The sequence below is a fragment of the Salvelinus namaycush genome, chromosome 23 (assembly GCF_016432855.1).
Source record: "Salvelinus namaycush isolate Seneca chromosome 23, SaNama_1.0, whole genome shotgun sequence".
Taxonomy (NCBI): domain Eukaryota; kingdom Metazoa; phylum Chordata; class Actinopteri; order Salmoniformes; family Salmonidae; genus Salvelinus; species Salvelinus namaycush.
In genome coordinates, this window is record NC_052329.1 from 24,290,069 (window position 1) to 24,414,194 (window position 124,126).

General features: G+C 42.9%; 2 protein-coding genes and 1 long non-coding RNA gene across 3 annotated transcripts; all 3 read left to right on the forward strand.

Moving 5' to 3' along the window:
• The first annotated feature begins 11,170 nt into the window (after positions 1–11,170).
• On the forward strand, positions 11,171–80,453 carry LOC120018561 (elastin-like). The gene is made up of 31 exons (XM_038961775.1): positions 11,171–11,273; positions 31,555–31,623; positions 34,446–34,496; positions 36,176–36,271; positions 36,465–36,491; positions 58,777–58,902; positions 59,123–59,218; positions 60,435–60,467; positions 62,584–62,670; positions 62,762–62,809; positions 62,984–63,046; positions 63,246–63,356; positions 72,063–72,110; positions 72,231–72,323; positions 72,447–72,503; positions 72,593–72,688; positions 72,987–73,022; positions 73,109–73,201; positions 73,344–73,379; positions 74,625–74,717; positions 74,902–74,937; positions 75,099–75,185; positions 75,302–75,337; positions 75,453–75,494; positions 79,165–79,197; positions 79,377–79,430; positions 79,676–79,714; positions 79,812–79,898; positions 80,022–80,057; positions 80,148–80,264; positions 80,356–80,453. Exons 1-31 carry the CDS (start codon positions 11,198–11,200, stop codon positions 80,451–80,453), a joined length of 2,100 nt encoding a protein of 699 aa, XP_038817703.1. The 5' UTR covers positions 11,171–11,197.
• A 215-nt stretch (positions 80,454–80,668) lies between these two features.
• On the forward strand, positions 80,669–82,087 carry LOC120018484. The gene is made up of 7 exons (XR_005472235.1): positions 80,669–80,783; positions 80,883–81,020; positions 81,149–81,220; positions 81,491–81,523; positions 81,665–81,700; positions 81,790–81,885; positions 82,021–82,087. It is a non-coding gene; the product is annotated as an uncharacterized LOC120018484 (long non-coding RNA).
• Positions 82,088–86,262: 4,175 nt separating this feature from the next.
• LOC120018562 (glycine-rich cell wall structural protein-like) lies at positions 86,263–119,792 on the forward strand. The gene is made up of 22 exons (XM_038961776.1): positions 86,263–86,292; positions 86,869–86,955; positions 87,633–87,636; positions 87,944–88,054; positions 88,167–88,256; positions 88,398–88,430; positions 88,620–88,775; positions 96,976–96,996; positions 97,190–97,216; positions 97,496–97,519; positions 98,055–98,102; positions 99,206–99,235; positions 100,120–100,161; positions 100,403–100,459; positions 101,359–101,427; positions 101,715–101,762; positions 102,261–102,332; positions 102,875–102,916; positions 105,155–105,247; positions 107,468–107,512; positions 117,761–117,829; positions 117,964–119,792. The coding sequence occupies exons 1-22, from the start codon at positions 86,263–86,265 to the stop codon at positions 118,011–118,013; spliced, it is 1,248 nt and encodes a 415-aa protein (XP_038817704.1). The 3' UTR covers positions 118,014–119,792.
• The last annotated feature ends 4,334 nt before the right edge of the window (positions 119,793–124,126 follow it).

Sequence of the window (124,126 nt, forward strand, 5' to 3'; positions counted from 1 at the left end):
TTTTCACACTACATCAACTATTGTTTGTAAATTGGCGGCGGCCAACATGTCCCAATGTAAAAAGAGCACTGGATTATAGCGAGTAATTTCTGTCACAACAGAGACTACCTACCCTTTTTGTCCATCACCGTCTCTTTAAGAAACTGTGATTTATAACCATCATTAGCTTTGTGTTGATACTCCAATCTATTTGGCAATATTAGGAGTCCTGTTATCTCTAATTAGGTGCCCTTTTGTTTATGTTACCTTTTCCTCTCAGCGTCAGGGATCAAATGTCTTTTTGATGAGCCTTTGAAAGGCCATAGCCATCAGACATCAACATGTCCAACAGCATAACCAAGAGTGGTTTCAGTACACCACAGTGGTGGGTTTGTGTCACCATGAAACATGTGGCTCAATACTGTGGACAGTATTATTAAACTAATACAGTTTACAATGCCACAAAATTGGTCACTTAACTTGGCTTGAGTTTAATGGCAGTCTCTGGTGAGATCACTCAATCGCACCTGGGAATTCTCTTAAAGCCATCCATTCCCAACTTATTTTCTGCACCATAGTTTGAATTTCAAAGTCTGTTTTTATGTTAGTTTGCCAAATACAACAATGCCTTGATTAGGTTGTCATGTTTCTAGGAATCATTGTTGTGCCAGTCCAGAAAAAAGCTCTGACGAAGGCCAAGAAGCCTATACATAAAGCTTAATAAAGAACAGTGATAGTAACAAGAGCAGTGTGCGGGTTTCTCTTTTCTTTCATGTGCTAGTCCAGATAACAAATATTGAGATTCTGGAGGGACATACAGTATAACGGAATACTGCCATGGGTTCTATCACTTGGTCTGTATGGTTTGGTACTGGCCTGGCGTGAGACTGTTGTCAATGTTTTGACCTTCATTTGATATTTTCTCTGGAGAGAATAGAAAGATGAAGTCAATGCCAGAAGGAAATAGATTAGCCCATTTAAAATGATTATAGGGTGTTTTTCGCTGGTTAAAATATACCTAAAGCTCAATCCCCTGCCGTTAAATCGATTTCTCATGACAGAATAAAAAGCCTCACAAAATTGGACCATTAACGAAGGTGCACAGGCAATTCGGGAAATCAATGGCCTACTGCTGCAATAGTCATCCAATGGACAACTAACTTCACAAAGATTGATGCCCTTTAAAATGATGGGTTGTAATAACATTGATAGTATCCCTTAAGTTCTCAGATAAAGGGGCTGTTCTGAAGCTTTAGCCAGAACTTGTAAAATCCTAAAACATTCGTGACAAGCAGATCTCAAATGGGTCAAAATGGACTGTTGCATTGTTTTCATCCTTCAATGATTTTCCTCCTCTGCTAACTATAAGTGGAGAGAGAGAAGGAAACAACTTCCGCCGTTGTTTTTTATTTTATTGGAATGACTATTGTACTGTAAGTTTCCTCCGAAGTAGAGGAAAAACAGGGTCATCTACAGTGGCCTACTATAGCAGTCACCCACCCCCAGCATTCCGGAGGGAGAAGAGAGAGAAAGAGATGGGGGAGAGAGGGAAAGAAAGAGAGAGAAGGATTGTGGTTGGAGTGGCCTTAATTGGTTCCCAAGGTGGATGTGGCAGTTCCTTTGCAATTGTTTCTGCGAGGCAGATTGTTGGCAAGTATCTTCTCTTGGAGTGGGTCTAGTGTGAGAATATGCCAGTTTATCCGGGGATTGGGTCCGTTTTTCAAATTCCTGTTCCACATTGGTGTTAATGAAAGTCAGCCATCGCCATCCATTCATGGCACTGTATCTCGCTCTGGGGGCAGACTGTAAAGGGGGACAAAAGGAAGTAGTAACAATGTCCAGGAAGTGTGTATGTATCAGAAATGAAAGGCTATGAGACGAGGTCCACTTAAGCATATGGATGGTGGTACAGTATAACGGGTCAGGAGGTACTTTATACAGCACTTTTAAATCATTTTGATTAAGTTCTCTATAGTTCTTGCAGTTTTTGTCTTTTTTAAAATAAACATGAGAGGGAAAGGAGGTTGTTAGCTAGATCTTACTGTAGTAAACACATGCATATGTTGTTAACATTTTATTAAATGGTCTGTGTTACAGTATCTGAAGCATACCTGTTGCTCTTACCCGATTGAGATGCTGAGAGGACGTTTCATCAGCATCTTGTAACTTCTATCACCTATGAACTCTGCCAGAACCCTGCTTTCCCTCTCCCTCTCTCTCTTTCTCACTCCCTCTTTCTCTCCTGGCCTCTCTCTGGTGGCACCCTGCCGGACCAGCATGCCTCCGTGTCTTCTAGAAGCCCTGAGAAATCTGCTGATATGTCCCAGCTCAAACATTCCCCAAACATTCTAATATTATCATTATTAGTATTATGAATCTGATATCATTGCTTCGCTTCAGTTTGCCAATTATGTTATTTTTGTTGGGAAGGGATGGAGGAATAGGCTAGATGGAGAGAGAGAGAGTTCAGGTGTGGCAGGGTAGTGTGAAGTAGGCGGAATACCATGCAAATATTGTGGGTTTTGTAGACGGGAAATGTCAAAGGTCAAGTGGAATTATGTATATTATGAGGTCAGAGGTGAGCAGATTAGTTGTACTGTAATACCATGACATATAATGCACTTATCTACTTCTCTTGTCTGGCAGCTTCTTTCATGAGATAAAACAATGAGAAAGACTGGTTGGCTCATAGAGACTGTTTCAAAGGGAACTAGTGTGTTAAATCACAGGGCAGAAATGTCTGCCATGCTGAACTCTGAAGTTGATAAGCTCGTTATTTAGTTCCCATAGCTCTGGGAAACGGATGAGGTTTGAATACCCTGAACGTGACCCAGAGTAGGATTTCCTTCAGATGAAAACAGGGTCATCAACTACAGTGGCCTACTATAGCAGTCACCCACCCCCCCAAAGACTAGCGAAGTCTTGTACTGTGGTTACTATCCAAAGATTAATCTAAACCTGAAGTTGGACTGCAGAAATACTCAGATATTCTTCAGAAAACTTTTTCATTAATAAATTAGCCTACAGGCCTTCAGGTTATATTTTTGAGGGCCAACACCTGCCATTGGTTTATGAGAACATGATCCCTAAGAGGCTTTAGACCTGAATGTTCATGCCACTGAAAGTATGACCAAAATGTAGCCACAAAGGCTGAAGTAGAAGAGGGAAAAACTCCAACAAGAGCATGAGCTGCTACATGCACTTTGAATTGGATAAGATGGATGAAATGTACTTAAACCTAAAATCCTTGCACAACTTCCTTTCAAACATGACTGGCCCATTCTGTTGCCTAGTCCAGGTTCTACTCTGACCAGTATTCATCGCCCACTTCATGGTGCCCACCTGGGCTTGGATGCTTGATGAAACACTTCGGGCCCTACGTTGTGGAGGCAGTAATGTCATTGCAGAGGAACAACATCTGGAGTGTGGTCTGGGCGTCTGCAGAGAGTTCTGGAGGCTTGCCAGTGGGCCCTGTTCTGTTCAGCTCTGGTCTGCTCTGTTCTGCTGTGTTCGTCCAATGGTGACAGTGTTGACATTCTAACTGGAAGGAACAACCATCTGCACCATGGCCATGGACTCTGGAACTCTCTGCAACTGTGTAGGCAGGGTTCTACCCAAAGAATGTAAGAGTGGCGCTGCGCCATCTTGTGGACTTCCCACGCCACTATGTAAAAAATCTATAAAAATGTTTTATTTGTTATCATGTAAGGTTCTAGATTGAGGGAAATGGCGGTTGCAGGTGTTCAAAAACACAGTACTCAGCAGCACCACCTTGTTAAATAATCCTGGGGAGAACCCTGGTGGGGTTCTGAAACTCTGTTCTCTGTTCTTGAACTGTGTTCTGACTACGTTCCAGTCTTGCTTATTGACAGGACAGTCCAGGAGACAGGACAGGGATGATGGAGGTGGATTCTCAGCTTGAAATGGAAAATCTTTAACACATTTCAGATGAACCTTATGAGAAACTATAAGCATCAGGTTTTGATCAACCTCCTTCAATCCCAAATAGAATAGAAGACATTGATCCTGCCAGTTTTGTTGGTCAATTGTGACTCATACATGTGTTTTAAGTCTGTCTGGACAATGTCATCACCACTGAATCAAATGAAGATAAACTGCTTGCAACTAGGGCATGCACATTTGCAACGTCTGGAGAACCTGAAAGGATCGGCCAAGCCCAATCTGTGATTATTGGACCGATAACTATCTCAGTACAGAGCCAGTGCTGCAGAACCCCACAGAAGAGACGTAAACACTTCTCCATCAATCAACTGGAACAAAGGATCATTGTACCACTTTGCAGAGTATTCAGCCGTAAATTTTGACTTCATGCTTCAAAAAATACGCAGGAAAACAACACCATCTGTGTCAGTACTTCATCTCTTTGAAACTTAATCCTCCTTCAAGGCAGCTGAGCCACTTCACTCTACATGCTACTGATAAAGCCAAAATGTTTCTGATAGGAGAACGGATACTGAGACTCTGGCTGCCCGAGTGGGGGGGGGGGGGGGGGGGGCAACACCTGGCTTAGGTGTCAGATGATTACTGAACTTCTTTAAATTGATTCAGTCAGTTAGGGCCGGGCCAAAGAAAACCCATCCAACAGAAACCACTAGCTCCATTGTTCAGTAGGACTAAGACCTTAGGAATTCCTCCCTAAAGTAATCATAAGATGATCATGTCAAATATGTGGCTTGGGATAGAATATTCAAGGGTTGTACATAGCTTAAATATTTAAGTAGACTTTAACTTGAGAAATGTATCTAATATTGTTTAAGTCTCTGGTCCTTTTCTCTGTCGACCCCAGAGGCCATATGATGCCCAATTGTTTCACATAATATTTTATGGGTTAAACATACCTTTCATCAAATAGACATTTATGACCTCTACCTTTTGTGTACAATAATACTGTCACGCCCTGACCTTAGAGAGCCTTTTTATGTCTCTATTTGGTTTGGTCAGGGTGTGATTTGGGGTGGGCATGCTATGTTTCTGTTTTCTATGATTTTGTATTTCTATGTTTTGGCCGGGTATGGTTCTCAATCAGGGACAGCTGTCTATCGTTGTCTCTGATTGGGAACCATACTTAGGTAGCCCTTTTCCCTCCTTTCTTTGTGGGAAGTTGTCTTTGTTTGTGGCACTATAGCCTTAAGCTTCACGGTCGTTTTTGTATTGTTTATTGTTTTTGTTGGCGTCACCTTAATAAAAGGAATATGTACGCTCACCACGCTGCGCTTTGGTCTACTTCCTTTGACGGTCGTGACAAATACTAAGCTTTCAACTGGTCTGTCCGTTGTTATGATTATGTCTGGGACTGAGAAGTGTTAGTCATTTTATTGCGATGACCAGTACATTTATTAATTCACACTGAATGTATTCAAACTGTTTAACTCTATTCCTAGAGTACAATATTAAAATGTATCAAATAACTAAAGTAATATCTACAGGAATATATCACATTGTTATTCCTCTCGAAGCTACATACACACCCTGTTGGATGTCTTGTGTAAGTCTAGATCTGTAATTGATTGTTCGCAGGTTGGAGTGCGTCTACATTTCACTGCAATTACTCATTTGTTAGCCCAATTAATCACATTGCTAGCCTGATTGTGCTAGCATGGACATTAGCAGCCAACACAGGAAGATATGCCAGATACGCTTCACTGAGTGGGGTCCTCGAAAATGCATCATACTGGTTGTATTTCGGTATTTTGAAAGTTCTATATTGAATACTTTATTGCTGACATGCGAAACATTTTGGGACTATAATGGACTAATGAAACAATTAACAAAATATACTTTTTGGGTGGAGTTTTTCTTTAATATATAGTGTGTTATTGTCTCAATGCCTTGAACTACTGTATATTGTGTACATCTAGCTAGATAATCTTATCTTGTAATTTACAGTGGTGGAAAAAGTACATGTATATCAGGCGCTATCGGAGAGTTTGCAGGTTTTCAGGCAATTCAAGCAAAGACGTAATAACTTTCTCTGAATGCTTGGTTTGGACAAGTCTAGTCTAATACAGGCATTATTATACTAAATACACTTAATCATGCTGTCATTTTCTTATCCAAGTGAGTGAGAGTACAGTATGCTGTTGCAGTCATTCTGATTGTGTTAAATGTTCAAAATAACATTGCTTTACTGTATAGTGTTTCAGGCCTATTCATTATAGATCATCCACTGGACTTTCATTGTATTAACACAAGGACAATGCCACCATATTATTTATCCTCAATTCCACTCTTTGCTCTCTGTTGCTCCCTTAATTTTGGAGACACAGCATCTAGCTAATAAGAAAAAGCTTGTAACATTGAAATACGAGTTTATCCAGACTTCATAGGCATTGAACTATGGGAATCTGGGGCTATACTCGTTCTGTCTGACCTAACACCTAGTCTGCTGTGCAGTGTAATGGTGCAGAAGCACAGACTAGATCAAGGCCTACTTCATCTGCATATCATCCTGGGATGCCAAAACATGTATCTTTGAGTTGGGAGGGGGGTGGAGAAAATGTGTATGGGTGAAGGGGAGTCGATGTGAACAATCTATCACCATGTATCCACACATTAACTCAGATCCTAGCTCCAGATTTAGAAAGCAAACATAGAGATCAAAGCATTTGAATACGCATTTAAAAGGTTAAAATCCTTATGGTTTTGGGGCCCTCACTAAACTATCATGTTCATATAAAGAAATGACTTAATCATATTTTTAGATACACCGACAAATGAACGCCAAAGAAAACAGATGACAGCCCAAGCTAATTATTATTATTTTGAGCCTGGGCAAATGGAGCAGTTGTTGCTTCTGGACTGTGTTTGGTAGAGAGAATGTTGATATGATGGATGGCATTAGCTTGATCTCAAGATGTAGGTGATTCAGGAATACACAATATCTAGATTATTGATCTGCATTTTAACACATCTAGCTTTATCTGTTTGTTTTTCAGATTCTTCACCGATCTATTTCTTAGTTGTTTAACGGCTGATTCGTATACTTCATACACTTTTGCCAACTAGTCCAAAACAACTATGTTCATAATCATTCTAAATATCAACGACATGTTGGAACACATGCTGGTTAAGATAAACAAATTATTTGTGATTGCACTCATTGCCATAAGTGCTCTGAATAAAATATAAATGTATTAATTTTTTAAAAGTCAGATATGCTTGCTTATAAAGCTGATTAATTAAGCCTAAGCTAATTGTCAAATTATAGATTTAATTACCTGTTAAACTTCTCTGTATTGTTTTTTGCCTATGATGATGCAAAGAGGTCTGAAATTGTTAGCTAAGATGTGAATGTCACGCCCTGACCTTAGAGAGCCTTTTTATTTCTCTATTTGGTTAGGTCAGGGTGTGATTTGGGTGGGCATTCTATGTTTTCTGTTTCTTTGTTTTTGGCCGAGTGTGGTTCCCAATCAGAGGCAGCTGTCTATCGTTGTCTCTGATTGGGGATCATACTTAGGCAGCCTTTTGCCCACCTTCAGTTGTGGGATCTTGTTTTCTGTTTCGTGTTTTCTGCCTGACAGAACTGTGCGCTTTCGTTTTCACATTTGTTATTTTGTTTGAGTGTTTTTGAAATAAAGGAATCATGAACACTTACCACGCTGCGCCTTGGTCCACTCTTCATACCACCAACAAGAGCCGTTGTAACGGCTTTCTTCCTGGGATGAAGGAGAGGACCAAAACGCAGCGCAGCTAGTGTTCAACATGTTTAATAACAAAGAGACGATAACGTGAACACTATACAAAGTACAAAATAACAAACGTGAAAACTGAGACAGTCCTATCTGGTGCAGAACACAAAGACAGGAAACAACCACCCACAAACCCCAACACAAAACGAGCCACCTAAATATGATAATATGACAACACAAAACACCTGCCTCTGATTGAGAACCATATTAGGCCAAACATAGAAACAGACAAACTAGACACACAACATAGAATGCCCACCCAGCTCACGTCCTGACCAACACTAAAACAAATAAAACACACAAGAACTATGGTCAGAACGTGACAGCCGTTACAGTGAATGCACTGCTGTTCCTTGATTAAGATTGTCATTGCCACACTACACTACATTACCTTTTGAAAATCATAGTAAAATCAAATACGTATCTCTCTGTACTTCCAAAATGAAAATCTTATGATGACTAATACTGTATGTCACTCATTAATTTATTTGACATTCAGGTCTACGTGGCCCCCAGTTGTCCTCCCCCAAGGAGGACTTGTCTACAAACAACTTCAGTCTTTCTGGCAAAATCACCAAGCAACCAAGCCCTAAGGAGGAGCACCACACATGAGCTAAAATAGAGATTTAGACATGTACATTTTGGGGGGGGGGGAAATTATTTCCTTCCAGAACAGACTCTTTACCTCCCAAACAGACTCGTCAGTTGGGGCTATTAGTCTTAAATTAAACATTGGAAGAATAGTGTCGTTCAAGATACAGAATGAGGTCAGATGTCCTCGTAATGCTTAGGGTGGTAACTAATGATTTACTGTAACCATGAGAGAGAAGGGAACTGTTTTTCTGGAGTTTCTGTAACACAGGGTTTTACATTATTTATTCAGTATGACCGAGTCCATTGAGGCAACAAAGAAAACAGATTATTATTATTTTAGTTACAAAGGCTTTGAGAAATACCATTCCGCCCGCAAAAAAATATTATTACGCTAATAAGAACTTTTATTTGATATAGGTTTTGTTCAAGTTATTCCCACTGGCTGACCTGAAGGACCCCCCCTGGATTTTTACACTTCTTTATTTGTTGACCTTATGTTCTCTAATTTGTTGACCTTATGTTCTCTATTGTGAAGCCTCTATACAGTACAAGCCAAGATGATTCTGCACCCAAAGAAATCTGAAAAAAACTAACAATTGGAAGCATGGGAAATCCACTGAGGCTGATAAGTTTGTTTGTGAATGGCCAAAGGCCCCTTGCAACTGGAAAACAGTAGGTAACCTGAGGCAAGCCTGACTTGGAGGGGATCAACATCAGCGAATCTTGACGTTAATGGAATATGTCGCCACCTTGAAGAATACTGTTTGTCTTGGGCAACAGGCCCTTTTGCATGTGTGCTACAGCCTGTGTCAAGTCTATTTCTGAAAGAATAATGAGTGTTGGCCCCGACTCCTGCCAGAGAAAGAAACCCTGTTCAACCCCCCCTTCCCACCTCAAAATCTAAATATGTGTCCCAAGAGACAAGTGAAGGATGGACAATGACAACCTTGTCAGCGGTGAGTTGTTTGTAAAGTAATAGGCTGCACTTGCTGTGCTGAAGTGAAGCTGTTCACAGGTGTTTGGAGAGGAAGTGACCTGTGAGTCACCTGCCAGTGATCTACTGTACCTCCAACACAAACTCCAACCGACACAACAAGTCTGAAACCAACGATTTGAGTTGTGGTAATCTAGATTCTCCCCCTTGTAGGAAGAATATGTTGACCCACAGTGAACCCTAGAAATGAGACCCTCTTTGGTAATCATTGACATTAGGGGCCTCTTTGGTACAGTGCTGAGCTAGCCAAAGTCATGGTTTAGTAGCACTGGTTTAGTGAGATGGTGCAGAGCTCTAACCGGACAGTCATGGCCGACTGAAAAGTGAGATATTTCAACCCAAGTTTTGGATGGAAGGTCCAAGCAAACAGGAGGTTCGGTTCCGCTTTTACTTTATGAGCTGGCTAGCTAAATACATTTTTCCATTGCCGAAGAAGCATTTCGTATTGCGGGTGACACTAAAGCCATAGCACTTGAACGCAAATGTTTACCATTAAGTACTTAAAGGGATGGAGAGGGCTCCCCCAGACTCCATTAAAATAAACCTGTTTGCAATGGAGATAGGAGATACACTGAGATTGTGTTACAGCAATCCAGATATTACCTGTAAGAGAAAGGGGGGCAGCTCAGTTAATTATTTCTCTCCTAATGCCTGTACAATATGCTGACTTTGGAAACTCTCATAAAAGAGGAATTTTGGCCATGAGCAGAATGCTTTCTGAGATCCAGGGGCAGCAATAGGGAGTAGGCGATATCTACCCAGCAATCTCTCTGCTTCCATTGAGTTCCCATAGGTAGGGGCTGTCGTGAAAACGTCATCGGAATGCCTCTCAAGCTGATTAATAGCCCAGAGGTCTGTCCTTATCCTGGCAGGGTAACTCAGGACAGTAGATTGTCAAACTATGCCAAGGTTGTGAATCGGAATGGGCTGCTTCAAGCTCCATTTCTCCATAGGAGGTCACAGTTGGAGATGTAACAGTATGTGTATGTTTAAACATTTACGCTGTTGACCCGGCCGGTCTAGCTGTTAGGCTATTCAGAACAACAGTCTGATGTTTGTTAGAAGTCATTTCTCCGACTGCTATCTCTCTATCTGTGATGCTGACAGTATTGTCACTGCCCTTCTAGAACCGCTCTTCACACTTGGCCCGGCGGGCAGGCTGCATTGCTATTTCTAGCCTCTGCAGACTGCCTGCTGTCTCTTACATTTCTGCCTTGATATTTGGTGCAAGTTTGTTATTGAATTGAGGTCTAAACTCTTTGATAGTTGTTCCCTATGTCTGAAAGGATTTAGGGTCATCGGTACACCACTGAACCTGCAGAAAAAAAACTCAAGAAGCAATGTTGTGTTGCTGAAAACTCACTACTCTTTTACTGAAAGGAACAGTCATGGAAAACAGGTAATTTCCCAAGATTTGTTCACTGGTTTACTCTCGCTCTCTTTCCCTTCCTCAGTCTCTCTCTTTCTCTTTCTCCCTGTCTCTCTCTCTTTCTGTCTCTCCCACTGTGTACTTTAAAATATAAGTCTTCTCTGAATGCAAATGTCTGGCAGACATGAGGGGGGTGGGAAGGAGGGGGTCTCTCCTTCTGTCTCTCCCTCTCACTCTCCTTCCCTCTCTCTTTCTCTTCTCTCCCCCTTCTCTTCTCTCTCTCTCTCTGGCAGCAGAGCTCTGTTGGCAGGAGTCACTAGAATAAAAACAGGAACACCAGACATAGGGGAGGGGGAAAACGAAGTGATCCATTGAACCGAAAGTCTTTGCCCTCTCTTAATTACGTAGTGTCCCATATCTTTTCTCTTTTTTTCACTTGTCTTTTCCAAATTTTTTCTTTCTTCTGTATGTAAAGACCTCTGGCTATTGGTAATTAGCTTGAGGAGAATAAAAACAGCCGATCGGGAGAGGGGTGGTGCATTGTGGAGCGAGATGGCTAACAGAAAGGTTCTATCACTCCTTCATGGATTCTTCTACCTAGCTATGATTCAGCCCTCACTTCAAGGAGGTAGGTGTGTGCCAAGGTGAACTCAGCCATGACCTCTGCTACCTAGATAGCAGGCTTAGGGTGCAAGTATTTTAGAACAGGTGCAGGTCTGTCTCTGTGTTTCTCTTTGCGCTTCTCAGTTGTTACACAGACACTTTAATCACTCCAACCTATTTGTTGTGTGTGCAGTTCTGCCTATTTCATAAAGTGTATGGTATATTTGTCATGCATGCATTGATATATACTGACCCTGTCTTGTCTGTTTATTTTGTCAACAATCCCTGCTAAAGAAGACCTGTCTAGAAAGCAATTCAGATAACTAATTTCTGGGCATAATTTTCACAAATCCTATGCAAAACCTTTTCTCCATATAAAAGTAATTTTTTTCTCTCTCAAATACCCTTAAAAAGTTTGCATCTAAAATATATACCATAATTCTAACTGAATATTACTTTTGAAAGCTGCACTTACAGTATGACGATTCAGTAGTCTTTATTCTATCTGACTGTCTGTACAAGTGTCAAAGGTTAGCAACAAGATTTTAAAAACCACAACTTTCCATTGCACTTAAATGCACTTAAAGTTCAAGATAACAACATTCTGTTCCATTGCATTGCAGATGCACCGCTCACGGTCTCGGTTATAATTAAAAGCACAATGGTAATATGCTCCATATTAGCTTGTGCTTTGTATTCTTGTAGTTGTGGCTAATATTGTCCAGGTTTTGGACCAGATACAGTATTTATGCCTGCAGGCTTAGAGTTATTGTTGTGGCGTTTTTAGAGAGCATTGTCAGTGTCAGCAGATTCAGTGTCTAAATACAGATATCATAACTGTGCTTTATGCAGTCTGGCTCCTGTCTATATTAGGTACGTATAAGAATTGGTAAGGATTTATATTGAGGATATATAAAAGCTAGTCATTGCGAAAATCTGTGTCACACATGGTAATATTGATCCAATAATTGGATCTCCAGCAATATTTTCAACTTGATTTTATTGGTTGACTTAAACAACAACATAATAGCTTAAATTTAAAAGTGAAATGAAAGGATTGTGGAGGTTATAAAACAAACATAAATTGTATTTCATTTATACGATATCAGATAAAGCTGGAGGAACTGGCCAAAAACTGGCTTGTGTTGGAAGTGCTCTTCAGGAAGAGTGAACTATAAAAGATGTAGTCATCATCCTAAACGCATAAATACAGAAATCTGAGCGACCTGGCTTAGTACAAAGTGACGTATGTTTGGTTTCTAGAGAGGACAGTTTCCAACAGGTTTCAGTGTTTTTGAGTGTGAGTGAAATCAGGGGCATATTCATTACGCCGATTCTGTAGCAAAACGGAAGCAAACGGAACGAAACGGGGAGAGACCTAACTGAATTTGTCCAATAGAAACTCTCATTTTGCTCTGTTTGCTTCCGTTTGGTTCTTAAATGGTAAACGGTTTCTGTCAGGCCCCGGAGGGGAGTTGTCTGTGTAGCTAGCTAGTGTAATGTAAAGCCCAGTCCCATACAGTACTACAGCATGTCAGTGTGCAATGCATGACTCCAGCTGGTCCCTCTTCCCCGTCAGCTACAGTACGTCATGTAGAATTGATCAATAATGAATTCCCATGTGAACGGTGGTGTGGATCTGAGCGTCTGTGATTCTTCTGTTCCACAGCACTTTTAAAGATGTATTTCCCCCCCCCCCCCCAAATAATAAATGCATCTTCTGTTCCCCAGCTGTTAGTGTCTGAGTCCAAGCTATTATTCTCTCTAAACTGTGTCAGATGGAGTTATAGATGGTGGCGCTGCTACAGTCCATTTTGAAACCCATGACTGGAATATTTTGCCCTTATATAGTCTTATATTTAACTGTATCTTAATCGGTGGCTGGATGTGCAACGTTAATGAGTGTGATGGGAGTATATGGTCAAACTTAATTGAGGTGATGCATCATAAACTCTACATACAGTAATGCATCAGTAATGTGACATGTCAGACACCTGTTATAACCACCTTATGACAAATTCATCTCATTTTGACACGACATAAGCATTTATGATGCTTGATACATAGGTTGGAAAAACCACAAAGTAACGTGAAAACCTATCTCCTATTTATTAGACTTTATTGGATAGCACGTTAACTTGCATGTCAATAGAAACCCCATTCGCCTGTTAAGCACCTGTGATATTTGAAAGCGGATCTGTTAGATAAGATATTCACTCATCTAATATTGTGTTTTCCCTTTTTGCCCTCACAGCAGTTTTCTTCAAACTCTTCTTTGCACTGACCTAAAGTGGTGAGCCAATTGCCTCGTCCGAAACAAACAGAGCTCAGTTCAGCTTTCGAGAGCAGCAGCTCAGCTCAGGCAGAATGTACAGCGTACAGACGGAGGAGCCAGCGAATTTCGATATTGGCTTAGGAGCCAAACTTTGATCTTCAGTGAATATAAAATCCATCCCTATCAAAGTTGTTTTGAGGTACTGAAACCAGCTCCACCTGTCTCCGTCTGTGAGTGGAAGGTTAAGAAACCACCCTCTAGCTCGTTCCAAATAAGTGTCAATTATCTGAAAGTAATGCAAACCCCATTAACACCCATTCACCTTTTTAAGAGGGTTCGGCACTGAAAAAACCCTCTGCTTGCTCATACCTTGGACAGTTATCATAAGAATGGGATTGGAGACTGTTTTCTTGCGAGTGTGAATGAGTTATGACGCATGAGGGAAAGTCAGGGAAGGAGTTGGTTAATAAATATGCAGCTTGTCGGTATAACTCTGTCTGGTATCCCTGAGCAGGTACTGTACTGTGGCAGACTGCTGCTCTGTCTTACTTCAAGATTTTTTAAACATTCCCACAAACAAACACCATCTGTCAGACGGATAAATTGAGGATGGGATGTTATTCTGATCAAAATAAATCTGAGAAGGACAGCTGGGGTTAAGTGGCCTCTTCCTCAAAGACACAGTCCCAAATGGCACCCTATTTCCTACATAGTGCATTACTTTTGGGCCCTTGTCAAAAGTAGTGAACTATAAAGGGCATAGGGTTCCATTTGGGATGCAACCCTAGTCTGACTAAATTGAATGCAGAGACTACAGTTGAATAAAGATCTCTCTGTAAGACTGCCTGCTCTGAGCACATTCTGTTTGATGTAAATTAGCTAATTATCTTTTCATTACTGGCGTTTCCTGTGGTATCCACTCCCATCCTATGTTTACCTTGAAGTGTCTGGATAGTATGAAGCTTGTGAAGGAAAGACCAACATTCTGTCAGCTTCCAATTCTACTGCCAATCCCCTCTGGGAATAATAACTATCCTGGCCTTCGACAAACTCTTCTCTCACCCATACTTTTATTTTCTGTACTTAGTCACACAAAGTAATGTAATCAGAGTTTGTTCACTCTTTTACATGTTAAATTGCCAAGAAGGGTATCAGATGTCAGTGTTTTATTTCACACCTCAGTGTACTATGTTACTTTAGTCCAGACAACTCCATTCAATGACGGATTTCAAAAACCGTGCCAGAGTCATTAGTTTCTGTTTTATGACAAACACTGTTAATGACATAACCCTGACAAGCATGCAGAGGCCTACAGAGGATAAAAAATAACAAAAGTTCCACCGACTCTGTTAATTTCCTTCCAGCCAGTCTCAATAGAATTAAAAGCCTGAGTCGGTTAGTTTTGTTCTGCATGCAGTGCTGCCTGGATGCCCTGGAAGCCAGTTTGCCTCTTTTGGCGTTGACGCTCAGGCCTTCAGGACTTCAGAGGATTCTAATCCATTAGTTCTCTCCGTCAATGACACTCTCCTGGCCGCAGTTGAAGGTGAATGAAATCATGGCAGATTGAATGGCACACCTCGCCTGTCGGTCGGGCAGACTGGTGATGAATTGCCCTGGCTTGCTGTGTTGTGTTGCCCCTGCTTCACCACTGGTTGGGTTGGTAGATTCCCAATCTGATTATCTTGACTCTGCTCTACTTTGTTGAGCTTTGCAGCAGCTCTCTGGTTCTTTATTGGAGACGTGTGTTTGTGAGCGAACCACCTTTCTTGGCTTAATCCCTTTGTATGAGGTGGGTTGCCAGGAAGGGATAACAGGATTAATTTGACACCCTGGTGTCTCGTGGCCCGTTGGCAGAGGGACTACTGCTCAGTGCCATGGGGCACCTACTTAGGGGAAGACTTAAAAGTAATATGATCGGATCACATCTTCTTCAAAACTGAAACGACTGAATCCACTTAAAACTATTAACAGAAAAAAATGACGTTTTGGACTCTTTAGAGGAATGGATACACCATCTGCATTATACCTTGATTGGGACTTGAGTAGGGTTGCAAAGGGAGGGTATATTACTGGTAACTTTCTGAGTCTACCAGTAAATTACCAGACATTTTGTATCTTTCAAGGATTTTATGTAATTGGTCACAAGTCATTTAGTGGCCCTTTTGGGTACTTCAGATTATCACAGGTGTCTGTAATTATCTCTGGCCCTCTGTGTTGCCTTTTCACACATCAAATATATAAAATTATCAAATAAGAAGATTTTTTTTTTAAATAGAATAACAAAGCTGTAAAACATTCTCCTAAATATCAACTTAGTGAATACCATTGGTGTTTAATATAAGAGTTCAGCATGAAATATCCTTTATATATTTTATTTACTTTTTTACTATGTCAATATGTCTTTGTTGTTAATGTTTTGGCACCAAACTGGTGGCAGTTGTGAAAAAAGTCAATTGTCAATTGTTGATTAGATGTTTTTTTTTGTACTCATGTACTCATGTACAAAAAATTTACTCATGTAGTCATGTACAATATGGGGAAAAAAATGCAAAAATGTTCAAGTATAAATTACCAACATTATATGTTAATTACCAAAATTACTGAATGTTCCGGTACCTTTGGTAAATTACCGGTACCTTTGCGCAACCCTGGTCTTGAGTTACACTCTGAGAACCAGGCCATGTGTACATTGTTGCTCCATGACCCCTTTCAGCGCTGGAGTGAGCAGGGGCTCCTGGGTCGCTGGCAGGAGCACCCTGGGGCCGCTACTGGAGATAAGACTCTCATTCTGCTGTGTTTATTCATTACTCTCACACACTCACTGGGGCAGGACTGTTAACAGCTCTGATTTTCTCTCCATCTTTGGCAGTTTTATATTAAAACATGCTCTCTCTCTACTGCACTCTCTCTCCCAGAGCCATTTTAGAACAGGATATTGCGGCTGGGAAATCGCTTATCCAAACATCTGAAGCGCTTACAGAACATGTAGCATGGAGTGATTACTTACACACTGGTTATAGATTCTGAGCATCACGATTTTTGCAACTACGAGTGTTGTAGAAACCAAACCAGATTTGGGATGGATGAGTTGGTTTAATAGACGCATATTTCAAAAGGAGAGCACTGGAAATGTCCAGGCTGTACCATAGCCCCCTGACTGTTCTGTACGCAACACAAACTTTTATTATGTCTGTCTACAGTATGTAACACAGATGGGCTGTTTAATGCAACCCACTTACAAATGTATGTCTGACGTTATACTATTTATGCTTTAACATGCTCACTACTGTAATGTCACAGGTTGATCGTAAAGACTTGACATGAAATCTTCGGAAAAAAATACTACAACATTACACAGCCCTAATCACTGCCCATAAATCCTTACCATGGTGAGGGAACAAGCATTGTTAAATGGTTTGTTTATGCCCATGGTTTCAGTTGTGGGTAAATGTCAACCACACAATAATCTCTCTGGAGATGTTTGGTCTGCGGGCAACAGGTGCCAAATGCTCAACAATGAAGCATACTTAGTTAACCCAGATGATTAATTCCGACCAGATTGAACAGCACAGTGAGTAGCAGGCCCGGCCCCCAAACCTGGTGTAACGAAAGTCGTCGGGAGAAGGAGAGGAGGACCAAAGTGCAGCGTGGTACATATCCATAATACTTTTAATCAAAATGAATACACGAACAAAAACAACAAAACGACCAACGAACAGTTCTGACAGGTGCAACAAACACTAATCAGAAAATAACCACCCACAAACACAAGTGGGAAAACAGGCTACCTAAGTATGGCTCTCAATCAGAGACAACGATAGACAGCTGCCTCTGATTGAGAACCATACCAGGCCAAACACATAGAAACAGAAAACCTAGACCTACAACATAGAATACCCACCCACATCACACCCTGACCAAACTAAAAATAGAAACATACAAAGCAATCTACGGTCAGGGCGTGACAGTACCCCCCCCAAAGGTGCGGACTCCGGCCGCAAAACCTGAACCAATAGGGGAGGGTCTGGGTGGGCATTTCACCGCGGTGGCGGCTCTGGTGCAGGACGTAGACCCCACTCCACCTTAGTCTTGGCCCCCTTATGTAGCGCCTCTGGAGTGCCGACCCTAGCCGCCGACCCCGGACTGGGGACCCTTACAACGGACCCCGAATAGGAGGGAAACTCTGGCAGCGCCGGACAGGCGGGAGGCTCTGGCAGCGCCGGACAGGCGGGAGGCTCTGGCAGCGCCGGACAGGAGGGAGACTCTGGCTGCTCCGGACAGGAGGAAGACTCTGGCTGCTCCGGACAGGAGGGAGACTCTGGCTGCTCCGGACTGGAGGGCGTCGCTGGAGGCTCCGGACTAGAGGGCGACGCTGGAGGCTCCGGACTCGAGGGCGACGCTGGAGGCCTCGTGCCATAACTCGTCACTCGAGGCTTCCTGCCATGGATCCTCACTGGAGGCTTCGTGCCATGGATCCTCACTGGAGGCTTCGTGCCATGGATCCTCACTGGAGGTTTCGTGCCATGGATCCTCACTGGAGGCTTCGTGCCATGGATCCTCACTGGAGGCTTCGTGCCATGGATCCTCACTGGAGGCTTCGTGCCATGGATCCTCACTGGAGGCTTCGTGCCATGGATCATCACAGGAGGCTTCGTACCATGTATCATCACTGGAGGCTTGGTGCCATGGATCATCACTGGAGGCTTCGTGCCATGGATCATCACTGGAGGCTTCTTTCCATGGATCATCACTGGAGGCTTCGTGCCATGGATCATCACTGGAGGCTTCGTGCCATGGATCATCACTGGAGGCTTCTTGCCATGGATCATCACTGGAGGCTTGGCTCTGAGAGAAGGCACATGACTCACCAGGCTGGGGAGACATGCAGGAGGATTAGGGCTTAGCACAGGCACAGGACTCACCAGGCTGGGGAGACATGCAGGAGGCCTTGTCCTTGGCCGAGGCACCGGATGCACTGGGCCGTGGAGGCGCACTGGAGGTCTCGAGCAAAGAGCCTGCACAACCCGTCCTGGCTGTATGGTGACTTTGGCCCTGCACGTGCGGGACACAGGCACCGGACGCACTGGGCTATGCAGACGCACTGGAGACACAGTGTGCAGAGCTGGTGCAGGATAACCCGGGCCGAGGAGACGCACTAGAGGCCTGGAGAGCAGGGCTGGCACAATCCTTCCTGGCTCGATGCCCACTCTCGCCCGGCAGATGCGAGGAGCAGCGATGTAACGTACCGGGCTATGAACACGTACTGGAGACACCGTGTGCTCCACCGCATAACACGGTGCCTGACCAGTACGACGCTCGCCACGGTAAGCACGGGGAGTTGGCTCAGGTCTCCTACCTGACTCCGCCAATCTCCCCGTGTGCCGCCCCCCAAATAAATTTCTGGGGCTGCCTCTCGGACTTCCTTGCCAGCCGTGTTCGTGTCGCCAACTCCATTCTCCGATATCCCTCCTCGCACTGTTCCAGAGAATCAAAGGCGGGCTCCGGCACTCTCCCTGGGTCGACCGACCAGCTTTCTATCTCCTCCCAGGTTGTCTCATAGTCCACATAGTGCTGAAAATAACCACCCACAAACACAAGTGGGAAAACAGGTTACCTAAGTATGGCTCTCAATCAGAGACAACGATAGACAGCTGCCTCTGAATGAGAACCATACCAGGCCAAACACATAGAAACAGAAAACCTAGACCTACAACATAGAATACCCACCCACATCACACCCTGACCAAGCTAAAAATAGAAACATACAAAGCAATCTACGGTCAGGGCGTGACACCTGGGTTCAAATAGTGTTCCAAATAATTTATAATACCTTGATTGAGCATGCCTTTTGCAATGGAATCAATAGGATTTAGTATTTGATTGGGATCCCCAATTAACGGCTGCCAAGGCAACGGCTACTCTTCCTGGGCTCCAAACAGGAAACAAAATAACAAATAAAATACATAATATGCATAACACTAAATAATACTTCATCATACTACATAATACTCAGATGTCTCCTGCCTTATGATCCATTCCGGCTCACAGAAACAAAGGCTTGTGCAAGGCCACCCGCCTACATAAAACAATATATAATACAGTGCAAATTACAATTCAAAATATATAAAAATGTCTGTGTCTCTTCACAGTTACCATTTTGCCGTAACGGTGTACTTTTATCTGATTTTTAACTGTTTTTTTTGCTAGCTTGAGTTACCTGGGGTGGCAGAGTTTTATGTAGTCATCGCTCTATTTAATAATATGCGTTTCTCAGCCTCTGTTCTGGACCTGGGGACTGTGATTGCATGTCTTGTGTGGTACCGATGAGTGTCCGAACTGTGTGCCAACTGCTTGAACAGACAGTCCGGTACCTTCAACACCTCGCACAAAGACCAATATTGATGCAGTCAATCTCTCCTCAACTTTGAGCCAGTAGAGATCGACATGCATGTTACTGACATTTGCCCTCCATGTACATCTAAGTGCTGCTCTGTTCTGGACCAACTGCAATTTACCTACACTACCGTTCAAAACTTTGGGGTCACTTAGCAATGTCCTTGTTTTTGAAAGAAAAGCTTTTTTTTTGTCCATTAAAATAACATCAAATTGATCAGAAATACAGTGTAGACATTGTTAATGTTGTAAATGACTAATGTAGCTGGAAACGGATGATTTTTTATGGAATATCTACATAGGCATACAGAGGCCCATTATCAGCAACCATCACTCCTGTGTTCCAATGGCACGTTGTGTTAGCTAATCCAAGTTTATCATTTTAAAAGGCTAATTGATCATTAGAAAACCCTTTTACAATTATGTTAGTGTAACAGTATAACTTTAAACCGTCCCCTCGCCCCGACACGGGCGCGAACCAGGGACCCTCTGCACACATCAACAACGGTCGCCCACGAAGCATCGTTACCCATCGCTCCACAAAGGCCACGGCACCAATGTAACAGTATAACTTTAAACCGTCCCCTCGCCCCGACACGGGCGCGAACCAGGGACCCTCTGCACACATCAACAACGGTCACCCACGAAGCGTCGTTACCCATCGCTCCACAAAAGCCGCGGCCCTTGCAGAGCAAGGGGCAACAGTACTTCTAGGTTTCAGAGCAAGTGACGTAACTGATTGAAACGCTAGTAGCGCGTACCCGCTAACTAGCTAGCCATTTCCCATCCGTTACATTAGCACAGCTGAAAACTGTTGTTCTGATTAAAGAAGCAATAAAACTGTCCTTCTTTAGTCTAGTTGAGTATCTGGAGCATCAGCATTTGTGGGTTCGATTACAGGCTCAAATTGGCCAGAAACAAAGGACTTTCTTCTGAAACTCGCCAGTCTATTCTTGTTCTGAGAAATGAAGGCTATTCATGCAAGAAATTGCCAAGAAACTGAAGATCTCGTACAATGCTGTGTATTACTCCCTTCACTGAACAGCGCAAACTGTCTCTAACCAGAATAGAAAGAGGGGTGGGAGGCCCCGGTGCACAACTGAGCAAGAGGATAAGTACATTAGAGTGCCTAGTTTGAGAAAGACACCTCACAAGTCCTCAACTGGCAGCTTCATTAAAAAGTACCCGCAAAACACCAGTCTCAACGTCAACAGTGAAGAGGCGACTCCGGGATGCTGGCCAATTTCTCGCATGGAATAGCCTTCATTTTTCAGCTATTACCTATTGTTCACCTAATACCTTTTTTGCACTATTGGTTAGAGCCTGTAAGTAAGCATTTCACTGTAAGGTCTACACCTGTTGCATTCGGTGCACGTGACAAATAAACGTTGATTTGATTTGAGCTGTGCTAACATAATTGCAAAAGGGTTTTCTAATGATCAATTAGCCTTTTAAAATGATAAACTTGGATTAGGTAACACAACGTGCCATTCGAACACAGGAGTGATGGTTGCTGATAATGGGCCTCTGTATGCCTATGTAGATATTCCATAAAAAATCTGCCGTTTCCAGCTACAATAGTAATTAAAACATTAACAATGTCTATCTACACTGTATTTCTGATCAATTTGATGTTATTTTGATGAACAAAACATTGCTTTTCTTTCAAAAACAAGGACATTTCTAAGTGTCCCCAAACTTTTGAACGGTAGTGTGTGTCCCTCTTTGCCGAACATGACCACACAACTGGGCAGTAGTCCAAAACTAGGGCCTGTAGGACCTGTCTGGTTGACTGAAAAGAAAGTAGAACAACACCTTATCATGGACAGACCTCTTCCCATTTTAGCAACCATTGAGTCTATATGTTTTGACCATGACAGCTTGTTATCTAGGGTTACAGACAGCAGTTTAGTCTCCTCGACTTGTTCAATCACCATATTATTCAATAATAGATCTAAATGAGGTTTAGAGTTGAGTGAGTGATTTGTCCCAAAAATGTTGCTTTTCGTTTTTTTATATTTAGCACCAGCCTATTGTCGGTTACCCATTCTAAAACTGAGGGTGTCAGGTATTTAGTTCACTGTGGTAGCTGATGTGTATACTGTTGAGTCATCAGCGTACATAGACACACAGGCTTTATTCAAGGTCAGTTGAAGGTCATTAGTAAAAACAGAATAACAATAATGGCCCAAGCTGGCTGCCCTGCACTACACCACACTCAACTGAATTTGCATTAGAGAGGTTTCCATTAAAGAAAACCCTCTGTGTTCTATAGATTTGGACCTGGTCCCATACCACATACATTTTAGCCTAGTTTATGAAATGAGAGTAGTGGGGACCTGTTCGAACTTAACTGAAATATCTGGTCCACATTTAGAAAAGACTGGAAGTTACACATTTTGTACTTTTCTTCATACCCTGTAAGTCTGTAGTAACAAACTATAGTGTACTTATGCTTGCCAGAATGAAGGTAAATCTTGGGTAAATATCCCATAATTGAATGTCCTTTTCTGAACATAAAAATTCAAGTTACCTTGGATGGTTATTGAAAGTAACGTATATCCTTGAAACATCTAATCTTATTATAGGCAATATGCACACTATTCATTACATACTTAGTTTTGCTCTGTACTTTTAACAGATTGTGTAAGAAGAGATGAAGTAAGTTTATTTGGAATCAAACTGCAATTTGCTCTGTTAAGTTCAGACTGCCATTCTGTAGTTTACGTTCCTGTCATGTTCAATACAACGTCTATAAAATCTTCAAACCTTACGAAGGAAGAAGGAATTTGCAGCTGTTGCAAAACCTTATTTATTTTATTTTTCATAGACATTCCCTCTTTGAACCTATGAAGGGGAGATATCATGCACTATGTCAACCTCCCGGTAGGTAGGTTCTGTCTCAGCCGAGAGACATTGGAAGGCTGAAAATTAGTGCCGATTATGAGATCAGAATTCTGCCTCCATTTAAAATAGTGCCGTCTGTATGTCGTTTGTTTATTTGACTTTGCATACTTTACATTTATGCTCTGCTCCACAGATGTGTGTGTCAGATAGGCTGGTGCCTTGAATTCCGTAGGAGGGAGGGGAGGGGAGGGGAGGAAGGGAAGACAGGTGGAGGAAGAGAGGCAGGGAGTTCTTCTGTCATCAAAATGTACTCTTTTCACGCTTTCTTTTCTTTGACCCACCTCCCCCCTCCCTTTTCTCGCTAAATGTTTTGGAAAATATAATGCTACAATGTGACAAAATGTAGGCCAGACGCAACATGTCCGATAGCTGTTGATGCTTAGTACCAGGAAAGAGGGAGTCTGCTCCAATCTGCTCTGCTGCACTGCTCTGTAGATCTTGGTCTCAGGATGTCAGCCTCCTTTAAGACTGATGTCAGCCTCCTTTTTCACTGCAGTCAGAATAGGAAGGCTGATATTAAGTTAGTCTAGCCACAGAGAACCTTCTGGGAGGGAGGGTGACCTGGACCTGCTGCTGGCCACACAAGCTTTACCAGACACAGACACACTTTCATTTACAGGAGGGATGGATGGTGTGATGAATAAACAGATGGAAGGTGTTAATTCCGTAAATGTCAGGTTTTTGGAACACTCCAAACATATTTAGACACAGTTTATTTAAGCCTGAACCAGTATCTGGGCAGAGGAAGAGATTATGAATATGACGAGTTTCCTCTTTAGCCCACACTCTTAGTAAAAATGGTTCCAGAAGGGTTCTCAGCTGTCCCCATAGGATAACTCTTTTTGGTTCCAGCTAGAAACCCTTTTGGTTGCAGGTAGAAATATTTTGAGTTCCATGTAGAATCCTATGTGTAAAGGGTTCTACATTGTACGCAAAAGTGTTGTACCTGGAACCAGATACTCGTTTCTCTGCCCAGATACTTGTTCTCCTATGGGGACAGCCGAAAGAACCCTTTTAGGTTTTTAGATAACACGTTTTTTTCTAAGAGTGCAGTTAGCTACCATTCTTTTTCCCATTAGACACTTCTGCAAGCGTTATAATGTCAAAATACGTTTGTTTCTCACCAAATATGGAGTTTCGCTGAGCAACTATCGTCATTTACCACTGTTATGTACTGCCCAAAAAAGTTCTAAATAAAAATTGACAAGCAACTGAAAAAAGTATTTGTCTGGAAAGAATCTGTATTGTTTTTGACCAAGTGTGCATGTGCCAAATCCACCTCTTCGGCGCCTCCGATAAAATCAGTCATTACTTCCATGTACAGGTTGGCTGATCCAGCAGCAGTACAGTATCCCAAAATATCATTAATTTGATCACTTACAGCAGTGGATGAATGTCATATCAACCTGTTGTTTCATGCGCTACATGTAATGCAATAATATTTAATGTAAGTACAGTGCCTTCAGAAAGTATTCATACATTCTTACGGTTGTTAGTGTTTGTTTGCAGAGGCACATAACTCCAGTCCGATAGGGTCTTCCATGGAGGTTATGGGAAGTCTTCCCAGATGAATGACTCTGACATTGTCATGGAATTCTGCTCTGACGGCATGTGGCAAAACGCTGTCTCTACATGAGAGTAATTTGGCACTCATGTGCAAAGTCAACAACAACACAAAATGGCCCAATTTTTTTTTTGTTTTGTATATTTAACACTGACAGAGAAATATCTAATAACTGGGAAAGTGATGTTAAAATGTGATTCTGAGACAGTTCTCCAAGCCAGTTCTCCAAGGTCATTAGAAAGCATTTTACTGTTAAACATCAGTGCATAAAATGATGACAGACATGAATGATTTTAGATAAATACACTAATTGAAGTGTGGAAACCTGAGCAGTAGATCAGACTTTTGGGAATAGCTCATAACATTGTATTGAGGAATCTGAAAGAATTGTGTAACTGCTTAGTTTAAAAAATGCTTTATGGCATGCTTATTTTATTTCTCATTGTTAACCCCTGACTAATCAACAAAATGTGATATGGAGACATGTCCAACAGTACATCTGATTTGTAGAAGTGTGTATTTTATGTATGGTCTGGGAAGAAATTAAATGTGCCTCAGTGTAGGCCCAAGGTTACGCTAATCATAACCTGCAGTAAAAGTATGGCCCAATAATTGTTGTTTATTTTTTCAATTCCAGTTGGTTTAAATTGCTCGCCATCATTTGTCTTACGATCAAGGAAAAGGGATTAGAAGAAAACACGCCAGTCTGATCATTGCTGTGAAATACTCATAGGATCCATTTTTTATTACACATGCACTAAATCAACGGGAGTTAAGGTAATCATTACATCATTCATTGTATAATTAATTTAATTTACAAACAAACTGTTTTTTTTGGTGATGTACTGTACCTTCAGAAAGTATTCATACCCCTTGACTTTTTCCATATTTGTTGTGTTACAGCCTGAATTCAAAATTTATTAAATATATATTTTTGGGTCACCCATCTACACACAATACCCCATAATGACAAAGTCAACATTTTTGCAAATGCATTGGAAATTAAGTACAGAAATATCTAATTTACATAAGCATTCACACCCCTGAGTCAATACATATTAGAATCACCTTTGGCAGCAATTATAGCTGTGAGTCTTTCTGGGTACGTTTCTAAGAGCTTTGCACACCTGGACTGCATAATATTTGCATATTATTCATTTTTTAATTCTTCAACCTCTGTCAAATTGGTAGTTGATCATTGCTGGACAGCCATTTTCAAGTCTTGACATAGATTTTCAAGTTGATTTAAGTCAAAACTGTAACTAGGCCAATTCGGAACATTCAATGTCGTCTTGGTAAACAACTCCAGTCTATATTTGGCCTTGTGTTTTAGGTTATTGTCCTGCTGAAAGGTGAATTTGTCTCCCAGTGTCTGTTGGAAAGCAGACTGAACCAGGTTTTCCTCTAGGATTTTTCCTGTACTTAACTTTATTACGGTTCTTTTTATCCCCCAAAAAACTCCCCAGTCCTTGCCAATGACAAGCATACCCATAACATGATGCAGCCACTAGCATGCCTTAAAATATGAAGAGTTGTACTCGGTGATGTCTTGTGTTGGATTTGCCCCAAACATAACGCTTTGTATTAATTTTTGCAGTTTTACATTAGTGCCTTATTGCAAACAGGATGCATGTTTTGGAATATTTTCATTCATTTAGGTTACTATTGTGGAGTAACTACAATGTTGTTGATCCATCCTCAGTTTTTCTCCCATCTCAGGCATTAAACTCTGTAACTGTTTAAAGTCACCATTGTCCTCATGGTGAAATCCCTGAGTGGTTTCATTCCTCTCAGGCAACTGAATTAAGAAGGATGCCTGTGTCTTTCTGACGGCACTGTATATTAAGTAGACAATATAGGGTACAATTTTACAGTGATCTTTCCGAGAGGTGAATAGGTTTTCAATGAACAGACCATCAGACATACAGGCTTGTAAAAGAGGTTTTCAGTTGTATTCGGCTCTCGAGTTATGGATTTGTTTGGTCTGGTTTTATTAAAATTCATGGCCAGCTAATGGTCGGTAAACATGTCAGTGCTTATTCCTCTGGCTGATACTCAAACTGTAAACTAAACAGAGAAAAAACGCCCTATAGAGCTAAATCTGTTCGCTTAAGTCTCGTGGACAAAACGAGCCCATTCAACTTGAACTCAAAACAATCGGAGCAATGTTATTGACTAACGGAGGATGCCAAAACATGGTTCAACATTGTAGCCTAAATAAGATGTTTTTCCAGTGCCTCAGAGGTAAGGCAGATCCGTTTCATGAGAAACCATGAAATTGTATGCTTTTGTTTCTCCCATGTTTGGCTTATAAACTATATAGATTGCTAATGCAGAAGATTGCATGTTATGTTCACAGTGAAGACCAGATAGAAACTACTTTACCACCCATATGGGATTTAAATCAGGTTACTGGTAACTTTTTGGTTACTTATACTGAACAAAAATATAAACGCAACTTGTAAAGTGTTGGTCCCATGTTTCATGAGCTAAAATAAAAGATCCCAGAAATGTTCCATAGACACTAAAAGCTTATTACTCTCAAATTCTGTGCACAAGTTTGTTAACATCTCTGTTATTGAGCATTTCTCTTTTGCCAAGACAATCCATCCACCTGACAGGTGTGGCATATCAAGAAGCAGATTAAACAGCATGATCATTACACAGGTGCACATTGTGCTGGGGGCAATAAAAGGCCACTCTAAAATGTGCAGTTTTGTCACACAACACAGATGTCTCGCTGACTGCACAGATGTCCACCAGAGCTGTTGCCAGGGAATTGAATGTTAATTTCTCTACCATAAGTCGCCTCAAACATAGTTTTAGAGAATTTGGCAGTACGTCCAACCGGCCTCACAACCGCAGACCACGTGTAACCACACCAGCCCAGGACCTCCACATCCGCCTTCTTCACCTGCGGGATCGTTTGAGACCAGCCACCCGGAGAGCTGATTGAAACTGAGGAGCATTTCTGTCTGTAATAAAGCCCTTTTGTGGGGAAAAACTCATTCTGATTGGCTGTACCTGGCTCCCCAGTGGATGGGCCTGGCTGCCAAGTGGCTGGGCCTATGCCCTCCAAGGCCCACCCATGGCTGCACCCCTTCCCAGTCATGTGAAATCCATAGATTAGGGCCTAATTCATTTATTTCTATTGACTGATTTCTTTATATAAACTGTAACTCAGTAAAATCGTTGAAATTGTTGCATGTTGCGTTCTAATTATGCCAGTCTCCTTTGCCTCTGGTATGACCTACAAACACATGCATTCCCCAAAAAATTCTTAGAGAACACTTTGAGTTTGAGCTCGACAGTGATAAGAAACCAATGACTTGATACTGTAAGTCAGCATAGTTCATATTTCTTAGCTCAGGTCAATGAGTACCTTATTGGGTTGGTTCTTGTGAACCCAGTGCCCCTTACTGGGTTCCGCCCTGCCCAGTAGTATGGTGGGGTAGCTACAGTACAGTAGTTACGATATGATGGGCTTCTGACCAGGGGAAAATTGGAGCAGACACTACATTCACTCCATCTGCCCTCCCTCTCAACCCTGGGACAGGAAATCCTCCCTTTGATTGTGAAATGAGAGTCTGGCATGTTGGGTTGAAGTGGAGAACAATCATTCTACCCTGCTGGTAAAGTACAGGACACTTCCTGGGGGCTCTGTCATGGAGCTGGCATGGCATCCACTGAGCTGAGAGAGGAGGGTGGAACACAAACACACACTCATATAGCCAAATAGACTGGAGTGGACAGACACAAGTAAGCATACACATATTTAAGAACACACACACACACAAATCAATCCATTGACTTGCACACTCACACATACAGTATGAGTCACAGGTTTGGACACACCTACTCATTCAAGGGTTTTTATTTATTTTTACTATTTTCTACATTGTATAATAACAGTGAAGACATCCAAACTGTGAAATAACACATATGGAATCATGTAGTAACCCAAAAAGTGTTCAATCAAAATATTTTTGATTCTTCAAAGTAGCCACCCTTTGCCTTGGTGACAGCTTTGCACACTCTTGGTACTCTCTCAACCAGCTCCACCTGGAAGGCTTTTCCAACAGTCTTGAAGGATTTCCCACATATGCTGAGTACTTGTTGGCTGCTTTTCCTTCAATCTGCGGTCCAACTCATCCCAAACCATCTCAATTGGGCTGAGGTTGGGAGATTGTGGAGGCCAGGTCATCTGATGCAGCACTCAATCACTCTCCTTCTTGAACAAATAGCCCTTACACAGCCTGGAGGTGTGTTGGTAGCCATGCTGGTTAAGTGTGCCTTGAATTCTAAATAAATCACAGAGAGTGTCATCAGCAAAGCACCCCCACACCATCATACCTCCTCCTCCATGCTTCATGGTGGAAACCACACATGCGGAGACCATCCGTTCACCTACTCTGTGTCTCACAAAGACATGACGGTTGGAACCAAAAATCTCAAATTTGGACTCATCAGACCAAAGGACAGATTTCTTCCAGTCTAATGTCCATTGCTCGTATTTCTTGGCCCAAGCAAGTCTTCTTCTTATTGGTGTCCTTTAGTAGTGGTTTCTTTGCAGCAATTCGACATTGACGGCCTGATTCATGCAGTCTCCTCTGAACAGTTGATGTTGAGATGTGTCTGTTACTTGAAATCTGTGAAGAATTTATTTGGGCCACAATCTGAGGTACAGTTAACTCTAATGAACTTATCCTCTGCAGCAGAGGTAAGTCTGGGTCTTCTTTTCCTGTGGTGGTCCTCATGAGAGCCAGTTTCATCATAGCGCTTGATGGTTTTAGCGACTGCACTTGAAGAAACTTTCAAACTTTCAAAGTTGAAATTTTCCGCATTGACTGACCTTCATGTCTAAAAGTAATGATGGGCTGTCGTTTCTCTTTGCTTATTTGAGCTGGTCTTGCCATAATATGGGCTTTGTCTTTGACCAAATAGGGCTATCTTCTGTACACCACCTCTACCTTGTCACAACACAACTGATTGGCTCAAATGCATTAAGAAGGAAAGAAATTCCACAAATTAACTTTTATCAAGGCACACCTGTTAATTGAAATGCATTCCAGGTGACTACCTCATGAAGCTGGTTGAGAGAATGTCAAGAGTGTGCAAAGCTGTCATCAAGGAAAAGGGTGGCTACTTCGAAGCATCTCAAATGTAAAACATATTTTGATTTGTTTAACACGTTTTTGGTTACTACATGATTCCAAATGTGTTATTTCATAGTTTTGATGTTTTCACTATTATTCCACACTATTATTCTACAAAGTAGAAAATAGTAAAAATGAAGAAAAACCCTTGAATGAGTAGGTGTATCCAACCTTTTGACTGGTACTGTACATCATCCTCAGAGTATGCAGTCATTTTGTGAAACGTTGTACACTCAGAAAAAAGGGTTCCAAATGGGTTCTTCGACTGTTCCCATAACAGAACCCTTTTTGGTTCCAGGTAGAACCCTTTTTTGGTTCCAGGTAAAACTCTTTTGAGTTCCATGTAGAACCCTCTGTGTAAAAGGTTCTAGATTGCACCTTTTTTCTAAGAGTGTAATGCTGTGCCCTGGACAGCCCTCTCTGACCATTCAGCCATGTGCACATTTTCCTCTTCTTTCCCTTAGGACCTTGGGCCTTGTCTGTTTAGCAAGTTCTTACTACTCAGCCAGCCATTAAGACCACAAGGCCAAACTGTAAGGAAACCCGATCGCCTCTTCTTCCCATCATCCAACTCCCTCACCGTCTCAATTAAGAGCAGTTGGGCTAGAGAGCATCCTCTCTCTGATCTGTCTCGGACCGCTTCAACTATGAGCTCATTTGTTTTCCAAGGACACGGCCGCCAAACTCTTTCAAATAAACCATCACTCAAACCGACCCCTATTTACACTCCCAAACATTGTGTTTTTAAAACAACATGCACCGTCATAAAAACCATGTTAAGAATTCTAGCTCCGTAGCATAACCATACAAATCCCTGATGGCATGTACTGAGTTTGATTGAGAATAGATTTTCTCTGTTAAACAAAAACAGACCAGATAGACTAAATATTTTCCCTTTCTGCTAATCAGGTTTTGGTGTGCGATTTGGGGGATTTATGTGAATATGACTGACTCTGTTGTCCTCGCTAACCTCTCTGTCCAGATGAGTGACTCAGTGTGGTCTTCGGCAGGCACAGTGTCATGCTTCAGTGCAGATTTTCACAGTTTATGTTAACTTTCCACCAGAAACACGACTACATGAGCTGAATTATTAATGTGCTTTGTTCCATTTCCTCATAGCTTTCTTTGGCTGGGGGATGCCACAAGTATCCCCTTTTGTATTCCTCTCTCTCTCTCTCTCTCTCTCTCTCTCTCTCTCTCTCTCTCTCTCTCTCTCTCTCTCTCTCTCTCTCTCTGTCTGTCTGTCTGTCTGTCTGTCTGTCTGTCTGTCTGTCTGTCTCTGTCTGTCTCTGTCTGTCTGTCTGTCTGTCTGTCTGTCTGTCTGTCTGTCTGTCTGTCTGTCTGTCTGTCTGTCTGTCTGTCTGTCTGTCTGTCTGTCTGTCTGTCTCGCTCTCTCTCTCTCTCTCTCTCTTTCTCTCTCGTTCTTTCTTTCTCTTTCTTTCTCTCTTTCTCTCTTATACTTCACTCTCCTTCTCTAACACACATACCTCTCGCCGTCTCTTTTTCTCTCTCTCCCTTCTTCCCTCCCTACAGTTAGAGGGTTCTTACAGTATATTTCCGAATCCTGTAGCCTGTAGGAGACAAACATTCTTGCTGATTCCCTTGTTGAGTTGCACTGACGTCTCACTTGCTAAAGTTCTCCTTGGGGCTGAGAGAGAGAGAACATTGATGTGGCAATGGTGGCAGTAAACGTTTTACAATGTCACAGCATGTTACGTAAAACCATGGCCAAACCTCCCTCTATGCACCAAAATGTTCCCTTTTCCTCCAACTGCAGTACCTCATCTCACTGCTTGCTTAAAACAATGCATTTTTTGATAATCAGACTTTGCCTTGACCTCTTACTGTACCGTAGTTTCGTCATGGGTTTGAGTATTGGTCATGACTGAGGTTTGGAATATAGTCATTTAAAAACGATGGATTGCGGTCTACATGTTGGACCATTAGATTAGTGTCATGAAGTCATACAGAGCTGTCACTGACCAGGTATGTTACCGGTCTGTCTCTCCAGGTGTGTACGTGCCGGCTGGTGCTGGAGTTGGAGCAGGAGGTGCTGGACCAGGTGCTGGTCTCTACCCAGGTAATATATCAGCTACCTGCACAGCGCAACACATTACACAACATGTCTCTTTAGATAAAAGTACAGTGACACACACACACACTCATAAAGCAGATTTTTGTGACTGTGTTCATCTGTATGACACGATCTCAAGATAATCATCAAACAACCACAACCCATCTAAAAACAGCACTTTCAAAAATGCACACATTCACAGCGCTACACTCACAAAATGTAGTCAGCGTTACTGATTGGGATATAGCTAGCTATATCCCAATCCTTTCCCTTCGGAAAGTATTCAGACCCCTTGACTTTTTCCACATTTGTCAGCAATCTACACACAATACCCCATAATGACAAAGCAAAAACAGGTTTTCGAAATGTCTGCAAATTGATATATATTTTTTTACAGAAATACGTTATTTACATAACTATTCAGACCCTTTGCTATGAGACTTGAAATGGAGATGTTTCTACAACTTGACTGGAGTCCACCTGTGGTAAATTTAATTGATTGGACATGATTTGGAAAGGCACACACCCGTCTATATAAGGTCCCACAGTTGACAGTGCATGTCAGAGCAAAAACCAAGCCATGAGGTCAAAGGAATTGTCCGTAGGGCTCCGAGACAGGATTGTGTTGAGGCACAGATCTGGGGAAGGGTACCAAAAATTGAAGGTCCCCAAGAACACAGTGGCCTCCATCATTCTTAAATGGATGAAGTTTGGAACCACCAAGACTCTTCCTAGAGCTGGCCGCCTGGCCAAACTGAGCAATCGGGGGAGAAGGGCCTTGGTCAGGGAGGTGACCAAGAACCCGATGGTCACTCTGACAGAACTCTAGGGTTCCTCTGTGGCGATGAGGGAACTTTCCAGAAGGACAACCATCTCTGCAGCACTCCACCAATCAGGCCTTTATGGTAGAGTAGCCAGACACTCTACCATAATTTAATAATAGTAGACGGCGCTACTGTACTTTTAGGCCTACTTGTAAACGAAGCCCAACCGCCTGGCTTCTATCCTTCTGGTTGAAGACATCAGTGACTGAACTGTAAAACTCCTCCCTGTTGGCCCTCAGTTTTAAAAGTCTCTCGGTCTCGATGATGGCAAGGGACGAGAGTTGTCCTTGATCGGTATCCCTTTCAGTGCAGAAAATGTCCTCTCAACGGATGTTGTCCACAGAGCCAGTCTTTCCATTGATACCACTCAGATTTAAATGATCTTGGTATTTTTCTGTCCCTTCCTTTGATGTAAGTCCCTAAGCTCAAGTGTTGGTCTTCCATCCCGTATCACCCCTTGTTTCGCTAGAAAATCAGATGTTTCAGATGCAATATGTTAGCCATCCTGATCAGCGTACCTTTAGCTAGCAGTAAAATGAACGTAAGCACCAAAAGGCAGCAGATGATGTGTGTCATCCATAGACAGAATAGTGCTCTGCCTTTTGCGCCAATACGCATGCACATTTATTATTAAATGGGACATATTGGGAATGGGATACATGTACAGTACCAGTCAAAATTTTGGACACACCTAATTAAGGGTTTTTCTTTATTTTTACTATTTTCTACATTGTAGAATAATAGTGAAGACATCAAAACTATGAAATAACACATATGGAAGCATGTAGTAACATGTATATTCTTTATTTTTCATTTATCATTCATTTTCAAAGGGTAGGACGCCTACCCTGACCGCACATCACTGATAAAGTAATACACAATCAATTAAATGGCAGCATGTCTCAATTTCAAAACCAGGTATACAACACACACATACTTAGGTATACAACACACACAACATAGATCATACAGTGTACAAAATACACCTTTCCTGTTTCCCAGCAAACAACACAAAACCCATACAACTAAATTACTGTAGCATTACGTACTGAAGAAAAAAAAGCACATGTTGGGTCACAGTCTATTGCAACCCACAGTTTAACCATTAGCCATGAGCCTGTAGTGTACAGTACTCCATGTCTCCATCTCAACCACAACCCAACCAACGATCACCACTGCGCTCCCTCTCCAAACCCACTAAGAGCCCTCCGTGGCACGTAAAACATTAACAATCACCAGGACAGTTGAACCACACACCTCCAGCCTTAAAACCAGCCTTAAACAACAGGCAGGCCGGCAACTTGAAATGGTCCAAAACGGCTGACTCATATGTGGCTCTCTTGATCATTACTGCCATATACAGAAACCCAATATCCCTTGTATTTTCTCTCTCTCTCGCACCATACTATTTCCCATTGTACTGTACCATTTCCCTCTGGATAAGCATAGCTGTGCCGTAGGTTTTCACTGTAACAGCATTGAGGCCATAAATTACAGTGAAATACAGTGTGAGGAAGCGTGAGTTGCCACACTGACCCTGTGCATTCCTCTCTTCACTCTGAGAGGTTAAAAGATGTCTCTGGGATACTGTTGGAGATTTAGTGTGTCCCAAATGGCACCCTATTCCACACATGGTGCACTGCTTTTGACCAGGGCCCTGGTCGAAAGTAGTACAACTATATAGGGAATATGGTGCCATTTGGGACACAGTTTTGAAGATTTAGAGATGTAGAGATTTAGAGCCTCCTACCCACCACAGTGGTCTAGTCTCTGTGTGGAGAAACTGTATCTGGTCAGGTCAGAGACCAGAGGACCCAGAGCTAGCAGATGATCTAAGGCCCAAACAGCAGGACGGATGGATTAATGGAGGAAAGGAGGGAGGGGTTGATGGAGGTATAGAGGAGCCAGGGGGAGAACTAAAACAAACGTCAAGCTTTCCACTGTATCATAACTCTCTTTCTGCTTCTCTTTCTGTTTATTTTTCTTTTCTTGTTTTACCAACAGGTGCTGGAGGGATACCCGCAGGAGCAGGCTACAAACCAGCTAAAACTGGGGGTGAGTAGAAAATACTTACTTTAATACCCTTCTCTAATAGTTGTCCCTTAGCTGGACTAAGAGAGACTATCAGAACTCAAGACCCAGATGCAGTCAGCTAGAGTCACATATGTTTATTGACCCAAACAGGGGGCAGGCAAAAGGCAGGTCAAAGGCAGGCAGAGGTCCGTAATCCAGGGCAGAGTCAATAAGGTAAAGAACAGCAGGCAGGCTCGGGATCAGGACTGGCAGAGGTTCGTAAATGGGTCAGAGTCGGCCAGGTACAGAACGGCTTTCAGGCTCGGGGTCAGGGCAGGCAGAATGGTCAGAACCGGGGAAACAGAATTTGAGAAAGCAGGGAGACAGGAAAACACGCTGGTAAGACCTGACAAGACGAACTGGAAACAGACAAGCAGAGAACACAGGTATAAATACACTGGGGATAATGAAGAAGATGGGCGACACCTGGAGGGGGGTGGAGACAAGCACAAAGACAGGTGAAACAGATCAGGGTGTGACAGAGACGCCATCTATGATGCTGCTGAGACCTACAGTAATTCAGTGAACAATGACTACAGATATAGGGTTTTCACAAACACAACATTTTCACAGAGCTTTAGCTCTCTGTCTTGCGTGCAGGCCAGGGGACTAAACTGGGTTACATGCACCAGGGCCACCCTCATCACAGCCACTCACATAGAGAGATATGGAGAGTGGCTACTATATCTGGCCTTTGTCTTATTACGTTGTCATAGCAGAGACATTGTAGTGAGGTGCGTACGGGCGGCAGAGAAGTCAGGCGCAGGAGAGCGAAAACTGATTTACAACAGTGTCGTTTAATATCCATAAACCACCGTCAACAGAACAATACATGAAATGGGTCAAACAAAATCCGGTAAATACCAGCATACCGTGCATAAGCACTACAAGAAACAATTACCGACAAGGACATGAGGGGGAACAGAGGGTTAAATACACAACATGTAATTGATGGAATTGGAACCAGGTGTGATGGAAGACAAGACAAAACCAATGGAAAATGAAAAGTGGATCAGCGATGGCTAGAAGGTCGGTGACTTCGAACGCCGAACGCCGCCCGAACAAGGAGAGGGACCAACTTCGGCGGAAGTCGTGACATGCATACTGAACACTCTGACCACTACAGTACACCACATTAACTACCACAACATCACCCTTTTTAAGTCAGTGTGTAGCTATGTCACAAAACTGCTGGAATAGAATAGGCATAGTTTTGCATGGTTTAGCCTACATCTGCTAAATGACTCTCGTTCCATCTCGGAAAGCCTATAGTGTGAGTTCTCCTCCACTCCACCACATGGCCAGAAGCTAAGCTAATAGTTTAGTTATTGTGTTGGTTCTAATGACACTCTTGTTGTTGGGTAAACACAGTGCTCAGACACAACCACTGTCATTAAGTCTGGTTTAACAAGGTGTTCAGGGAGTTTGACTGTTCTCCTCACACCTATAAAACCAGCGTGTGCTGTCCTGGTCCTCATCTGGGTGTTCTGTGTTGCTGTCAGGGAATGGCTATGGAGTGAGGGAAGTGTTGAGTTATAAGCTTACATACTGTAGTAAGTGTTATTGATGATGATGATGATGATGATAGTGATGATAGTGATGACAAAGATGATAGTGATGACAAAAACCTGTTGCCTAACTAGACCTTATGTTTCCCCCAGCTGGAGGATATGGAGGACGGGGTGGTGTTGGTGCTGGAGGTCTGGTCCCTGGTGGCGGGGCTGGAGGAATAGGAGCGTTAGGCTTCGGAGGAGGAGGTGTGTACTCATCTACAGAACATTGAAAGTTGAGACTTTAACATTTATTTTAAAGCCCTTGCACTGTCAACTATAGCACTATGTTTGACTGTGCAGTGTCAATGATGAAATTAAATATGTTTATTCAACGTTAGTGTATTTTTATTTTAGTGGATCATTTTGAAGATTAATTATTTGGTGCTTTGTTCAACAGGAGCCGGTGGAAAAGGCCCCAAACCTGGTAAGCTATCTGCTCCAACTCAATCTTTCGCACTCTATACCATTTTGTACAGTTCTGTAGAAGGCACAAGGCAGGTACCGGTACTGTACCAGACTATTCTGGTAGTATCAAGTCAGAGTATCCTGTTATGCTTTTAACTAGGAAAATTCCTCTAGTACGTTGTTGTCTAAGAAATCTTACTGAAGTGTTTTAAAAAGGAAGGGAATTAGCGTTATTACTGATAGGAGGAGGTGGGTGGTGTAGCTATTCGCTAATACTGTATGTATAGAATGCATTAGAGTGCATGTCAATGACGGGCGAAACCTGTAGTGTAGTGTACTGCATTCTGTAGTTCAATGATGGGCTACCTCTCTTGACGGACTATCAGCCACATCTCCCTTATCACCCCTGTGTTTTAATCGTGGTTGAGTCTCCCTGGTTTGGCAGCTGTTTGGGAAGTCCTGTCTAGGGTGTGACCCGGTGCGTTCCACGTCTCCTCCATCCCTCAACCGCTCCTCCACACTTCCATCCCTCCAACACTATATCCCATCACCCTTTCCTCAACCCCTAGATGTTCCAGACTGAGTGATGATTGGTAGTGTGAACTCCCATCATCGCCACCCTAAAACACAATGGTGCCAACGCGTTGATGAATATTTTTGTAACGTTAGGCCGACACAATATCTGGAAACCTCCTTGTTGAAGTTTTGCCACTGCCCTCTCTACTGATAGTGTACTGTAAATATTGTTTTTGCACTATTCAAGTGTGGAGCACAGTATTAGGGAATTAGCAATGTTAAGCCATTATTTAATTTCCTAAACCAGAGGTGATTACATCTAGGCCACTACCACGGCTGTGTGCTTAGAGAGATAAGGAGTAGAATAATATTCTTAAAGTCTGATAAGATTTAGAACAGATTTCTGTAGGCTCCTTGAAGACTGAGTTTTTTCCTCCGTCTCTCGAACAAGTCATTGAGTTTCAGAAATCTGTTTTGTGAAAGCGTCCTAATATTGGATATTAGGTGGAAGTTGACTTTGGCTGGGGACTGCGCTGCAGAGCTCGGCTTGGGAAGTATAATGCTTTGGCTTTTGTAAGAGTTAGAGTTCTCTCTCACTCTTTCTCGCTTCTCTCTCTCTCTTCCTCCCTCCCTCTCTCTCAGGGCCTCTAAGGCCGAAATTAGATTATTGCTCCCAGTCCCGTCAAACAGGCAATGTGGGAAAATATATGGGGCAGGTCGAACAGGAACTGTTAGGGTCATGAATCCATTTGAAAAGAACGAGAACAAGAGACAACCGTACAGCTGTAATTTGTTCATTATTTTGCTCAGCAAGGGCTTTTCATGCAAGGAGACTTTTTTACATTTGAGATGTATCCATTCCAACAGCTGAGGTGTTGACTGAAGCAATCCAGATTTGGTGTTTCACTCGAGGGCACATGGGCTGGAACCAGCTAACTTTCTACACAAAGAAATTAAGTTTCCATTACAAACACAGAGCAACGTTTACCTATGTTGAGGTCTCACAAAACCAGGGCGGTTTGGATCCATACAGATCATTTAGCCTTTGTTTAGATGGTAATGTGTTCTGATAGTTAGAGGTACTGTAGCTACACACTAACATGAAATAGTGCAGGTAGGGACAACGTTTAAGGAAACCAAACGCAGAAAGGCATTCAGGCCAGGGGAGGGGTACCCTGTCCATTGACCTGTTGAAAGATGATTCTATCCTGAGCTAAAACAACGTGAGGATTGGCTTTTAAACCAGACACCTGTTGCTTTCTAGTATTCTTATGTGGATTCTTTCCCCCTGCCGAGACCCATTTTTCATCATAACCTCTCTGGTGATTGAAGCTTGAAGTGGAGCATCAGCTGCACATATCAGACACACACCTTGGCCCTGGCCCTGGCACACACTCAGGCACACACACACACACACCTTGGCCCTGACAGAAAACAGCAGCTGGTGATCAAACTGGCGTGACAGTTGAATCATTGTCAGACGGTGCCAAGCCTTCTAAAACACTAGACTACTAAATTACAGTTTTCTTCAATTGTTTAAGCACAATTTTGGAAACAGGGCCCGGTTTGTCAAAACACTACACACAATTAGCACAACCCTACACCAAAGTAGCACAACACTTCAGATCATTTGCAAAATGGAAGACTTTTGTCAAAACTATACACGACTTCATAAAAATAATATTTTGTTACCATACGAAACACACACATTTCATATGACTTCAATCTTTTTGAACCAGTTACACACTGCTGTTACTAATCTAAAACACTTTTAGCAAGTCTAATTGTCAGTGATTAGAGTACTGTAAATGAAGTACACAGAGAAAGTGCAACTATACAAACACTACACAAGACCAATGCTGCAGACTGAGGAAAATATCATTTATTTCTCTCCATATACCCAAATCAGTCAACATGTCAACATGGAGAATCACAACAAAACATGTCCCAGTTTTCATGCTACTACAGTAGTGTGCATAACACTGTTAGCTCAGCAAACAGACAAACGTAAAATACTGTATCCAGTACAGGTTACAATTACAGTAAATAACAACAACAACAAACATAAAAAATAATCTGAAAAAAATGACAATATTGTACAGAAAATACTACAGTAAACATACTATACATTATCTCTTCGCCTAGCTGGATCTGGCCAGAGAATGTCATCATCACAAGCAATATCGTCATTAGCAAGACAACGCGGGAAGAACCGTCTTGAATGTCGAATCCATCCTTGCACAGCTGCGGTGTCGACTTGGTCACAGGCGTCCTCCATGGCCTGAATGAGGGGTACCTGAGCCTGGGGCTGGAGATCGTAAACCTTCCACCGCCATGCAGAGAAAGACTCTTCGATAGGGTTTAGAAACGGAGAGTATGGTGGAAGGTATAGTACTGTCAACTGTGGATGGTGTTGAAACCAGTTCTGGACCAAAGCAGAGCGGTGGAATGACACATTGTCCCAGATGACCATGTATTGCATCTGGTGCATTTCATTACCTGCCATGACGATGTGGTGCAATCGGTCCAAAAATGCGAGAATGTGAGGTGTGTTGTAAGGGCCCATTTTGGCATGACGGAGGACAACCCCATGCTGTGAAATGGCAGCGCAAAGGGTGATGTTACCCCCACGTTGCCCTGGGACATTGATTATAGCCCTGTGGCCAATGATATTTCTGCCTCTCCTTCTTGCTTTTGTGAGGTTGAACCCTGCCTCATCAATATATATGAATTCATGCAGGATTTCCTCAGCATCCATCAGCAAAACTCCCCGAAATACAGTGAAAGACAAGATCAGGATAGGTCTCGTATACAGTCAATGTAATAAAGTCATGTGTGCAGTATGCAACATCACAGTGCTAAAGTGAACAATACAAACCTCCACATACTCATGCCGCAGCCGTTTGACCCTCTCTGAATTCCGCTCAAAAGGCACTCGATAAAGTTGTTTCATTTGAACCTGATGTCTTTTCAGGATGCGTGCCAGTGTTGACTGAGAGACCTGATGGACATTATTGAAAATGGCATAGTCACCGATAATGTTGGCTTGTAGTTCTCTGAGCCTGATAGCATTATTGGCCAAAATCATGTTTATTATCTCTCTCTCTTGTTCTTGCGTGAATATGGGCCCCCTTCCTCCTTGTCGTTCCCGACCCTCAATCCTATGTAGAGAATAATACATTCTGTGTCACAGGAAGGGGTAGGGGTATCACAAGTGCTGATATGGTGCATACAATAAGCGGCTGATTACTGTAACTGTAGACAGATCTTCTTTTACCTGTTTTCCTGTCGAAAAGTCCTTATGACAGATGCCACTGTATATCTGCTAAGATTTGGCTGAACTCTCAGTCCAGCCTCCCTCAGCGTCAATCCGTGGTTCACAACATGGTCCATTAGTGTTGCACGAATGTCATTTGATAAGTTTGGTCCTCTTCTTTTTTGTGCACGTTCTCCTCCTGCTTCAGGTCTTCCTCGACCTCTGGCCCGGCCTCTGCCTCTGCCTCTTCCTCTTCCTCTACCTCCTCCTCCTCCTCCTCCTCCTCCTCCTCCTCCTCCTCCTCTGTGTACTCCTCCTCTCACCCTCCTTCCATTTTGGTTGAAGGCCAACCTACCTGCTGCATTTTTATAGTGCTTAAACCTGATTGGTGTGTCTACAATTTAGCAATCATGTGTTTGTGCATCTGATGGCTGTGTTTAACAGATTGGCTCATAGGTGTGGTAATTTGACAGTCAGTGCTTTGGAATTGCAAGGAAGTGACATCATGATATGCTTCTGTGTCTGATGTATACAAGTGTGTTTAGTGTTTTGCAAATCACTGTGTGTAATGTTTTGCAAATAGTGTGAAGCTGACAATGTGCTTACAGTTGTGCAAATCTAGCCTTGTGTTTTGCTCCTTGAGTGTAAGGTTTTGCTAATTGTGGGAAAAGTACAATTTTTGTGTGTAAGCAATCGTAAAAAACTGTAATTGTGAATCCTGTCAGCATAAACATTTGACGAGTGTGTGTGCATTGGACGAGTCGGTCGGGACCAGAGAAAAGAGAGCAGCTGGGCCCTGGACCTGGGCTCATCATTCCCCCCTAAAGCTAAGGTGAATTCCTCCTACATACCTTGTTGCTTTGCCAAACCTGGACAAAACTTCTTACACGTTTTGCTTTTCTAAATAACCTCTTGTCACTAAGAGTTAGCAGGGAGACTGCATAACAAGAAACATGGACAACATTGCTGTTTTTACAACAGTAGTTCTGTAATTTCACCACGGGAAAAATATAGAATGTTTATCAAAGGTTAACTCTCGGTGGACTGAAGGATTAAGGGTGACACTCGAAGGAAGCGATGTGCTGCAGGCTCTCTCTATACTCTCTCCTTATACTGTAGGTCAGGACTGCAAGTCACTCTTCAAAGGGCAAGGCTGCAGATCACTCCTCATAGGTCAGGGCTGCAGGCACTCCTCATAGGGCAAGGCTGCAGGTCCCTCCTAATAGGTCAGGGCTGCAGGTCCCTCCTAATAGGTCAGGGCTGCAGGTCACTCCTAATAGGTCAGGGCTGCAGGTCACTCATCATAGTCAGGGCTGCAGGTCACTCCTTATAGGTCAGGGCCGCATGCACTCCTAATAGGTCAGGGCTGCGGGTCACTCCTCATAGGGCAAGGCTGCAGGCACTTCTCATAAGGCAAGGCTGCAGGTCACTCCTAATTGGTCAGGGCTGTAGGTCACTCCTCATAGGGAAAGGCTGCAGGTCCCTTCTAATAGGTCAGGGCTGCAGGTCCCTCCTAATAGGGAAAGGCTGCATGTCACTCCTCATATGTCAGGGCTGCAGGTCACTCCTCGTAGGGACGGGCTGCAGGTCACTCCTTATAGGTCAGGCCTGCAGGTCACTCCTAATAGGTCAGGGCCGTAGGTCCCTCCTCATAGGGCAAGGCTTCACGTCACTCCTCATAGGTCAGGGCTGCAGGTCACTCCTCACAGGGCAGGGCTGCAGGTCACTCCTCATAGGTCAAGGCTGCAGGTCACTCTTCATAGGGCAAGGCTACAGGTCACTCCTCATAGGGCAAGGCTTCAGGTCACTCCTCATAGGTCAGGGCTGCAGGTCGCTCCTCATAGGGCAAGGCTCCAGGTCACTCCTCATAGGGCAAGGCTTCAGGTCACTCCGCATAGGTCAGGGCTGCAAGTCACTTCTAATAGGTCATGGCTGCAGGTCACTCCTCATAGGTCAGGGCTGCAGGTCACTCCTCATAGGGCAGGGCTGCAGGTTACTCTTCATAAGGCAAGGCTTCAGGTCACTCCGCATAGGTCAGGGCTGCAAGTCACTTCTAATAGGTCATGGCTGCAGGTCACTCCTCAAAGGTCAGGGCTGCAGGCACTCCTCATAGGTCCGCAGGCACTCCTAATAGATCAGGGCTGCAGGTCACTCTTTATAGGTCAGGGCTGCAGGTCACTCTTTATAGGTCAGAGCTGCAGGTCACTCCTCATAGGTCAGGGCTGCAGGTCACTACTTATAGGTCAGGGCTGCAGGTCACTCCTGATAGGTCAGGGCTGCAGTTCAGACTGTACTGTACACAGCTGGGCTGACCTACTGTCTCTATTAGTCTGGAAGGATCTCACAGAACCAGAGTCAAACTTTTGACTCCAAAGACTCCACATTATGATATTGCAAAATGAAGCAGTGAAATATTGGAGGGTGTTTCCCTGCTTGTGAGCTTCCTGGGTTTTGAAAAACAAAGACCTGCCCGAAGCTCTATTTTTATCCCTTGAAGAAGGGATGTTTGTAGAAGCAGGGATGAGTGTCCTAACATGACTTCAGCTCCATGTGAAACTAAGTTTAACAATGGAAGAGAAAAAGGAGAGGCTCAGAAAGATGAGCGAGGATGGGGTTGAGAAAAATATTTTGTATTATTTTTTATTTCACCTTTATTTAACCAGGTAGGCCAGTTAAGAACAAGTTTTCATTTACAACTGCGACCTGGCCAAGATAGTTCAAAACAGTGCGACACAAACAACACAGAGTTACACATGGGATAAACACACGTACAGTCAATAAAACAATAGAAAAGTATATTTACAGTGTGTGAAAATGTAGTAAGATTAGGGAGGTAAGGCAATAAATAGGCCATAGTGGTGAAATAATTACAATTCAGCAATTAAACACTGGAGTGATAGATGTGCAGAAAATGAATGTGCAAGTAGAGATACGGGGGTGCAAATGAGCAAAAATAATAAATAACAATATGGGGATGAGGTAGTTGGGTGGGCTATTTACAGATGGGCTATGTACAGGTGCAATGATCAGTAAGCTGCTCTGACAGCTGATGCTTAAAGTTAGTGAGGGAGATATAAGTCTCCAGCTTCAGTGATATTTGCAATTCGTTCCAGTCATTGGCAGCAGAGAACTGGAAGGAAAGGCGGCCAAAAGAGGAGTTGACTTTGGGGGTGACCAGTGAAATATACCTGCTGGAGTGCGTGCTACGGGTGGGTGCTGCTATGGTGACCAGTGAGCTGAGATAAGGCGGGGCTTTACCTAGCAAAGACTTATAGATGACCTGGAGCCAGTGGGTTTGGCGACGAATATGAAGCGAGGGCCAGCCAACGAGAGCATACAGGTCGCAGTGGTGGGTAGTATATGGGGCTTTGGTGACAAAACGGATGGCACTGTGACAGACTACATCCAATTTGCTGAGTAGAGTGTTGGAGGCTATTTTGTAAATTACATCGCCGAAGTCGAGGATCGGTAGGATAGTCAGTTTTACAAGGGTATGTTTGGCAGCATGAGTGAAGAATGCTTTGTTGCGAAATAGGAAGCTGATTCTAGATTTCATTTTGGATTGGAGATGCTTAACGTGAGTCTGGAAGGAGAGTTTACAGTCTATCCAGACACCTAGGTATTTGTAGTTGTCCACATAAGTCAGAACCGTCCAGAGTAGTGATGCTAGATGGGCTGGCGTGTGCGGGCAGTGATCGGTTGAAGAGCATGCATTTAGCTTTGCTTGCATTTAAGAGCAGTTGGAGGCCACGGAAGGAGTGTTGTATGGCATTGACGCTCGTCTGGAGGTTTGTTAAGACAGTGTCTAAAGAAGGGACAGAAGTATACAGAAAGGTGTCGTCTGCGTAGAGGTAGATCAGAGAATCACCAGCAGCAAGAGCGACATTATTGATCAATCAATCAATCAATCAAGTTTATTTTATATAGCCCTTCGTACATCAGCTAATATCTCGAAGTGCTGTACAGAAACCCAGCCTAAAACCCCAAACAGCTAGCAATGCAGGTGTAGAAGCACGGTGTTGATGTATACAGAGAAAAGAATTGCCCCGAGAATTAAACCCTGTGGCACCCCATAGAGACTGCCAGAGGTTCGGACAACAGGCCCTCCGATTTGACACACTGAACTCTATCTCAGAAGTAGTTGGTGAACCAGGCTAGGTAGTCATTTGAGAAACCAAGGCTGTTGAGTCTGCCGATAAGAATGCGGTGATTGACAGAGTCGAAAGCCTTGGCCAGGTCGATGAATACGGCTGCACAGTATTGTCTTTTATCGATGGCGGCTATGATATTGTTTAGGACCTTGAGCGGGGCTGAGGTACACCCATGACCAGCTCGGAAACCAGATTGCATAGCGGAGAAGGTACGGTGGGATTCGAAACAGTCGGTGATCTGTTTGTTAACTTGGCTTTCGAAGACTTTAGAATGGCAGGGTAGGATAGATATAGGTCTGTAACAGTTTGGGTCTAGAGTGTCATCCCCTTTGAAGAAGGGGATGACCGCGGCAGCTTTGCAATCTTTAGGGATCTCAGACAATACGAAAGAGAGGTTGAACAGGCTAGTAATAGAGGTTGCAGCAATTGCGGCAGATCATTTTAGAAAGAGAGGGTCCAGATTGTCTAGCCCAGCTGATTTGTAGGGATTTTGCAGCTCTTTCAGAACATCAGCTATCTGGATCTGGGTGAAGGAGAAATGGGGGAGGCTTGGGCAAGTTGCTGTGGGGGGTGCAGAGCTTTTGACCGAGGTAGGGCTAGCCAGGTGGAAAGCATGGCCAGCCGTAGAAAAATGCATGTTGAAATTCTCGATTATCGTAGATTTATCGGTAGTGACAGTGTTTCCTAGTCTCAATGCAGTGGGCCGCTGGAAGGAGGTGCTCTTATTCTCCATGGACTTTACAGTGTCCCAGAACTTTTTGGAGTTTGTGCTACAGGATGCACATTTCTGTTTGAAAAAGCTAGCCTTTGCTTTCCTAAATGACTGTGTATATTGGTTCCTAACTTCCCTGAAAAGTTGCGTATCGCAGGAGCTATTTGATAATAATGCAGTACGCCACAGGATGTTTTTGTGCTGGTCAAGGGCAGTCAGGTCTGGAGTGAACCAATGGCTATATCTGTTCTTAGTTCAATTTTTTTTGAATGGGGCATGCTTATTTAAGATGGTGAGGGGAAAGCACTTTTAAAGAATAACCAGGCATCCTCTACTGACGGAATGAGGTCAATATCCTTCCAGGATACCCGGGCCAGGTCGATTAGAAAGGCCTGCTCGCTGAAGTGTTTTAGGGAGCGTTTGACAGTGATGAGGGGTGGTCATTTGACCGCGGACCCATTACGGACGCAGCCAATGAGGCAGTGATCGCTGAGATCCTGGTTGAAGACAGCAGAGGTGTATTTAGAGGGCAAGTTGGTCATGATGATATCTATGAGGGTACACGTGTTTACCGATTTAGGGTTGTACCTGGTAGGTTCCATGATAATTTGTGTGAGATTGAGGATATCTAGTTTAGATTGTAGGACGGCCGGGGTGTTAAGCATATCCCAGTTTAGGTCACCTAACAGTACAAACTCTGAAAATAAATGCGGGGCAATTAATTCACATATGGTGTCTAGGGCACAGCTTGGGGCTGAGGGGGGTCTATAACAAGCGGCAACAGTGAGAGACTTATTTCTGGAAAGGTGGATTTTTAAAAGTAGGAGCTCGAACTGTTTGGGCACAGACCTGGATAGCATGACAGAACTCTGCAGATTATCTCTGCAGTAGATTGCAACTCCTTCCCCTTTGGCAGTTCTATCTTGGCAGGAAAATGTTGTAGTTAGGAATGGAAATGTTATAATTTTTGGTGGCCTTCCTAAGCCAGGATTCAGACACGGCAAGGACATCAGTGTTGGCGGAGTGTGCTAAAGCAGTGATTTAAAAAAACTTAGGGAGGAGGCTTCTGATGTTAACATGCATGAAACCAAGGCTTTTAAGGTTACTGAAGTCAACAAATGATAGCGCCTGGGGAATAGGAGTGTAACTAGTGGCTACAGGGCCTGGGTTAACCTCTACATCACCAGAGGAACAGAGGAGGTATAGGATAAGGGTACGGCTAAAGGCTATAAGAACTGGTCGTCTAGTGCGTTGGGGACAGAGAATAAAAGGAGCAGATTTCTGGGCGTGGTAGAATAGATTCAAGGCATAATGTACAGACAAGGGTATGGTAGGATGTGAGTACAGTGGAGGTAAATCTAGGCGTTGAGTGACGATGAGAGCGGTTTCGTCTGTGGGGGGACAAATTAAGCCAGGTGAGGTCTCCGCATGTGTATGGGGTGGGACAAAAGAGCTATCTAAGACATTTTGAGCGGGACTGAAGACTCTACAGTGAAATAAAACAGTAAAAACTAGCCAAGACAGCAGTAGACAAGGCATATTGACATTAGAGAGAGGCATAAAGCAATCACAGGTGTTGATCAGGAGAGCTAAAATAACAACTTAGTAAATGGCGATGAACGTGCAGAGTGGGTCAGTTAGGTATATACAGGACCTGAGTTCGAGGCTGGGGCCGACAGGTAAACACAATGAGGTACCGTGTTATTGAAACAGTCCAGGAGGCATAAGCTGTGTAGCCGAGTGATCATATGGTAAAAAGAGCAGAAATAGGTGAGTCAGGGGGCTGTTCGGTGGATAGAGGGATGATTGAGAGAGAGGAATGAGAGAATAACGGAATAACGAATAACGAAAATAACATAGGGAGTAAGAAAGAAATGAAAGAAATGAGTCAAACCAAGAAAAAGAATGTGAGTGAGAGAGATAGAGTTGAGGATGAGAGTGCTTAGCCAACAGAAGATGAGCTGGGAGACGCTAGGCTCTGTTTACTTCCCAAATGGCACACTATTCCCCATATAGTGCACTACTTTTGACCAGAGCACTATGGGCACTTTTGACTAGAGCCCAATGGGCACTGGTCAAAAGTAGTGCACTATACTTGGAATTGGGATGTATCCTTTGTCGCCTGGTGCACATGTTTCTCATTAGCAGAGCTCAGACCTGTCCTCTGAGCTGTCATAGGAAATGTGCGTGTTTGGGGACACATTGATGGCCCTTGGCCCCTGAGGGTGTGTAATGAGCCCATCTTCTCAGAGACACCCTGGCCACACTGTGACAGACCACATCCCCCTGAAGGCCCTACCTCGCCCCATCTCCCATCATTCCCCTCCTCACCCCTTTGCACTCACTCTCCCCCAACCCTTCCCACCCCTCCTTCCCCTCTCCTCCTCACCCCATCCCCTCTCCGTCCCCTCCTTAAAGGAGCCCTTTCCTCACCCCCTGCTTCTCCTTCCCCTCTCATCACCTCCCTATCCTTTCCCACCGCTCCCCTAACCTCGTCCCCCACTCCCTCTCTATCCTTTCCTGGAATGGCCTTCCACCGGCCAGAACTTGAGCCAGGCCTCCAGCCCTGAGACACTGAGGCCAATACTAGAGACCACAAGGTTTTCATATCAGTAGGCTTAAAAGGGAACATAGCCCCAATATTTTTCATCCCTCCAGTTGTGTTTGTTGTTAGTTAGAAAGAGTTAGAGTTAGAAAGTTGGCTGTCAGAAGTTTTACATGATTAATTAACTTTTAATCCGTCTACCTGCATGTTTCAAGGCATGGCATATGAGGGTGTGGAGAAACACAATGGGTTGGACCCTGGAGATGGAGGCGGTGGGAGCATGTGGGTCTGTGCAGGGGTGATGTCGTTGATGTTTGTGTGCATCTGTCTGTTGTCTTTTGTCTGTGTATGTTTATATTGCTTGAACATTTTAATAAAATAGTTTTTTTTTTAAAGTTGTTTGTTACGGTTGTTTGTTATCCTTGTGAATGGGTCCACTGTGTCCAGCCCCAGTAAGATGGACTTTTAATTCAGAGGACTATCGATTCTGATGAGTTTTCTCATGGAATTTTATCTGTTGCTTTAATGTATCTTAAAGATGAAACTGAATGCTGGATTGTGACAAAAGTTGACTTCCTTGTGCTACAAGTTACTATATTCAGTACCAGCTGTGTTCTCATGATGGTCTCTTTGTAGTTCCTGTGGTCTTGTTCGTTCTGCTGACCATGTTCTCACAGTTATTAGCAGTTTGCGGTTAGTGGAAGATGACTCTCCCCATGTGTCTCCTGGCCTGGTCTCCTCAACCTCTCTCCCATGCACAGTCTGCCAGTGGTTCTGGACTGAAGCCTCCATCTCTCCCCAGTCTTTACGGTTTGCTGCCAGTGGGTCTAAAGCGAGCAGCCCTCTCCCCTGCCTGTACAGTTTCCCTCCCCTCACCTCACCTCCCTCCCTCCGCTCCCTTCCCTTCCCCTCTCCTAACCCTGCCAGTGGGTCTGTCTGTGCAGCCCCAACCTCTCCCCTGCACATTGTCTGCCAGTGGCTCTGGTCTGGAGCGAGCAGCTCTCTCCACATCCATCTGGCCGAGCAGCGTAAGTGTTGTTTATGCAGAGATGGAGAAATCTCTCTGCTCCCATTTCCCCAGATGAAGCTAAATCATCACTGGAACGACCTCAGTAACAGTCACTATCAGACTAGGGCCTCTATTCAATCCGTATCGCTGAAGTTCAACGTTACAGCGTATATGTCGGCTCAATCAGAAATAACCTTTGCATTTCTATCACACAATCTCTAATGCTTCAGCGATCCACATTAAATAGAGCCCTAAGCCATAGGCCTGAGTCTTCTGTTGGCTCAGTAACAAAGTGCAAGACAATGGAGCCTGGAATAAACATGGTATGAATCAATCATAGTTAAACTGTAACGGGTGTCGTCGTCAGATGAAGAGGAATCGGACCAAAGCACAGCGTGGTAAGTGTTCATGACTTTTTATTTAAACTGAACACTAAACAAAAATAACAAAGTGAATAACCGAAACAGTCCTGTCAGGTACAAAACAGAAAACAACTACCCACAAAACACAGGTGGGAAAAAGCTGCCTAAGTATGATTCTCAATCAGAGACAACGATAGACAGCTGCCTCTGATTAAGAACCACACCCGGCCAAACACAAAGAAATACAAAAAATAGAAAATGAACATAGAATGCCCACCCAAATCACACCCTGACCAAACCAAAATAGAGACATAAAAAGCTCTTACAGTCAGGGCGTGACATAAACTAGATAATTTAACTAGATTTTATCACCTAATAGCTACGATATCACCCTATTATTTGGGAAAGCTGGTTGCATTATGCAGCTCCCAACTCTACATACTGTTACAACCTTTAACACATAGACCTAATGGGGTTGTATGAAATGTGGGTGGGTTTATTATCTTATACTCATTGTAAAGGATGAGAGTGCTCATTGTGGGTGTCTTAGCTGGTACCTGCTGTGTATATCTGTTATGACTTGATTTGTTGTGTTATTGTGTAGTGTATTGTTCATCACTGACAGGTGAGCTCTCTCAGTGTGATCCAGATTGCGTCCACAGCCACAGTGACCTGTTTAATGCTAGTATAATTTCTCAACCCTGACTTGTCAGAAAAATATTCAGCAGGCAGGCAGTGAAATGAATATGTGGACCATCTGGGCGATGTTACCATGGTCACTGGTGTCTTCTGCATTTAACCCAACCCCTCTGAATCAGAGAGGTGTGGGGGGCTGCCTTAATCCACATCCACTGCCTAGCTCCAGGGAAGAATGACAGATTTTTGCCTTGTCAGCTCTGGGATTTGATCCAGCCACCTTTCGGTTACTGGCCGAACATTCCTACCCGCCAGGCTACCTGCCACCCCTAGATCGTGGTGGTGGGATTTGAACCCACGCCTCCGTAGAGACTGGAGCGTTAATCCAGTGCCTTAGACCGGTCGGCCACGCTACCCAGTATGAGAGATGGGTCTAGGGTGTACTCCTGACATAATAATATCTCAGGAGTATACTACTGTATATCCCTAGACCCATCTCTCATACTGGCCAACACGTCTACCTGTTTATTATTATATTATTGCAGTGCTCAGCCCTGGCACAGCATCATCTTACTACCGGCGCCGACCGAGATGGCCGCCTGGCTTTGCGTTCCTTGGAAAATATGCAGTATTTTGTTTTTTTATGTGTTATTCCTTACATTGGTACCCCAGGTAATCTTAGGTTTCATTACATACAGTCGGGAGGAACTACTGAATATAAGAGCAACGTCAACTCACCACCGTTACAACCAGGAATATGACTTTCCCGAAACGGATCCAGTGTTTTGCCTTCCACCCAATACAATGGATCTGATCCCAGCCGGCGACCCTATGCGACGCCGTAAAAGGGGCAAACGTAGCGGTCTCCTGGTCAGGCTTCGGAGACGGGCACATCGCGCTCCACTCCCTAGCATACTACTCGCCAATGTCCAGTCTCTTGACAATAAGGTTGATGAAATCCGAGCAAGGGTAACATTCCAGAGAGACATCAGAGATTGTAACGTTCTCTGCTTCACGGAAACATGGCTAACTCAAGAGACGCTAACGGAGTCGGTGCAGCCAGCTGGTTTCTTCACGCATCGCGCCGACAGAAACATACATCTTTCTGGTAAGAAGAGGGGCGGGGGTGTATGCCTTATGATTAACGAGACGTGGTGTGATCATAACAACATACAGGAACTCAAGTCATTCTGTTCACCTGATCTAGAATTCCTCACAATCAAATGTCAACCGCATTATCTACCAAGGGAATTCTCTTCGATTATAATCACAGCCGTATATATTCCCCCCCAAGCAGACACATCGATGGCCCTGAACGAACTTTATCTGACTCTTTGTAAACTGGAAACCACACACCCTGAGGCTGCATTCATCGTAGCTGGGGATTTTAACAAGGCTAATCTGAAAACAAAACTCCCTAAATTCTATCAGCATATCGATTGTGCTACCAGGGCTGGTAAAACCTTGGATCATTGTTATACTAACTTCCGCGACGCATATAAGGCCCTCCCCCGCCCTCCTTTCGGAAAAGCTGACCACGACTCCATTTTGTTGCTTCCAGCCTACAAACAGAAACTAAAACAACAAGCTCCCTCGCTCAGGTCTGTTCAACGCTGGTCCGACCAATCTGATTCCACGCTTCAAGACTGCTTCGATCACGCGGATTGGAATATGTTCCGCATTGCGTCCAACAACAATATTGACGAATACGCTGATTCGGTGAGCGAGTTCATTAGAAGGTGCATTGACGATGTCGTACCCACAGCAACGATTAAAACATTCCCAAACCAGAAACCGTGGATTGACGGCAGCATTCGCGTGAAACTGAAAGCGCGAACCACTGCTTTTAACCAGGGCAAGGTGACCGGAAACATGACCGAATACAAACAGTCTATTCTCTCTGCAAGGCAATCAAACAAGCTAAGTCCCAGTATAGAGACAAAATAGAGTCGCAATTCAACAGCTCAGACACAAGAGGTATGTGGCAGGGTCTACAGTCAATCACGGATTACAAAAAGAAAACCAGCGCCGTCGCGGACCAGGATGTCTTGCTCCCAGACAGGCTAAATAACTTTTTTGCTCGCTTTGAGGACAATACAGTGCCACTGACACGGCCCGCTACCAAAACCTGCGGGCTCTCCTTCACTGCAGCCGAGGTGAGTAAAACATTTAAACGTGTTAACCCTCGCAAGGCTGCAGGCCCAGACGGCATTCCCAGCCGCGTCCTCAGAGCATGGGCAGACCAGCTGGCTGGTGTGTTTACGGACATATTCAATCAATCCTTATCCCAGTCTGCTGTTCCCACATGCTTCAAGAGGGCCACCATTGTTCCTGTTCCCAAGAAAGCTAAGGTAACTGAGCTAAACGACTACCGCCCCGTAGCACTCACTTCCGTCATCATGAAGTGCTTTGAGAGACTAGTCAAGGACCATATCACCTCCACCCTACCGGACACCCTAGACCCACTCCAATTTGCTTACCGACCCAAAAGGTTCACAGACGACGCAATCGCAACCACACTGCACTCTGCCCTAACCCATCTGGACAAGAGGAATACCTATGTGAGAATGCTGTTCATCGACTACAGCTCAGCATTTAACACCATAGTACCCTCCAAACTCGTCATCAAGCTCGAGACCCTGAGTCTCGACCCCGCCCTGTGCAACTGGGTCCTGGACTTCCTGACGGGCCGCCCCCAGGTGGTGAGGGTAGGTAACAACATCTCCACCCCGCTGATCCTCAACACTGGGGCCCCACAAGGGTGCGTTCTGAGCCCTCTCCTGTACTCCCTGTTCACCCACGACTGCGTGGCCATGCACGCCTCCAACTCAATCATCAAGTTTGCGGACGACACTACAGTGGTAGGCTTGATTACCAACAATGACGAGACGGCCTACAGGGAGGAGGTGAGGGCCCTCGGAGTGTGGTGTCAGGAAAATAACCTCACACTCAACGTCAACAAAACAAAGGAGATGATTGTGGACTTCAGGAAACAGCAGAGGGAGCACCCCCCTATCCACATCGACGGGACAGTAGTGGAGAAGGTGGAAAGTTTTAAGTTCCTCGGTGTACACATCACGGACAAACTGAATTGGTCCACCCACACAGACAGCGTTGTGAAGAAGGCGCAGCAGCGCCTCTTCAACCTTAGGAGGCTGAAGAAATTCGGCTTGTCACCAAAAGCACTCACAAACTTCTACAGATGCACAATCGAGAGCATCCTGTCGGGCTGTATCACCGCCTGGTACGGCAACTGCTCCGCCCACAACCGTAAGGCTCTCCAGAGGGTAGTGAGGTCTGCACAACGCATCACCGGGGGCAAACTACCTGCCCTCCAGGACACCTACACCACCCAATGTCACAGGAAGGCCATAAAGATCCTCAAGGACAACAACCACCCAAGCCACTGCCTGTTCACCCCGCTATCATCCAGAAGGCGAGGTCAGTACAGATGCATCAAAGCAGGGACCGAGAGACTGAAAAACAGCTTCTATCTCAAGGCCATCAGACTGTTAAACAGCCACCACTAACATTTAGCGGCCGCTGCCAACATACTGACTCAACTGCAGCCACTTTAATAATGGGAATTGATGGAAATTATGTAAAAATGTACCACTAGCCACTTTAAACAATGCCACTTAATATAATGTTTACATACCCTACATTACTCATCTCATATGTATATGTATATACTGTACTCTATATCATCTACTGCATCTTGCCATCTTTATGCAACACATGTATCACTAGCCACTTTAAACTATGCCACTTTATGTTTACATACCCTACATTACTCATCTCATATGTATATACTGTACTCTATACCATCTACTGCATCTTGCCTATGCCGTTCTGTACCATCACTCATTCATATATCTTTATGTACATATTCTTTATCCCTTTACACTTGTGTGTATAAGGTAGTAGTTGTGGAATTGTTAGGTTAGATTACTTGTTGGTTATTACTGCATTGTCGGAACTAGAAGCACAAGCATTTCGCTACACTCGCATTAACATCTGCTAACCATGTGTATGTGACAAATAAAATTTGATTTGATTTGATTTGATTTGAACTATGGCATTCCTTTGGACCAGGATGAAAAAGTACCAGGATAGCGGCACGTCAGAACCTCTTACTCTCTCCTGTACAGAGCCTAAAGAAAGTCTGAGGAGAGCTAAAATAAAGGGAGAGCAGGAGGCTGTGTGGTCTGTTTGAATGGGAAAAGAGCAACGGGGTGACATAGTATATGAATTGTGGCATAAACAATGATGTCATTCATCACAAACTCAATGAGTGGATATGTCATGACTCATGACTCACGCAGCTCTGTATGAATGAGCGAAATGGTAATCAAGTGTAATAACTTCTTTACATGAAGGCATGTGATTAGACAGATGTTGTCATGGTGAGATGGAGGATGGAGGTTTGGTGGGAAGGTTAGTTAGAAGCAGGCGGTGCTGGCGTGAAAGTTTATATGTAAGCGTGTGTGTGTGTGTTTGTGTGTGAGTGAGTGGATGTCACTAGGCAGGGCTAGGCTTGGCCCGGTGGCTTCTCTGTAATCCACATACAATGGATCGTTTTACAACAGCCTGTAAATTGGAGCCATTCGAAAGAGCTGCTCGCCCCCTCAGAGTGTGTGTGTAAATGTGTGTCTTGGTGTATTTGGGTGGGTATTAGCTAGTGCATCGATGCCAGGCACGGCACAGAGTATACATCACCCGAAGGACAAACAAATCCGAACCCGGACCAATTCTTATAACGACCAAATGTAAATAACCAGAAAATAGGCTAGGGGGTCCAGAAAATGCCTCCAATTCCTCCAGCTTTTATTCCATTCATTTGGGCCTAGACACTGGCTTAAAGGCATAGACACAAACTGAATGAGAGATGCCCAGAGCCCTGGGTCTGAAACCACTACCACCTTGGCCTGTTTGTAGAAGCCAAAACTCCCTGACAGTTCAGTACTTGGGGTCCTCTGGCAGGGACAGGGCTTTGGGACATCTCTCTGACAACTCCATGGAATTGAAGGAAAAAACAAAGGGCTCACCGCCAACTCAGAGCCTGGCTTGTTGTCACCGACCAGGGTAGTGTGTGTGTGTGTGCGTGTGTGTTTAATCAGTCCAACATGCATCTTAGATCCGCTCCACATAGCTTCTTTATGACTGACAGCTTGGAGAACCTGGAAGTGACAAGGAGCAGGGGAGTTCACCAGAGGGAGAGAAAGGGGGATTAAGGAGGAGAGAAGGGGGGTGGGAAGAGAGATGACGGGGGAGCTATGGGGTGTTCCACTCACACCATCTGGAATCACCGCTTGTACCTAACGTCTCTCTTCCTTGTCCTTCATCGTGCGCTACTAACACAAGAATGCACCATACCCACTACATCATCCTACATCATGATCATTTGATTACTGATACCATCGGCTGTAATGACAGTGCAAGACATCTATTATGATGTGTAATGTGCCTACAAAGTGGAATTTTACATCAGTCCACACCTGAGGCTGGGGGCTGGAATCCACCTGTCAGTCACAGCTAAACACAGATTCTCCAAGGACATGAGAGCAGATTGTAGCTTTAATGAAATAGACATCCACAGGATTTCACTCACGTCTTATCAGAACAACAGAGGACAATCTCAGACTGTGTCATTAATAGTGTTGGTTTTAGATCATGGCTGACTGTAAGCCTGGTTATCCTACCGTATCATCTGTCCACATCCTTCCACATTCTCTAGCTATTCTATAGCGACCGGGCTGCTCAACATGCTTATACAGAGCCAGGGCTGGGAAAGTAGAAGCCTATAGCTCTGTTTGGCTCTACATTTATAATCTCTGGCCTCGATAATCTACCGTGACTCCAGTTTCACACTCTTGTCATGTTTGTGAGGTCATTCTACTCCGCTGGAGACAGAGACAGCGAGGAAGAGGTCCCAGAGATCTCCTGGGCATTCCGGAGTTCTGAAGCTCCTATCCCAGGTCTCGCTCTCCGCTCTCACCGCCCCGCCTGCCGCCAGTTACCGAGGAACGCTGCCATGGAATTCTCCACTCTCTTAAATTAAACCCTTCACCAGCCACAGCTGGTTCTGGGAGGGGGGGGGGGGTGTATCACAGGCTAGAAGTGAGAGAGTGGGGAGAGTGGAGCCATCTTTCTTTCCCTCCTCCTCATGTTTGGCTCCCTCTGCCTGCCCCTTTTAACACAACAGGCCTGATGTGCAGAGCTGCTATGACCCGATCTCACTAGATTAGAGAGAGAGAGAGAGAGAGAGAGAGAGAGAGAGAGAGAGAGAGAGAGAGAGAGAGAGAGAGAGAGAGAGAGAGAGAGAGAGAGAGAGAGAGAGAGAGAGAGAGAGAGAGAGAGAGAGAGAGAGAGAGAGAGAGAGAGAGAGAGAGAGAGAGAGAGAGAGAGAGAGAGAGAGAGAGAGAGAGAGAGAGGAGAACTCTTGATTATTGGATTGCCTTGCCTAAACTATGTGGTAACAGAGAGGAGAGAATAGGACAGCGTTTTAGAAACACTATTGAAATCAGACCCACTGTTCTCCGTTACATGACCCGTACTGTAGCTACAGAATCGATGACCTGAAAGCACTCGTTTGTCTGGCCAGTTTGTCTGGCCAGCTACAGTCCAATGTCTATGTAGTATGTGATAGGTATATTGGTCCAATTTGTCAATCAAACAGAGCGAAAGTATGATGCATTAAACTGCATTATTTTCAGTCACCTTATAATTTTCTGGCTCTGCCGCTCTCTCTCTCTCTCTCTCTCCTGTACTGTGCAGGATTGTTTTTCTGTCCCAGCCGTCTTTTCACGGCTTCTCTAATGGAAACCGGTTTGGTTTCCATTAGCCCTATGGCTCTGCTGTGGCTCGCATGTCTCACCTAGACAGACAGCCATTTTGTCTCACGTACACTATAGTGACCTGTCAGTAATCTGCTAATTGAATGTCTTAACATCAAATAACAGCACCTTGGAGGAGAAACAGTGTGTTTCACAGCTAGTCAAGGTCAGGTCGACGGAGTTTCCATGTGTGCGGTTCATTACAACAAACAAACTTGGGTCTTGCAGTACACTCACTTCCAACAAGTTAATGTGTGAGCTAAGACAGGCATGTTTGTGTGAACTGACATACTGTAATAATATGCCTCAGACAAAGGCCTGCCTGTTGGAGCTGACAGCTTTGGGTAAATATGACTAAAGCAACTTTTGTACGGAGCTCGTATGTGTCTCGATGATACAATCTGTAGAGAGTTGCCAATGAGCAATGGTCCGGACGGAGCATGTTGCTGTGTTCTCTTATCCTTAAAGAGAAAAAGACATGACTTTGAGGGCATTACGGTTACTGTAGAGTAGCTTCCCTTTCAGCTGCTTTATAGAAGTGAGATCCAGTGATGTTGGAGCCAGAAAAAATGGAGTCCTGTGGTGACTGGGAAGGCCTTGCTGTCTCTACTGTCTTTGAACCTGGTGTGAGAGTCTGCCCACTCTTTCTTTCTTCTTCTCTTTCTCCTTGCCTTCCCCCCTCTCTCTCGCTCTCTATTTCAATTTCAATTTAAGGGGCTTTATTTTCATGAGAAACATATGTTTACATTGCCAAAGCAAGTGAAATAGATAATAAACAAAAGTGAAATAAGCAATAAAAAATGAATAGTAAACATTACACTACACATTACACAGTTCCAAAAGAATTAAGACATTTCAAATGTCATATTATGTCTATATACAGTGTTGTAATGATGCTCTTTCTCTTTCTCTCTCTCTTACTCTCTTACACACACACACACACACACACACACACACACACACACACACACACACACACACACACACACGCACGCACACACACACACACACACACACACACACACACACACACACACACACACACACACACACACACACACACACACACACACACACACACACACACACACACACACACACACACACACACACGTTCCTTCTCAGGAAGGGTTGGTGGTGTCTGCCTTTCGTCTCTTGGTCTGTGATCAGAGGGTTCAGAGCAGCGTAGCAGGTGGCGGTCAACCCTGAGCGCTAAGCGAGTCTCACACAGCCAAAGAGAAAGAGAGAGAATGTGTGTGTGTCTCTCTCCCACACACACATACATACACACACCTCAGACTGGCCTGTGCTCCTCTCCTAAACAGAGAGCTGCCAGTGAGACATTCCAACCCTCTGTGCTGGTCTTTTGTCTCCTCTGAGAGCTATGAAAAACCAATAGCTTTGAGATAGACTGGCTGTCCAACCCCAGGCCAAGGGAGTGTACTGTACCATTTAGACTAATGAACGACCCTGTTTTGCCTCTTCCTCAGCCCTGTGCTGCCTCCTCCTCATCACCTCCTTGTTTCTAAGAATGTTGTTGGTTGAGCAATGGAATGAAAATAAGGTTTAAAGGAGGTGGATTAGTACGAGGCTGTTTAGCTTAGCGTCTGTCTCGCCTCTTCCTCCTCCTCCTCTTTCTCTACTCTCCTCATCACCTCCACGTGTCAGCTGTCGGTTGAGCAATGGGAGGTGCACGGATAGGAGGAGGTCTGGAGGACCTAGCTTAGTGTGGTGGGGATGTCAAGGCCTTGGCAGGACGTTGCCCACAATTGTTTTGACTAGAGGATGAAACCCTGTCTTGTTCTATCGCTACCCCTTGCATTCCTCCTCGCCTCTCTTCCCTCTCTCCACCGCTGTCTGCGGACAGCTGGGCCATGTCCGGAATCATCTGTCTCCTCTCTACCCTCCTTTTCCCCCCTTCTCTCCTGCCTCCCCCTCCCGCTGTTCTTGTCAACAATAAGAAACCCAAGCTGGAATATGACTTAATTTATGTATGATTACCATGTGGGAAGAATAAATGTTCCTCCCCATAGAGACTGTTGCTGCATGCCAAAAACCTGTTGCCGCGGCAGCCACTAGAGATTAGCTGTTCCTCTCTCAGCCTCTGACTCCCTCTAGTAGGCACAATCTGACATTACCACCACCAGCACTCCTTGAGACCTACTATATACAACCAAGTCAAACCTCTATTTTCTGTGCACAACCTATGCACTTCATGTGGATCTGAAATGATGTTGTTCACTAATACTGCTTCATACTCTCTCACCCTCTCCTCTCTGAGGTTATGGAAACCTTGGTGCTGGTGGTGTTGGGGTTGGTGGTCTTGGTGGTGGAGGATATGGAGCTGGTCCTGGAGCAGGCAGTCTAGGAGCAGGAGCCCTTGGGGGAGGATATGCTAAGCCTGGAGGTACAGTAGCAGTGTCACTTCAGGTTCAGGTTCTTGGACCACCAATAGTACTGACCCTGTGTCTTAGTGCTGTTCAAGCTAATACTATGCTAAAAGACCACTTAGGCTACCGATCATTCCTGGCCACATTAGAGCGCTTCACAATATGACACAATGAGACACTGAGAGTGTTAAAGGGTTGGATTAATAACCACACATGGCTTCTCTCCCCTCTCCTCAGCTGGTTATGGAGGAGGCTCGCCGTATGGAGGAGCTGGTGCTGGGGGCTACTTCACTGGAGGTGGAGGCTATGGGGCAGGAGGTGGACTACAACCAGGTACTGTACAGACAGAAGACATTTTCAAAGCCATGCATCTCAATCAATCAATCAATCAATCAAATGTATTTATAAACCCCTTTTTACATCAGCCGATGTCACAAAGTGGTATACACCAACCCAGCCTAAAACCCCAATCACCAAGCAATGCAGATGTAGAAGAACGGGTGGCTAGGAAAAATTCCCTAGAAAGGCAGGAACCTAGGAAGAAATCTGGAGAGGAACCAGGCTCTGAAGGGTGACCAGTCCTCTTCTGGCTCTGCCGGGTGGAGATTATAACAGTACATGGCCAAGTTGTTCAAACGTTCATAGATGACCAGCAGGGTCAAATAATAATAATCACAGTGGTTGTAGAGGGTGCAACAGGTCAGCACCTCAGGAGTAAATGTCAGTTGGCATTTCATAGCAGAGCATTCAGAGTTAGAGACAGCAGGTGCGGTAGAGAGAGAGAATCGAAAACAGCAGGTCCGGGACAACGTAGCACGTCCGGTGAACAGGTCAGCGTTCCATAGTCACAGGCAGAACAGTTGAAACTGGAGCAGCAGCATGACCAGGTGGACTGGGGACAGCAAGAAGTCATCAGGCCTGTCACGCCCTGACCATAGAGAGCCTTTTTATTCTCTATGTTGGTTAGGTCGGGGTGTGACTAGGGTGGGTAATCTAGGTTTTTTTCTATGTTGGCCTGGTATGGTTCCCAATCAGAGGCAGCTGTTTATTATTGTCTCTGATTGGGGATCATATTTAGGCAGCCATTTCCCCACTGTGTTTTGTGGGATCTTGTTTTTGTGTTGTTGCCTGTGAGCACTCCAGAGCTTCACGTATCGTTTTTTGTTTTGTGCCTTTCACGAATAAAAAGATGTGAAACCCATATCACGCTGCGCCTTGGTCCGAATGTTATTTCAACGATCGTAACAAGGCCAAGTAGTCCTGAGGCATTGTCCTCCGGGAGGGATGGACCAGCATTGGTCTACGTGATAGTATTTAAATTTACGTTTTAGTCATTTAGCAGACGCTCTTATCCAGAGCGACTTACAATTAGTGCTTTCATCTTTAGATAGCTAGGTGAGATGTTTTGTATAAAATAAACATTTTATTGCCATTCAATAATGTTGCTATGGATTTGTCTGTGTTGTGTAAAGATATAAAACAACCAAACACACATAAATCACAACAAACTATAAACCAACCTACATTTTGTTTCTGTGTTTCTCTACAGGCTATGGCGGTGGTGGACTACAGCCAGGTCTAGGTGAGTGGCATGGGCACCATGTTAGCACCCAGGGTCCTATGACTAATTGAAATCGTACAGTCGCAGCAGCCATTGTAGAACTAGTGATCTACTTTTTTTTAAAGCATTCTCCGACTGTACAGCTTTCAATAACTTATATAGGTTTGTGTGCTCACATGCTGTGAGAAAAAATGTCACATCAATTGCATCCAAACTTTTGACATGATTTATAGATTGGTGTAGATTGTTATTATTAAACAATATTGCCTGAACTACGTTGTTTTACACGGAACCCAAACCGGCTGCACGCGTGTGCCATCGTGCATTCAATTATTTTGTCCCCCCACACCAAACGTGATCACAACACGCAGGTTAAAATATCAAAACAAACTCTGAACCAAATATAGTAATTTGGGGACAGGTCGAAAAGCATTAAACATTTATGGCAATTTAGCTAGTTAGCTTGCACTTGCTAGCTAATTTGTCCTATTTAGCTAGCTTGCTGTTACTAGCTAATTTGTCCTGGGATATATACATTGAGTTGTTACTTTACCTGAAATGCACAAGGTCCTCTACTCCGACAATTAATCCACACATAAAACGGTCAACCAAATCGTTTCTAGTCATCTCTCCTCCTTCCAGGCTTTTTCATCTTTGAACTTATATGGTGATTGGCATCTAAACTTTCATAGTATTACTACACCGACTGGCAACACAGTTCGTCTTTCAATCACCCACGTGGGTATAACCAATGAGGAGATGGCACATGGGTACCTGCTTCTATAAACCAATGAGGAGATGGGAGAGGCAGGACTTGCAGCGCGATCTGCGTCAGAAATAGAATTTTAGCCCTTGTGTGTGTGTGTGTGTGTGTGTGTGTGTGTGTGTGTGTGTGTGTGTGTGTGTGTGTGTGTGTGTGTGTGTGTGTGTGTGTGTGTGTGCGTGTGTGTGTGTGTGTGTGTGTGTGTGTGTGTGTGTGTGTGTGTGTGTGTGTGTAAGAGAGTAAGAGAGAGAGAAAGAGAAAGAGCATCATTACAACACTGTATATAGACATATATTTTAGCCCTTGGAAACGCAGACGCTCGTTGACACGCGCGAGCAGTGTGGGTGCAATAATTGAATAACATAGATTTCTAAATTTATTTTACAACGCTCGCGCACGCGACGCGAGCGGTGTGGTCAGCCTATTAGGGTATGTTCAATGAAGGGTATCATGGCCTAGCATTATGGCAAAGAGCCTGCGTTTAAATATTGGTTGGCAGTCGACAAGGCCCTCAGTCACAGGCCAATACAGCTCTTGTGCAATTCTCCTCAACCCTATCTCGACTCTTTTCATGGCATTCCAACAAAACAATCCCATTCCATCCTAACCCCTTTCAGTGAAAACAGCAGCATTCCTCTCCATTCTTTCTGTTGCCAGTCTTCCCTTGTTTCTCTGAATCCCTTTGTTCGTTCACCACATACAAAAGGCACTGCGTAATGTCTGTTCCTTGGAGAGAAGGATTGGTGGATTTTAATATAGAAAGAGAAGGTTAAACAAATAAATTAAAACTTTTATCCCGACTGCCAAGCCCTCAAGAGCCAGAGCTGACAGCTAATTTCCTGCATAGGGGATAATCAAAGAGCCAAAGAAATGAAGCATTTGATGAGGCAAGACAAATACCATGCATTATTGTGGTCTGAGTCCCAAATGGCACCCTATTCCCTACATAGAGCACTACTTTTGACCAGAGCCCTATGGGCCCTGGTCAAACGTAGTGCACTTTATATGGAATAGAGTGCCATAGAGCCTCTGCCTCTCAGAACAACTCTGGATAAAAATTAGCATTGTCCACATTCTTTGATCACTGTGATGATGATGATGATGATGATGATGATGATGACGACAAACTCAGGGGGACCTGGAGGCGCAGGAACAGGAGCTGCAGTGCCCGTGGGAAATAAAAGACACACACAAAGCTCAAATCATGCCATCCAGTCCTACCTTTTCTCTTGACAATGTTCAATGTTTTATCATTATCCTCTAGAAGTGTAATGTACACTAGCTACGCTGATTCACAATATTGACGCTGGACTCACTAGTATATGAGTAGTTGTTACTACAGTATGTAATGTCTCTACTATGTGTCTCTTTCAGCACCTGTTATTCCTCAGACTGGCCTACCTGGAGGTGGGCTGGGACCTGGTGCTGGAAAAGGAAAGGCTCCAAAAGGAGGAGTACCAGGTGAGTGAGTGTTTATTTAACTATGCACGTGTACAAAATCTGAATGCCATTGGATGCCGTATAAAATCATTGATTGCATTGGTCTTTGCAGGTGTGGGGGTGCCTGGACTTTACCAAGGTGGCCAGGTGCCAGGACAAGGTGTGCCTATTCTCTTCCTCTGAAAGTCAAACCCACATAAATCACATTATATCAAAGAATGTTTAACCATATCCTCCCTTCATGGATTTAATACAGGTTGATGTAACTCAGGGATTTGCATGCTGTGATATCAATTCACTTGCTAATTCTCAGATCCCCTTTTCATGTCTGCAGGGTTTGGTGGTCGTGGAGTGTTGCCCGGTGTGGCCACTGGGAACGGACTCAATCCCAAATCATGTAAGTCAATCATGCTTTTAATAAGACATGCAATAACATATTTGATGACATGAAATTTGATTGGGATACCTGTAACATGCATGCATCTACAGATCACATGGTTTTCATGTCTTGTCTGTCCGTCTGTCTTTCTGCCTTCCTGTGTTTGCCTGCCTGTCTGTCACCTGTCTGTCTGTCTGATATGATTTGTCCTCTACAGTGCCAGGTGGAGGACAGCAGGGACCAGGAGGCTTGGGTCGTGTTGGTTATGGAGGACCAATGCAGCCAGGAGTATTCCATGGATACCCACTCAAAACACCCAAAACACAAGGTTTGTCATCGGACAATTTAATGACTACTAATGATTTATTTTCTACTATCAATTCACAGCTAAAAGGTTGATAATGAAGCTACATTTTTGTGTCTTTGCATTGCCATCATGGAATCTATAGAAATGGACACATAGCTCGTGTTAATACAAGTGTATTATCATTTGGTGTGTGCAGGTAAACTGGAGGTGGCAATCCTCCATTAGTTACTTAAGAAGAACTATAACACTTCTGGTGGCCTTTTGGCAGAGATGCACGTATAGTTCTGAGTACTGTCTCAAAAGTCCGAAATTCATAATAAAGTCCTGACAACTGGCCTCTGAACCATCAAAATGCTTAATAACATGGACCTACGCGGCTGAGGACACTCAACTAAGGCATAGGGAAGCCTCCCAAACAAAGGAAGACACAGAGGCAACTAATACCAGTGAGGATAGAAAGAAAGAAATTCTCAATCCAATACATTTTTTAGAAATTTAGCAAAAATAGATAAGATCTTGCTACCATGGAAAGGAAAATACCTGTCTATTTGTGGAAAAATCACCCTGATTAACTATTTAGTCATATCACAGTTTACCTATTTGCTTATGGTTTTGCCAACATCTGCTTTTTAAATTATATGAACAAAAAAATTACATTTTATTTGGAATGGCAAGCCAGACAAAATTAAAAGGGCCTACTTATGCAACAAATATGAATTCGGAGGGAATAAATTATTAAATATTAAAGCATTAGACCTCTCACTAAAGGCATCAGTCATACAAAAAGCATACTTAAATCCGAAATGGTTCTCTAGTAAATTAGTAAGAATGTCTCACCCCATGTTCAAGAATGGCCTTTTTCCCTTTATTCAGATTACAACTGCTCACTTTCGGTTATTTGAAAACAAAATAATCTCCAAAATATCATTATTTTAACCTCTCCACAGAGAAAAATACATAGAAAATAAAAATACCAGTGAGGATACATCCAACTCCGCCATATTGAATGTTCTGAATCAACAACAAACTTTGATGCAGACACTGGTCAAACAAGCAGTTAAGGAATACCTGGAGGAACTGCTTTCAGGAGAAATTATATCACTCAAGGATATGGTGGAAGCCTCCAACACATCTATCTTAAAACTCTCAAACGTCATTGCCAGCCAATCTGTCACATGCAAGTCTCTGGAGCGGCGCTGTGATGAGATGCAGGTTAGCACCAGGGCTGCTACAGACGACATAGCCACCTGCCGAGATGCAGTGAAGCAACTGCGGGGTAAAATTACGTCGCTTGAAGACAGAGAGAGGAGCAGGCAAGAGACCTCCATCACTTCCCGGAGGAGCTCCTATGTGCCCTCTTGCAGCAAGGAAAACAGAGTCTGTAGGTAGGCCTGCAGCAGCATGGTGGCTGCTGGTGGCCAAGAGAGCAGAGGGACCCCTATGTAGCTTTCAAGTCCGCATCAAAGACTCTGCGGGGGTCCCGCCTTCAGTCGCGGGTTCCGCCTTGGCAGAGGCCCAGCCCTCCTGCAAGGCCTCGAAGAACTCAGCAGAAAGGGGGACAGATGGTGAGTCATCACTCTCCACCAGTTGATGTCCAGTGCAGTGGCTACCCAAGTGAGTAGGCTCCTCATAGCCTCTCGAGCTGCTGGGGGCGATGAAGCCCTGCTGGCGGCTTCAGATGGCCTGTCAGCCTGGTAGCCCCTCTCACGGTGGTGAACAGTGCCAGCATTGTCCCCCAGGAACAGCCTATCACTGGCCAACAGGGAACAGCTGTCGTCGCCGTCGAAGCTATCAACCTCCTGAAGCAGGGCATGCACCCTCCATTCAAGGTGGTCCCAGCGGTCCGATTCATGCCCCCATCCAGGACTGGCAGCAGATGGGCTATGCCTGTGATGGCTCCGGCCACTCTTCCTGGGAGGGGTACTGGGCCCAGTAGAGGGACTAACAGCTTGCTGCCGCACCTCTCCTGAAGGAGTAAGCTCGACCCCAGCCTGAGCCCGAGCCTGGCCGACCCACTCGCGCATGGCCTCCAATTGCAACAGGTGCAGGCGTTCTGAGAACACCAAACAAAACAGGCATCCAGTAGAGCTCTCCACCGCCCTCTCCGCGTGGCTCAAACCCAGGTCGTGCATACACAAGGTATGTGGATCCCCAGGGAGATGCCAGCATCACACCTGTCACAAAGGGAAGCCATAAGCTCAGCCAAGCCAACAAGGCCAAGGAGCAGTGGTCCGACGCCCTGGGGGAGCTATGTTTTGACCCGCTTGGAGGAATTAAACCGGGTAATGGATAAATAACCCAGTACCTCTGCAACACAGCAACCAGGTAATGGATTTGATTTACATGTTTTTGTTTTACGCCAACTGCAATATTACCTAGCCGGTTTAATATCCAAGCAGTAAAACAGCGCCTTATGGCGTGTGTTGCGGCCATGTTGTCTATATATAGGGGCGGACCCCAGCCGTGACACAGGTGTACACGGGAGTGAATCTGTAAATCCTCACCTCGGATGTATCCCTCCGCCGCGGAGTGATACCAAAATATTGGAGTGATCCAATATAGTGAATCATAACGGGGCTACAGTCCAAACACTTATAAGCACACCCTATCCCCTCATCCCTCAAATTAAGTGGACACTTCTGATGACGTATCATGACGTCTGACGAGTATACACTTTCAGGGCAAGGGGCGAGGGTGGAAGGAATGATTTTTACATGGACATCCTTGGCTGGAAATTCGTCACTCGTTCATGCAGCGATGATTGTGTTTTCAGCCACTGGTGGCTTGTGGGTGCTTTATATGCCGTACATTCAATTGAGTGCAAGTATACTTATATTAAATATATAATTATTAATATATGCCTACTGTATGATAGCTAGCAAATTCATTAGCTGCCTAGCTGGAACTTCTGTAGAAGGGAAATGTTTTATTTCTACAATTTCCAAAAGATAACCAAACAAAAACATATTTACTTTTTACATAGTAGCAAAATTACAACTTATTTCCATTCCTTTTTACTTCGACCTATATGTTGACTTCTCCATTGATGTTGTTTTTAAGTTTTGGCAGACTTTTCTTAGCGGATGTACAATTGTCGCGAATTGAATTATGGGGATTTTCAGGCCCGGAGTCAACATATTTGTACAATTGGAAAGCAGACTAAAAACGAGGGCTGAGGGGCGTTGCAAACTTCCTTTGCTTGGCTAATCATTTGGACCATCCTCCAAGATGGCGACGGGTATTCCCCCAAGGGTATAAGGCGAGGGTAGTTGGACGAGGGTGTGTCTTTTCAGTGTTTGGACCGCAACCAGGGACTGGATTTGGGACGTGCGCCGCTGTTTGGGAGCCTCCTGATGTTAGCGAATTTGAGTTCCTACCAGCCAAAGAGAGCGGTTGAAGCTATAGACTTCCGCTCTTGTGGGTGGTTACTGTATTTGTTTATATTATTGTTCAAACCCAGCTGTCAGAGTTAGTTCACAAATATGTATAATGGGGTGTAATTTTTTCCCCCTGTTTATATTGAAGTAGGAGTTCATTAAATTTCTTGTTTATTTTGTCCTACACTTATCCATACATTCTATATGACGAATGTTTTTAATGAACCGTGAGCTCATCGTGATGTCGTTAAATTCCCGTGGTTTGAATTCCGCTATCAAGCGTACCAAATGCTTAGAATACATCAGTCGCAAAAAGGTTGATATCGCCCTAATACAAGAAACCCACCTCAAACATTCTGATGTCAATAGATTCCAAAACAGATACTACAAAAACTACAAATGTGTTGCTCACTCACAAAACGAAAGGTGTTTTAATATTATTTGATAGAAAACTACGCGTTCAGGTTGATGGTTCTGATAATGACGATAAAGGATATTTCGTATTTGTAACTACAGTTATAAATCACACGTAGATGTGTTTTGCCTCAATATATTGCCCCTGATTCCATATTGCCTTAGTTCTATCTCGAAAAGAATATTAGATCTTTCAGAATACCAACTTGTGGGAGGAGATTTTAATCAGGTATGTATTTCTCAGTTAGATAGGTCTCATGTTTCATTGCACGCTCAACTGATCAGGCTTCTGGTGATCTCATCTCATTTGCTGCAGAGCTTGAATTTGATTGTCAAAGATTATACTTTCTTTTCTTCAATACATAATACATTTTCACAGATAGACTACATATTTGTATCTCCCTATATAAACAGGTGTATTCAGACAACCAAGGTGCTCCGCATAGTCATTTCTTTTCATGGAGCTGTCCTGTATAGTATCTTAATTGACAGCTACAAACAGAAAGGTGCCAGAAGATGGCGCTTCAAAGCAACATTGCTGCAGAATATGGCGTTTTTGACACAGCTTTCAGCAAAGTTGAAAGAATTTTTATTGTTTAATACAGATACAGCCACATCCCCTCGGTCACTTTGAGAGGTGGCAAAATGTTTTTTTGAGGGGAAACTACCTCGTTTGCTTCACATCTTAACTCAACTCGCAGTAAAAAAATAGTAGATCTGGAAAAACAGATTGCTCTGGTTGAAAAGGAGCAGAAACAAAAATGTACAGAGCAAAAGGGGAAGATTTGAACAACATTAAAACACGAGTATAACACTTTACTACAGTCTAAAGCAGAATTTATAATGCATCGCACAAGAGTAACATACTATATTCTGAAGGGGAGAAAGCTAGTAGACTTTTGGCTGCAAGGCTTAAGCAAAATGAGGCCTTTTCTTATATAAATACAATTCAAACACCATCTGGTAAGATATCACATGACCAGGCAGAAATTTATGATACATTTAGGCAGTTTTATTCCCAATTATATACATCAGAGGCGGACCCTGATCATAGTAAGATGACACACTTCTTATCATCATTGGACCTTCCCAAACTTGACAGAGAGCAATCTGGATTCCTTGACTCCCCACTTAATCTTGAAGAACTCAGGAATGCATTGACATCTATGAAAAAAGGCAAATCACCAGGACTTGATGGTTTCCCTCCTGAGCTGTTTCTTGAAGTATGAGATATTGTTGGGCCACTAATTCTTGGTTCTATCAATCAGGGCAAATCTCCTAGACTGTAAAAGTTATAGGCCCTTAAGCCTTATTACAACACAGCTCAAGCTGTTTGCAAAGTTACTTGCCATCAGATTAGAACTGCTTGTAGGACATATCATTAGCAATGATCAAACTGGGTTTATAAAGGGTCGTTTAGCCTCAGACAATATTAGACGTGTATTCCATATCATAAATGAGTCCGAAAACAACCCAGTCCCTGCTGCACTTTTTAGTTTGGATGCAGAAAAAGCCTTTGATAGGCTAGAATGGAACTATTTATGGTGTGTTTTGGAGGCCTTTAGCTTTGGTAAAGGATTTATCTCCATGTTAAAAACGTTGTATTCTGCATCCCAAGCAGTTGTGCAGACGGGAAACATTCTATCCAAGACTTTCTGTGTACAACGTACCACAAAACAAGGATGTCCATTATCACCTACACTCTTTGCACTGTCTTTGGAGCCCCTTGCTCCAGCGATTAGATTGGACCCACATATTCACCCATCAATATTAAAGGTACCCAGAATAAAGTGTCACTCTATGCCAATGACATCTTATTGTATTTCTCAGACATTTCAATTTCCCTTCCACAGATTCTGACATTATTTACTATTTTTGGTTCATTCTCTGAATATAAAATAAACTGGAAATCTATACTGGTTCCCCTTAACAACCCTGCGAAATGGCTTACTTTGCCTGCTGCATCTCCAGTGCAGTGGCACGAGGCAGACTTGAGTTATTTGGGCATATGTATACCCACCAAATTTTCCCAAGTTTGCAGAAGGAACTATGTCAAAATGGTCCTCCCTTAAAATCTCATTACAAGGTAGGATTGCAATAGTAAAAATGAACGTACTCGGTCGACTAAATGTTAGGTGCCTATACCACCTCCACCAAAATACTTTGAGGAATTAAAGTCAATGACCTCAAAGTTTATTTGGAATGATAAAAAGCCACGCATTAGATATGATACTCCTACACGGTTAATGGGAACAGGAGGTTTGTCTTTTCCAGATTTACAAATGATATTACTCATCTTTCCAAATAAAATCCTTGAGAGTATGGTCTGATGATTCTATTGCAGCATCTTGGAGAGGCATAGAGGAAGCACTTGTTGCACCGCATAGACTTACAGATCTAGTTTTTTCAGGGCATCAAGATAAAAACGGCATACAAAAAATTTGGTTCAATTATTTCCAACTCACTACAAGTATGGTACTATGCTGAGAAACACATAGGCAACACTAAGAAGTTCTGTGATTCTTCTCCTATATGGCATAACTATAAGCTGATGACAAACAATAAGCCTTTTGTGTACCCATTGTGGGCGGATAAGGGTGTGCATACCTTGCGAGACATGTATAATGATAAGGGGCTAATACCTTTCCAGGACATCAAACAAATGTATTCACTTCCAGGCTTTCATGGTTCCTTTACCTACAGTTAAGATTTTCGGTAAAAACGTATGGTGTAGCATGGGATGCCCCGTTAACATCCCACATAATGCTTACATGGATAGACCCTTCATTAACTTCTAAAATAGTCTCTGCCACTTATGATTGCCTGCTGTCTGTTAAATGCGCTACATTGGGTGTCACTCTAGTATAGAACCGCGAAATGCAGGGATTGGGGCACGACCTGAACTGGGATGCCATTTGGGAAAATGTATTTGTTACCTCTAAAAACCCAGCACACCAGCTTATACATTATAAGATTATACATAGAAGTTATGCAACACCATTTATATGTTTTAAGATGGACCTGATTCCTTCTCCAATATGTGATAGATGCCGTATGAATACTGTTGGAATACTAATGCACATGTTTTGGGAATGTCCTGTGGTGTCCCAGTTCTGGTCACTTTTCAGATTTCCTTACAACAATTATGGGTTTCCCTGTGGCCAAAGATCCACATTTATTTTTGTTGAATGATGACTCTTCAATTGTATTGCAACTGGTTCAGAAAATAATCATATATGCGGGGTTAACAGCAGTAAAAAGGGTTATCCTTAGTGCTTGGATTACCCCTACAATCCTCTCGCCTCAAACATGGGTATCATATTTTCAAGATATTGTTCGTATAGAGTGATCAGTGGCTGTAATAAACAAAGCTCTGGCAAATACAGTTGAGGCATGGGATGTATTATGCAAAAATTAGATCAGATATTAACAACTATTGACCAAGCAATGGTCCTACATGGTAGGGGAGTGGAGGGACGACATTTCATTTTCTGAGAATAATATAGAATATGTTTTATTGTAAACTCTACTTCCTTTCTGTAGATGTCATATTGTGCACTCAAATAATTGACTCCTGCGAGTATGTAAATAGTTGTATTGTATGTTAATGTTGTCATGTTGGCTAGTATTTGTAAAGTGATCCAGCCTTATGTGTTGTATATTGTGAAATAAAAATTAAATATGGATCACAAAAAAAAAAAAACTTCACTATCTTACTGTCCCTAAACGTCATTCATCCCAGTGTTTAATGGATGTTAAACGTCAGATGTTTGCGGTCTGTAAGTTGACACAATGTTGACCGTTCGTTACAGTTCCTTTCTCTCCAGTGCACAGTGTCTTATCCCCATTACCCCCATTATGGCCACATGCACAGCCCCATATACGGTTACGGTCACATGAGCAGCCACTGTCACATGAGCAGCCATGGTCACGAGCGGTTCTATGTCTACCCCCCTCCTAGGCCTCAGGTTATGTATGGTGGGTTTATCATTGTGAATTGGCTGCTGAGAATCGAATTGTTCTCTTTTTGAGGCCCAGGTCCTGACTTTGGAACAAGGGTGTTTTCTTTCCTCTTCAAAACTGAGTTGTTGCCCTTTTCACCATGTGTTGTTGCAGTCACATCATCACGTTCTAGGAAGACCTCAAAATCAGAACGATGCTTCTACCACCTTCCCCTCTAAGACACTTCGAAAATCTAAAAAGTGCAATAGCTCCGAACCTTAACCCACTAAAACTGTGACTGCTTCTTTCATGTATTGTATGTAAGTTAGCTGCTTCACACCCATTCCCTGTAAGGGACCACCACTTCAATCAATGTCAGTTAATGTTATATGTGTTAAGACAACATGGTCTTAGTTAGCTATTTACCGAATGTGGTCCCTCACAGGAAAGAGTGTCATGCAGCCAAAAGCATACAGTAAGTTAGAGCTTTCCTTTGGCCTCCTCTCAGATCTGTAGTCACTCAGGGGCAATAGTAAGATCTGAGTGGACTGACAAATCATCCTTGTCTGTTCCGTAGGTTAGTTTTCAGAATGTGCCTCGATGTTTGTAGTAGGCTAGGTCATACTGCTGAATAAAATCAACACCTGTTTGATGAGAAACAAATGTAGCTGTGTTTACACATGACAAAAACTCAAACTGCTTCAGCTATGACTTGCTGGGCTCAAACCTTAATGATGTAGAACTACTAACCCATCTACAGTAGATGTATTAATGTTTACTGCTGAACAGAATAGATTACAACTGTGTGGTTTTATGTCTTGGGTGGATCTGGAATGAAATTGAATAAATCAGTAATAAGTCAATAATTTAAAACAAAGGTCCATTCACAAACAATGAAGTAGTCATGGATTTTCTGACTGTGTGCTAATGGAAGTTCAAACCCTTTACTCTATACAAGACTGATACCGTTTGTTTGTCGCAATGGTATCTACAGGTGGCTATGGAGCGAAAGTTGGAGGAGCTGGAGGCAAACTTCCATTTGGTACAGAAAGTTTTTAATATGTAAATGTTTTAAGTAGTGTTCTGCATGTATGTGTAATTGTACATGTGTGTGTAGTACAAGCAGTACGGTACAGTAGATGGTTCTCTCCACTTGTTTCAGGATATGGGGGCTTTGGTGGTGGTGGTGGTGGAGCAGGCCTTCCTGGTGGAAAAGGTGGTCCTGGATCCAAGCCTGGATACCCCATTGGAACTGGTAGGGAATCGGAGAACACTTACACAAATATATGGGAAAATATGTTTAAGAGCACTCTATTACATAAATTAATTTAAATTGAGAACTGTAACTCTAATGTTTGTGTTCCCCCACTCTCTGCAGGTGTTGGGACAGGAGGTCTTAACCCGGCCCAGGCTCAGGCTAAAGCTGCTAAATATGGTAGTGATCGCTATCACAGGGCTACTAAAACTGGGCTTTTTGACACAGTGTTAACTTCAACTACTAACTCTTGAAATGTTTACCCTCAGGTGCTGGTACTGGTTTGGGTGGTGTGCCCGGTGCAGGTAGAGCTTACCCTGGAGAGGGAGGAGCTTACCCTGGAGTGGGAGGAGCTTACCCTAGAGGTGAGGGGAGAAAGAGAGTGTGTGATAAAGACACCTCTGACCTTCTACTGGACAGTACCTGACAGTTTACAGTACCACCAAACAAAACTACTAGACAGGACAGCCACAGTTGACATTAATACTATTCAGAGAATACAAGTGAAAGAGAATACAAGAGAATATGAGAATACAAGTGAAACATTTAGCTTTTTGTTATCTATACTGACAGTGAGAGTATATCTAAAGATTTTCAGATTAAGGCCAAGGGTCAGGCAGATTTTTTTTAAATTAGATTTATTTTACATTTTTTACATTTCAGGATATAATCCTGCTGCAGCCAAAGCTGCTAAATATGGTAAGAAATATCACTCAGAACAGCAATATCAGAGTTTTAGCTAATAAGACTAATTTGAGTCGTTTTCTTGTGACTCTCCACCGTAGGAGTCCCAGGAGGTGCAGGTGGCGTCCCAGGTCTTGGATCAGTAGCAGGAGGAGCAGGAGGAGGACCTGGAGGGTTATCCGGAGGAGCTGGAGGTACATATGAAAGTAACTGTACAACATCAAAATCTGATAGGCCTCTTACAGTGAGTTTAGTTACGTCAGAATTCTGTTTTTTTGTGATTGTAGTTTGACTATAAAAATATGGTTTTCTAATCTATAAACTTTTGCATTTCAGGGTATAACCCTGCTGCGGCCAAAGCTGCTAAATATGGTATGAAAGATCTCTCAAAACAGCAATATCAGAGGTGGTACATACAGTTGAAGTCGGAAGTTTACATACACTTAGGTTGGAGTAATTAAAACTCATTTTTCAACCACTCCACAAATTTCTTGTTAACAAACTATTGTTTTGGCAAGTCGGTTAGGACATCTGCTTTGTGCATGACACAAGTAATTTTTCCAACAATTATTTCACTTATAATTCACTGTATCACAATTCCAGTGGGTCAGAAGTTTACATCCACTAAGTTGACTGTGCCTTTAAATAGCTTGGAAAATTCCAGAAAATTATGTCATGGCTTTAGAAGTTTCTGATAGGCTAATTGACATAATTTGAGTCAATTGGAGGTGTATCTGTGGATGTATTTCAATGTTTACCTTCAAACTCAGTGCCTCTTTGCTTGACATCATGGGAAAATCAAAATAAATCAGCAAGGAGGCCTACAAAGCCTGATTCAGTTACACCAGCTCTATCAGGAGGAATGGCCCAGAATTCACCCAACTTATTGTGGGAGGTTGTGGAAGGCTACCCGAAACGTTTGACCAAAGTTAAACAATTTAAAGGCAATGCTACCAAATACTAATTGAGTGTATGTAAACTTCTGACCCACTGGGAATGTGATGAAAGAAATAAAAGCTGAAATAAATCATTCTCTCTACTATTATTCTGACCTTTCACATTCTTAAAATAAAGTGGTGATCCTAACTGACCAAAGACAGGGAATTTTTACAAGGATTAAATGTCAGGAATTGTGAAAAACTGAGTTTAAATTTATTTAGCTAAGGTGTATGTAAACTTCCGACTTCAACTGGAGATTTTTTATTTCTGTTAACCTTTAAAGGGGCAAACAGCAGTTGCTACATCCATTTTTAGACTTTTAAATTAATTATATATACCCATTGATTCTTGAAGAATAGAACTTAGCTTAGTTGAACTGCTTAGCTTAGTTGAACTGTCATACCATCAGAATCCCAAATATAAACTTGTTTAACTCTTTTGTTTGTAAACCTTGTAACTGCAAAAAAATACTGCATAGCCTCAGAACAGAGTTAAAACGATTATGTTGATATCATGGATGGTCAGTCTAGCGCTGTCTATAAATTTGAGAGTGCTTACAGTTCTCCAACCCCATCCCTCAGCTTTTTACCAAAAAAGTGTTAAGTTTGGTGCTTTGTTATTGTTTGAACTGCAGATCATCCCTTTAACTAACTGTTCTTATCTTGTCTTGCCACACAGGAGTTCCAGGGGGTGCAGGAGCAGGCCTAGGAGCTGGAGGATTTGGTGGAGTACCAGGAGGAGGAGGAGGAGGAGGTGTACCTGGGGCAGGAGGTGAGCCTAAAAGTATACTACACAGTGAACACTACTCTCATCTCAGTAGTGTTGCTCTTTACTGTGTGTATATATTAAGGACGTTATTCAGATATGATATTGTGAACTAGATGGTTATATTTAGCAAATCTATAATAATTTTTCGACTATAAAAATCACAAGTGATTAATGTTTTGCATTTCAGGATATAATCCTGCGGCAGCCAAAGCAGCTAAATATGGTAAATAATCACTCAAACAACAACATCAGAATTGGTTCATTGATTGAATTTATGCTGAAATGTACTTCCACTATTATCTCATTTAGTTCCACTGTTAACTAACTGAAGTTAGTTAGACATGCCTCAGAAATCCAATGGTTTTCTCGTGTCCCTCAACACAGGACTCCCAGGAGGAGGTGCAGGCAGGCTCCCAGGTGCTGGCTCAGTCGCAGGAGGAGCAGGAGGAGTACCAGTAGCTGGGGCTGAAGGTACAGAAAGGAGCACCATTGGGGTGCAGGATGTAATGTAGTTTGACTTTACTGTATGTGTACTGTAATGGCTTGGCGGAATTTCCTTTTTAATGTATTAATGTTTTACATTTCAGGATATAATCCTGCTGCGGCCAAAGCCGCTAAATATGGTAAGAAACGTCACTCGTAACAGCAACATCAGAGTTGCAACATTGGTTGTAACTCATGGTGAAGTGTCTGTCCACTTTTAACTAAGCCTTGTTTTCATGTCAACCTTCAACACAGGAGTTCCAGGAGGAGCAGGTGCAGGGTTAGGAGGAGCTGGAGGTAGGCTATAGTAACCAAACACCTATAGATTTAACTCATGTATAGTCAGGCCCAAAATAATTGGCACCCTTGATAAAGATGAGCAAAAAGACTGTATGAAATAAATAATATAAATATTGAGCTACAGTTGAAGTCGGAAGTTTACATACACTTAGGTTGGAGTAATTAAAACTCGTTTTTCAACCACTCCACACATTTCTTGTTAACAAACTAAAGTCTTGGCAAGTCGGTTAGAACATCTACTTTGTGCATGACACAAGTAATTTTTCCAACAATTGTTTACAGACAGATTATTTCACTTATAATTCACTGTGTCACAATTCCAGTGGGTCAGAAGTTTACATCCACTAAGTTGACTGTGCCTTTAAACAGCTTGGAAAATTCCAGAAAATGATGTCATGACTTTAGAAGCTTCTGATAGGCTAATTGACATCATTTGAGTCAATTGGAGGTGTACCTGTGGATCTATTCCAAGGCCTACCTTCAAACTCAGTGCCTCTTTGCTTGACATCATGGGAAAATCAAAAGAAATCAGCCATGACCTCAGAAAAAACATTGTAGACTCCCACAAGTCTGATTCATCATTGGGAGCAATTTCAAAACGCCTGAAGGTACCACGTTCATCTGTACAAACAATAGCACGCAAGTATAAACAACATGGGACCACGCAGCCGTCATACCGCTCAGGAAGGACACGCGTTCTGTCTCCTAGAGATGAACATACTTTGGTGCGGAAAGTGCAAATCAATCCCAGAACAACAGCAAAGGACCTTGTGAAGATGCTGGAGGAAACAGGTACAAAAGTATCTATATCCACAGTAAAACGAGTCCTATATCGACATAGCCTGAAAGGCTGCTCAGCAAGGAAGAAGCCACTTTCCAAAACCGTCATAAAAAAGCCAGACTACGGTTTGCAACTGCACATGGGAACAAAGATCGTATGTTTTGGAGAAATGTCCTCTGGTCTGATGAAGCAAAAATAGAACTGTTTGGCCATAATGACCATCATTATGTTTGGAGGAAAATGGTGGAGGCTTGCAAGCCAAAGAACACCCTCCCAATCGTGAAGCACAGGGGTGGAAGCATCATGTTGTAGGAGGGGCTGGTGCACTTCACAAAATAGATGGCGTCATGAGGAAGGAAAATGATGTGTATATATTGAAGGAACATCTCAAGACATCAGTCAGAAAGTTAAAGCTTGGTCGCAAATGGGTCTTCCAAATGGACAATGACCCCAATCAAACTTCCAAAGTTGTGGCAAAATGGCTTAAGGACAACAAAGTCAAGGAATTGGAGTGGCCATCACAAAGCCCTGACCTCAATCCTATAGAAAATGTGTGGGCAGAACTGAAAAAGCATGTGCGAGCAAGGAGGCCTACAAACCTGACTCAGTTTTCAACCGCTGTCAGGAGAAATGGGCCAAAATTCACCCAACTTATTGTGGGAAGCTTATGGAACGCTACCCGAAACGTTTCACCCAAGTTAAACAATTTAAAGGCAATGCTACCAACTACTAATTGAGTGAATGTAAACTTCTGACCTACCGGGAATGTGATGAAAGAAATAAAAGCTGAAATAAATCATTCTCTCTACTATTATTCTGACATTTCACATTCTTAAAATAAAGTGGTGATCCTAACTGACCTAAGACAGGGAATTTTTACAAGGATTAAATGTCAGGATTTGTGAACAACTGAGTTTAAATGTATTTGGCTAAGGTGTATGTAAACTTCCGACATCAACTGTATATTCTCAAAACAATTATATTGTTTTATGTTAATAGAATTGCTCAGAGAAAGAGATTTTTTTTAAAGGTAATTCAGACAAATCTTTAAAGGATAGTGATCAAAGGTATTGGCACCCCTGTTTTCAATGCTCCAGCACCCTCCCCTTGCGAGGATAACGACATTGAGCCTTTTCCAAAAATATTTTCTTAGATTCGACATTTGGAGGGAACTTAGACCATTCCTCCATGCAGAATCTTTCCAGATCCATGATATCCTTCATCTGTGAACGATAGATTTTCAATGGGGTTCAAGTCTGGAGACTGAGATGGCCATTGCAAAATGTTGATTTGGTGGTCAATTAAGCATTTCTTTGTGGATTTTTATGTCTGCTTGGGATTATTGTCTTGCTGGAAGATCCACTTACGACCAAGCGTCAGCCTCCTGGCAGAGGCAACCAGGTTTTTGGCTAAAATGTCCTGGTACGTGATAAAGTTCATGATGCCGTTGACCTTAACAAGAGCCAAAGGACCAGTATATCATAAAAAATTTGGTGAGGTGCTTTTCTGCATATGCTTCTGTTTTTCAATGCCAAACCCACCAGGGGTGTGCATGGCCAAAGTGCTCTATTTTCATGTCAAATGACTATAGCACCGCCTGGAGTTTGATTAACAGCATTGGCACTTGGATTGGAACCGGTGCTATGGTCAGATGACATGAAAATAGAGCTCTTTGGCCATGCACATCAATGGAGGGTGTAGTGTTGAAAACAGAAGCATATGCAAAAAAGTACCTCATACCTATAGTAAAATATGGTGGTGGATTTTTGCTCTCTTTGGCTAGACAATAATCCGAAGCACTAATCAAAATCCACAAGGAAATGTATAATTGACCACAAAATCAGCATTTTGGCCATCTGTCTCAGCATTCGAACCCCACTGAAGACCTGTGGTTTAAATTGAAGAACACAGTCTATAAGCGCAGACAAAGGATATTAAGGATCTAGAAAGATTCCATATGGAGGAAAGGTCTAAGATCCCTCCCAACATGTTCTCCAAGCTCATAAAACTCTGTGCCGTTATAAAACTCTGTGCCGTTATAAAACTCTGCGGCGTTATAAAACTCTGTGCCGTTATAAAACTCTGTGCCGTTATAAAACACTGTGCCGTTATAAAACTCTGTGCCGTTATAAAACACTGCCGTTATAAAACTCTGTGCCGTTATAAAACTCTGTGCCGTTATAAAACACTGCCGTTATAAAACTCTGTGCCGTTATAAAACTCTGTGCCGTTATAAAACTCTGTGCCGTTATAAAACTCTGTGCCGTTATAAAACACTGCCGTTATAAAACTCTGTGCCGTTATAAAACTCTGTGCCGTTATAAAACTCTGTGCCGTTATAAAACTCTGTGCCGTTATAGAACTCTGTGTCGTTATAAAACACTGCCGTTATAAAACTCTGTGTCGTTATAAAACTATGTCGTTATAAAACTCTGTGCTAGAGTATTGAAAACAGAGGTTCCAATAATCTTTTTATTTGATTTGATTACTTGTTAAACAAAATCTAATTCTCTGAGCAATTGTATTAATATAAAATAGTATAATCCCCACCATTTTTTGGAGCATACATCATAGCTGAGTATTTGTTGTATTATTCATTTAATAGTATTTTTTGCTCATCTTTATCAAGGGTGCCAATAATGATGTACCCCACTTTATATTATGCCAACCACTGGGCTCTCCATGAAGCTGTTATGAAGGTGATGTGCCTTGCTCAAGCATACCCCAATCTGAGAGTTTGTAACCAGTGCAATCCTTGTACATGCATTATAATACTGTATTGTCTTGACTCCTATCAAGTGCACTAACCTGGATTGGCACTGCAGCTTTAAACTCAATGTAGCAGATTTCTTTAACACCATCACCATTTTCATCATCTCTGAACAGGCTATGGAGCGGGAGCCAGGCCTCCCTATTACGGTGAGGATAACTAACCAAAACATCCCAAAGCTGCCCAGGCCACAGCCTTTACAATGCTGTTAAGACACCATCACTCACTGAAGGGCTTCGTTCATTGGCTTAGTCAGCTCCACATTGGCCTTATTTTAATAATAGAAATGATCATATAATGTACTGTATGGATGTCACCCTCCCTGTAGGTGTTCCAGGGGGTGCTGGATTTGGGGGAGCAGGAGCTTTTCCAGGGTCTGGAGGTAGCTTATCTAAGTATTGCACTATAGCATCTCACGCTTGTAGCAATTTCATGAATTCATTCATAGCATTAACTACTGCTTGAGGAGACTGAAATTCATGGTAAGACAAATGTTCATTTGAATCATAAAGATGTACAGTAATTTCTACCCTCCAGTCACTGTGCTGTCTACTGCTACTTTATGGGGCTAGAAATGCAGTTGTCAGGAGGGATGCTGTAAATTAATTGAATTATTTTCTATTTTAGGATACAATCCCGCCGCCGCCGCCAAAGCTGCTAAATATGGTTAGAAAAATCCCTCGATATTAGGCCAGTCTCGTTCAGTGTTTGTACAATTGTTGAATTTGAAATCCAATGGTTTTTCTTTTTTCCTCGACCATAGGGGTCCCAGGAGGTGCAGGGGCAGGCCTAGGAGCTGGAGGTCTTGGAGGAACAGGAGGGGTACCAGCAGGAGGAGTTGGGGCTGGAGGTAAGTCATGATGCTTGACTTCTCCAATGCTTTCACACTGTTTTGTATGCTATTGCATTATGGGGCTTGGAAAGTGTGACTTTGAAAATCACGTTTTGAATCTATTAATTTATTTCATTGTAGGATATAATCCCGCCGCTGCCAAAGCTGCTAAATATGGTAAAAAGAAATGTGACAAGTCTACTGTATCTTTTCAATTGTTAAGTTAGCCATGACTTAATGGCAAAATCCTAACATTTTCTACCATAGGAGTCCCCGGAGGTGCAGGAGCAGGCCTAGGAGCAGGAGGAGTACCAGGAGGAGGAGCAGGGGGGGTACCTGGGGCTGGAGGATATAATCCTGCTGCAGCCAAAGCAGCTAAATATGGTAAGATCACTCAAAACAACAACGCTAGTCTCATTCAGTTTTGGTTTATGGTATACATTACTTTGAAATACAATCCTTTTTTCTACAACAGGAGTTCCAGGAGGTGCAGGAGCAAGCCTAGGAGCTGGAGGACTTGGAGGAGGATATGGAGGAGCAGGAGGGGCTGGGGCTGGAGGTACCTCACCATAGTTAATGGGCTATAACTATTCAAATCAATTCTGATACCTTTTATTTATTAACTCAAATGTATTCACCAGGATATAACCCTGCTGCGGCCAAAGCTGCTAAATATGGTAAGAAACGTCACTCTGAACTGCAACATAAACTTTGGTGCATTGGTTGAATTTATGGTAAACGTTTTGTCCATTGTTGCTTTCTGACCCTCCACCATAGGAGTTCCCGGAGGTGCAGGAGCAGGCCTAGGAGCTGGGGGAGCAGGAGGAGTACCAGGAGGAGGAGGAGGGGGTGTACCTAGGGCTGGAGGATATAATCCCGCTGCGGCCAAAGCTGCTAAATATGGTAAAATCATTCAAAACAGCAAAATCAGAGTTGGTACATTGGTTGAATTCATGCTGACATTTCTGGTTTTGAAATCATATAAACCATGTGAACACACAGGAGTTCCAGGAGGTCTAGGAACAGGCTTAGGAGCAGGAGGACTTGGAGGAGTACAGGGAGGAGTACCTGGAGGAGGAGCAGGGGGGGTACCTGGGGCTGGAGGATATAATCCTGCTGCAGCCAAAGCAGCTAAATATGGTAAGAAAAATGGACATTGGTTGAATTCATGGTGAAATTTCTGTACATTTTGGTACATTATCAAATTTCTGTAAATGTCTGTACATTACCATGTGTCAACTCATGACATGCCCTCTCCTGTGTTATAGGTCAGGGGGCTGCTGGTGGGCCACGGAGTGGATATGGTGGCGTGCCTGCTGGAGGATATCCCAGGCCTGGGGGTACGTACACCAAAGGGGATGCCCATGTGGGATGGAAGGGTCTGGGTGGAAGTAAGGGCAGTGTTCACACATACAATATGTATTTGTTCTTATGTACAGCACATCTATATGTAGTTGGCAAACTTTGCATAGGGGTAGAGTTGGTTCTATATAGGTTTAAGCAGTGGAGTTAGATAGTTGGGTTGAGCAGAGGGTTGGTTTTAAGGTAAAATGGGGTACATTGCCTTATAGTGCTACTAGGTTGATGATGTTCCGTGCTTTGATTGACAGGCTATGGGGGATATGGAGGAGCAGGAGCTGGAGGTACGTTTCCAATGATGCCAATTTTATATAATATCATGAACTGATAAACATAAGCATAAACCAGTGTTAGTAATACTACTGTATTATGAGGCTTGGGGAGCAGGAGTGATGTTTTTAATTTATTACATTTTTCAATTTCAGGGTATAATCCTGCTGCGGCCAAAGCTGCTAAATATGGTAAGAAGAAGAGTAATATGTCTACTGTATCTTAAGAGGTTCTGAATGGAGACATTATTTCAAAATAATAACATTTTCTTCTTGTGGAGTCTCAGGAGCTGGAGGAGCAGGCCTAGGAGCTGGAGGAGCAGGCCTAGGAGGAGCAGGAGGAGTACCAGGGACTGGGGCTGGACCAGGATATGGAGGTTTGCACCAGAAGTTGAAATCTAATGTCATCTGGAAGAGTTAATACTGTTGGTTATGATTGGGGAGCTTTGGTCTGTCTTATCAAACTATTTATGAGGTCATTTATAAACGTTGCTATTTGTTTTGTATTGCAGGCTATGGAGGATATGGAGGGGTACCAGCAGGAGGGGCTGCTACTGCAGCCAAAGCTGCTAAATATGGTACATTATCCTCTCCATGATTTTGAAAAATGTATTGCCTAACCTTTGTATTAATATACTGTACTGGGCCTCCCGAGTGGTGCAGCGGTCTAAGGTACTACATCACAGTGCTTGAGGCGTCACTACAGACCCGTGTTCGATCCCAGGCTGTGTCACAGCAGGCCATCACCGGGAGACCCATGAGGCAGCGCACAATTGGCCCAGCGTCGTCTGCTTTAGGGGAGGTTTTGGCAGGCCAGGATATCCTTGTCCCATTGCATTCTAGCAACTCCTTGTGGCTGGCCGGGCGTGACTTTGGTCGCCAGGTGTACAGTGTTTTCTCCGACACATTGGTGCATCTGGCTTCCGGGTTAAGCGAGCATTGTGTCAAGAAAGAGTGCGGCATGGCAGGGTTGTGTTTCGGAGGACGCATGGCTCTCGACCTTCGCCTCTCCCTAGTCCGTACGGGAATTGCAGCGATGGGACAAGACTGTAACTACCAATTGGATATCACGAAATTGGGGAGAAAAAGGGGTAAAAGTAAAAATATACAGTACCAGTCAAAAGTTTGTAAACACCTACAAATTCAAGGGTTTTTCTTTATACATTGTAGACAAATAGTGAAGACATCAAAACTATGAAATAACACATATGGAATCATGTACAGTAGTAACCAAAAAAGTGTTAAAAAAATTCATAAATATTTGAGATTCTTTAAAGTAGCCACCCTCTGCCTTGATGACAGCTTTGCACACTCTTGGCATTCTCTCAACCAGCTTTATCAGGTAGTCAACTGGAATGCTTTTCCAACAGTCTTGAAGGGGTTCCCACATATACTGAGCACTTGTTGGCTGTTGTTCCTTCACTCTGCAGTCCAACTCATCCCAAACCATCTCAATTGGGTTGAGGTTGGGTGATTGTGGAGGCCAGGTCAAATCAAATCAAATGTATTTATAAAGCCCTTTTTACATCAGCCGATATCACAAAGTGCTGTATAGAAACCCAGTTTAAAACTCCAAACAGCAAGCAATGCAGATGTAGAAGCACTGTGATTAGGAAAAACTCCCTAGAAAGGCTGGAACATAGGAAGAAACCTGGAGAGGAACTTGGCTCTGAGGGGTGGCTGGTCCACTTCTGTCTGTGCCGGGTGGAGATTATAACAGTACATGGCCAAGATGTTCATACGTTCATAGATGACCAGCAGGGTCAGATAATAATAATCACAGTGGTTGTAGACAAGGTAGCACGTCCGGTGAACAGGTCAGTGTTCCATAACCGCAGGCAGAACAGTTGGGACTGGGGACAGCAAGGAGTCATCAGGCCAGGTAGTCCTGAGGCATGGTCCTAGGGCTTAGGTCCTCCGAGAGAAGAGCGAGAGAAAGAGAGAGAGAGAATTAGAGGGAGCGTACTTAAATTCACACAGGACACCGGATAAGACAGGAGAAATACTCCAGATATAACAAACTGACCCTAGCCCCCCGAGACATAAACTATTGCAGCATAAATACTGGAGGCTGAGACAGGAGGGGTCGGGAGACACTGTGGCCCTGTCCAACGATACCCCCGGACAGGGCCAAACAGGCAGGATATAACCCAACCCACTTTGCCAAAGCACAGCCCCCACACCACAAGAGGGATATCTTCAACCACCAACTTACTACCCTGAGACAAGGCCGAGGATAGCCCACGAAGATCTCCCCCACGGCACGAACCCAAGGGGGACGTCAACCCGGACAGGAAGATCACATCAGTGACTCAACACACTCAAGTGACGCACCCCTGATGCAGAACTCCATCACTCTCCTTCTTGGTCAAATAGCCCTTACACAGCCTGTAGGTGTGTTTTGGGTCATTGTCCAGTTGAAAATCAAATGATAGTCCCACTATGCGCAAACCAAATGGGATGGGGTATCGCTGCAGAATACTGTGGTAGCCATGCTGGTTAAGTGTGCCTTGAATTCTAAATAAATCACAGACAGTGTCACCAGCAAAGCAACCACACACCATCACACCTCCTCCTCCATGCTCCACGGTGGGAACCACACATTCGGAAATCATCCATTCACCTACTCTGCATCTCACAAAGACACGGCGGTTGGAACCAAAAATCTCAAATTTGGACTCATCAGATCAAAGGACAGATTTCCACCGGTCTAATGTCCATTGATTGTGTTTCTTGGCCCAAGCAAGTCTCTTCTTATTATTGGTGTCCTTTAGTAGTGGTTTCTTTGCAGCAAATGAACCATAAAGGCCTGATTGACACAGGCTCCTCTGAACAGTTGATGTTAAGATGTGTCTATTACTTGAACTCTGTGAAGCATTTATTTGGGCTGCAATCTGAGGTGCAGTTAATTGCCCATTTCTGAGGCTGGCAACTCGAATGAACTTATCCTCTGCAGCATAGGTAACTCTGGGTCTTCCTTTCCTGTGGTGGACCTCATGAGACCAGTTTCATCCGTGCGCTTGATGTTTTTTGCGACTGCACTTGAAGAAACTTTCAAAGTTCTTGAAATTTTCTGAATTGACTGACCTTCATGTCTTAAAGTAATGATAGACTGTCGTTTCTCTTTGCTTATCTGAGCTGTAATATGGACTTGGTCTTTTACCAAATAGGGCTATCTTCTGTATACCACCCCTACCATGTCACATAACAACTGATTGGCTCAAACACATTAAGAAGGAAAGAAATTCCACAAATGAACTTTTAACAAGGCACACATGTTAATTGAAATGCATTCCAGGTGACTACCTCATGAAGCTGGTTGAGAGAATGCCAAGAGTGTCCAAAGCTGTCGTCAAGGCTAAGGGTGGCTTCTTTGAAGAATCTCAAATATAAAATATATTTTGATTTGTTTAACACTTTTTTGATTTGTTTAACACTTTAACACTTTTTTACTAAATGATTCCATATGTGTTATTTCCTAGTTTATGTCTTCACTATTATTCTACAATGTAGAAAATAGTAAAAATAAAGAAAAACCCTTGAATGAGTAAGTGTGTCCAAACCTTTGACTGATACAGTTGAAGTCGGAAGTTTACATACACCTTAGCAAAATATATTTAAACTCAGTTTTTCACAATTCCTGACATTTAATCCTTGTAAAAACTCCCTGTCTTTGGTCAGTTAAGATCACCACTTTATTTTAAGAATGTGAAATGTCAGAATAATAGTAGAGAGAATTATTTATTTCAGCTTTTATTTCTTTCATCACATTCCCAGTGGGTCAGAAGTTTACACACACTCAATTAGTATTTGGTAGCATTGCCTTTAAATTGTTTAACTTGGGTCAAATGTTTCGGGTAGCCTTCCACAAGCTTCCCACAATAAGTTGGGGGTAATTTTGGGCCATTCCTCCTGACAGAGCTGATGTAACTGAGTCAGATTTGTAGGCCTCCTTGCTCGCACATGCTTTTTCAGTTCTGCCCACAAATTTTCTATAGGATTGAGGTCAGGGCTTTGTGATGGCCACTCCAATACCTTGACTTTGTTGTCTTTAAGCCATTTTGCCACCACTTTGGAAGTTTGCTTGTAGTCATTGTCCATTTGGAAGACTCATTTGCGACCAGGCTTTAACTTTCTGACTGATGTCTTGAAATGTTGCTTCAATATATCCACATAATTGTCCTTCCTCATGACGCCATCTATTTTGTGATGTGCACCAGTCCCTCCTGCAGCAAAGCACCCCCACAACATGATGCTGCCACCCCCGTGCTTCACGGTTGGGATGGTGTTCTTCGGCTTGCAAGCCTCCCCCTTTTTCCTCCAAACATAACCATGGTCAATATGGCCAAACAGTTCTATTTTTGTTTCATCAGACCAGAGGACATTTCTCCAAAAAGTAAGATCCTTGTCCCCATGTGCAGTTGCAAACCATAGTCTGGCTTTTTTATGACGGTTTTGGAGCAGTAGCTTCTTCCTTGCTGAGCGGCCTTTCAGGTTATGTCGATATAGTACTCGTTTTACTGTGGATATAGATACTTTTGTACCTGTTTCCTCCAGCATCTTCACAAGGTCCTTTGCTGTTGTTCTGGGATTGATTTGCACTTTTTGCATCAAAGTATGTTCATCTCTAGGAGACAGAACGCGTCTCCTTCCTGAGCGGTATGACGGCTGTGTGGTCCCATGGTGTTTATACTTGCATACTATTGTTTGTACAGATGAATGTACCTTCAGGCGTTTTGAAATTGCTCCCAAGGATGAACCAGACTTGTGAGGTCTACAATGAGGTCAGTGAGGTCATGGCTGATTTCTTTTGATTTTCCCATGATGTCAAGCAAAGAGGCACTGAGTTTGAAGGTAGACCTTGGAATAGATCCACAGGTACACCTCCAATTGACTCAAATGATGTCAATTAGCCTATCAGAAGCTTCTAAAGCCATGACATCATTTTCTGGAATTTTCCAAGCTTTTCCAAGCTTTAAGTTTTAAGGCACTGTCAACTTAGTGTATGTAAACTTCTGACCCACTGGAATTGTGATACAGTGAATTGTAAGTGAAATAACCCAACAGTTGTTGAAAAATTACTTCTGTCATACACAAAGTAGATGTCCTAACTGACTTGCCAAAACTATAGTTTGTTAACAAGAAATTTGTGGAGTGGTTGAAAAACGAATTTTAATTACTCCAACCTAAGTGTATTTAAACTTCCGACTTCAACTGTATATACTGTACTGATATACTGCCGGTGGTGCCAAACCCCCTAAATATATTTGATTTTTTCCCCCTGGGTTTCAAAGAAACAACCTTTAGATATTACTGTTGTTTAAACCACCAAGGAATAACATCCTGAGCCTGATCTGTAGGAGTTCCAGGAGGAGCTGGTGTGGCGGGGAGAGCAGGAGCAGTGCCAGGGGGTGGATATGGAGGGGTACCTGGGGCTGGATATGGAGGTGAGTCCGATTTGGCTTTGCCATGTAAATGTACTGTAATATACTGGACAAAATTATAAATGCAACATGCAACAATTTCAACGATTTTACTGAGTTACAGTTCATATAAGGAAATCACTCAATTGAAATACAGTTGAAGTCCGAAGTTTACACTTAGGTTCAAGTCATTAAAACTCGTTTTTCAACCACTCCACAAATTTCTTGTTAACAAACTATACATTTACATTTAAGTCATTTAGCAGACGCTCTTATCCAGAGCGACTTACAAATTGGAAAGTTCATACATATTCATCCTGGTCCCCCCGTGGGAATTGAACGCTGGTCCCCCCGTGGGAAATGAACCCACAACCCTGGCGTTGCAAGCGCCATGCTCTACCAACTGAGCCACACGGGACTATAGTTTTGGCAAGTCGGTTAGGACATCTACTTTGTGCATGACACAAGTAATTTTTCCAACAATTGGTTACAGACAGATTATTTCACTTACAATTCACTGTATCACAATTCCAGTGGGTCAGAAATTTACATACACTAAGTTGACTGTGCCTTTAAACAGCTTGGAAAATTCCAGAAAATTATGTCATGGCTTTAGAAGCTTCTGATAGGCTAATTGACATCATTTGAATCAATTGGAGGTGTACCTGTGGATGTATCACATTATGTTGATCTCTGTAAAGGGCGGTTTCCTGGACACAGATTAAGCCTAATCCTGGAATAAAAAACATTTTCAATGGACATTCTCCATTGAGCTTGCTTTTTAGTATCCGCCCCCAATTGTTTTAGTGAGTTCATAAATCAGGGATGATGTCTTTTAATTTATAAACTTTTTGCAAATCAGGATATAATCCTGCTGCGGCCAAAGCTGCTAAATATGGTAAGGAAAAGCATTCAAAACAACAACATCGGAGTTTGTACATTGGTTCAATTCATACTGAAACTTCTGTCCACTTTTAACTAATTATAATTTTCTTGTGACACTCCACTACAGGATTACCAGGAGGTGCAGGAGCAGGCCTAGGAGCTGGAGGACTTGGAGGAGCAGGAGGAGTACCAGGGGCTGGAGGATATAACCCTGCAGTGGCCAAAGCGGCTAAATATGGTAAAATCCCTCAAAACAATCAATCTCATTCAGTGTTGGTACATTGAACAAGTCTACTGTCTTTGGCAGTTCTGAAGTTGGACATTTGTTTTCTTGTGGCCCTCTACCACAGGAGTCCCCGGAGGTGCAGGAGCAGGCCTAGGAGCAGGAGGACTTGGAGGAGGAGGACAGGGAGGAGTACCTGGAGGAGTAGGAGCTGGAGGTACGTCAGAGGATGTGTATGAATAGTAAAGACATCAGAAAGAGCTCAAAAAGTATCATGGTCTAGTCTGTCCTTCTTTGCGATATCAAGGTGATGCAACATGCAATAAGAATATTAATTATGTGATGCTTATGATTGCAGGATATGATCCCGCAGCCAAAGCTGCTAAATATGGTAAGAGCCTCTCTCGTTGTTTCATAACTTTTAGTCTATGTAATGCAGACCAGTGGAAGAACAATAATGTTTGTCTGTTCTGTGCAGTCTCTGTACAGTACCTATTCTCTCTTGTTAGCTGGATCAAGATTTTCACTATGGCTCAACAGATTATACTATACCTTCACCTATGTTCTTACCTGCCCGCAGGTATGCCAAGCGGGACAGGCATCGGTGGAGAAGGTGTGCCAGCGCCTATAGCGACTCCAAGACCAGGTGTGGGCGTGGGTGGTGGTGTTGGAGGAACTGCCTTTGAGCGCACTGATGTACCAGTGGGCACAGGGATACCTATCGCAGGCAAACCAGGTGAATAGATATTAGTTTCACCTTTTGATTCTTGCTTGGTTTATTTTACCTGGCCTAAATAGATCCTTCAGGATAATTGCTAGTACTACGCAAGTAGGTCCAAAATGAAGGGTTTAAAGAAAATCCACAAAGCTCCTAATGTGACATTATGACACCTTTACAGCAGAGGATTCATCTCTAGAACCCGATGGAACTCCCATCCCAGGTAGAACCACAAGTTTTGCACTCAACAAGACTTTGGATTTAATTAACCTGTTTTCTCATTGATCAGTACAAATTCTGTATATCCGAAGATACAGAGTTAGAGTTAGTTACTGCAGGGGTTCTCAAACTTTTTGGGGTCCGGGGACCCCTTATGTGATAGAAAATTAATCAGGGACCCCCTCATAATCATAACACCGCTCGAGTGAGTTACGAATAGCATACAAGGAGTGTAGTAAACTATGACGTTGGCAGTTCATGGCCGTACGAACCAAGTCTCGGACCCTGGGAAGGAACATTTTCCTGCAATTCTACACATTTTGTCACGGGGCAGAGAGAAAACTTTGCAGTTTTAAAGCTTAAATTACAGTGCATTTATGTTTTAAAAACATTTTGAGGGAATACAAGAAGTATAATGTTCAAAACTTGGTAATTGGTGGAACACTGTGGATACAAATATCCCTATGAGCCTCCCAGGCCCATGTTGCCCAGGATTAAGAAGATAAATTGTAGATTAACAATATTACATTGTATTGTATTACACCCTCTAAACTTATTCCATGGATCCCTTGGCCAAAATTAGTTTAATCTGTTGTTAGTACTATTCATTAAAAAAAAATACTATCTGGTCGCGGACCCCCTACAGTACCTCAGACCCCATTTTGAGAACCCCTGAGTTACTGTATTTGAAATATGCACTGTATTTTACAGAGCTGTAAAAAAAGGGGTAGGTACTGTACCATAGAATGCCATAGACATAGAATAAAAAATCAATGATAGAGACTGATTATAATGCAAGTTATATTTTTCCTTTTCGTGTCATGAGCTGTATGTATATAACCTGTTTATAATCCGACAAAGCCCCATCAGACTTTTCCAGCAGGCCTCATCAGGACTTCAATGGCCTACAGACACAGCCTTAGCATCCAAGCTAACTCCCACATCTTCTACCACTGCTGTCTGGCTAACTGCGCTCCACTGCAGGTGTATCAAACAGCAATGGCAGTATCGTGCAAGCCAGTCCCCTGCCCTATCTCCTCCCAAACCCCAAACCTCTTTGCCCCCCTCTCTTCTCCCCAAACCCTCAAACAAGAGACAGCTTAATATCTGTCCTGCTAGTGCTGTCCCCTTTAGCATTGTTGTATGGTCCAATAGCTATTCACTACCTGGAGCTGGAGCTTATCCCCTTCCCTCCTGCCATGGCAGTGCCAAGGATCCCCATAATGTCTTCTGCCCTACGCTAGTTTCCCCTACCCTGTCTTTTTCAACTGCAATGGATGAAACTGGAACCTGTTGTCTTTTGGCAGATCCCACACCTATTGGCACACAGGCCACAGAGGCCCCAGAGCCAGAGCCCAGTAAGACTTGCTGCTGTCTGTGTTTGCATGATCAAACCCTTTCTGACAAAGGACATAGTTACACTTCATTTGAAGAGTGTAATATACACATACAGTACCAGTCAAAACTTGGACAAGCCTACTCATTCAAGGATTTTTATTTATTTTTACTATTTTCTACATTGTAGAATAATAGTGAAGACATCAAAACTATGAAATAACACACATGGAATCATGTAGTAACCATAAAAGTGCATATTTTAAATTTGAGATTCGTCAAAGTAGCCACCCTTTGCCTTGATGACAGCTTTGCACACTCTTGGCATTCTCTCAACCAGCTTCATGAGGTAGTCACCTGGAACGCATTTCAATTAACAAGTATGCCTTGTTAAAAGTACATTTGTGGAATGTATTTTCTCCCAAATGTGTTTGAGCCAATCAGTTGGTATACAGAAGACAGCCCTATTTGGAAAAAGCAAAAGAGAAATGACAGTCCATGATTACTTTAACCTCACTAGGGTACGTGCTAGCGTCCCACCTGGCCAACATCCAGTGAAATTGCAGAGCGCCAAATTCAAAAACAGAAATACTCATTATAAAAATTCATAAAACATACAAGTGTTATACATCGGTTTAAAGATTAATTTCTTGTTAATCCAACCACGCTGTCAGATTTTAAAAAGGCTTTACGGCGAAAGCATACCATGCGATTATCTGAGAACAGCGCCCAGCAGACAAATCATTACAAACAGTTAGCAGCCAAGTAGAGGAGTTACACAATTCAGAAATAGAGATACAATTAATCACTTACCTTTGATGATCTTCATATGGTTGCACTCACAAGACTCCCATTTACTCAATAAATGTTTGTTTTGTTTGATAAAGTCCCTGTTTATATCCAAAAACCTCCGTTTTGTTCACGCGTTTTGTTCAGTAATCCATAGGCTCAAACGCAGTCACAACAGGCAGATGGAAAATCCAAATAGTATCGGTAAAGTTCGTTGAAACATTTCAAACGATGTTTATAATCAATCCTCAGGTTGTTTTTAGACTAAATAATCGATAATATTTCAACCTGGCAATAACGTTGTCAATATAAAAGGTAAACAAGAAAGGCGCGCTCTGAGTTTCAGAATACAAGCCTGAAACAATTTCTAAAGACTGTTGACATCTAGTGGAAGCCATAGGAAGTGCAATTTGAGTCCTAAGTCAATGGATACTGTAATGGCATTCAATAGAAAACTACAAACATTTAAAAAATCCCACTTCCTGGATGTATTTTTCTCCGTTTTTCGCCAGCCAAATCAGTTCTGTTATACTCAAAGACATTATTTTAACAGTTTTGGAAACTTTAGAGTGTTTTCTATCCAAATCTACCAATTATATGCATATCCTAGCTTCTGGGCCTGAGTAGCAGGCAGTTTACTTTGGGCACGCTTTTCATCCGGAAGTGAAAATAGTGCCCCCTACCCTAGTGAATTAAGACATGAAGATCAGTCAATGGGCAAAATATCAAGAGCATTAAAAGTTTCTTCAAGTCCAGTCACAAAAACCATCAAACGCTATTATGAAACTGGCTCTCATGAGGACGGCCACAGGAAAGGAAGACACAGAGTTACCTATGCTGCAGAGGATACGTTTATTAGAGTTGCCAAGCTCAGATTGCAGCCCAAATAAATGTTTCAAAGAGTACATGTACAGTAAGAGACATCCCAACATTAACTGTTCAGAGGAGACTGTGAATCAGGCCTTCATGGTTGAATTGCTGCAATGAAACCACTACTAAAGGACACCAATAAGAAGAAGAGACTTGCTTGGGCAAAAAAACACCAGCAATGGACATTAGACCGGTGGAAATCTGTCCTTTGGTCTGATGAGTCCAAATTTGAGATTTTTGGTTCCAACCGCCGTGTCTTTGTGAGACGCAGAGTAGGTGAACTGATGATCTCTACGTGTGTGGTTCCCACCGTGAAGCATGGAGGAGGAGGTGTGATGGTGTGGGGCTGCTTTTCTGGTGACACGGTCAGGTATTGATTTAGAAATCAAATCAAAGTTTATTTGTCACGTGCGCCGAATACAAAAGGTTTAGAGTTTCACCTTACAGTGAAATGCTTACTTACAGGCTCTAACCAATAGTGAGAAAAAAGTGTTTGTGTGTGTGTGTGTGTGTGTGTGTGTGTGTGTGTGTGTAAAAACTAAAACAACAGTAAAAAGACATTTGAAAATAAGAGTAGCAAGGCTATGTACAGACACCGGTTAGTCAGGCTTATTGAGGTAGTATGTACATGTAGGTATGGTTAAAGTGACTATGCATATATGATGAACAGAGAGTAGCAGTAGCGTAAAAAGAGGGGTTGGGGGCGGGCACACAATGCAAAAAGTCTGGGTACCTGTTCAGGAGTCTTATGGCTTGGGGGTAAAATCTGTTGAAGCCTTTTTGTCCTAGACTTGGCACTCCGGTACCGCTTGCCATGCGGTAGTAGAGAGAACAGTCTATGACTGGGGTGGCTGGGGTCTTTGACAATTTTCAGGGCCTTCCTCTGGCACCGCCTGGTGTAGAAGTCCTGGATGGCAGGCAGCTTTGCCCCAGTGATGTACTGGGCCATACGCACTACCCTCTGAAGTGCCTTGCGGTCGGAGGCCGAGCAATTGCCGTACCAGGCAGTGATGCAACCGGTCAGGATGCTCTCGATGTTGCAGCTGTAGAACCGTTTGAGGATCTCAGGACCCATGCCAAATCTTTTTAGTTTCCTGAGGGGGAATAGGCTTTGTCGTGCCCTCTTCACGACTGTCTTGGTGTGTTTGGACCATTCTAGTTTGTTGTTGATGTGGACACCAAGGAACTTGAAGTTCTCAACCTGCTCCACTACAGCCCCGTCAATGAGAATGGGGGCGTGCTCGGTGCTCCTTTTCCTGTAGTCCACAATAATCTCCTTAGTCTTGGTTACGTTGAGGGATAGGTTGTTATTCTGGCACCACCCGGCCAGGTGTCTGACCTCCTCCCTATAGGCTGTCTCGTCATTGTCGGTGATCAGGCCTACCACTGTTGTGTCGTTTGCAAACTTAATGATGGTGTTGGAGTCGTGCCTGGCCATGCAGTCGTGGGTGAACAGGGAGTACAGGAGGGGACTGAGCACACACCCCTGGGGAGCTCCAGTGTTGAGGATCAGCGTGGCAGATGTGTTGCTACCTACCCTCACCACCTGGGGGCGGCCCGCCAGGAAGTCCAGGATCCAGTTACAGAGGGAGGTGTTTAGTCCCAGGTTCCTTAGCTTAGTGATGAGTTTTGAGGGTACTATGGTGTTGAACGTTGAGCTGTAGTCAATGAATAGCATTCTCACATAGGTGTTCCTTTTGTCCATGTTGGAAAGGGCAGTGTGGAGTGCAATAGAGATTGCATCATCTGTGGATCTGTTTGGGCGGTATGCAAATTGGAGTGGGTCTAGGGTTTCTGGGATAATGGTGTTGATGTGAGCCATTACCAGCCTTTCAAAGCACTTCATGGCTACGGACGTGAGTGATACAGGTCTGTAGTCATTTAGGCAGGTTGCCTTTGTGTTCTTGGGCTTCTGGTTGGGGTATGTGCAAACAGTCACTGTGGGGACGACGTCCTCAATGCACTTATTGATAAAGCCAGTGACTGATGTGGTGTATTCCTCAATGTCATCGGAAGAATCCCGGAACATGTTCCAGTCTGTGATAGCAAAACAGTCCTGTAGTTTAGCATCTGCTTCATCTGACCACTTTTTTATAGACCGAGTCACTGGTGCTTCCTGCTTTAATTTTTGCTTGTAAGCAGGAATCAGGGGGATAGAGTTGTGGTCGGATTTACCAAATGGAGGGCGAGGGAGAGCTTTGTACGCGTCTCTGTGTGTGGAGTACATGTGATCTAGAATTTATTTCCCCTCTGGTTGCACATTTAACATGTTGATCGAGATTTGGTAGAACTGATTTAAGTTTCCCTGCATTAAAGTCTCCGGCCACTAGGAGCGCCGCCTCTGGGTGAGCGGTTTCCTGTTTGCTTATTTCCTTATACAGCTGACTGAGTGCGGTCTTAGTGCCCGTATCTGTTTGTGGTGGTAAACAAACAGCCACGAAAAGTACAGCTGAGAACTCTCTAGGCAAGTAGCGTGGCCTGCAATTTATCACAATATACTCTACTTCAGGCGAGCAAAATCTAGAGACTTCCTTAGATTTCGTGCACCAGCTGTTGTTTACAAATATGCACAGACCGCCCCCCCTCGTCTTACCAGAGTGTGCTGTTCTATCCTGCCGGTGCAGCGTATATCCCGCTAGCTGAATATCCATGTTGTCATTCAGCCACGATTCTGTGAAACATAGGATATTACAGTTTTTGATGTCCCGTTGGTAGGATATTCGTGATCGTACCTCGTCTAGTTTATTGTCCAATGATTGCACGTTGCAGAGTAATATTGACGGTAACGGCAGTTTTCCTACTCGCCTTCTGCGGGTCCGGACGAGGCATCCGGCTCTTCGTCCTCTGCGTCGCTTCCTTATGCGAATAATTGGGATGTCGGCCCTGTGGGGTGTTTAGAGAATAATTGGGATGTCTGCCCTGTGGGGTGTTTGGAGAATATCGTGTGAGTCCTGCTTGTTGTTGAAAAAATCTTTGTCTAATCCGAGGTGAGTGATCGCTGTCCTGATATCCAGAAGCTCTTTTCTTCCGTAAGATACGGTTGCAGAAACATTATGTACAAAATAATTTACAAATATCGCGAATAAACCACATAATAGCACAATTGGTTAGGAGACCGTAAAACGGCAGCCATCTCCTCCGGCGCACACTTAACCACAGCATTCTTCAGCGATACACCATTCCATCTGGTTTGCGCTTAGTGGTGACTATCATTTGTTTTTCAACAGGACAATGACCCAACACACCTCCAGGATGTGTAAGGGCTATTTGACCAAGAAGGAGAGTGATGGAGTGCTACATCAGGGGTGCATCACTTGAGTGGGTTGAGTCACTGATCTTCCTGTCCGGGTTTCATCAGATGCCCTGGCCTCCACCATCACCCGACCTCAACCCAATTGAGATGGTTTGGGATGAGTTGGACCACAGAGTGAAGGAAAATCAGCCAACAAGTGCTGAGCATATGTGGAACTCCTTCAAGACTGTTGGAAAAGCAGTCCAGGTGAAGCTGGTTGAGAGAATGTCAAGAGGGTGCAAAGTTGTCATCAAGGCAAAGGGTGGCTACTTTGAAGAATCTAACATGTATTTTGATTTGTTTAACACTTTTTTGGTTACTGCATGATTCCATATGTGTTATTTAATAGTTTTGAGGTCTTCACTATTAACTTTTAACAAGGCACACTTGTGAATTGAAATGCGATCCAGGTGACTACCTCATGAAGAGAGAATGCCAAGAGTGTGAAAAGCTGTCAAGGCGGCTACTTTGAAGAATCTCAAATCTCAAATATATTTTGATTTGTTTAACACTTTTTTGGTTACTACATGATTCCATATGTGTTATTTCATAGTTTTGATGTCTTCACTAGTATTCTACAATATAGAAAATAGTAAAAATAAAGAAAAACCCTGGAATGAGTAGGTGTGTCCAAACGTTTGACTCGTACTGTATGTTCTTTACAATTCCTTACATAAGCACTTCATAACATTTTACCTGATTACTTATTGGCTTTTGATAAACAATTCATTTTAGTTGATTCAGGTATATTCCTTTGTGAAAACATTGTGAAAACATTGTAATGCAACAACAACAACAAAAAATGAAGGAATGTAATGTTCATGTGGGTGTGGGTGTTGACAAGATAATGTCTCTCAGGTATTTTCTAGAAGTAGTTTGTCCTCTTAATCGCTCTTCCTCTCTTTCCCTCAACTAACTCCGCAGCTTGCTGCTCTTGAAATATCTCCCATTTCTGCTCTCTCCTCCCTCCCTTCGCTTTTTAACCAATTAGATTCATCTGACACTTGTCAATACTTGATTGACTTACAGTATAGTGTAATATGACTAGTTACTGTTAATGTCCTCCACAATAAAGATTGCTCCTATGGAGATTGTGCCTGGAAGACCTGTAGATACGTACTGTATGCACTCATCCTTTCTCCTTGGTAGTTAAAGTCCTATCTCCCTTCAGGGGTGGGAAACTCCAGTCCTCAGGGGCCTGATTGGTGTCACCTTTTCTCCATCCCTAGCAAACACAGGTGATTAATCAAATTGCATTCTAAACATGATTAGGTGATTGGAGTCAGGTGTGTTAGCTGGGGAAAAACTGTGACACCAATCAGGCCCTGGAGGACTGGAATTGCCCACCTCTGCGGCATCTTCTACAGCAGGGGATCATATTCTTGTTATTACCTGATGTTTACTTACGGTACTGTATTTGAAATCCCACATTGTTTGAAAATGTTTTTATGAGAAAATGGACACAAAAATTCATATTACTGTGTAATTCTTCCAGCACATATTTTTTTGGAGCCCCTGCTTTAGATTTGTTCTTCTGTCTAGAAACTCAAATGTTTATATATCTTTACGATATTTTATTTTGTGTGATTTTTTCTCTGTCTTGTTGCATCTTGGATAGAGTACTTTGATACAATACTTTATTGTTCATTTTCATGGAAATTCATATTATTAATATATCACGTCATTGATTAACTTTCTTTTGGTTTGCTGCAGGTGCCACAGGAGTAACTGGAGGTATGTATTGGACCATATTTTTTATGAAGCCAACATCAATTATTCATTCTCACTAGTTTTGCAACATTGTGTCATTAGAATCACTGAACATTTTATTTGAGTTTTTTGAGTGGTAAGTTATTCTATTTTGGAGACTTTATAACTGTCATAATTATGACTTAGCTGGTAATAATTAACATGATTGCCTTCACAGTTGGGGCTGGGGTTCTTCAACCTAGTGGTAAGTAATTTAAATGATTCTCCTGAAAATGTAAAAATCCTTCTGCATGAAAATGGCGTCCTACTTGTACCTATCAACATTTCTGTACTTTACTATCTTTTCTTCTTATCTTTGAAGAGCAATATTAGATTGCTTTACTATCAGTTCATCTTCATTGTTGACCTGTGATTTTTTTTAAATGTATTTACTGTACATCAAACATTAGGGTTTTCATTTATCATCACTTTGAACCAATATGCTCTGTAGCTGTGTGTTAAAGACTTTTCTCTTTGTTTCCAGTTGGTACAGGTCCAGCTCAGCCTGGTGAGTGTTGTGTCCACCATAGCAGACCTGGGTTCAATTAGTATTGGTTTTCTTTCAAATACTTCTCATGTAGTTGCTACTGGAGTACAGCAGCCTGGAGGTAAGGTGTCTCGATAGTGGAGACTATAAGGAGCAGAGTATGTGACATTGTTTAGCCACATGATGGTGACAATCTCCTGCAGGTGATCCTGTTGAGTAGTTTGTTTTCCAGTTGTGTAGTGACATGATTAATAATAATAATAATATTAATTTAGTGGGTGTTTAAATTTGTCCAATTTCACACGTACATTATACAAATGTCTGAATTGGAAATGTGTTTTTTGCATATCCCAACTCCCCCTGAGACACCCTTGGAGAGTGGGGTCACTGCCGTGGTCAGCCATTATCAACGGCGACCCTGGAGCAATTAGGGTTAAGTGCCTTGCTTAAGGGCACATCGGCATATTTATCAAATTGTCGTCTTGGGGATTCAAACTAGTGACTGATTTTGTTATTGGCCCAACGCTCTAACCACTAGGCTTTATATTATTTACAGGTGTGGGTGTCGGAGCAGGTGGCAAAGCTCCTAAACCCCCTGGGACAGGTAAAGATTCTGAAACCCTACTAATACCATATTATTGCAGTAGTATTACAGCACTGGTTGTTTACAACTTCAAATTGATACCATCAACTCAGATCCATAACCCATCCAATAATGTGATTGAACACTTTTACATGCCAATATAAATATAATTAATAAACCCCTATGCACATTCATATAACAGTGATGTACCAACCCTTATGCACACACGATTAGGAATAATATGCTTTGTTATTGATCAGATAAGGATATTACCTTCTTCACGTGAGTCAATAGCAAGAGTTGTTTACACACAATGAACAGCAGCATCAGCTCGTTTCTCTGGTCTAATGCACCAAAACATCCAATTAAGACTGATCATAATGCTAACCCAGGCCACAATTTTTGTTGACGTACCTAAAACGTGTTAGCCGTTGCAAGACAGTCATATTGATTAGAAATGTACAGAGATAAGGTCAAGTCAACAGTATATGATAGTAAAAGGTGCAGTTAGATTTGCTAGTAGTCTCAGGCCTTTATAAGGTGCTGTTAGGACATGTAATATTAAAGAATTGACCGAATCTAGACACATGGATCCAGTCATCTATATACATTCAAATGCATGTTATATGCATTATTTGAAAACGATGCCGTATGAGGTAAAGCTTTAGGGTGAAGTTATTTGCATCAGGATGATAGAGACAGTTCTGCACCATCAATTTCAAATTAATTTAACTGCCTGAAGTCCTGTGAATGTGTTGAATATGTTATCACTGTCTCAGCTGGCTGGGTAGTTCCTTCACTAGAGGCAAAAAGAAAACAATTCAGGCCTATATATTTGTGAACCATTTCTATTGAGCATTCAAATACATATTTTGATTAGAACATAAAATGAAGGCAGATCTATGACTATTGGTCAACAAAGAATCTTAAACTAGATGAGAGCGCAAAATAAATATATGAGGTCTTAAACCTGAAAGGCCCCTTGCATGACTGAATCTGCATTAGGATGTTCTGATTTATTGTCTTAACTAACATTTTGTTGACTGAGCCATTCATTTGGGTGCCCTGGTGATGAAGTCATCATTTCAGGAAATAAGCAGCTTTTCTTTGTCATCATGATACAGGGGGATACCCGTATGGTGGTTATGGACAGGGTATGTATGAGAGAGGAGAAGAGCAGACCACAACCTTATCGTCTCTACACTAGTAGCAGACACACGCACACACACACACACACACACATCTCTGTTTTTATTTCAAACTACTGCATGACTTCACTGAGATATGACCTTGGCTTGTTGAGATATGAGATATGACCTTGGCCTCTTCTCTGTAAATGAATAAGTCAAAGGTCTGATAAAAAATTGGGATTTTATGGCCAGGCCAGGGATAAGTGGTGTAATATGTTCATATGTTTAAGGCATTTTAAAGTTTATTATATAAGCAGGAAGCAGCTAGCTTTATTGGAATTATTATGTTAGCTACGTGACCTGACGGAGCCACTCACTGGTGCTCCCTTGTCAGGAATAAAGCTGCTTTTCTTTCCATCATGATTCAGCAGGACAACTCTGGTATGGTCAAGGTTATGGACAGGGTATGTATGAGAGAGGAGGAGGGGAGAGAAGGAAATAGGAGGAGAGGATAGGAGGCCACTCCACCACAGCCTCTTAAAACTAGTATTCTAGACAAAGAAAGAAAACAACATACGTCATCATCTAGTTTGAATTGTACCAGATGTACTGGACCATGAACTCTGACCTCTAGGCTGACCTTACAATAAACCTCTTATGTCATCACTTTAAAAGCTTCACACTCTCTGTAGGTCTTCACTATCAAATTACAAGGTCATGTTGAAGAGATTATTGTTGATAGAGCTAGGACAATAAAGCTTGAGTGTGACATTCAGCATAGACAGTAGGTAATTGGCAGTACTGTATCGTCCTTTCCACCATCATTCAGATCAGTGACCCATCCCACAGCCCCACACCCAACCATATGTTATGTCCATGGGGTTTTAATGGCATATATTGCTCCACAGGTGCAGGTGCTGGTGGATATCCCTATGGAGGAGGATATGGAAGTAAGCCAATTTCTCTGTCTGCATTCTTGTAATGGAGTCTCAAACTTAATTCACTATGTGCAACCTTAGGTTACTTTCTACTCAGACTAAATCCCCATCACTGTAATTGGTTTATTCAGGTATTTGTCCATTAATATCATCTCATGTCCGTATCCCTGGTGATATTGCATTACAGTCACTGTTGAGTAGAGAGTAAAAATAGGCTGTGCAAATTACGTTTATGTTCTCTGTATTTCCTCAGATCCATACGGAGCAGGAGCTGGACAACTTCCTGGAGCCAAGCCCCTGAAACCTCCAGGTGTGTGTCAGAGTGTGCCATAAGAAGTGTTTATTAAAGATGTAGCTACAATACAGTGAGCTCCAAAAGTATTGGGACAGTGACACATTTGTTGTTGTTTTGGCTCTGTACTCCAGCACTTTGGATAAGAATAAAATATGTTTCTAAACATTTCTACGTTAATTTGGATGCTAACATGATTACGGATAGTCCTGAATGAATCGTAAATAATGAGAAGTGAGAAAGTTAAACGCACAAATATCATACCCCCAGTACATGCTAACCTCTCACCATTACAATAACAGGGGAGGTTAGCATCTTTTGGGGGGGGGGGTAGTATGATATTTATGCTTTCGCACTCATCATTATTCAGGGTTTATTCAGGATTATCTGTAGTTATGGTTGCATCCACATTAATGTAGAAGTGTTTAGAAACATATTGTGTTCTTATTTACAATAAAAGTGACTCCAAAATGACACAATGCATTTTTTACCATTTATTTCTATTGGACACAAAATAATCTGAAACATTACCAAAACAAACAGCTAATGCATCCAACAAGTTTGTAGAGTCACAAGTGTGATGTGATCATTGCATGCTAAGAATATGGAACCAAATACTAAACTTTTGACTACTTTAATACACATATAAGGGAATTTGTCCCAACACTTTTGGTCCCCTAAAATGGGGGGACTATGTACAAAAAGTGCTGCAATTTCTGAACATTTACCCGATATGGATGAAAATATCCTCAGATTAAAGCTGAATGTCTGCACTTTAACCTCATAGTCATTGTATCATTTCAAATCCAAAGTTCTGGACTACAGAGCCAAAACAAACAAACAAATGTCACTGTCCCAATACTTTTGGAGCTCACTGTATATGATCTCACTCACTGTGTTTTGTATCTCTCCTGTAGTTGTGGGAGGAGCAGGCGGTGCGGCTGGAGGAGCAGGTATTCCTCTTACTGGAGCAGGTGGTGGTGCAGGTATGGAATCACTTTTGTACCTGTCTTAGGAAATAAATAAGCTTTCTGTGTAACTGAACAATTAATATCCACAATGTCCCCAAAATGGTGATGTACGAAGAGACATGTTGAGTTCAACCCCATCCCATAAATTCAATGGCTTATTGTAACTCCATACTCCCTGACCTCAGGTCAACTCTGTATAACATTGTGTTACATACATCTTGCTGAGCCAATCTCTGGTGTTCCCTAGGCAATGAAGTCATCATGTCAGGAATAAAGCTGCTTTTCTTTCCATCATGATTCAGGGGGATACCCGTATGGTTATGGTCAAGGTGGTTATGGACAGGGACAGGGTATGTATGAGAGAGGGGAAGCAGGCCAGCTGGCCTCTCAGAGTGACCGTTGTCCAGGAAATGTAATTGACTTGCACTTCCTATGACCAATGAGGCGATTGGAGCGGTGACTGTGACAGACACCAGAGCCAGAAATGAGATGCCAATGGGACTGTGTCTGAAACCCCAATGTCAACTGAGCTAGAAACACCCTCTCCAAACCAAACTGTTGAAACTCTCATGCCACCTCAAACAACGACCTCTGGGACGTTCTGTGGTTGTAGCTTTGTAACAACACAAAGCTTGACCATAGCCAGGGAAATGTCTTGTCCTTGTTTTTAACTGCCAAGTCTAGCTAGATAGGTTCAACTGTCATCAACAGTAGCTGATCATATAAAGCTACAGATAATAACTATCTAGTGTCTGAAATGTCAGCCATGTTCTTAGTGGAGGACTAGTGTCACCCACTAGAGGCCTGGTACGAGGCTATATGAGAACTAACCCAGTCTCATGTTTCAGGTGTGAGGTATCCCACTGGTGTTGGTCTGGGAGTAGGGGCAGGAGCAGGTCAAAAAGCACCCAAACCCCCAGGTAAAAACCCTGACACTTAAAGCCCAGCTTTGTACTAATACTCTTATATGTTTTACTCTTACTTTTATGTACATATACTACCACATCTGAGCAACATATCATAGTGATGTTATCTTTATTTTGGAGTAGAGTTCTCGTAAAAGTAGTGAGAAATCTTGATTTTTAAGTAATATCAAAGCCAGAGAGTGAATCCCCCAGGGCACAGTACTGTAGGGCAAGACATAGAAGAATGAGGCAACAAACACTCCCAGTGGAGACTGATTACCGTCACAGGCAGAGTTAGTTTGGAATGGTTTTTGGAACATCAAAGTGTGAAGGTTTAGAGATACTATAGCAGCATGGACCTCTGGAGAGTCGGCCTACTCTGAGTATAACGGTACAGCGTGTGCTCTGCCATTGGAAGTAGGACTCCGTCATTGTATACAAGGTGTTCCTGCCTACAGCGTAGCCATATTCAACAGCAGACCTGGGTTCAAATAGTATTTGAAATTGTTCAACTATATCAACTCTTCAGTAATGCTCCACTCTCTCCTGTTCAATAGGTTATGGTAACCTGGGTGCGGGTGGTGCTGGTTATAATCCAGGTGAGACTGACTGTCCTGCTGTAGTTTCTGTAGTTTACTGTAGTTAACTGCGAGGTTTCATCCTCATGTTCATAAACTGGTAAAAATGCACACACATTCAGTGCATTCAGAAAGTATTCAGACCCCTTAACTTTTCCAATTTTTTTTATGTTATAGCCTTATTCTAAAATTGATTAAATTGTTGTTTTTCCTCAATCTACACACAATACCCCATAATGACAAAGACAAAACAGGTTATTATAATTTTTGCAAATGTAATACAAATAAAATACTGAAATATCACATTTACATAAGTATTCAGACCCTCTACTTTATTGAAGCACATTTGGCAGCGATTACAGTCTTCTTGGGTATGACACTACAAGCTTGGCACACCTATATTTGTGGAGCTTCTCCCATTCTTCTCTGCAGATCCTCTCAAGCTCTGTCAGGTTGGATGGGGAGCATCACTGCACAGCTATTTTCAGGTCTCTCCAGAGATGTTCGATCTGGTTCAAATCCGGGCTCTGGCTGGGCCACCCAAAGCCACTCCTGCGTTGTATTGGCTGTATGCTTAGAGTCTTTGTCCTGTTGGAAGGTGAACCTTTGCCCCAGTCTGATGTCCTGAGCGCTCTGGAGCAGGTTTTTATCAAGGATCTTTCTGTACTTTGCTCTGTTCATCTTTCCCTCGATCCTGACTAGTCTCCCCGTCCCTGCCGCTGAAAAACATCCCCACAGCATTTTTCTGACACCACCATACTTCACCGTAGAGATGGTGACCAAGGCCCTTCTCCCCGAATTTCTCAGTTTGGCCAGACAGCCAGCTCTAGGAAGAGTCTTGGTGGTTCCAAACTTCTTCCATTTAAGAATGATGGAGGCCACTGTGTTCTTGAGGACTTTCAATGCTGCAGACATTTTTTGGCACTCTTTCCCAGACCTGTGCCTCGACACAATCCTGTCTCCGAGCTCTACTGACAATTCCTTCGACCTCAAGGCTTGGTTTTTGCTCTGACATGCACTGTCAACTGTGGGATATAGACAGATGTGTGCCTTTCCAAATCATGTCCAATCAATTGAATTTACCACAGGTGGACTCCAATCAAGTTGTAGAAACATCTCAAGGATGATCAATGGAAACAGGACGCACCTGAGCTCAATTTCGAGTCTCATAGCAAATGGTCTGAATACTTATGTAAATAAGGTAGTTCTAAAAACCTGTTTTCACTTTGTCATTATGGGCTATTGTGTGTAGATTGATGAATTTTGAATTTAAATCCATTTTAGAATATGGCTGTAACGTAACAAAATGTGGGGGAAAAATCAAGGGGTCTGAATACTTTCCGAATGCACTGTAGGTAGTAAGACGGTGTCACCCCACTAAGACCCACTGTCAAAACACTGTGAAGAAAAGTATTCTATGACAATTCAGGCATCGCAAGACTAGCATGGCACATTTCATGTCTTCATATGGGAAGGGAAAGGGGGGATACTTAGTCAGTTGTACAACTGAATGGATTCAACTGAAATGTGCCTTCTGCATTTAACCCAATCCCTTTGAATCAGAGAGGTGCGGGGGGATGCCTTAATCGACATCTACGTCGTAGGTTTATGTTAACACATTGGCAGGGTTTTGACCTATGTTCAGGATTATACTTGGAAGTGTATTACCAAGGCTGTGGAGCTTTCAGCATCCCCTCCTCTCCTCCTCTCCCTTGATGTTTGGTTGGAGTGTTATCACGCTGGTCTAGCAGTGGAGAGATTCTGCTCTCTGCCCCAGGCCCCATGGATACAGACTAGCCAATGTCTGCAGGCTATTAACCACTTCCCATTGGTCAAATATTCACTGACACAGAGAGCAGAGCATCCCACAGTACAACATACTGCCTGTTTCACGTGCTATCACATATGGTACAACTTTGCTAATACTGTATGCAAATGTTGTTTCCCAAAGAGAATTCAGCACCATTAGCCTTTTGATAAATACTGTAGCTAGAATATTTGCATAAACACACTGGCCTGGTAAATTTGCATACATAATGCATATGACCTCTCAGTTCATACTGCATGTTGACATTTGACTGGTTGTGTTCTGGGCTGATTGTTAAGAAAAAAACTATGCATAAGTTGAGTCTGTGGCCAAAGCTGCAGTAGGGTATGTAACCCTGTCTAAATGTAGACTAAATGTATACAATGTATACGTATAGTGTTGTTGTGTTTGTAGTTGTTGTTTTGTACATTGTTGCTGTGTTACCCTTGCAGGTGCTGGTGCAGTCCTAGGTTACGGAGGTGGCTACCCACAACAACGGGGTTACCCACAGCAAGGTGGCGGCTACCTACAGCAACCCTACCCAGGTAACGTGTATAACCTCTATCTGTGAAAATCAGATGCGGTGTGTGTACAGTATGCTTTCATAGAAAATGGGATGTTGTGACCCAGGAACTATGAAGATAAAAGTAGAACAAAAAGAGCTTAGAGTACAACCAAGTTGATAGTTGTTAATATCTGTTCATCTTTACTGTTCAGGGAGGACAGAGGAAGCAAGGGCATTCACTTCAGTAGTTTGAGTTCCCCTTTGTAAGCATGTGCCAATCATTCACTTACAGTAAATGTAGAAAAGTGTCGATTGGCCATAAGTTTAGACTTTTGGCAAACTTAACATAATTTTGCAAACTGAATTAAATACTGAGAAATAGTCGCCAACAGTTATATCAAGGTCAAATAAGCTAGCCACTCAACATAACCATCAAGAGAATAGATGTCAATTAACCTGATCCCTTATCCGGACCACATACTGTTTGCCCCTTGGCGACAGGGGTTTGAGCCTTGTCTCGGCTACCCTCTGTCTATGCCCCTACTATCTGTCTCCCTCTCTACATTTCCCGCTGTACTGTAAAATAAAATATATCAACTCAAAACAACAAAAATTCAACCTGACTCCACACGCTGGTGGCTCTTTAACTGCCCATGTTCACCCCATTTCTGCCTGGATCAGGAGGTGGACTAAAACCGAATTGTCGACAGACAGGTAACCCAGAATGACAGACAGACAAGCAGCCCTTAGGCCTGTTGCTTTGGTATCAGAGCTAACCTCTGGGAGAGAAAGAGAGAGGGGAACATATCTAGAGACAATTGAAAGGAACAGCCAACTTCCCCATACCTGGTTTAGTTTCCCCTCATTAAATGATTTGATGGGGAACATTGAGTGCTCTAAGCACATAATTGGTTATGAAAATAAAATAATTGAGCTGGTGTTGGGAATGTCAGTCTCTCTCTCTCTCTCTCTCTCTCTCTCTCTCTCTCTCTCTCTCACTCTCACTCTCACTCTCACTCTCTCTCTCTCTCTCTCTCTCTCTCTCTCTCTCTCTCTCTCTCTCTCTCTCACTCTCACTCTCACTCTCACTCTCTCTCTCGGTGTAGTCACTAGATGCTAGTTACTCTCACTTTTACTGTAGCTTCTGTGAATCCGATAGCTACTCTGACCATGCTTTGACCATGAAAATCAGGTTTTAATGTTTTACAAGCATGGTGCAAAATATTGCACACATACACAGAAAACATCAAACACTCCTGGTAACCTCCTCAATTTATTGGTTAAAATGGAAAAGTCCCAATTCCTATTATTACTGATGATATAGAGTTAATTTGAATTTTCATTGACTTTTGTCTGGCAACATGATGATGTCTAGCATTATATCTGAAATGAACCAAATCTCTATTAGGGGCTTTTTTCTTTTAACATATAAATGCCTGTTCATTTACCATTTCTTACACTTGACATGATTAAACGTCATCATTTAATTCAAGATGTCTCAATGGTGTGACCACCCTTGGGAATAATTAAATGTTTTTTGGATGACTTAATGAGCTCTGCTGCATATTCCTGTCTAGTCTGCAATGCAGACTGTTTACTGACAAAACAGATACAGATGGCGAATGTTATTTCTGGCATCAGTGAACGCTTTACCCTTGCAGTGTGCTTGTTTGGTATTTGCTATATGTTTACTATATATCTATTACTTGTTTACTATTGGTTTACACAGACAGTAATGAGACCAAAACATGGTATTTTGCTACTGCAGTGTTAGTAAAAGTATGTGGTTGTTACTCTATCAGATAATGCTCAACCGTAATTGTACTTTCTTCAAAAGTCTCTAAGTTTTGTATTATGTAATTTCCAAAGCACCTCATCATTACATGAGGAAAATCCCCTTGTGATTATGTGATGTCTGCTGTTTTCTGATAGTGTGCATATGACTAAACCTGCTTTGAGAAAGTCCTGAGAAATGACCCACACTGATCATCCTAGTTCATGACGCACCAAAACACAGCCACTTTCCATTGGTTGTGTTCTATCTATCTGAACAAGTGTGTTTTGGTTGCTTTGTGTGTTCCAATGCACAATGAAGAAATGGTCTTCAGCTCTCTCACTCTCTATCCAAAAAGTCTCTGATCAAAGTTTTTCAAGATTCTACTACATTATGCTATTTTAAACATGAAACACTCTTAGCAAAAATCCTCTCATCCCTTCCAAACTCCAAATACTTTTTCTTAAATGTTTGTCTGTCTACTAGGAGCATATGGAGCAGGCCAGACGGCACCACTGACTCCTCAACAAGGTACTGGTGTCCTCCTTTTTCCCTTGTTGTAAGGTATCTGTCGTCCTTCTCAGCCAAACCTTACACCACACAGTCAGTGCATGGGAGAGAAATGTGCTTGAAATAATCAGATGTTCTGTTACACCTAGTACATTTCCTATTTTATTATAATCAGTCTGTTCTTAGCGGAGGATGACATCACGTAAGATTATTTGGATGAGATTAGAATGAGTGGATGGGGTTTGATAGAACAGTGAGTACTTGTCGTCAGTGCAGATGGTGTACCAACCAGTGTCTATTAAAGTCCGATAATCTGAATTTTCCTGAGCACAGGGAAGATTACTGACGGTGGGATTATGTTTCATAAAGTAAGGCAGGTTCTTCAGAGCTAGTTTAATAAAACCTATGACATGTCAGGATTTAGAGTATTTGATGTCCTACTCCAGTGGTGCTGTGCTGATATTGTGTGGAAATCTTTGGGATATTAACCTAATGTAAATTCACAAGTCACTGTCCGTCTGTATTTGTAGTGCAGCGCCAGAGGAGGTTGGTGGGAGAAGCTATAGGAATATGGGCTCATTGTAATGGCTGGAATGGTGTCCATAAGTTTGTGTTTGATACCGTTGCATTTATACCATTCCAGTCTTTACAATGAGCCCATTCTCTTATAGCTCCTCCCACCAGCCTCCTCTGTCAGTGCATATGTTTGCTAAGAGCACACCACTGTATACTAGCACTGTCAGGAGAGAAACTGCTCTGCATACCGTGCTTTTTTTGAAAGTATTCAGACCCCTTAACTTTTTCCACATTTTGTTAGGTTTCAGCCTTATTCTAAAATTGATTAAATTGTTTTTTCCCCTCATCAATCTACACACAATACCCCATAATGACAAACCAAAAACAGTTTTTTATTTTTGGGGGCTAATTTATATAAAAAAACGGAAATATTACATTTTACATAAGTATTCAGACCCTTTACTCAGTACTTTGTTGAAGCCCTTTTGGCAGCAATTACAGAATCGAGTCTTCTTGGATATGCCGATACAAGCTTGGCACACCTGTATTTGGGGAGTTTCTCCCTTCTTCTCTGCAGATCCTCTCAAGCTCTGTCAGGTTGGAAGGGGAGCGTTGCTGCACAGTTATTTTCAGGTCTCTCTAGAGATGTTCGATCGGGTTCAAGTCCGGGCTCTGGCTGGGCCACTCAAGGACATTCAGAGATTTATCCCAAAGCCACTCCTGTGCTGTCTTGGTTGTGTGCTTAGGGTTGTTGTCCAGTTGGAAGGTGAACCTTTGCCCCAGTCTGGTGTCCTGAGCGCTCTGGATCAGGTTTTTATCAAGGATCTTTCTGTACTTTGCTCTGTTCATCTTTCCCTCGATCCTGACTAGTCTCCCAGTCCCTACCACTGAATGCTGCCACCACCATGTTTCACCCTAGGAATGGTGCCAGGTTTCCTCCAGATGTGACGCTTGGCATTCAGGCCAAAGTGTACAATCTTGGTTTCATCAGACCAGAGAATCTTGTTTCTCATGGTCAGAGTCCTTTAGGTGCCTTTTTGGCAAACTCCAAGCGGACTGTCATGTGCCTTTTACTGAGGAGTAGCTTCCGTTTGGTCACTCTACCATAAAGGCCTGATTGGTGGAGTGCTGCAGAAATGGTTGTCCTTCTGGAAGGTTCTCATATATCCACAGAGGAACTCTAACGCTCTGTCAGAGTGACCATCGGGTTCTTGGTGACCTCCCTAACAAACTCCCTTCTCACCCGATTGATCAGCTCTAGGAAGAGTCTTGGTGGTTCCAAACTTCTTCCATTTAAGAATGATGAAGGCCAGTGTGTTCTTGGGGACCATCCATGCTGCAGAAACCCTTCCCCAGATCCGTGCCTCGACACAATCCTTTTTCGGAGCTCTACAGACAATTCCTTCGACCTCGACTTAGTTTTTGCTCTGACATGCACTGTCAACTGTGAGACCTTAAACAGACAGTTCTGTCCCTTTCCAAATCATGTCCAATCAATTGAATTTACCACAGGTGAACTCCAATCAAGTTGTAGAAACATCTCAAGGATGATCAATGGAAACAGGATGCACCTGAGCTCAATTTTGAGTCTTATAGCAAGTGGTTTGAATACTTATGTAAATAAGATATTTCTGTTTTTGTCTAATTGGAATCCACTTTTTCAGCTACAGTACTAGTCAAAAGTTTGGACATACTTACTCATTCCAGGGTTTTTCTTTATTTGCACTCTTTTCATAATAGTGATGACATCAAAACTATGAAATAACACATATGGAATCATGTAGTAACCAAAAGAGTGTTAAACAAATCAAAATCTATTCTACATTTGAAATTCTTCACAGTAGCCACCCTTTGCATTGATGACAGCTTTGCACACTCTTGGCATTCTCTCAACCAGCTTTATGTGGTAGTCACTTGGAATGCATTTCAATAAATAGGTGTGTGCCTTGTTAAAAGTTACTTTGTGGAATTTCTTTCTTCCTTAAAGTGTTTGAGCCAATCAGTTGTTTTGTGACAAGGTAGGGGTGGTATACAGAAAATAGCCCTATTTGGTAAAATACCAAGTCCATTTTATGGCAAGTACAGCTAAAATCAGGAAAGAGAAACGACAGTCCATCTTTACTTTAAGACATGGTCAGTCAATCCAGAACATTTCAAGAACTTGTTACGTGCAGTCGCAAAAATCATCAAGCGCTATGATGAAACTGGCTCTCAAGAGGACCGCCACAGGAAAGGAAGACCCAGAGTTTCCTCTGCTGCAGAAGACAAGTTCATTAGAGTTAACTGCCCCTCAGATTGGAGCCCAAATAAATGGTTCACAGATTTCAAGTAACAGACACATCTCAACATCAACTGTTCAGAGGAGACTGTCAATCAGGCCTTCATGGTCGAATTTCTGCAAAGAAACCACTACTAAAGGACACCAATAATAAGAAGAGACTTGCTTGGGCCAAGAAACACAATCAATGGACATTAGACCGGTGGAAATCTGTCCTTTGGTCTGATGAGTCCAAATTTGAGAATTTTGGTTCCAACCGCTGTGTCTTTGTGAGACGCAGAGTAGGTGAATGGATGATCTCCGCATGTGTGGTTTCCACCGTGAAGCATGGAGGAGGAGGTATGATGGTGTGGGGTTGCTTTGCTGGTGACACTGTCTGTGATTTATTTAGAATTCAAGGCACACTTAACCAGCAGGGCTACCACAGCATTCTGCAGCGATACCCCATCCCATTTGGTTTGCACTTAGTGGGACTTTCATTTGATTTTCAACTGGACAATGACCCAAAACACACCTCCAGGCTGTATAAGGGCTATTTGACCAAGAAGGAGAATGATGGAATGATGCATCAGATGACCTGGCCTCCATAATCACCCGACCTCAACCCAATTGAGATGGTTTTTTGATGAGTTGGACCGCAGAGTGAAAGAAAAGCAGCCAACAAGTGCTGAGCATATGTGGGAACTCCTTCAAGATTGTTGGAAAAGCATTTCAGGTAGGGATGCACAATATATCGGTGAACATATTGGAATTGGACGATATTAGCTAAAAATGCCAACATCGGTATCGGCCGATGTCTACTTTAACGCCGATGTACAAAACCGATGTCAAAGCTGATGTGCATACCTATATAATGTAGGTACGTGCCGTAATGACGCCACATAAAATGTTGCGCCACATGTGCAACACAGCATTCATAACCTAGCCCACAATATCTGCTGTGTGGATCGAGCAGTCAACAAGTCCAGCAGTCATTTGAAAGAGTAAGAGAATTTCAGCGAGACAACTCAAAAGGCGAAATCCTTTAAGGCCAAGATAATGGAATTCATTGCCCTTGACAATCAACCGTTCTCTGTCGTGGGTGATGTCGGCTTTGGCCGACTGGTCGAGCACCGGTACACACTACCAAGTGCGCTATTTTTCAGTTATTGCTCTACCGGAGTTATACAGTAATAGTGTCACTGCTATTAGCTTCTAGACATACATACTATGGAATGCCGTTTGGGTCTTTGCATGTCAAAAAATATATAGTAGCACTGTCAAAGCTATACAAAAAAGTCTGCAAACAAGCAAATACCGATCATGAACGATGTGTTTACAATACCGCGTTGATAATGAAACATAATTCGTTCGACCGCAACTTCTGGGGTAACTAGCTTAAGCTTGGTACCTAGCTAGCACCAATACAACCAGCCTGAAAACAATGACCAGTAGAAACTGCAGTCATTTTCATTATTCTTCGCAATGATTTAGGAATCCTTGAGAGTAAGTATTACCTAGATTGCCACTTGTTGTTCGCCTATTGAAATGGAACTTCAGTTCATGAAAATGAATAGCTAGCCAGCTACTTAACCCTGTTGCCCAAAGCTAATGTTATAAGCAACCGGCTAGTGTCATCTGGCTATTGATGCTCGACCGGACTTGGTTATGTGTTGTGAAGCTAGCCACAATAAGGATTAGGCACAATAGTGGAATTTGCGGTTTGCCTTCAAAATAAAAGTATGTCATTGACAGTGATGCAAATTAATACAAATAGTAGAATTATGCCATACTTTTATGGCATAAGTCCACTATTGTGGCTAATCCTTATTGTGGCAAGCTTCACATAGATGGGTCTGACCACCATTAAGAACAAATTATTATTTACAATGACGGCCTACCCCGGCCAAACCCGGATGACGCTGGGCCAATTATGCGCCGCCTATGGGACTCCCAATCACGGCCAGATGTGATACAGCCTGGATTCGAACCAGGGACTGTAGTGACGCCTCTTGCACTGGGATGCAGTGCCTTAGAGTGCTGCGTCCGTGTGTGTGTGTGTGTTAACTATTTAACTGTACTAGAATGCTTAAAAGGACGCTAAAATGTTAAATATCGGTTATCGGTATCGTTTTTTTTGACAAGCTAAATATCGGATACCGGTATCGGCCAAAAATGTCATGTAGGTGCATCACTAATTTCAGGTGAAGCTGGTTGAGAGATTGCCAAGAGTGTGCAAAGCTGTCATCAAGGAAAAGGGTGCCTACTTTGAAAAATCAAGAATATTTTGATTTGTTTAACACTTTTTTGGTTACTACAGGATTCCATATGTGTTATTTCCTAGTTTTGATGTCTTCACTATTATTCTACAATGTAGAAAATAGTTTTTTTTTTAAATAGAAAAACCCTTGAATGAGTAGGTATGTCCAAACTTTTGACTGGTACTTAGTAGATAGTCATCAGCCTTTTGCTCACATAGGTGGGAGGTGTGTTTTTAAATAACTATTTTAACCTTTCACGCATTTACACTTATCACAAGAATGGTCTCAATGGCTAATCTACAAATGCCAAATGATGTGCTATTGCCAATAATCTGTGCTAATGCAGAATCATAAATTATTATGACTGGTTGTTATGAATTGTCATCATGCCCTCATGCCATCAAGTCATCAATGTAGGCCCCTTTATGGTGCATAGATCAAGTATTATTCACATTATACACTGCTCAAAAAAATAAAGGGAACACTGAAACAACACAATGTAACTCCAAGTCAATCACACTTCTGTGAAATCAAACTGTCCACTTAGGAAGCAACACTGATTGACAATAAATTTCACATGCTGTTGTGCAAATGGAATAGACAAAAGGTGGAAATTATAGGCAATTAGCAAGACACCCCCAATAAAGGAATGGTTCTGCAGGTGGTGACCACAGACCACTTCTCAGTTCCTATGCTTCCTGGCTGATGTTTTGGTCACTTTTGAATGCTGGCGGTGCTTTCACTCTAGTGGTAGCATGAGACGGAGTCTACAACCCACACAAGTGGCTCAGGTAGTGCAGTTCATCCAGGATGGCACATCAATGCGAGCTGTGGCAAAAAGGTTTGCTGTGTCTGTCAGCGTAGTGTCCAGAGCATGGAGGCGCTACCAGGAGATAGGCCAGTACATCAGGAGACGTGGAGGAGGCCGTAGGAGGGCAACAACCCAGCAGCAGGACCGCTACCTCCGCCTTTGTGCAAGGAGGTGCACTGCCAGAGCCCTGCAAAATGACCTCCAGCAGGCCACAAATGTGCATGTGTCTGCTCAAACGGTCAGAAACAGACTCCATGAGGGTGGTATGAGGGCCCGACGTCCACAGGTGGGGGTTGTGCTTACAGCCCAACACCGTGCAGGACGTTTGGCATTTGCCAGAGAACACCAAGATTGGCAAATTCGCCACTGGTGCCCTGTGCTCTTCACAGATGAAAGCAGGTTCACACTGAGCACATGAGCACATGTGACAGACGTGACAGAGTCTGGAGACGCCGTGGAGAACGTTCTGCTGCCTGCAACATCCTCCAGCATGACCGGTTTGGCGATGGGTCAGTCATGGTGTGGGGTGGCATCTCTTTGTGGGGCCGCACAGCCCTCCATGTGCTCGCCAGAGGTAGCCTGACTGCCATTAGGTACCGAGATGAGATCCTCAGACCCCTTGTGAGACCATATGCTGACACATGCACATTTGTGGCCTGCTGTAGGTCATTTTGCAGGGCTCTGGCAGTGCACCTCCTTGCACAAAGGCGGAGGTAGCGGTCCTGCTGCTGGGTTGTTGCCCTCCTACGGCCTCCTCCACGTCTCCTGATGTACTGGCCTATCTCCTGGTAGCGCCTCCATGCTCTGGACACTACGCTGACAGACACAGCAAACCTTTTTGCCACAGCTCGCATTGATGTGCCATCCTGGATGAACTGCGCTACCTGAGCCACTTGTGTGGGTTGTAGACTCCGTCTCATGCTACCACTAGAGTGAGAGCACCGCCAGCATTCAAAAGTGACCAAAACATCAGCCAGGAAGCATAGGAACTGAGAAGTGGTCTGTGGTCACCACCTGCAGAACCATTCCTTTATTGGGGGTGTCTTGCTAATTGCCTATAATTTCCACCTTTTGTCTATTCCATTTGCACAACAGCATGTGAAATTTATTGTCAATCAGTGTTGCTTCCTAAGTGGACAGTTTGATTTCACAGAAGTGTGATTGACTTGGAGTTACATTGTGTTGTTTAAGTGTTCCCTTTATTTTTTTGAGCAGTGTATTACACACATACTGATCACACCTCTGAGTACACCCTGCACCCCTACTGTAGGAGACCTGCAGTTCAAATCATTACATTTGTAATAGCTAAGAATTATTCATTAACACTATCGATTTAGGGCATCTGTTGCAGTCGCAGCACAAGTGAATATCAATAGCTCCTCTATATTTAGCATATGCGGCTAGCCAACCAATTATTGTGAGAAGCTGCTATAGACCACCAAGTGCTAACAGTCAGTATCTGGATAAAATGTGTGAAATGCTTGATAATGTATGTGATATCAACAGAGAAGTATATTTTCTTGGTGATTTAAATATTGACTGGCTATCATCAAGCTGCCCACTCAGGAAAAAACTTCAAACTGTAACCAGTGCCTGCAACCTGGATCAGGTTGTCAGTCAACCTACCAGGGTAGTTACAAACAGCACAGGAATTAAATCATCAACATGTATTTATCACATCTTTGCTAATGCTACAAATATTTGCTTTAAAGCAGTATCCAAATCCATAGGATGTAGTGATCACAATATAATAGCTATATCTAGGAAAACCAAAGTTCCAAAGGCTGGGCCTAATATAGTGTATATGAGGTCATACAATAAGTTTTGTAGTGATTCATATGTTGATAATGTAAAGAATATTTGCTGGTCTGTGGTTTGTAATGAGGAGCAACCAGACGCTGCACTTGACGCATTTATGAAACTACTTATACCAGTTACAAATAAGCACGCACCCATTAAGAAAATTACTGTAAAAACGGTTAAATCCCCTTGGATTGATGAGGAATTGAAAAATTGTATGGTTGAGAGGGATGAGGCAAAAGGTGGCAATTAAGTCTGGCAGCCCAACTGATTGGAAAACATACTGCAAATTAAGAAATCATGTGACTAAACTAAATAAAAATAAACTATGAAACAAAGATAAATTATATAAAAAATTATAGTTAAAAGCTTTGGGGCACCTTAAAATAAATGTTTGTGAAAAAAGCCAACTCGGCTCCTTCATTCATTGATCAGATGGCTCATTCATCACAAAGCCCACTGATAATGCAAACTACTTTAATGACTTTTTCATTGGCAAGATAAGCAAACTTAGGGATGACATTCCAGCAACAAATGCTGATACTACACATCCAAGTATATCGGACCAAATTATGAAAGACAAGAATTGTACTTTTGAATTCCGTAAAGTCAGTGTGGAAGAGGTGAAAAAAATATTGTTGTCTATCAACAATGACAAGCCACCGAGGTCTGATAATCTAGATGGAAAATTACTGAGGATAATAGCAGACGATATTGCCACTCCTATTTGCCACATCTTCAATTTAAGCCTACTAGAGAGCATGTGCCCTCAGGTCTGTAGGGAAGCTAAAGTCCTTCCGCTACCCAAGAATAGTAAAGCTCCCTTTACTGGCTCAAATAGCCGCCCAATCAGCCTGTTACCAACCCTTAGTAAACTTCTGGAAAAAATTGTGTTTGACTAGATACAATGCTATTTCACAGTAACAAATTGACAACAGAATTTCAGCATGCTTATAGGTAAGGACACTCAACAAGTGCAGAACTTACACAAATGACTGATGATTGGCTGAGAGAAATTGATGAGAAAATGATTGTGGGGGCTGTCTTGTTAGACTTCAGTGCAGCTTTTGACATTATTGATCATAGTCTGCTGCTGGAAAAATGTATGTGTTATGGCTTTACACCCCCTGCTATAATGTGGATAAAGAGTTACTTGTCTAACAGAACACAGAGGGTATTCTTTAATGGAAGCCTCTCAAATATAATCCAGTTAGAATTAGGAATTCCCCAGGGTAGCTGTTTAGGCCCCTTGCTTTTTTTCAATTTTTACTAACGACATGCCACTGACTTTGAGTAAAGCCAGAGTGTCTATGTATGCGGATGACTCAACATTATACACGTCAGCTACTACAGCGACTGAAATGACTGCAACACTCAACAAAGAGCTGCAGTTCATTTCAGAGTGGGTGGCAAGAAATAAGTTAGCCCTAAATATTTCTAAAACTAAAAGCATTGTATTTGGAACAAAACACTCACTAAACCCTAAACCTCAATTAAATCTTGTAATAAATAATATGGAAATTGAGCAAGTTGAGATGACTAAACTGCTTGGAGCAACCCTAGTTTGTAAACTGTCATGGTACAAACATATGGATGCAGTAGTAGTAACTAAGATGGGGAGAAGTCTGTCTATTATAAAGTGAGGCTCTGCCTTCTAAACAACACTATCAACAAGGCAGGTACTACAGGCCCTAGTTTTGTCGCACCTGGACTACTGTTCAGTCATGTGGTCAGGTGCCACAAAAAAGGACTTAGGAAAATTGCAAATGGCTCAGAACAGGGCAGCACGGCTGGCCCTTGGATATACACAGAGAGCTAATATTAATAATATGCATGTCAATCTCTCCTGGCTGAAAGTGGAGGAGAAATTGACTTCCTCACTACTTTTATTAATGTTGAATGCACCGAGCTGTCTGTCTAAACTACTGGCACACAGCTCGGACATCCATGCTTAGCCAACAAACAATGCCACAAGAGGTCTCTTCACAGTCCCCAAGTACAGAACAGGCTATGGGAGGCATACAGTACTACATAGAGCCATGACTACATGGAACTCTATTCCACATCAAGTAACTGACGCAAGCAGTAAAATTTGATTTAAAAAAACAGATTAAAAAAACACCTTATGGACCAGCGGGGACTGTGAAGCAACACAAACATTGGCACAGACACATGCATACACACACACACACACACACGATAACATACGCGCTATACATACACATGGATTTAGTACTGTAGATATGTGGTAGTGGTGGAGTTGAGGCCTGAGGGCACATAGTGTGTTGTGAATGTATTGTAATGTTTTTAAAATGGTATAAACTGCCTTAATTTTGCTGGACCTCAGGAAGAGTAGCTGTGGGGATCCATAATAAATACAAATACAACCTGTTAGCATTTTTCTTGTTTGACAACCTGTTAGCATATGCTAACTCACTCACAAGGCTTGCTGGGGCTCTTGGCTGCTGTGGTCAAGCAACAGATTTCCATAAAGTTTACTCATCTGTGCAGTGTGGTTAGAAAAACACATTAAAGCTGCTCAGGAAATGACTTGCCAACACTGTTTAAAAAATTATAATTAGTGATCACAAAAACACCTGTGATTAACAAACTTTTTTTCACAGCCAAAGCAGCCAAGTATGGCCCACTCCAGGGCTTCCTTGGTGGAGCAGGAGGAGGAGGCTACAGACCAGGTACGATAAGACACACACTCTGGCATGTGACCAAAAAAACACATAAATCTGATACCGAACCAAGTACAAATGCAAACCCTCTTACAAATGCATGCATTTAAAATATCCTCTCTTCCAATGTGGTTTCTCTACAGGAGGAGTTGCTGCTGTATGCCAAAGCAAATACTGTGGAAGGCAGAAGTAGAGGGTGTTCTTCAGAAGAAGTTGAACCTCAAGAAACAATGGTGCTACTGCATGATCTAGAATGTACATTTTATATGCACAACATCCCCCATTACAGTATGTAAAGATATGTTGTACTTTATTTGACTCAATATATTTTTTATACAAACCCACCGACCCAGACTTTTGCACACATTTGATGTGACTTAGTGTTTTTGATTGTGCCTTTATCATTGTTCGTGGTGTTCATCAGCTCTTACTGACATGCCTGCGATGCTCCCCTTTTAGTAGTTACCAAGTGTTTGTGTGTGCATGCATGTGTGTGGGTGTGGATGTGTGGATGTGTGCCTATGTGGCTGTGTGTCTCTCTATGTGCTTGTGAGCTTGCACATGTTGCCAGAGATATTTGGGTATATAGGAGAATATGAAAGATTATCCAACTAGAGCCATTAAGCATGCTTTGAATGCAGAGAAGTGCTCCAAGTCAAAACCAGCACCATTCCTGTAACTGTTGGAGATCTTCCCATACTGACATGTCAAACTAAGGGTTGAGCTTCAAGAGGTGTGGTTGGTAAAGTGCTGATAAACTTTGGCCATGTATCTTCAGAACTGCCTCCTCTGGCTTTCTATCATCTCTGCTGCTATTTATAGCTCTGGGTGAAATAGCAGTGGCATAGCGTGTGTGAGTGTGTGTGTGGGCACAGGTTTCACAGTCCATCTGCCATCAGCAACCTTGACTATATTTTAAGTGCCATGGTGTAAGTAGCCTTCTTACCTTGATTTCTGACAAACTTGTGAAGTATGAAGAGCAGGTGTTGCTCTGAATGTGGTAAAGCTGATGACAATCAATCCAAAGGTGTTCAAAAGATTTGTAGGTGATATCTTCAGTGATATTCATAGCATACATTGTGTTGGTTTGTACCCAAGTCCATTGAAACGGTGTGTTTTGTTTTTTTAAGTGATTTGTATGTTTTTAGTTTTACAAAAATGTAAAACTGAAATCCTTTCGATACTGCTCTGGCATGTATTGTACATTATGAATGTATGAATTGAACATTTTGTTTTATTAATTACGTATCATTTTTCTGGTGTCCAAGATTAAGTGCCTAGAATGTTATGCATATCTGTAATCATTCTAGTTTCACATGCAGTTATAGTTTCATTTATGCAAGTTGTCGATCATTATTCAAGTTTCAAATGTTTCCGCTCATGAAAGTAGACTATCACCATATTTGTGTAATCTTGAATAAGGCAAAAAAAACAAAAAAACATTTGAAATATATATTTGGGTAATGCATTTAATCACTGTTGAGAATTGTTATACTGTATATGTAAGGGCTTTTTTAATGTCTGTGTGTAGGCTATAGCCCCTAGTCTGTGTAAATTGTGAGAGTGAGCTCCCATTTCACTCTTTACTTGAGTTAGTTACAGTTGAATAAGACTCACTAGACATTACTGACCAAAGATTGATTCGCTCTGTTATAAAGTTACACTACGATGTCTCTTTAGGGATTGTGTGTACTGTATGTTGTAGTAATTGCCCTAGGTTATCATGACTCTCACTCGCTTCAGTTCTTGTAGCCTACTCTTGGGGCTTTTTCTGAACTGTGTGTGAGCCGCTCCGATCCGAGGCCCGCCGCCCCGTGTATTCCGTGCGGTGGGATAGTATTCATCTTATTTAAATGAGAAAAAGGAGGAACGATGGGGTTTTGCACTTTTACATTTTCATGAAACATGTGACTTGTTCCCGGTAATCCCGGCATTTTATTTGCTTAAGTAAAATAACGAAATAAAATGGTTAATAAATACATTTGTGCCCAGGCATCAGCTTTTTTCCACTTGCACCCAAACTGCACCAACATATCAAAATGAATCAATGGCTCAAATGTTATTCAGGAACTTTAACATGTCTGAATGTAGACTTTTAATGCAACTAGCCTATTCCAGCCTGCTCTCATAGACTAGATGACTATTCTAATACAGCTATTCTGATACATCTCCTATTTCTGTGATGGGTGCATTGCGCATCGCTTCGTCTCTCTGCCCCCAGTTGCTTTTGCTTGTGCTACGCAGACAAAATTTCCAGGGATTGTTATCGGTTGGCCAACCCATATTTTCCGGTCCCCCAGCCTGACTGTTTCAAATCGCCCATCCTCTCCTCATCGAATAAATCGAAGTAGTATCAAGCTGTGAGGATCTAGTCTAGTCGGCTTCATAAACACACAACACGAATAGCGGGGCTTTGGTCGAAGTGAGACCGGTTATCTGTTCATCAGTCAGGCTCTCATAGAGCTCCGAATCGGAGAGTGAATGAGGTTGATGCTGCTCTGTTGTGACTGGAAGGACGAACGTATGGGAGAGGAGGAAGGTGAGTTTAAGTTTTCGATACGCAGTTTCTCTCTGGAACCATGATAGCGTGTCTTGAAGCATGTGCCAGGGCGGGAGATGTTATTAGAGCGAGCGCAGTGCATCCTTCCGCGCTCGAGGACAGAGATGCTCCACTGAATTCATAATAAACAACACAATAGATCCATTGTGTTATGGTGTTTTGGGAGGGTTAGCTTTATGAAAAGTTTTCTGTGAGAATGATCAATAAAGAATGTGCGGTATGTCCTTGTTTTGCTGCAATAACCCAAGTAGGTAACGTTAGTCGTTCTATTTTATTTCCTAGTAACACAAGCCCTCTGCATAATGCTAACAAGGCTGGGATGGTGTTTAGAAGTATAATAATTTGTGTATTTCAACTGTTAATGTTTTGGTTAGTTCAATCTAATTAAATCAAAATTAAATGGGGTGTTGAAACTGCAGCGCTGCTCTAACCTACAACAACACAACTGATACAGTTACACTTTCTTTGAAACAATACCTTTCCTTGTCATTCCATTCCTGTGAATCCATGACCTCATTTAGCCTACTTTCAATGTAACTACACTGAACAAAAATATAAACGCAACATGTAAATTGTTGGTCCCATGTTTCATGAGGTGAAATAAAATATCCCCAAAAAGGTTCCATATGCACAAAAAGCTTATTTCTCTAAAATGTTGTGCACAAATTTGTTTACATTGGGGTATCAAGAAGCTGATTAAACAGCATTATAATTACACAGGTGCACCTTGAACTGGGGACAGTAAAAGGCCACTCTAAAATGTGCAGTTTTGTCACAACACAATGCCACAGATGTCTCAAGTTTTGAGGGAGTGTGCAATTGGCCTGCTGACTGCAGAAATCTCCAACAGAGCTGTTGCCAGATAATTTAATCTTAATTTCTCGACAATAAGTCACCTCCAACGTCATTTTTAGAGAATTTGGCAGTACGTCTAACCAGCCTCACAACCGCAGATCATGTGTATGGTGTCGTGTGGGTGAGTGGTTTGCTGATGTCAACGTTGTGAACAAAGTGCCCCATGGTGGCGGTGGGGTTATGGTATGGGCAGACATAAGCTATGGACAACGAACACAATTGCATTTTATCGATGGCAATTTGAATGCACTGAGGTTCCGTGACAATATCCTGAGTCCCGTTGTCATGCCATTCATCCACTGCCATCACCTCATGTATGAGAATGATAATGCAACGCCCAATGTCTCAAGGATCTGTACACAATTCCTGGAAGCTGAAAATGTCCCAGTTCTTCCATGGCCTGCATACTCACCAGATATGTCACATATTGAGCATGTTTGGGTTGCTCTGGATCAATGTGTACAACAGGGTGTTCCAGTTCTCGCCAATACCCAGCAACTTCGCACAGCCATTGAGGAGGAGTGGGACAACATTCCACAGGCCAGAATTAACAGCCTGGTTAACTCTGTAAAGGAGATGTGTTGCGCTGCATAAGGCGCAACACATTATGGTAAATTATGGTAAATGGTGAAATAAGTATAGCCAGTATATAATTGCATTTCCTATTAGGTGTAGTAACGTAACACTGTCGTAATACATCACCGCTTAGTAACAGCATAGTAACTAATATAAACAGATGTAGATCCCAGATACTACACTCCTCCCCCATAGTTTTTAACTCCCAGAGAACAAGGTAAATATGTTAGGGAACTACTAATGCAATATCTGAACAATGCATTCTTAACATTTTTCAACTACTGGGTTGAAGCAGACTTTTCAGAGCCCAGCACAAATCCAGGGGATTATTCTGCCCCGAAGATGGAGTTTGTGTCCTAATAACTAACCCAGGTAATGTCCGTTTTCTTTCCTTTTATCTAGGACATATTAAAGTGTTTGTTTGTTTTACTGTCTGTTACCTTAAACAGCTCAACTCACAGGTCAAGCTTTTTGAGGTGCCCTTCGCTGTCGAATAGGATATCTCCGCTCCTCCTGGGCTTCCGGTAGTGGGCCAGGTTCGGGTGGAAGGTCAGGCTCTGTCTCTCCCGTACGTCCACAGTCAGGAGAATAGTCCTGGGGGTCGTTATTGTTCTTGTTCTCTCGGCGTTTCTCTGCTGAACGTTGACCTGGCGATGACCAATTTGGACTTGGTAAGTCAAAGGTCCTTTGCGTTGCAAGATCACACCTGAGTTCCACAGGCTCTTGGGGTGTCTGAAATCACGTACCATCACCCTCTCTCCCTCTTTGAATTCTCTGACAGTCTTTGAGTGTCTGTCATGAGCTTTCTTCTGCTGTAGCTGGTGCTTTGCCACAGTGCTTGACAAGTCTGGTTTCAACAATGTCAGGCGGGTACGTGGTTGGCGTCTCAGAAACAGTTCAGCTGGTGTACATTCCGTTACTGTGTGTGGTGTGTTACGGTAAGTAAACAGGAACCGGGGAAGCCTTTGGTGGGTGGGCACAGACTGAACCTCGAGTCTAGTCCAGGCCTTCTTAAAGGTTTGCACGGCTCTCTCCGCTGCTCCGTTTGATGCCGGATGGTAAGGTGGTGACAGGATGTGCCTTACTCCATTGTTCTTGAGAAACATTTCAAAATCGTTTGACGTGAAAGGAGGGCCATTGTCCGATACGAGCTCCTTGACTAGTCCAAAGGATGCGAACAGGTGTCTGAGAAGATTGATGGTCTTCTCAGCTGTGGTCAGTTGAGTAGGGAACACTTCCATCCACTTGGAATGGACATCGACGACAACAAGGAAATGTTGCTTGTCAATCTCGGCGTAATCCACATGGATGCGTTCCCAAGGTGTCGCAGCCCAGGACCATGGATGAAGAGCTGCAGCAGCAGGCTTGTTGCGAACAGCTTCACAAGATGAGCAGTGGCCTACATGCTGTTGAATGTCCTGATCCAGTCCAGGCCACCACAGATAACTGTGAGCGAGTGCTTTCATTCGAGTGATCCCTGGATGTCCCTCATGCAGGTCAGATAGCAGTCTCCTCTGGAATTTTTGAGGTACCACCACCCTTGATCCCCACAGAACACATCCTTGATCAGTGGACAACTGGTCTTTCTTGTCGATGAATGGACGAAGGTTATCGTCATTTACGAAGTTTGGCCAACCTCCTAATGTTAAGTCCAAGACTTTGGAAAGCACTGGATCTTTCCTTGTTTCCTCTGCTATGTCTGAAGCAGATATGGGCAGTTCGTCAATGAGAGAGATCTGGAAGACTGCTCTATCATCTTCACTGTCGGAGTCACTATTGCATGGTAGTCTTGATAGTGCATCTGCATTTGCGTGATCACTGGATCGTCTGTACTCAATCTCGTAGTCATAGGCTAACAATATCAGAGCCCAACGTTGCATTCGAAGTGCAGCAAGGGTTGGTATAGCTGATTTTGGTCCAAGGATGGCCAACAGAGGCTTGTGATCTGTCAGCAGTTGGAACTTCCTTCCGTACAGGTATTTGTGAAACTTCTTCACTCCGAATATTATGCTCAGGGCTTCCTTCTCAATTTGAGCATAATTTTTCTCACTTGGTGACAGAGTCCGTGATGCAAATGCAATAGGGTGTTCTTCACCTGACGATAGAACATGTGAGATGACGGCTCCTACTCCGTTGGAGATGCATCACACGCGAGTCTCAGCTTCATCTCTGTGTTGTAGTGGGCAAGCCACTTGCTCTTTAGCAGACGCTGTTTGCAAGTCTTGAATGCTTCTTCGCATTGTGGGGACCAATTCCACTTTGTATCGGCCTGCAGCAGTTGGTGAAGCGGATGCAACAATGTGGACAAGTTTGCC

Bases quoted from the DNA above. Each gene is read 5' to 3' on its own strand.
- LOC120018561 (XM_038961775.1), top strand. From the start codon at position 11,198: ATGGCTAACAGAAAGGTTCTATCACTCCTTCATGGATTCTTCTACCTA. The intron at 58,903-59,122 runs GTACAGTAGCAG...CCCTCTCCTCAG, and splicing joins AGGATATGCTAAGCCTGGAG to CTGGTTATGGAGGAGGCTCG. The intron at 63,357-72,062 runs GTTTGTCATCGG...TGGTATCTACAG, and splicing joins CAAAACACCCAAAACACAAG to GTGGCTATGGAGCGAAAGTT.
- LOC120018562 (XM_038961776.1), top strand. From the start codon at position 86,263: ATGAACCAGACTTGTGAGGTCTACAATGAG. The intron at 88,776-96,975 runs GTGAATAGATAT...GGTTTGCTGCAG, and splicing joins ACCTATCGCAGGCAAACCAG to GTGCCACAGGAGTAACTGGA. The intron at 100,162-100,402 runs GTAAGCCAATTT...GTATTTCCTCAG, and splicing joins CTATGGAGGAGGATATGGAA to ATCCATACGGAGCAGGAGCT.